This window comes from Aythya marila, assembly GCF_965140915.1.
Source record: "Aythya marila genome assembly, chromosome: 2".
NCBI lineage: Eukaryota > Metazoa > Chordata > Aves > Anseriformes > Anatidae > Aythya > Aythya marila.
Genome location: NC_139043.1, coordinates 142,413,796 through 142,540,008, shown reverse-complemented (window position 1 = coordinate 142,540,008; position 126,213 = coordinate 142,413,796). Strand labels below are relative to the sequence as shown.

The following is a 126,213-nucleotide window of genomic DNA, read 5'->3' as shown; positions in this document are numbered from 1 at the left end:
GTCTATAAAGTGATTCATCTCCATGCCAGTCCCTTCTGAATGCCAGAACATATCCAGCTTTAATTCTTTTAGCTCTGCTGTTTTCTTGCTTCTAGAATTGCCTCTTTGGATATGCCAGTGTTTTCTGCTCCTCATAGATCCAGACACTTGGATCCAAGTGTGTAGAAGCAGTGGGTATCCTATGGAGTCACTTAAGTTACCTGCAGAGCTCGTACAGAGCCCAGTGTAATGAATTCTGTTTGACACATGCTGTCTTTGGAAATTGAAGAACCAGCCTGGATCCAATAACTTAATCTGGGCTCCACACAGAAGTGACTGTGCTGCTCTGGAGTTTGAGCTACCTGTGGAAACAGCTCAGCTGTTTTTGTTTGTGCTGCAAGACTTTGAGGCTGGCCTGTGCTGAGCTAGGTTGTGTGTGTGTGCACGTGTGTGCAGCTCATCTGCACTGGACAGTGAGGAGTTGGTTTTTCATTTCTTTCGTTAAAGCTCTCTGTAAGGAAAGAAGTATGGGAACACATTGTAAACAGATCAGAGAATCATAGAATGGCTCAGGTTGGAAGGGACCTTAAAGACCATCTAGTTCCAAACCCCTGCCATAGGCAGGGATGCCACCCACTAGATCAGGTTGCTCAGGGACATTCAGACCAGTGAAAGATAACTTTTCTGGGTCTTAAATCTTATATAGATGGATCTAGGACACTTATCACCAGTGTTGCTTTCTGTTACACTGCTGTGATCAGCACTCATGACAAATTGATTTTACACAAATAGATACTCCTGATGACACCTATGCAAGCTCTGCTTTGTACGTACAGAATCTGTTACTAGTTTTGAACATGGCCTGTAGGTAGTACTGAGAAATGTTTATTAGAAAGCAGGCTTTGCAGTAATATACTGATCAGCTACTGAGTAAGGTCTAAGGAATGATGATAGACAACTTGCTCTCTGTATCTTTCATATGCCTACAAGAAGTGTATTTCCCTAGCTTTGACAGATGATGAGGTGCAGAAGGGCTATCTGTTGCACAGCATTTATTTTGTTATCCTATGATTGCTGCTCTTCACACAGATATTGGAGCATTTTTTTAAAAATTGCATTTTATTATAGTTACTCTTCAAATAAATGTCTGTGACTTTGAAAGATTTCGCCATAAGCATTTGGTTAGTTTTTACTAGCTAAGAAGCTGCCTCCCTAGCAATATAGTAACACAGCTACTTCTCAGAAGCCAATCTTGTGAGAGATTTAGACTTGATTGATACCTTTCCTTTAAGATGTTCCTTGCTGCTTTAACACTGAGGCTGGAATGTCTCCAGCTTGTTTGGCTGTAGTGTTATAGTACACCAGCAAGGGGAAGAAACTGCTGTGAATCTGTTACTGCTCAATCATCATCAGTAGCAGGTTTGTTCTGTCTTCAAATCTGAAGTATTTACATCACTGATTACTATCCATGCACTGCTTTCCAAATTGTTCCTCCTTGGTGGGTGAAAGGGAAAGCAGTTAGTAAATCTGAGGAAAGCATTCCTGGAAGGGGATTCAGCTGTGAAATTAATTCTCTCCCTGCGTGTCTGACCACCTTGAAGACATACTGCTCCAATTGGGAAAGCTCTGCTATCTATCACTCTAGCTGGGGTGGAAGGAAGGAAGCCAGGCAGGGAATGTTATCTGTAGGGTTAAATAGCCCTTTCTTTCTGGGAAGGATATGTATAGAGGACTTCATAATTGGCAGGACATCTTATGAGGCAAGTTTTAACCTAGTTAAAAGTATTGGCTGAAAGTATAATTAGAAATCACATACAGGTTGCTAATTAAGTTGGTTTGAAATCCTATTGAGTGGCCACCATCCCATGCAATTCTGCTTTAGGCACTGTTTGGAGGGTCACATGGAGCCTGAAGTATGTTGAGCTGTGCCCATCTTTTTAAGTGCTCACTAGATTGTCTTTTCAGCTTTGGTCTTTTGAGCTAACATACTCCTACACCTGCAAATAAAGTCAAATTTCAGAAGGTTATTTTCCACTCCCTGTTGTCATCCCATTGCCACAGATGTGTCTGTGTGGCAGTACATGAGATGACTTGGGGGGGGGGGGGGGGGGAGAGGGAGCAGGGGTTCTGGTAAGTCTTTATTTGGGAACTTCTCAAGTGTTCGCTCCTGGTGGTGCATAATTCCTCAGGTTCATCTGATGATCTTGCCTGTGCTTTTTAACAATTCTTTTATTCAACATAGGAAAAAAATGGGTAGATTATACGTTGTGAACTTCTGCGATGTATGTTAGAAAACTGAAGGACCAGGAAATTGATTGTCCCATCTCAAGGGGAAAAAGACGTTTCTCTCCATTTCTTGCTAAACTCTGAAAGTCTAATGAAGCCACCAGAAAGACAAGAACAGGAACTAGAAAAAAGGAAAGTTTTCCCCTGCTATTCTCTCAGGAGCTGTTTTTACTTTTGTTTTAGTTCAAAACATTTTATGCATAGAGTCCAAAAAAGTCCAAAAACGCAACTAGGAGAAAATATTTGTATTAGCCAAATGCTAAAGTTAATGTGTTATAAGTAAAGTGCCAGAAACTTTCTGGGAGAACACACCCTCCAATTTCATTTGGCCCTAGCTATTTCCCAGCAGCCAGGAAGGATGCAAGAAGTAGTTTGGCTGTCATGAGCTAGGTCTCTACATGTTCTTCCCCCCCGCCCCATCCCCCCTTTTCTTGCTTGCCCAACTTTTGTTTTCAATAAAAATATTGAACATCATAATGTATCCTGAAACTTAGGCTGAATAATTGAGGACTATGTGGTTGACCTTTAATCATGGATGTTTATAAATGTTGTTTGACATTGATCAAGAATGCATGCAATGAGAAACACTGAATTTGCTCCTGACACTTAACATTCATCTTGAGCAGATGGGGTTTTGAAGCCAGTAGCGTTCTTTATGTAATGGACTCCTCTCTAAATTAAACTACTCTGCTTCCTTCTTGGAATGCTTTCCCTTTCCCTGTCTTGCAATGCATAGGTACTGCTGGCAATTATTTGTACTAGTTATCTAAGTTTGGGGATGGTGGGAAATGATTCAGGGTAAAACCCACCAAATTTATTTATTTTTTCCAGCTGGATCAATTCCTACATCCTGTTCACTGGGCAGCCTTACAAAAACTTGTGCCAGCATAACACAAGAAGCACCAGGCAGGAGAATAGAGAAGGGAAGGGATGAGGACTGCTTTTTTAGATGAGTGTGCCAACTTTACATGTGTGTTATATTAGTTTAAGAAAATTATTCATAATAATGCTGTTTGAATTCAGGAGTCCTAGCACTGGCCAAAAGTGGTGTATTGGCATGTTTTTCATCAACTTGCGGACAACTATTAATATTCTGCATTTTCGAGGCAGAAGTTGAATGTTCTCCTTCAAATCAGATATTTCTGTGACAGAGTTCAAATCCAACCTGCGCCAGAGAATATGTCTGCACTAGGTTCCTATTCATTTCATAAAAGTTAATATATCCAGTCCTCATTAATTCAGAGTAAGCCAGAATTAGAGTCAACGTGCGCTTTACAGGCAGTATGGATTACACATCACAGTGGATTGCTGACTCTGAAACGAAGGGATAGGGATAGCATAAACCGTTCCCTTGCTGAGCATTTTTACAGAAAAGTTCAGCTAAATCTGTTATTGTACAAATTAAACTGCTTCTCATGTTCCTTGACTAGAGGACTAATCTCCAAAACAAAAGAAATGCTGATGTTTAAGGAATGAAAAACCACAGTCAATGTTGTGAGGGGAAAAAAAAAAAATAGAGGAAGCTTAGCATTTGGATACAAAAGCCAAATTCAATGCTTAGCATAGGAATGTTTCTTTGATTGGTCAAATAACCGATGAGAGATCCGGAAAATAAAATAAATATCCGCCTTTGAGTTCTGTAATCATGTGAATGCAAACTTGTGGATAGTCTTGATGAAGCTGAGGGAGGCAGCAACGAGCCAGAAAAGGAACAAGAAGATTTGTTATGGTGGCAGCTACTTAGCAACACAAGCTGCAGGTTTTCTCGATCATTTCTCAAGACTGAAATAAGTGCGGAAGACACCGGGTGCTTCCAGTGCTAAGTTTCATCTTCACATCTGTCAGAAGTGGTTCCAGTTGGTTAATTGTGGCAGTCAGCTCCCTGCGGTGTGAATTGGGGCTGGGATCTCTGTCGCCTTCACCCCCAAGTCTGGAATTACACAGTGGCTATGTACAGAGCTGAAGAGGGAGCCCTGTTATTTAAAAAGGTTTAAAATCAGACCCAAAACCAGCAGCATACCTGCTGTACGTGAGAGGAATGTCTCGGGAATGCTTAACCCATTCCTAGCTACTCTGTACTGGAGCGACTGCCATCCCCCTGTCTCATTTGTGTTGTCTCTTTGGCAGCAGAGATAGGATCATCAGAGCTCTGCAGATGTTAGACAGTTCTTAATGATTACCGATGAGCTTCCTTTGATGAGACGCAGCTGAGCAAGCAGCTCAACCTCTGGTGCATGACTGCGGAGGAAGTTTTGGTGCGGCTCATCCCGGGAGCCAGCAGGCCCCATCCTGGCTGCCAAGAGCTGTTCCCTCGCGGGGAGATGCAGATTGCTCCCAACATGCAGAGCCCGGGGGAAGGAGGCTGAGCCTACCTCAGATGGGAGCTTTAGATCTGGCTAGATAGGTACACGCGTATCCCTACCCAAAGTTGTTTTGCTGTTATGGCAGGCTTTGTTCTTATGACTCAGTCAGCACGGGTTCTGTCATGGAAAGGCCCTTCTGGGTTGGTGTGAGAAGCAGCTCACAGAAACAGAATTGCAGGGGTTGGAAGAGACCTCCAGAGATCATCAGTCCAACCCCCCTGCCAAAGCAGGTTCCCTAGCAGGCTGCCCAGGTAGGCGTCCAGATGGGCCTTGAATATCTCCAGAGGAGACCCCACAAGCTCCCTGGGCAGCCTGTCCCAGTGCTCCGTCACGCTCACCATGAAGAAGTTCTTTCGCATGCTGGTGTGGAGCTTCCTGGGCTCCATTTTATGGCCATTGCCCCTTGTCCTGTCCCCACAAGCCCCTGAAAAGAAGTTGGCCAAATCCCTTTGTCTCCCACACTTCAGGTATTTTTAAACATACAGAACATTAACTCGACCAGGAAATATAGCAGGTACCACATCCAGCATACATATAAATGAGCTGTAGGACTCTGAAGCCCTGGGGCTAGTCTGAAATTGAGAGGACTGCAGGTTTTCGTCACAAATTCAGCAGGAGGAATGCCAGGGCCTGCAGTGTGGCTGCTTCTGCAGCCACAACACCTACCTGAACATTATTCCCGGGGGCTGGGACAGGATGTGACAAAGTTCCCCCTCTGTTCAAAAGACTCACAGGTGCAAACATTAATGTGTGTTGTCTCGGTGGTCTTTCCTCAAAGCCTCCCTCTGTTTCTGCAATCCCTGGGGCCCAGTTTTTCAGCTGTAACAGCAAGTTTCCTGCTTAATTTTTGGTCCAAGACTTTTTCTCCCAAAGGACCAGGTTTCTGGAACCAAGGCTCCATGTGCTCACTCCCAAGAAAATCATTCTGCACTGGAAAGCAACGCACACATTTACCTCACAAGAAAATAAGGCTTCATCAGTGGAAAACCCCAATCAAAACATGTTTACTGTACTAGAAGGAAAAAGGAGACAACTTTTTAGATCCTGGTGATTACATGCTCCTACCTACTAAGCACGGTGCTTCCATTTTTGTAGTAATGTCTGGTTTTAGTTAACAACTAAACAACATTTTTTATTTTTAACCTAACACTTTTTCCTTATGGCAAGAAGAGTTTGGTTACAATGTGCTTGGACACATGGCAGTGCAGCGTGTGTGATTGCCATCTGGGAAGGAAATGGGCACATGGTATCGATGTCTGTGTTTGGCTGAAGGAGACAGCACTGTTAGAGAGGTACATCACAGCTGTTAGATTCCTGTAGTGTCATGACCACCTCACACACAATTTCTGAGTACACAGGGAAAAAGTTTGGTCTGACTCTTCTTCTGTCAAAATGGAAGATGGATGCTCTTATGCTACAGCCTCAAATTCCTCAAATTTGGTACTTACCTGTGAGCTGCTAAGAGCTCCCTTACAGCCTTGGTTTGCCGGCTCTGTAAGAACTGACATTCTTCTTGGTAAGCACTATGCAAGGACATGTGGAAATACTCCTCTGTGAACTGCACTTGGCAATTCACCCGGAACACAAAATGCCCACTGGTATTCCTCTCCTGTAAAAGAATTTCCCAGCCTGCCCTACTGGAAAGCCAGGTTATGGCTAACCAGGGGAAGCTCACATGAAGAACACCACGAAGGTGTTCTGCCCTTTCACTCCTATGTCTCATCAGCTCAAGCACGTCACAGCTGCAGAGGGAAGGCAATACCCTGTTCCCCTTCACCTGCCAGAGCTGGAAGTGAGGAATGAGGTGCAAGATGCCAGTCAATTTCATCTGCACATCACGCAGATGTCCTCCATCTACTACAGTGAACAGGTACCAAATCAGTACCAGGTTTTAGATGCAAAGAGGTAGCTTAAAATGTTACAGTAAATTTGATACTCATATTTAAAACAAAACAAAACAAAAAAAAAAAAGGGTTTTAAGGTCATTGGACCAGCTTGTCACAAAAAAAAATGACTACTGTTTGAAAGCTTCAGTTTCCAATTAATGCTGTCCAAAATCATTCTGTTCTAAATAGGGTAGAGAAATCCAGTTTAACCAAAAAGTACAGGTAGCAATGAGGCGTTACGGTTATGAAGTTTGCTTGCATAACTAATTGGCTCATAATTTGACAAGTCATCAGTACAATACATAGTCGGCATGTTGAAAATGTCCTCCTACAAGGAGCTTCTAGGTCTCAGTTAAATGTAGCAGAAGTAGCTAGTATTTAAACCAACCCCTTGCAAACTACAATTTCTATGTTTTTTTCCCCCAATCAGCTAAATTAGATCTTTTTTTTTTTTTCAGGCTTATGGTTTCGAAGCACTATATAGTCTGGCAGGTATGAGTGCTTGATGAAAGCCAAGTAATGGTGGGCAAAAGGCCAAGAAATGAAGATTTAAAGGAGTTAATTTCCTGCTGACTGGAGGTTGTGTATGAGGTCACATATTTATCTTCCATCACAACTCTGTATTTCCTCCTGGAAGGAGAAGGGAACTTGTCTTCATGGCATTTCTGTGCTGCTGTTTTAATTTCAGGGGACCCCGGTGTAAAAGAAGAACCAAGAATCTAAGTGATCCGTGGAAGGATCTTAACTTCTTGAAACATTTAAGGTAGTATGAGATGGAGACTATCTATAAAAAACTGTGATCAGCTACCTGCTTTCAGCCCAAATATCAGCTCCCATTACCTCTGAGGCACCTAACCTATTCCTTCTGTGCCTGGGTTGGTCTCACAGATCAGAAACCTTCCTCAGAAATCATCTTTCTCAGAAATCACATTCCTAAATATTCTTTTCATGAGTTTGCAACTGTAGTCATTTGGCGCTCAGTTATTTTTCTCCAGCACTGGCAATTTGTTGTTTCTCTCAAATGTTCATCTGGCTCTGTTTTGTTTAATCGTGGTGTCTCCCAAAGGTCTGCGCTAATGAGTTTCTGCATTCATACCATATGCTTTCTTTGCCATGGAGAAGTTTAGCTGTATGGAAAACAGATTTTGAGACTCTTTCTATTCCCTTCGTCCTCTCCCCTCAAATCTGAGCGGTCTTCTATGCAGAAAAGGCTTTGTGGGCCCATTCATCCTGCTAGTTAGGACCAGACCACATCTTAAAAGTGCTCCCACATAACTTAGATATGTGGCGGAACTTTGAAAGAAATTGCCCACTTCCTTCTTGACTTGGATTTAGGTTAACCAGCTTTTCTTGGAGCCTTCATTTGAAATCTCAAAAGCCAAGGTCATCTGCATACTCAAAATGTGTTTGAGCAGCCACTGGTGATGAAAGTAACCAGCTTGTTCCTGAAGAAGCTGTGGTTCTCAGGGTGGCATTTACAGCCAGGTGGGCCAGAAAAGGACAGCTCCTGAGCAAGGGGAGGTGTCGGGGGTTTCAGGAGGTGGCTGAAGGTCAGTGCTGGGGCACAGCCTCCCAGGAAAGGCCAAAAAGTTGCCCCAGAGATAATCATAGCTGGCAAAGGGAGTCACCCAGACTCCTCAACTGCTAAAACAACCCATAAAAGCTAAATATCCTAGACAGAGAATTTAAAATCTCGTTTAAAATTCTCCAGTTAGGAAACCGCCCAGCAGGGAATGTTCTTTACAAGAAAATCCTTGGAGGACTGTTTTTCCCACCCTTTCTGGCAGTCGCTCTCTCTCCACTACCATAAATTCCCGTCCCAGGGCACTTCTGGCACAGATCTGCTATCAACAGCAATGCTCAGCTTAGCAAAGCATCACAAATTCAGTTCCAATAGCACAGAAGAGTTCCCTCCTGCATTTTCCCCATATAAATCACTTTATTTCCAGTTTTCTCCTGTAGATGCAGTGGAGGCAGCATATAAATGACATCCCACTTTTCCAGAATCTGCTCAGATTGTCCATCAAGTTGAAAGTGTACATGAGTGCTACATCTAGGTGCTTGCAGGGCCTGTTGCCTGCTACAAGGACTGCCCAGTGGCTGGAGCTCCAGGACATATGGGAGAAGCTGGTGGGTACCAAGGTCCTAAGAGAAGCGTTAGGAAGGAAGATGGCTCACTGCAAGGCAGCTGTTGTGGGACACCTCCTGCACAGGGAGCTGTTCGTGCTGTCGATGCATCAGATGTGGGATGCACCTGAAGGGTGGCGACAAAGACAGTGTTGCTGACACACAACAGGGTTTGACAGAATTGTACAGAGGAGTTCATATTGGTAGGTATTGGCAGCAAGTGGCAAAAAAGGGTTGTTCAGGAGAATTTTGGGGAGGAACAACAGGTTACCTATAGCCAAGGAGCTTCATAGGCTTTCCCTCTCCCACTTCCACTCCTTTTCCTTTTCCTTTTCCTTTTCCTTTTCCTTTTCCTTTTCCTTTTCCTTTTCCTTTTCCTTTTCCTTTTCCTTTTCCTTTTCCTTTTCCTTTTCCTTTTCCTTTTTATCCTTTTCCTTTTTTTTTTTTTTTTTTCTTTTAATTTCTTTTGGTTTTATTTTCTTTCCTTTTTTCTTTTTTTTTCTTTTTTTTTTTTTTTTTCTTCTCTTCTCCTTTTTGTTTCCTTTATGGCATCAGGCTAACAATCTATCCTTATTTCCTTCAGATATAAATTATTTTCTTTTCTTCTCCTGGAGGCTGTCATCTCCCGACCTGTTTGTTACTGGAGGCTGAAGCAGGCCTGACATGCCTTGTCACTCTCCCAGGGCGGCCAGCCTGCCTAGCAGTGGTGCCAGTTACAGTCCACCACAGGGTTCTGCTGCATACCTACCTTTGCATCCTTTGTGATACTGAGATTGGTATCTCAGACTACTCTTGGTGGCAAGAGTCCCATCTAAGCACGTTTTGCCCTCTGCCTTACAAGCCTACTGCCAAGTCAGAACATTAACACCCGTGGCTGACATTTTGGTCTGAGACATTAACTAACTTTCAGGCAGTGGTATCAAGTCCTAAATGACTATTGAGGTGTTGCCAGAAGAGCAGAAGACAAGACTGTGATTATGTATCCAAGACGCCAGCTCCACTCTGTCTGCTGACGTTACTGCTGCTACATTATTTTCCAGCAGTTGAGTGTTTGCCCAGATGTCTGTCATATGCATTTTTTTTTCAGTTACTACGGATTTTCTAATTGTTTAGTTTTATTTTCTTTTGTCTGGCATTACAGATGCTTCCCAGGGTTCAGGATGCTTTAATGTAAATATTGAGCTTACCTGTAGGATGTCTCCTGATAAACGTGACTGTCAGTTATACAAGCTCAGATTTCTCACCAGCTGGCCAGACTTCTTCAAGCAGCCCAAAGAATGTTGCATTAGTGTATGGGAAGAGGCTTAATCTACTTTTATATCCATTTTCAATAAAACACAATTTTCTCCAAAAGATCTGCCTAAAACCTTTGTCTCCCAGCTTGAAATATATTTCTGAAAGTAATAAAATTTTCCATTACACCAGCAAAGTAGATATTAAATTTTATTTCTGTGAGTATCAGAACTTCCTATCCCTCGAGGGATATCTTCTGTGTATCACTGCAAACCTGATAAATGAAGTACAATGAATCCAATTGATGTCCCACCTTCACAGCGGGGTTATTGTAAAGTGGGGGAAAATGTTCCTACAGTACAATGTTCCTAGAGAAAAAAAAAAAAAGAAAAAAAGAAAAAAAAAAAAAAAAAGGTCTAATTGCATTCTTAGGAAATTCAGAAAGTTCTTGTGAAAATTAGGACAAGGTATTTCATTCCTCTCCATGCCTGTAACTGTAAGAGGAGCTTGCCATACACTTCACTCACGTAGAGGAAACACCCCTGTGATGGATGACACAACTCTGTAAAAAATAACAGCCTGGTGATAAATTCATCGTGCAGCTCTTACCTTTTGTCTTCCTAATACCCCATCTCCACGGGAGTTTCTCGTTTCACATCTCCTAGCTTCCTCGGCTGTTGCTCTGTCTTCCTCTATTTCTTTTTATTTTTTATATTTTATTTTCCCTTATGAAACTCAGACCATGGAACAGATGGAGAAGTGTGGTATCTGGTCACATGAAACAGAAATGGGTTGGAATGCCAGCCTTGCTGAAGGGAAAGGAAAATTCCCTTTGGATCTCAGTGAAGCCGGTGCTTCACCCTGGGCTTTGAGACCATGGAGCTGGGCTCCCCAGGGGACACCCTGGAGAAATGCTGGAGGCCGTGTCCCCTGGGGGCTGTCCCCTGGGGGCTGCATGTCACTGCTGTCTCTCACTCACCTCTGGTGCTGGAAGGAGCAGAAATGGTGGTGTGGCTGCCCACTCACTTGGAGTTTCACGTGCTCCTTATTCCTCCCAGTGCCAGAGAAGGCTTAGTAATTTAACCCTGATATCCATCCAAGACAGCATCCAATGTTCCTCCTGAAAGGATATTTATAGACACGGTAGTTCACAACAAGACCAGAAAGGGACACTGTGAGAAAATAAAAAGCTGTTTTGTCAGGATTAAGGGAACTGATCGATGCTTCTTATGCTGAGGAAACACAGTTAGCATCCAGACATTATCACTACACAGCCACGTGCCAATTTGGTCAGCTAACTCACATGCTGCCCTTTTGTTTTAACTGGGAAGGGCTGGGGGAGTCCAAACCAGGGCCTTCTAATCTGACCCATGAGCCATGAGCCATGTCATGACTGCTCCTGGAAGCAGGAGCACGCAGAGGTTCCTCCTTCCCCTAGGAGAAACCTAACAAGCAACACAAATGATTGGAGCAACTACAACAGCAGTCCAGAGAAGGAAGAGAGGTTTTTATTTTTGACAGATTGAACAAGATAGGTGGGAGACATGGGCAAAGGGCTTTCTGAAAGGAAGGTGTGGGGAGCTGGGGATCGGCCTCTTCTCACAGGTTATAGGACTAGAGGGAATGGCCTCAAGTTGTGCCAGGGGAGGTTCAGGGTGGAAATGAGGAGACATTTCTGCTCAGAATGAGCAGTCAGGTATTGGGACAGGTTGCCCAGGGAGGTGGTGGATACCACCGTCCATGGGAGTGTTCAAGGAAAGGTTGGACGTGGTGCTTGGGGACATGGGTTAGTGGTGACATTGGTGGTAGGGGGATGGTTGGAGCAGATGATCTTGGAGGGCTTCTCCAACCTTAATGATTCAGTGATCCTATGGTTGAGGGAAGAGACTAGCTGCCTGGTGAGCATCACAGCTCAGTACTGACCACCAGTGTATTGTTTTCTTAAGGGTTCTCTACTAGGTTGCTGTTCTCTTCTAGCTGCATGCTAGCTGTTTCCATGCCCAGTTACAAGGTTCTCAAGATATTTGATGTGGTGAAGGAGGGCAATGAGGGCCCCTACCAGAAGCCTGTCCTCGAATCCTACACTCCAGATATCTTCTGGTCAGCCCTGGCTGTGCTTGGAAGCAGGGTATGGGACCAAATGGGCTTGGGTTGGGTATCCTGCTCTTAAATACCCTGCTTCTTTCTTGAAACACATCCTGCTCCCATTCTCCTGCCCAAGCTCCAGCCCACACCTCAGACCCTGCCTCCCAGCACCAAGCCGTTGCTGGCTCAGCACTCATGTCTGATGGAAATGTTTCATTATTCCTGAAATGATTTGATGAACTTGGAAGTGGGGTGCTTAGCACAGAAAGATGCATGACAGATAGCATAGATCAAGCCAAGGAGTTTGGGGATACCTCACACCTACTGAGAGGGAGCCAGGAAAAACCTACCCCTTTCCCTCTGAAATGTCCACAGGTAACAGGACCAGGCAGCCTGAATCGTGATAGTAGTTGGGAACGTTTTAAAATCCATTTGCAGGTCACATCTCACAGGCAGGCAGCCTGTCATCAGCTCTGGTCTTGCCACTTCATTTCCACTTGCTCTCATTCATGTGGAAAGATCCCGGAGCGCCTTGGGCTGTGATCTGCTCGGTTCTATTTTTGGCCGTCTCCTTGCTGAAAGAAGGCGATTTCTCACACGTGGTTGTTTTCCAATTATCACTTGTTGAGACATACCCCCTGGCCGTATTACAAAGAGAATCAGGTGGTGAGTACATATTTACAAGCCTTTATTCGGAGGTACAGGGATGCCTTATTGATCCGAGCTTTGAATCGAAGCCATGGGGACTCTCTGGAATCACATTTTTTTTGTGGCTGAGTTGATCCAACCTCCTCCTCTCTTATGGGAGACACGGGAGATTAGGGATCACCCAGTTTACTGGGTCTGTGACCAGAGGAAGGAAGGTCCATTGTATAAGACTTAAAATAAGCGTCTCCTACAAGACGCTGCAAAGATCCCATTGTATTTGACTTTAAACAGGCTTTTTTCCAGTTGCCACTCACGCTCTGCACACTGAGCTGTGGCCCAGCTGCTTCCTTCATTTCAAAAGCTTAATCTTTTGGGTGTATAATATTAGTTTGTAAAGCACTTTATCAGGAAAGCGCAGATTTACAAAGGGATGAGTGGGTGAGCTAGCAGAGCTGTGGCCTTTCTGTTTGCTCTATCCCACTCACAAGATGCATGGGATTACCTCTGAGCTCTTTTAGCAGAGCAAGTTTGAAAACTGGGGAAAAGCGTGACGATAAATGAAATACTCCCGTTAGCAGAGAGCAGATGGACTTGTTCTGCATCAAAAATTAGCTCAAATATTGACAGCATAACACGCCGAACACAGGAAAACAAAAGCCTGCCGCTCCAGCTTCTGGCAAACCATGCCACGGGGGGAGCAGAGCCACCTCCCTTCCTACCACCCCTTGTCCCAGCACAGTCCCAGTGTGGATCCCACCAGTTCCCAGCACGTCCCAGCACCACCAGCAGGGCCTTGTGTGAGCAGAGCAGCCCTGCTGGCGGTGGAGGATCCCTTCCCTGTGGCTGTGCAGGACCAGCATGGGCTCAGCCTCTGTTTGCTGAGCTCCCAGCAGTGGCAAAATTCCCAGCGTGAGCCGCTGAAAGGAGCGGATCTGTTTTGCTGACGCCGTAGACGTTTCATGGCTCATAACCTTTGCCTTTTCTTGGCAGCCACCCTGTCCTTTGCACCAGTGTGGTCAGCAGCTGTCTTTTCTCCTTGAAACTTGAGCAAATTCGACATTTTTTTTCTGCAGTTCCTATTACTTTGGTGAGCAATTTATCCCAGGCTGTGGGATCTCTACTATTTCTACCAGCTGTTTTCCTCTCCCAGCTGTTTACACCCATCTGAGGGAATGATTCCATTAGAGCAGCTTCAGGCTCCTTGCAGTCAATGACCCAGTTTCTTTTACAAGTTGTTGAGTTGCAGCCCATTTTCTTGCTTGTAGTTTTGGAGACTCAAAGTGAGCTGCACCAACATTCTGGTAATTTCTGGTGCTTTCTTACCCATCTTTTCATCTAGAGACAGCCTACTTTTTCTAGGCAACCAAGACACTTGTTATCCCCCTTATTTGTGTGCATTGTTTAAATAAGAAAATGAAATTTGTGAACAATCTCATTGGGCTTTTAATATACAGATTCACATATTCAGACTATGGTGACTTGTTTTGTCTCTGGTTCATCCAAGCAAGACCACCAGATGTAAATATAATACCAGAAGGGCAAGGGAAATGGAAGCAGAACAACATCTTTCTGGCAGTGTCAGGAGGCACACAGCAAGTGCAGGAGCTCTCTGTTTAAGAGGTGGGGACAAAAAGAACAGAGGTCCTGGACTGTGCAGCTTTGTTTTGCACCTGTGTGTTCGGTACTGGAGATTTCTGTGAACAACAGCTAACAGAAAGCCTGCTGGGGAAGATAGAAAAGGGATGCTCATGCTGCAAAAAGCATGGGCAACTTGTTGAAAAGTTCAGTAATAGCACCAGTTTGCCAGAATGGAAAATGCTCTAAAAATGTCTGAGTACTCTCCACACCAGAGGCTTGCAGCTGAAATTTCGGTACACTAAATGGACTATTTCCTTATCAAAAATGACAGAAGGCAAAGCAGACTCTAAGGTACTGGAGAAGTGTGAACTATGACCACTATTTTAAGCCACCCTACTGAATAGTCTGATACCTGGAAATCCATCTACCCATAAGAACAGTTATTTTGTCCATGCCGAAATCATATTTCTGAGCATTTTCAATCTGTAAGTAGTTAAGTTAGAAATAATTACATGATTCAACAGTGTGTTTCTGGAAAAAATAAGCAGTATGAGAAAAGATTTTTTTTTTTTTTTTTTTTTTTTTTTTTTTTTTCCCTGTTCAGCTTTGTTTTCCATGCTCCCTTCTGTGCTGCTTTCACTCTCCAAGTATTATGTGAGGGATTCACACTAATCTGAGGGAGGAACCAAGAGGCCTGCAAATACCTTATTTTAAATTACATGTGCACTTGGGTTTCTGACCCATGGTGCAGTCTGACAGAATAAACTGGTGCGGTGGATTTCACTTAAATGGATTTTATTGAAAACAATGAGCAAGGGAGTACGCTGTGAAGGCAGCAAGGGTTAACCTGCTACAATTTTGCTAAGTTAATTAAAAATGGAACAACACAGTGATTGCATCAGGCTTCCAATTAGGGCTAAATCAATAAACCAATGGATTGAAACCATGGCATTGCTACATTAATGCATCAGGTAATCAGGCTGGCAATGCAGGGAATCGCGTGGTAATAGCCCTGTTTCAAGCTCTCTTGAGAGAAGAGACAAAACTCAAGGAAAAGCCAGCTTCCTTTCCATCTAGGGCTGCAGGCTGCAGTCTAACCAGTGCATGAAATCATTTAGCCGGTGAAGAATCATTTTGGTTTGAGGCCCATGCCAAGGAGACGTGGTAATCCCATCCTGTTTCATTTTAAGGAAATGCAATTTAGGAGGTTCTCAGCGGTTCCTCTTCATGCTTGGCTGCTGCTAGCAGTTACGGGTTAACTGCTCTCTCTGAGCAGCACAACGGATAGAAACTTCTCGGAAAAGAATCAAGACTCCTTCCATGAGCTGGAGAAGAAGGGATACGAAGAGGAGCCTGCCACCCCCGGACCAACATCTCTTTCCACTCCCCGGGCACTTGTTCCCATCAGCAGAAGGCCAGGCGGTGCTCGTCCAACCCCCCCTGCCCTGCGGGGAGGCTGCCCCAGCACAGAGGTAAACAGATCCTGCACTAATTGCTCCACTTGGGTAGCTCTGCAATGGAAAAGTTACTTGAGATTAAAGACGCTTTGCTTTTTGAGTACATCCACAAGTCAACATAAATTACTCGGAATTTGTTATTCCAGAATGAGACGTCCACCAGAGTGCTCCTGGCAGACAGAGAGCCCCTCATGTGGATGTCATGGCGCATCCTGCCCCCAGACCTTTTGGACCAAGTGCCACTGCTCCCTGCCCGCTAATCAGCCAACTGAGCAAAAAGAATTTGGGAGAGATTGGAATAATTATTCTGTGTTGTTGCTTGTTTTGCTTAAAGTCCCTTTAACTTTCAGCTGTCTTGTTTCTCAGAAGAGAGACCGCAGCCTCCTCGGTGTGGCTGTGGCTTTCTCGCTGCACTGCCTTTATCCAGGCAATTTTAGGGGAGCATACCCTGCAAAACTAAATGCTCTGCCATTTTCCAAACATTCCTTTCAAGACAAAGTAGTACAGGGAAAAGTGAGCTTTTATCTGTGGAAATTCAGTTCAGACTTCACCAGTGAAGTTTTGAGAACCAGATTTTTAAGGATGCTTTGACGCTTGAAGATATCGGCAGATGAATTGCAAGACATTTACTACCAATTTATGGGTGATTTGTGAATTCTTTGAGTTTCTAACTCTCACTGAGATCAGTGCCTTTAGAAATCAGGTTTAATGCCTAGTGAGTGGGTGCTATGACTAAGTGAAAAATTGTTCTTTGATTTCCCAATGCTTAAAGAATATTTCTGGTACTACACAGCTAGCTGCAGGGTGGCCAGGTGGGTGTCTTTTTCTATGTTTATCCATTCTGATGTACTGTTTCAGTCTAGAGGGTGATCATCAGACAAACGTGGTCCTTAGGAATTCATTAGGACACTACAATGAGCACAGGATGATTTTTTTTTTTTTCTCACACAGAAAAGACATTTCTGCCTTTGTTTCCACGTGCGTAATGCAAGGGAGGGAATTGGGGCCCTCCTTTGCTGTGGTCCATCATCCCTGGCACGTGGCGTTACAGGGGAGAGAGGGGCAGATTTATCCTGGTCGAGGTGGCCCCACACCTGATGCAGCACCACAGGTAATCAGCACAATCCTTGTCTCACTGCAGGGAAGCTCCATGTGGTCACCAGACCATGCAGGACAGTCGGAACGGCCAAGTGATTTATTCCTGCTGAAATATTTTTTACTGTGTAATGACTGGGAGCTAAGACTGCAGAGCACAAATACAGCCTATCTGGCAGGGCAGTCGGGGTTGTGCCACCACCGGGTAAGTCCTAAGGGCTGAGCAGGCAGTGATCTCCCTGCCATGGGCTTCTACAGGACAAGTGAAAAATACGCAGGCAGACTGGTGTGCTTTACAGGATTCAACATATTTTTAATGAATTAAAAAAAAATCCATGGTAAATTCATTAAGACTTTTCCGTGGGGCCTCTAACCAACATCCCACAGCCGGGATTTAAAGGTCCTGAGACAAGACGTAGAAATTTTCCCCTTGGATGAGGCCCAGAGAACGTACTGGTAAGATAAATGCACACTTCTCTCCACATCTCCTTTCCCTCTCTGTAAAACATTTAGGCTCAGATCTTCCCTGGAGATAAATTGGCATAGTTTCACTCGTTGCAGTAGAGCTGCAATGATTTACAGAGGGCGTATGCGTTTTAAATCATGTCAGTTATGGCAGAGACAGAGGGAATATTGAAAACCATGCTCCCTTCTGGACCATCCCTTTCCCTCCGGCTCCTGGTCCCCACCTGAACGTCCTCCCCATCCTCACGTGAACACCAGGCTCCTCTTACATTTTCCCATCCATCCACCAACCCATCAGTCCTGGCTTGGGGACACGAAGTCCCCCAGGGAGCAGAGCTGCAAGCCCATGTTTGGGAAGCAGCTCAGTGCTTCAGTCCAAGGCTCCCTGTGAGGCTTTGGGGTTTGCATGCAGCAGGCCTCTGAAGTAATTAATACAGAGGGCTGTATGCTGGTTCTGCAGAGCCCATTAATCACTTTTGCGGAGACAGAGGGACGATTTGCACAGAGTTCTTGGAGATTATCACCCTGGCTCCGGGATTTGTCATGCTGCATTACAAATGGCATTTTAGTGAGCTCCTCAGGTCCCGGGGGGCCGTAACCTGTCTGAGGCAAAGTCAAATGCTGTTGAGCAGCAGAGGTTTCTCAAGAAGGAGCTTATCTGTTCCAGATTGTTTGATTGTATAAATAGAACCTAGATATGAGATATAAATGCAATTAATTCCTCAACGGTTACATTTGATAATGGCACTGAAATTAATCTTCAGTGGCAAAAATAACACTGGGCGTTTCATGGAGTTTAAGTAAAAGCCTGCAGAGATAGCCACTCTCCCACCAAAAACACTGAAGTATTTTCCCTTTTTAAATCATCTGTTTTTATTGTATTATTAGCCTTTTAACCTATTGATAGCTCTTAATTTAAGATGTTTTAACAGGGATTAATTCATGAGTGATTGTCCTGTACAAGCAGCAGGCTGAGCCAGGATTCCCAGCTTTCAGATCCACTCTCCCAGTCCTAATTTGGCAGAATGATGAACCACATTTGGGTTTTACAGGGTCATTTACCACGCCTGAGTCCTGCAACGTCAGTTAGGTGCCCAGCACCCTTGGGGAGCTCCTCCAAGGTAACATAGCAGGTCATCTCCCAGAGTGACTGGGAAACTCCCGGGTGGTTCTAAGAAATCTAAGATTCTGAGATTTCTAAGAAAGAAATGCTGATCACAAACCTGTTCCTGCAAAAGTTTACCAGCATGACAGCCAGATAAGGGTAGTCATAAAGCCAAGGGCATTACTGAACAGTGAATGTTTTCAGGCTCCACATTTTTCAGCTGATTGCTTTGCTCCCAGCTCCCCCACAGAAATTCCACTGTCTCAAGCTTTAACTTAGATTAAACTTAGCAACTAAACTTACTTAAACTTAAGAACTGTTATGGTTATCAAATAATTTTTAAGTTAGAGCTTATTTTCAGGGCCCAGTCTACCTGGACATGTAAATGCACCCTGTACCCTCCCCAGATTTTCATCTCCACCTGGTAAGTGCCAGCTCTGCCTGGCTCACAGCCTGTTACACCTCGTACGTCCATGCAGAAGACATCTGCACCTAAATGCCATAGGTTTCTCCCTGGTTTCCAGGCAGGAGAGAACCTGGTAGGGGAAGGAGGAGGGAGAGGAGAAGAGGGGAAAAGAGTTGCAAAGGCCAGGGGGATCCAGCTTTGATACAGTGAGGATGGTGCAGGGGTCCAGCCAAAGAGGAGCCGCATTCGTGTCTCTCAAAAATACCAAACAAGTGGTTGTCACCACTGTGGAATTGAGTAGGATATCAAGAGAAATGTGATCAGGGACTGGGACACATAGTCTTGGCCCAAGCACAGCAAAAATGCTGAGACATCCTTCCTGGAGGGAAACGTGGTGGTGTGTGTGTAACAGGAAAAAAAAAAAAAAGACACTAAAAAAAAAAAAAAAAAAAAAAAAGGTGAAAGTAGGGCACTAGTCTTCTTCAGCACAGAGGTACCAGGTGTGTTTGTGGTGGAGGCAGGTTTGTGTACAGCAGAAGGGTGGCTGAGAAAGCCTTAATCAAGTTGTGAATGTAGTTAAAAAAAAAAAAAAAGAAGAAAAAAAAAAAAAAAAAAGCAGACATGAAAGAAAAGTTTTGTTATTAAAAAGTTTGGAGATTATGTACTTTGAGCAATCCTACCACCTGCAGCTTGAGTCAGCTAGCTACTTCAGAGACTTTGGAAGGCACAAGTGAACAGATGGTATGTTTTTGACACCATCAGGTAGTGGGCAGTGAATATTAGTAAACTGGCAAGTATCCACTAAAAATTATTCCAAAGCAGATAATTAAATAAGTTATAAATAACAAAAAGAAATCTCAACAGTTGAAAAGGAAGGAATGAGGGGAGGAAAAAGGATTTTTTTCAGATGAATTATACAGCCTCATTTCTTACCTTTTTTTCTAGCCCATTACACACAGAGACCAATTAAAAATCTAATAAATTAAACATCCCTCAGATATTCTACATAACTGAAACTAATTACCTACCATTTTGATATGGTCAAGCATATGTAATAGCAATGTTCTAGCTCACATTAGCACTAAGAGCATAAATACAGACAAGAAATCAAGTTCTCCAAGTACCACAAAGAGGTGATTTGTATGAATGTCGCATCCCCATCTGAGTTTTACTGTCTACAGTGCAGAAGCTCGGCTGGCCTGCCTGGGCTCTTGTAGTATCCTGGTCACCGATTTTGGATTTCTTGTGCAAATTTCTCTCTGTCTCAAGCTTGACACTGATGGTATTGCTCTTGTTTAGGACAGCTACAGATCTGACTCCTTTTCTGCATGATGCAAAAGGAAACACAGTTCTGTAAGCATTCTACTGGTGATGCAGAAACCTTATGCCATTAATTAATTAATGGTTAATTGATAAAAAGTATCTCAAGTAAACAAGAAGCTCTAATTCTGAAAACTCATTTTGGATACTGAGAGGTGAGGTCTATAAGTGAGATAGGAATACAGTCACTAGGTTTGGGAGAATAATTTCATTCAAATTATCATTTGAATAATAATTTTAGGATACGGGGGTATAAGTGGTAAGTGTACAGCTGAGTTTTATTAAAGATTTATGGACTGTTGGATTAAGATTGGTCTCCTACAGTAGTGTTAGTTGACTTGTGTATTCTAGTTTTCACAACTTCTGCAGAGCCTGGGAGCTGAGGGAAACATTTACACCATCACTGCACAGGTGAGGAGCCAAGGCACGTCCCCAGGCAATGCACATCCAAGGGCACGCAGCTCAGGCACCCAGGTGGCTCGTAGCAAGTGAAGAAATAAATGCAGAGCTCCTGTCCTGAGCCTCTTCTCACAAGACTTTTCTTGTCTGTGCTCTCACTCAGAGAAAATGCTGTCACTCGGAGAATATCCAGCAGACATGCTGGTCTTTGGGTGGGCCTGAAAAAGATGACACTTGTTGTCCTGTTAGGTGCTGCTGCTTGGTGGCAAGAAGAGGAAGATGCTCTGCCTTCAACCTGGAAAAGAGATGGAAGGGGAAAAATCACAGAGCTCTGTGCAGTCATGAGTAGCATGGGAAGGATGACTAAGGAATGCCTGTGTAATGTTTCCTCTATTACAGAGGCTAACTAGTAAGTAGCACACTCAGAGCAGACAAAAGAAGGTATTTTTAACAAAATATTCTCAAGTTGTGCAACTTCTTGCCACAGAAAATAATAGAGGCTAAACCCTGACATGGTCTCGCAAGGAAAGACTGGACAAATTAGTGAAACTGAAAGCTTTTGTGTGCTGTTAAAAACAACATTTTTTTCTGGGTCAGGAACTCCCTAACAGATTGTCAGAAATTTGGAAAGTAATCTGGGGAAATACCAAGAAACATTTTATCTGTTTCCATCCCATTCCTGGGGAACGGCTTTTGGCCACTATTGGAGGCGTGATGCTGGGCTCAACAGATTTTTGGACTGTCCCCGAGCAGGCATGCTCATATTCCTAGGAGCTGCCGGAGAGGTCAGAGGTGGAAAGAGGGAGCCAGCAAATCTAGAAAACTGCTCTCTTCTTTATTTTTTCTGCAAAACCTGCCTGTCAAACAGGTGCCAATTCACACAGTGAAATATATCCACGACATGCCAAAAGAGAAACCAACCCAAAGAGTCAGACCAGCAGCATCTCTGGTCCCCACGGGGCAAACATGGCCAAAAGATCATTCTGCATCAACGAGAAGTCAGGACTGCAATGAAAATCTTCAAAGTCCCCTGTGGGGTTCCTGGAAGATTAGACTTTAAAAATACAAACCATGCTCTGGGTCATGATTTCTGCAGCCAGAGAAGCCTGCATCTCGCTGCAAGTACTCTCGGGAGCAGTTAACTCCATAGATTCACCCCATCAGTGGTGGCACAGAGAAGGTTGCTCCTGGACGTCGTCTCTGCCTGCCGGGCGGCGAGCCACACGCAGCGTCAGGCTAGCTCTACAGAAGAAGGATTTGGCTGCAAACCTGCCAGTGCTGCAAAGTGTAACACTGAAAAAACATAAAGCCGAGGTGCTTCTGGCACAGGGAGAGGCTTGTTCTGCTGGAAATCTAAGGCCACAAATGTGGGATCTGCAGCAGGGCTGGTCAGTCCAGCTCCCTGTTTTAAGGATGCAGGAACCGAGTCAGAAAAGGCAATGACTTTTTCCTAAGGGAATCAGAAAGATTCTTTTTTATTATTATTTATTTATGGTTTATCATTTTGTTCCCTACTCTCAACTACAGCTAAGCCATTTCTGGTTCACTTTTCCCTCCTGACCAATCCTCTCCTCAGCTTAACGCCCGGAAAGCTTCATATATACATTTTCCTCTCTTCCTCGGTTTCTTTGAAACCCCAGTGCCTAATTCGCCGTCTCTTCTCCTCCTCCCACATCCTGGCTCTGGGTTGTTTGTGCCTGGGCCCTCGTTAGCTGCTTGCTTGTTCCCCCGCTCATGCACACAGCTGCCGACGGAGCAAGCAGGCAGCGCAGTCCCCTGAGAGAGCCCAGCCTCTCTCCTCCTTAACAAGCTGAAGCAACTTTTTGAGAAATGTCAGCCTCTCCGGGCAGGCGGCTGAGTTCTCCAAGATAAATTTGGGACTCGGAGCGCACAGACACAGTAATTACCCGAAATGCATCCGTTAGTCCCCCCTCAGCCATCAGGTGCTGTCTCTCTGCTGCCGCTCTGGGTGCGAAAACCTTGCTTTCTGTCATCCTCCCCCCCAACTCCGCTGCAATCTTTCTCCCCGAAATTGTAAATGATAACACCTGCGGGGCTCTGATTTGTTCGTTCCCCGTATCTCTGGCTGCTCCCTGGGTGAGATATTACCGCCCACACGGAGGGATGAAATATGCTGCAGCGTGCCGGGGAACTTCTGCATGAGCAGGGAGCGCAGGGGATGGCGGAGCTCTGACATCCCTCACCTCGCCTCTGGCACAACGCGCTCGGGAAACTACGGGAGTGCACTAAAGATGATCAAGAAGTCATTCGCGCTGTATCAGCGTAGCCGAAAACAGATGAGCAGGGCTGCTCTGGACACCCTACTTTCCTTTCAGCACCGGCGCGTGTTTATTCCTCGAGTCATGCTGCATTCATATTTACTTTAATGGTTCATAAACAGCCCAGGTTCCAGAAGCTTCTAATTAACTCATCTATTTAGTGCTGTTAACAGATGCTCAGGGAGTGATTTATTGTACAATACCGGATCGCACCAATGTATAAATCCAGCCAATTGAATTGGCAGGCAGGCTGGGTAAATATCTTCGGCTGCTGGTGGATGACGCTCTGTCCTAAATGCACTATTAATGCTCTGCAGGCTGGGGCTGGAGCATTATTTTCTCCTTCTATTGCTGTGCACACGGAGCTGTACTCTGCAACGCTGGTTATTTCTCTCTTTTAGAAGAAAAGATTTAGTGAGGTGCTGCAGAGGATGGGGGGCAGGTATTTATCTTGTCTGAGAAAAGAAGAAATCAATAGCCCTGAAGAAGTTTTCTCTCAAGCTCCTTTTCATTTACCTCTAGCTTTCTGTAGGCTCGAAAACAAAAGCAGTCTGTCCGACATGCTGCCGCAAAACAACTCTAATCTTTATCAGAAAAGTCACACCGGGGACCCTGTCTGTAGGGGAGATATGGCCAGGCCTGAGACCATTTAAATAACAAGGGGAATGGGACTGGCCACTGTGGCTTTGGGCAGAGCATGGAGCTGAGGTGCTTACACCAACTAGATGTGAGCAGCCCAACAGATCCTTCCTTCCACAGGAGTGTTGTAGGCTGCACCTAGGGACAGCCCCAGTGATGGGCATGGCTAAATGAGCAGGGGACCCTGGCACCGTTTCCAGCCTGGCCCAGCCCAGCCCCACCAGTTTGGGCTGCGAACGCCCAGTACAGGCTGGTCCCTGCCAGCAGGGCTGCCTTACAGACTGCTTGGAGCACTCCTGGTTTAATAACATAAATACATCCCTTCGGTTTTGGCCTGGTACACTTGTTTTACTTGGAAACTAATTTTTTTTCTTTTTAAATTTCAAACTGGTAACAACACACGGTCTGATTGCCTCTGCTTGCTGCCTGGGCAGGAGCTCTCCTCCAGAACTGGAAGGCGCATTATTTATCATGCTGGTTGGGAGCTGCTGTTATGCTGCAGACGAATTTTTACAGCTTTTCTCCTAAGAGCTCACTCCCTTTTCATCCTATTTCTTCCCAATGGCATCATGACTCAGTCTGTGTTAACAAAATACCAAGGAAACAGAGAGAAATATTTGTTTAAACTTCTTAAGGTAGGAGTCATTCGAGGACTGTTACAATATTCTTTTTGCAGTAATTATGTTAATCTTTTTTTTTTTTTTTTTGTCTGCCTCATCTTCACAAAGGTGTATTTAAGTTTTGTGGTCCAACTGCACTGAAAGGGACTGTTGTAAATAATAAGTGTTTATTTTCTGCCTCTTTTTTTTTTTTTTTTTAAATAAAATTTATAGCAAAGCCATTGTTTTCAATATACTTTTTACTCAGAAGGAGATTTTAAAGATGAGCCACCTCTGATGTCTGCTCCAAACTTTACTTATAGCAGCGCTTTCTGGAGCTGGGCTTGGGAGTGGGGAAGAAATACAAACAACACTCAAGGGGGAACAGGAAGCAAACTACATTAGCGTGGCACTGTGCCCAAATAAATGAGGAAGGGAATAGGGCAGCTTGCAAAAGGTGATACGCATTAAATAAACATGCTGCACTAAGGAATTTCTAGGAATTATTAGATTTCTCTTCAGCACTCACTATTAGCAATCAGTGGAAGAACAATGCCATGATGAGTGTGACTGTTTTAATTAAAGCTTTCATCTCAAGCACATTAACCTTCCTTGCTGTTTTGATCTCTGGCAGCCAGTTCCCAAGGTGCACGTACTCTTTCATACAGAAAAATAAAAGATGCAATGCATCCCTAGTGGGAGCACGCCATGCTGTAAGCAGAGCACACCGATAAACCTCTCTTGCATGGCCTTGAGGGAAATCTGCAGACTCTAGGGACTGATCTTGCAGTTTCCACTAACACCAGCCAAATCCAACCACCCGGGCTGGTTTCTTAAACTCCATGAAGTAACTGCCCTTCTATTCTGAAAAGCCAATAGAAGGCATTGTCTGTTATGGCTGTGTACAGACCCTATATATTTAAGAATCTGTGCAGATAATGCACAGGTGAGAATTTTTTTTACAAACATATGACACACATGTTGAGGGATTGTTTACAAACATGCCTTAAACTCACATAGGGGAAGGAACTTTTCATTTTAAGAATTATGTATCTGTTAAGTAGAAATGCATGGAGAAAAGTTTAACAACTGATAAGGGATGGCTGGCAACACATAACACTGCACCCATGGCACAATACGCATTATATGGCTGATCCCTGTACTCAGTTATCAGTCATCTCAGTTACTCACTTCTGCCTAATGTTACCAGACATGCAAGGTACAGGGAACAGCTGCTCAGGTAAGTCGGATACTCAAAACATTCCTGGCAGTTCCCTCCCCCAGCGCAGTTCTATTCTGGTTGTAACCTTATAGAACAGTGAAACAAGAGCAACAGCACACGAGTCCCATCAGGGCCAGCTGCTTTGTCTCAGGGCTCCTCCACAGCCATGCTGTGCTGTGATGGCTCTAGTTATGAGTCAGTGCTTTATTTCAGCATTTTAAATTTGCATTCTTCCCATTTAAAAAGGAAAAAAAAAAACTAGATGCTATTAAAATAATGTCAGGTATACCAACGCAATCACATGCACTCCAGGATCCCCTTAATAAAGATGATAAACAGACATACCAGTTCACATGGAGCTTACAAAGTAATTCACGCCTGAAGTGACTTGTTGAGGTCACCTAGTCATTTTGCAGAAGTGTTACCTTTTGTAAAAGCAGATCTGCATTCAAATAATACTGATAAATAAGGAAAGGTTGGACTTCGTGCTTAGGGACATGGTTTAGTGGGTGACAGTGGTGGTAGGGTGATGGTTGGACCAGACAGATGATCTTGAAGGTCTTTCCAACCCTTATGATTCTCTGAAAATACTATGCTCTTTTAAGTCACTTCCACATTCTGTAACAGAACAACTGTCAAAACTAGTTTTAGTAAGAACAGCAAACTAGATTTAGAAAGAAGTCTAGTATCTTACAAAAAAAACACGTATGAAGTCAAAGAAATATTTCTAAAAACTGTTAATGATCATGTGAATGCTCCAGCAGGAATCACGAAGCTGGAGAGAACAATGAAACTCAAGGGTTCCTAAATATTTTGTTGCACATGCAATTTCTAAACAACAGAATAAATTATTAGGACAATAACCTCAAAATGTTTAAAATGCAATAACAAGCAGTACCATCTCATAAAAATAAGTTTTAATATTAACAACTTAATTGCAATTATGCAGTTTAATCTCGCTTTTTGCAAAGTTCAAACAATGCTCTAGTCCTGCACTGTTGCACAAACATGGATCTATTCCTCCTCGTTCTTCTGCACTGATTGCACAGCTTTTGTTTTAACTCTATTTCGCTTTCTTCTTCTTTTCTTCTTTTCAGCTGAAGCCTCCTTGCTCTCCTGTGTTTTCTTCTTCTTTTTCAGACAGCTGAGAGGATTGGGACCTCCTGCCCTTTTACGTTTTCTTCTCTTTTCACCTTCTTGCTTTGCTAGTCCTTCTTTTTCTTTAAGTTGCACAATGCTTTGCTTTTGGTGCTCTGGAACAAGCTGACTTGTCTGCAACGTTTGAACAAATGCCAGAGACTTAGGAGAGGGTTTGTCTAGCACCATAGTGTTCTGAATAATAAAGAGGAGAGGAACGCCAGCCTTCTTTTTCACTTTGTTTGCTAAATCCTGGTCCTGTAAAATTAAATACTTTTGTCAATATTTTGGGATTAAACAATATTTGCAATTCAAATACACCTACTTTTAATACAAAACTATAAAGATAAATTACATTACAAAAAAGATAAGAAACCTAATCTAGTAGATATAACTGGCAGAGTCTTTCAGAGCAATTTAAATTTAAATGTTTTGCCTTCTGATTAGCTGTACTTCTGATGGAAAATTTATTGTTTCCTTTTTTCTTGCACGTGTAAGCATATATGGATTTTTTGAGAAAAAGTCCCAGTTCACTGGTATTTATTCCATGATTTCACAAAGAACTGACTTGGTTCATTCTATACGAAGCCATTTAAAACTCTCTGTATCATACCTAGGGATAATAATTTTACTGTTAACCATTTAATATCTTGCATATATGTTACGCCTACATTCTCAATACCAGATCTAAGAAAAAACCACCTTGCCTTTCTTACTTGTACACAACTTCTACCTTTATTCTTTAGTTTAAAAAAAAAATCCTTAAAATTGCAGTTATACGGTGTTTTAGCACAATATCATTTCACTTTTCAGACTACTGAGCACAGCAGTTTAGGGCTGCACATATACACACAAGCAATAGGCAAACTGACATTCAACTGTTTTTTTTACATGTCAGTAGGCAGTCAGTGCATTTTCTCCACTTTCTGCTAAACTAAGTAATATGCTTCTTGGGTAAAGCAAACAAATTGTTCAGGTAATATCAAGTAATACAGAATATTCTCTATTTCATAACTAGCAATTACATTTAAGAGTGAAGAAGGTTTTACAAGATTAATTTCCACAAGCTATTTAAAAATCTCGTAATCAAGGTTTCCGTAGATTTCATTATCCTTAGGTATCAAAGGATAACTTCAATTGAAATGGTATTACATTTCCCATGAGCATTTACCTGGGTAGCAATAAAGAAGTGATGAGGGTTGCCTTCTTCAACCATGGAAAGTAAACAGGCCGAGCCACTCACAGGATCCTTCTGGTGAGAACAGTTTTGAACTTCACATCTTTGGGCAATTAATTTTGCTCCGTACAGCGGTTTCCCCAATGATTCCAATTCTTTCAGAACACATCTAAAAAATAAAAGTAACAATGATTTCTAAACAAGGAAATAACTTTTTTTTTTTTTTTTTTACACAACAGTAAAAGGTTGACATTATTAATTGTTGCATGTGAGTTAATATGGAATGAGCAATGCCCACCTTGTAAGGCTCTGTGATCTGTAAATGGCACCCAGTAATCTGAAAGGATTAACCACCCCAAATGCTTCATTGACACTTCCTTGGTTCCAAACAAAGGAACACAGATAACAACACTAAGTTACATTAAATGGATTTTAAGATATTTTGTATCAAAGACAATGCTAAATCCTAATGTTTATGCACCTGAACCACTACTTAACAAATAAAATTATCTGAATCAGCACAAATTGATTAAACATTACATGCAAGTTAAACTCTGCATTGGTATCCGTCACCTCGCTTCAAACTTGCGTCAGAATCCAACTGATTCACGCAAAAGAAGCTAAAAGATTCTCCACATAATTAAAAATCTGGAAGCTTATGGCTTCACAGCATTCCAATAAGACAATAAAATGCAAAGCTGGAGTCCTCCTCTTGACTCTGCTTAGAGCTAACATGGGTACAGGACAGCACAGCAGTCTATAAGGATGCTATCTTGGATCCTAACTGCATGAAATTCAGAAATGAGCAGGGGATGAAACCTAATCTACCTAACTTACTTTGACTACTGAGTCTTACTATTACATTCCTACCTCTTTCCACATTTATGTATGGCCCTGAAATACAGCTTTAAGAATGTAAGATATTTCTAAGATAACTGTTTACTTTACAGTTATTTTTATATAACTGTTTATTTTACAGTTATCTTAGAAATAACTCCAAGATATTAAATAGCAGCATTCTTCTCTCCTGAGAAGAAATGTTAAGCTTTTGGGGAAAGTATGGAGGTTTCAGATTGTTCTTTTTGTAAAGACAGCCGCAATGAGCAAGATCACTTCCTTAGGGAAGCCCAGGTCATGCAATAGGTGCACTTCCTCACCTACTACAGTGTGCTTACAGTAGAAGAAAATGACTCTGTTCTGCTGTCCTAAGTAAAAACAGGTCAAAAATACCCATGTATATTGCTTAAAAAAGGATGAAGTGACATTTAAACAATTGGAATAACATTTCGATCAGTGATTTGCAAACCTTTAAAAACTAGAGGTATGAATTGGTACTTTCAACTGTTTAGAAATATGGGGCAGTTCTACGCGTGCTATAGGATGGCAGAGTGGTTAATGTTTTTTTCAGGGGTATACATCTTTCTGATATTTTCAGTATGTGCCTCTGTGATGGGCAGCAGGCTATTCCATCCATAGGTGATAGCGATTTTATAGCATGCATTACGCAAAGTCAAATAAGAACAATGGCAATTTCAATGCAAGTTTTTATTTTACACGCTCTGCTTCCACATCTTTGTCTAGCACATCCTTGAGAGCAGCCACTCTGTGGAACGGGTTGCCCAAGGAAGTGGTTGAGTTCCTGGGGGTGTTTAAGGCAAGGTTGGACGTGATGCTTAGGGACATGGTTTAGTGGGTGACATTGGTGGTAGGGGGGTAGTTGGACCAGATGATCTTGGAGGTCTTTTCCACGTCTATTGCTTGTATGATACTGGCAGGCTGAATTTCCAGCCCAGCACTACTTCCAACCCTCATACAAGACTGAGCTTGCCTCTGCTGACCTCATTTTGACAAAACCACGCTGGGCACTGGGAGAAACTGAGCCACGTGCCAGCGACACACCAGGTTACCCCCGCCCTACCATCCCTTCCGCAGTATTTGTCATCTGGGGGAGAAGGAAAAAAAAAAAAAAAAAAAAAAAAAAAGCAGCTGCTTCTGAAAGAAGCTCCCTTCCCTCCACGCCCTGAGTACACCCCTCCGCCCCCAGCCCCACCGCCCTCCCAAAATGGCGCCGGTGCCTGAGGAGGAGCCGTGCCCGCTCGGGCACCTCCCACCCCGCGCATGCGCCGCGCTGCCCGGCCGTACCGACCGTGTGGTGCAGAGCTGCGTGGGGCCGCCCAGGTAGCCGGGCAGCTGCTCGCGGATCTGGATCTTGTTCTGGAGCGCGGCGTGGCAGAAGGTGCCGTCCAGCAGCACCTGGAAGGGCTCTCGGAACTGGAAGTTGTTCTTGTAGAAGCCCATGTTCTTCTTGGCGTGCTTCTGCCGCCGCAGCTTCATGGCGCCGCCGGCGGAAGCCGCGCTGAGCCCGCCCCGCTTCCCCCGCCCTGCCCGGTGCCGCCCGCCTCCGTGTCCGGCGTTATCGGGTCTCCTTCTCCTTTATCACAGTCACGGAACGGCCGAGGTTGGCAGGGACCTCTGGAGATCACCTAGTCCAGCCCCCCTGCCGAGCAGGGTCACCTAGAGCACTTTGTGCAGGATGGCATCCAGGCGGGGTTTGGGTATCTCCAGAGAAGGAGACCCCACAACCTCTGTGGGCAGCCTGTCCCAGTGCTATGTCACCCTCACAGTAAAACGTGCCCCCTCATATTCAGCCAGAACCTCCTGTGCTTCAGTTTGTGCCCATTGCCTCTGATCCTGTCACTGGGCACAACTGAAAAGAGAGCAGCTCCATCCTCTCAACACGCTCCCCTCAGATATTTACAGCGATGAGGTCTCCCCCCACTCTTCTCTTTTCCAGGATAAACAGGCCCAGCTCTCTCAGCCTCGTTTTTTCAATCCCATGTGTTTCTCCACCTCCAGTAATCTGCTGTGCCGGGTGTGTAGCTGAGGAGAACCAGCTGGGTGTGCTGCCCATGGTGCGGGACAGCTGTATGAGGACAGCGAGTCGCTTCAGGCACACAGATTACCTGTAAACTAGTTCATTATTCTGTGTTTTGGGACGCTGTTCTAGCACCTACTATTTGTTAAGAGCAGAAATACGCATTTTTTATTTTTTTTTTCCTAAATCAGTATAATCATTAAACTATAATTAGAGTCCCAGAGAATTCAATGTCAGTGTAGTTCAGGCATGCATTGGCATACTTTTAGGCAGGATTATTCAATTCCTCCTTGTAACGTTTGGCTGTAGTAGATATCTTTATGTATATCAAGTTCTATGTGCACAAAATTAAAGTTGAAAAGCATGTATTCTGCATTTTAATACTTTTTTTCTTTCTTTTTTTTTTTTTCATGACGCATAAACAATGCCATTTCACTGTGGCATGGGGAAACAGCTGTCATTCAGAAAGCTGGATGGCACAAACCTCTCCCTGTTCATCTGAAAACCTGAGCACACCAGATATTTGGCAGTTAACAAACAGAACTTAATGCCAGTATTTTAGGCATGCAAAGAGGATGTGATATCTTAACACCATCGAAATGATAATTAGAGACATCTGGCTCTGTGCAGGTCCAACAGGAGACATCTTAATGCCAGGGACAACTGTATTACAAGCAAGGTACTGCAGGTACCTGCCAATTTGCTCATTGTAAACAGTCAGTCTGCTCTAAGGTCATTTAGGCAAATACCCACCTGTCATACTGTATTGTTGTTGTTTCTGTGTTAACAAATAGGTATTGGGAACGTCTGCTTCCAAAAAAAGTTACTTACTGTTAAAAGAAGTTGAAAAGCAATGCAATTAGTTACTGTTCTAGAAATTAAAATGTTTAAATGGGGACAAAAAGTGCTTGCAAGATGAAAAGTGCAAATAACAGGTGATTGAAAGTATTTTCCATGGGATATGAGTGTGCTTTTGGCAGTACTTTGCTGTTAAGTCCTTTCCAGCAGTATTCAGGGAGCAGCTCCATGTGTTCATGAGTGTCATGGGCATACGTGGGTACTCGCCCTGTTGTGTGAGCTAAGTGATATGCTGAATTTGTTGTGCTTTATTACATTTCATTCGTGTTGCTGACCTATTCTCATACTGGCATGGTATCCCAGTTCGTCTAATTTCTTAGTTTCATTGTATAAAAAAAAATCAGACAAAACCACTCAGCAAGACTCCAAAGCAAAACCTTAGTAGATGAACTCTATTTTTCTTGAAGTAATCTCCTCCTCCCCCTTCTTTTTCTTTCACAAAATTAACTGCCAAAGACAGGCAGTTATTCCTCATTAAGAACACTTTGCCAGCACATCACACACTAGAGGTGTCGGCTAGAATACAGAACTGCAATGATAACAGCTGCTAATACACAATGAGATAAAAAGGAAAAGCAAGTAAATGAGAGCTTGAACTAGTCATAATTCTGCACTAAATGCAAAGGGAGATATAATCCGGAGTTGGCTGTTAAATACCATTGCAGTGAGATATTTCCCACAGCTCAGTTGGTAAATAGTATCATCACAGACAAGTTGTAATGCAATTGGTATGGTAAAAGATGTTCAGAAGGATGGCAGGCAAACCAACAGCACAGATTTCTCCTTCATTGTGTGGAAGATAGCATTAATTGCATGATAGACTACTTGCAATACCATTCAGTGAATTGTATCTCACTTCAGTGCAATTATTCTAAAATTTCCTTTGTGATACATTTTAAATGTTAAAAGTAGTGTCTGTAAGAACACTGTAGCAGTTGAGTACTATATTTTTTCTTCAACATTTTGATAGTATTCTATGTAATATAAAACTATATATATAATAAAACTATAGATGTAATAAAACTCAGCATTTTCCTTTTACATTCACTTATTTTATTATTCCTGTGAGTCTTCCATAGAGTGGATGTTTTAACAAGAAACTGAAGGTTCTTATAGGAACTGCTGAATCCTGTGGTCACCAGGACCTGGGGATTGTTCCTTCCTGGTTGCTGTAGTGGAGCCATGTACATTTTGTAGGAGACAACCAGGTGCTGGACAAGTATTTACACTTGCATACACATAGAGGGGACACTGACACAGCCAGACATATATGCAACACTACCTGAAATTGTAGATAAGGTAGCAAAGTCTTGTTCTCCCTGCCTGGCTGCTCAGGACTGGAATTCCCAATTCACATCGCATTGCAGATCCCTCACACAGTGGCACAGTCCCCCAGCCCATCCGATATCCTTGCCTAGGAGAGTGAGTTTATACAGAAGAAATAGTTAAGAGAGAATTTTAATAAGAAGACTCTTCCTGCCCCCATTTTTCCACACTTGCTCCTGGATCCACCCTGATTCTTCCTTTCCTGCCTTTGGCCATTTCTGTGAACACCCCCCTGTAAATTTTACATAACTTCACAAGCCCCTGCTGACACCTCATAAAAAAGTTTTGCACAGTTCCATATGCCCCCTCAAATATTTTGTAATTATTGAGATAATAATGTTTTCCCCTCTTTATCAATGACACAGGCTGATGCTCTTCACTGTGGCTTTTTGGGGTGTTCCTTTACTGGCCCATCAGTTTATCACTTAAGAGTGCTGTTCTTCACTCTTGTCTTTGTTACCACCTGCCCAGTTGGTAATTTCTGTGTATCTCTGTGTGTGTAACATACCACTTAAATTGTTATTTGTTATTTCTTTTGTACTGAATTGTCCTTAACCACATTATTTAGTGAACCAAATGCCCTCATTCATATTCCACATACTCTTACAGAGGCCATCTGCAGCACAACAAAACTTGTCATAAAGCTTAGTGGAAGATACCTCTTTGAAATTACTTGTTATTATACTTGTAGTTGTATAGTCAAGAAGTTTCATCAAAAATCTGGCTGCACTACTATAAGATTAAGAGCTTTATTTATTTATTTACTTACTTACATATTTATTTTAAAGTGAGCATTTTGTTGAAGAACTGGCATTAACAGGAGACTGCCTTCCAGGAGTATCTTTGTGGAAAAGAAGGTGAAGAGAGTGGAAAATGCTGAAGCACTTCATAGCCTTTGTAAGCTTTGTTAACTCGCAGGAACTGTTTTTGAAAGACAGAAAACAGAATTTGAAGTGTGGAACTTCTTTGTCTGAAACACGGGGCCCTGACTGCTGCTGGAATACTTGAAAGTCGAGAATACAATTCTGATCTAACAAAACAGCTCCTATGACTTTTGCAATAATACTAATACCTTATGGGTAAGTATTTATGAGAATAAGTACTTACAAATATACAAATTTTATGAAAATAAGCTGTCACACTAGAGAAGGAGACATACATGTATATATACCAAAAGTGTGAGCAGAGCTTCATGCTGAACTTCCCAAACCTGAGCAATGATAAGCCGTGCTTCAGAGGAAATGGCTTCTCCGCTTGCACGCAGAATGACTTGCACCAGAAGAGCATTAGCTCCTTGCAGAGCTGACCGTCTCTTGGCATAAACGAGTTCAGCTCTTGTTTTGAGATACGAGGTAAGGCAAGAGTAGAATTAAGTAACAGAAAATTGCTGTTACATGTGGATTACTTGAAGCTATGGCTGTTCTTTAGCTGTTCTTTATCAAAAAAGCTTTGATGTAGGCCTAATAACAAAGATTTGCCTTAATAGCTGGCACTTGGCAAATGCTTGTAGCTTGGCAGGAAAAAAGATCTCAGCTCCTGATTCTCCCAAACTTGTCCTGTGTCAGACCTTTTTAATCTGAATGTGTTGCTTTTGGGCACATGTTGTGCTCTGTAGTTATCTGCAATAAGTCCTAGCACCAGACATACTTAAAAATGAAAAATGAACTGATTTACGAAAATGAAAGGGGTAGGGTTTTCCTTTACAACATTTGGAATCAAAACTATCATAAATAAACACACGACAGTAAAGCATGGTTGGAATATGTCTGAAAATACTTTCCTAGGGGTATTTTAGATTTTTTTTTTTTTTCCTGAGGTATAAATAGGCCACAGAAGAAGATTCAGCAGCATTTAATACACTAAATTATTATTTGTCAGAATGTTTATTATTCATTGCTGGCTGCTCCTTTCATCACCTTGGGGCTGGTTTTGAGCTTTTGAATTTTACCCTTCATCATGTACATTCATCTTTTACAGTACCTATTTTTCTATTATCTCTTGGGAGTGCAGCATCTGGATTTATAATAAACACGGCTGTGACAATCCCTGCTTTTTCTTTATGGATTGGTATGAACTCAGCAGATGAGAATTTTCCATGTGATAAAGCCTTCAGAACCCTTCTGGTCCTACTGTTACTGTACTCCTTAACTGGAAATTACTTCTGGCTTAAATACCCTAACTACCCATCACGGTACATCCCACATCAATGATCTTGTAAACTGTTTATCATAAAAAGGACACATTTAATGTGTAGGTTAGGATATTTAGTTTCACTACATACTGGTGGCTTCCATGGGTAAGAAAAAGAATCCAGCAGACATCTACGTGGGCTTTTAAGTGGCTGCTTAGTAGCAAATATGTGGAGAATGCTCTGGAGAACAAAGATTTCACAGGAAACTTTAGCTTTCCTACTGGGGCAGAAAGAAATTAGAGGGCTAAAAATAATCAGTGGAATTCCTGACAGTTTTTCAAATGTTATCCCAACCTTTTTATCTCTCTCTCCCTCTTTTTGACCTTGAGCTAAATTTCTATGGGTGCTAAACAAAATGGGTTACATCAGCTAACTAAATCTTTTATCTTTCAGAATAGATACACTAACACACATCACTTAGGTTATGCAGCATTTTTGGTAGACGGAGCTTGTTAAGATGTGCATGTACATACAAACAAAAATCTTCATGCTGCTGCAAGTACACACAGGGGCATCCACAGGGGCAGCCTTGCCTCCTGCACCGTTCATCAAGACTTGCACTCCTTAGTTGCCATTCTGTTCCACGCATGACATTGCAGCACCACTCCCTCTGCACTTGCAGAGCTTGTAGACAAACTTGAACTAAAGTGTGATATCAAAGTGCCATAGTCTATAAAAATAAAAGGTCTGTGGAGTACACAGGACTGGTATTTAACACTGTGTGGTAGCTGATGTGAAAAGTAGATGGAGGGGAAGAATGTCTTTATGCTGCTTTATGCTTTGTCTCCTGTTATGCCTATGGAAGTACTCATTATTTCTTTTTCAGAAGAGCATCCCTCTCCCTCTTTCATTTTTTGTGATAGAAAATAAATATATCTGGTCCACTTTAGTTCTTTTGGATGACTTCACTGTTGTACTTTGGAGACTGGACGAAGTTGGAAGACATAAAACATTTTATATTTTTTATATGGTCACTTCCATCTGTTTCCTGATTTCTTGTTCTTATTGAAGTTTGTTATCTTCTGCATGTGATAGCATGCGTGTCATCAACAATCAGAAGGCACATTAGTTGATTACAAAGATAAGGCTAAACAAATTGACATCAGAAGTGAAATTACATGGTTAATTTCTTTAATTTCTTACTTGAGATGAGAAATTAATTTTATGGCCAAAATTCTGATTTGTCTGAGAGAATCCCATTCTGCTGCATGAGATATTGAACATATCTTTTCACCCTTTCATTGATTTCAGGTAGAAATAGAAACAGAAAAATGGACTCTTTAAATGTGGAGAGAAATGATACATATTCCCTGTACTTACACAATCTTCTAACTTGAACCTTCTATTACAGTAAGAGTTTGGATCTGCTTAGAAACTTCCAATAAGTTTGTGCAAATAACTATTTTCTTTGATTTGCAGGCCCAAATTAGCAGTTAAAATGTCAAAAAGTCTTTTTCATCGGCTAGATTAGGTAATTTTATTGTTAGTTTCTGTGTCATTTTTTGTTTCTGTTAGTTGCATGCTAAAGGTTTTGAGGCGCTATAGTGATGATCCATTAGTAATAACACAAAGTAGCTATGAACAACTTGAATGTGAAAAGAGTGGGTAAGGATAGAAGGTAACTGAAAACAGTTATTGGAAAACAGTTATTGAAAAAAAAAAAAAGGCAGAGAAAAAGTTGAGCAGTAAAAAAAAGTGTTCCAAGAGAAGAGCTCATATTTTTAAAACATTTCCTTCTTGGGCAGAAATATCTTATTATGCTACTGCCCAGAATAGCTGCTCCATTATTATTTTTTTAATGTAATGCTTTTATATTTATTCAAACAAATGCTAAAAGGTTATCTGTTTAAGAGCATGGCTGAAACCACGTATGACCTCTGAAACCTCCATTCTTCTTGAAAAGAAATTGAATTTTCAGAGCTCACATTCTGGCCCTGGAGTTTCTTTATTGCATTTGATGTTTGTCTCCAGGGGTTTCCATGTGGCTGTAGCTCCCACCTTCACCATTGTTCTATCACTGCTGAACCTTATTACTTTCCATTTCTTATTTAAAAAAAAAAAAAAAAAAAAAAAAAAAAAAAAAAAAATCCAATAAAACCAATTTCTTCACTTTGATTCTCTCGAAGAAAATTAGGAAAAAAGTAAGGAATGGATTTCAGTATTGGCACCAATAATGTCTAAAATCACAGTCAGCCCCGTGACAAGTCCTAGTATTTAGAAGTGGGGCAAAATGCCTATACAACTATATAATGTGACGTTAAATTTTCTCATTGAGCTCCTCTGTGGGCATCAGTAAGCACTGGATGAATACCTGACCCTTCCAAAGTTTATTATTTATCAGTGAGACAGGCAGTTGTAGATGCTGTAGACAGAAGTATGCAAAGGGCCTGACTTCGGTGAAGGGATTTATATCTGAACAAAGAGGGTGGAGAGCGCTACCTTATTTATCAGCGAGAGCCTTTGTCACCCTGGAGCTGGTGTGCCAGGGAATATTTCCTTAGAATGGAAATGCTGAGATCAGCAGAACACAAATGGCTGAAAACCCTGAATTACAGAGGGTTTACACATAGCTCTGCTTCCAGGAGCTGTGAGTTTCTGAAATTGCCTTCATGTGGTGCTCCATGCTTCTGAGCACAGCTGCGGTTGATGGATGGGCATTATGGGGGAGCAAGAGGGTGGGTGGGTATCCTATGGGATAAGGGAGTGGTGAGTAACAGAGAGGATAGTATCAAAAGGCAGGCTGTGAATACAAAAGGGATTTCTAAAGGAGAGAAGAGACTGTGCCATTTAGCACGGGCAGAGTTATGTGGAATGAGCTCTGCTGTTGTACGCAGCCATTAAGGACAGCCGTACGGTTCGCTCCCAGATACAAACCTGGCTCCACAAAGGGAAGATGTTAGATGCTGACTTCTCTTTCAAGTGATGTACGCCTGACCTAAGGCAGCGTCAGTGTTACATGTAATGGCACATTGAAGAGGGGCAGCTCTGCTGGGACGTGCCAGGTGCGCTTAAAAGAAGAGGCCTGAATACCTCATCTCCTCCAGATAACTGAACTGGAGACTTCTGTGAGGGTACAAGATATTACAAGGCAATTTTAACTTGGTGTTAGGAAAATCTCTTGCCACTGAGCAGTGGAGATTACTTTAATGCACGTGGTTTCTGTTTGTAGATAATTAATGTTGTTTTAGGCAATTGGAGCTATTAATGCCGCTTTGTATTTGGGGTGCTGTTGTGTCTCAATGCAAGTACAGACTGCTATCTGCGTATCCCAAGTGATTCTTTTGTATTCCTGTACACTTTGTGATAATGAAATTAAGGCATTCATTATGCTCAGAAATATTTGGAATTGCTGAGGGTAGGGAGAAAAAGAAAACAAAACACAACACAGAATTCAGACACAACTCATTAACCAACTGGTAACAAGTCATTGCAGGTTAGCTGATCTCTGGTAACTATTCATGTGGATGGTCTTAGCCTGCAGCATGTACAAAAGTAATTCAGGTTGCTTTAGCCCTTAAGGTAAAGCCAGTCTGCCGATTTGGAAGGGATTACATCTTTGAAGCCTTAATCAGATAATTTCCATTTAGCAGCGCTCCTCCTGCTCGTTGCACTGATACGGTGCGGTGAGGCTGTGCAGGGAGATGACACATCTGACTTCTATCAAGGTTCTTACTTAGGCAGGAGTGAGGAATAAAGGGGCTTTGTTTGGTTCCATCTGCCTTCTGACTTGGACTATCATTTAAAAATGACTAATGGAGTTCAGGCACCACTTGAGTTTTCTCAACTATTTTGTGATGGAAGTCTTATGTTTGTGGTTTTCCTGAGCAGCTTGGGTGATGCTACTCTTTTTTTTTTTTTTTTTTTTTTTTTTTTTTTCCGAGTTTGACATCCTTTTTATGTTCTCTTTTTCAAAAAATCGGTATTTCCAGTGGTGAAATTTTCTATGACCTCTTGCCTACAGTGATGTGATTAGTTCTATATAGTAGGAAGTTGATATTTTTGTTTCGTTTTTCATGTTAATCATAATTAACCAAATTGACTGGCCTGTTCTGGCAGTGCACTAAATAATGTGCAAGTCCATAGAATATGGCTTTTTTATGTGCCCACAGCAATGGCTTTGAACATGCTGATGTTCTGTGCTGTAGATACTATTTTTTTTTTTTTTTAATTACGTGGACTTTCTGTTTAAAAACTGATAGGCATGAATAATGAATCACATTTATGTTATCCGAGGGGTTTTCATTTCCTTTTCAGATCCCTAGGAATTTGCCAGTGGTAAAGCTCTGTGTGTTTACCGATATACCGATAAAAAGCATTTGCGTGTTTTTTCTTTGTAGATACCTTTCACCAACATCTTTGAAGTAGCCCACAGATCTCCACGAGTCCAAAGGCTGTAGTTGAGAACCACTACATTACCATAATATTGCTTCTTAATCTTAGTTTTCTTCAATTAAAGCTATTTGATTATATTTGTAAATTAAATCTGGGTATGCATGTGTATATAACAGCACCGTGAAGCATTAATATTGAATCAAGTGACTTTGTTCTCTAGAAAAACTTCAAAAGGCAGTGCCAGTGGGTGTGCAACTCATGGAAAGCTGCTAAGGGTAGGACTCCAATTTGCAACACCTTCATGATGGTTGAGCTCATTGGCCACACAACACCGCTGTGAAACTCCAGGTTGGTATTGCATCAGCCTTTGTGCAAAGCATTTTTTTGTTTCAAAACAGCACCCTAATCCCGCTGCACATGCACACTTCAGTCTCTGTGGGGCATGTTTGACCTCCTTGATGCTGCAAATTCTGAACTTCACTCTCAAACTCCACTTGATGGATATTCCCCAATGGGAAATCTGAAGTGGGCTTCATCTCACCTATCTTCAGACATCTGTGGTGAGGTGTTCATGGCTAAGCCAGGCATCTGCGTCTGTTGTTATAGTCAATACAGATCTTATCAGTGATATCAGTGGCATTTAGGTTTTGATTTCCCTGCTGGGTATGTTTATTATACGAGATTCTTTGCCTGAATCTCTCCTAGCCCTCATGCGGGCAGCTGGTAGGGAGCCTTCTCAGTGATGCTAAGTCCACTTTATTGGAACAGACAAGTGCCGGGCCTGTCTGCTGGAAAACACAGATAATTTCAGTATTGGCGTTGGTATGTTCCCCCTCCCCAGCTAGAAGCTGGCGTCAATCACACTACTGAAAAGGTTCACGGTGGATTTTTATGAGGTTACATACTCAGCAGAGCATCTGGAGAGCGCTGGGGTGCTTGGTACACCTACCTTTCACAGACGATTTAATTTTTCAACTGAAAAGTTGAAAAGTGGGGTTTGGAGTACTTAAAATGAAGGTGGAAAAAAAAGCAAATAACAAGAGTTGATGGTTCACATATCCCTTAAACCCTCTCTTGAGACTGAGGTGAGAGGCTGATATTTTGGGGCTTTGTACGTAACGTCGTGTTTTTGCATCCTGCCTCAGAACATGGGGTGTTATTCACGCTCGAGACAGCTATTCATGTAGCTCCATTTATGTATGTATGTATTTATTTATTTATTTTTTTCAAGCTCAAATCCAACGCTCCCAACCCCCTCTCCTCCTGGAGGTGCTCCCCCCACCACCTCCACACCCTGCGCATGCGCGCCCCGTTCCCCCTCCTCCCTCCTCCGAGGTGTTTCCGCCCGGAGCCTTTTCGCCGCGCACCGCCGCGCCTTAAAGCCCCGCTTCCGGGGTTTCGCTTCTCTCTTTCCGGCGGGGTGTCGGTGGGGATGGCTGCACGCAAGGAGGGCTCCGGCGCGGCCGGCGGCGGCTTCGGCGCCTCCAAGGGCAAAGGCAAGGCCGCCGCCGCCGGGGACGCGGCCGTGAAGCAAGTGCAGATCGACGGGCTGGTGAGTGCCCGCCCCGGCGGCCCTGGGGAGCAGCGGCGGCCTCGCGGCCCGGGCTCGTTCCCGCAGCGCCTCCCCGGCTGTCAGCCTCTGCCTCTGTCCCTAACCCTGCTCTGCTCCAGGGCCCTCGCTTTGTGCTTCCTCCGTGCGTGTCCAGCGCTGCGGGGAGGTGTGGGAGGTGTTGGCAGGCGTACTGGGTTTGCCTTCATCCCTTGTGCCTTTAACCTTCTTTGTCTGGCTGGCCACAGCTTACCGCGTTTTATGAGTAAGAGATAAAAAGCCAGAGTGAAGCTGTTCTAGCGGGGCTGTTTCTGAACTGACCACGCAGACCTTGAGCAGAAGTGTCTACTGAAGTTGGTTCTCAGTCTTGCTGCTGGTACTCGCTGTGTCAGTTCCTATCTGCAGTTGGCAGTACTCAGAAATATCACAGAGTGGGGAAAATAAATAATTTATTGAGTGTTTAAGAGCATAAACGTTGTTTACTTTTTCATTATCTTTGCCAGGAGTCACTGGAGCACTGTGAAGGGTTGATATAATAGTAATGGGAGCAGCTCACCATTTTGGGACAAGTGTTCAAAAACCTGTTTGGCATCAATTAGGGGTAGACTCCCTTGTTATTCCAAAGTTACAGTTCAGTAAATGTTTGGGAAGATGAGTAATAATTTATTTCTCTATGCAGGTTCTTATGGTTGGGAAGAGAACATTTGAAGTAATGGCTGAGAGTATTTCTACAGTACAGTGTCTAGGTATTTACAGCTTCAGTGTACATGACTTATCCAAAGGGGTAATGAATACTGACCAGTCATTATTTGTAGTCCCAAAACCAACAACTGACAGTGGGTTGCTGCTGTTGCAAACAGGCTAGAAACAGATGGACTCCAGTGTATGTGTGTGTCTGTAGCTTTTTGTTAACAAGTTCGAGGGAACACTGGAAAAAAAAAGTGAGCAGAACACAGGCTGGCACCTCTAATTCAATTTCTCTGAGTGTAGGAACTTTTAAAATCAATTTTCGGTTTAATAATAACTATTAGATGTGATTTCTTTTGTCTCTCTCTTAACTAAACAGAACAGATATTTCAAAACTGTTCTCTCTCAGATGTGTAATTTACCTTGTGAACTACAGCATATTCACATCAGGTGTGAGTGGCCCTGGTGGTATCCTTCTGACTATCCAGCACATGTTCAGCAATGCTTTTTGCTTTCTTTTTTTAATCTTGTCTTCATTTGTTACTCAGATACACTGTGCTAGTGTCTCTTGTCTAGAGGTGAAGGTGGCTTACTGAAAGCACTGGAAAGCTTTCACCCTTCCACCTGCAGATGATCTCAATGGATCTTACACAGAGCTCTCTCAGGATGCTAGCAGTGAGATTCACAACCTGCTGTGGTGCCGGGGGTGAAGAGAAGCATAAATCTACTCGCCTTGTAACTAAAGTGGCTCCCAAGTCCTAAGCTTGTTCTACTCAAAATCTGCTAAAAACTTTTCTAGCCTCCTGCTGATTTGAACGTCTCATCTGTTCTCTCACAAACTAATGGGCCTTAATTAGCCTTGACCAGAGTAATGACATGCCAGAACTGGGGATGAAGTGGTGGGAGTCAGGCAGTCAGTGATCTATTTCCCTCTGCTGGCGCCACATGTCCTGCTGGTGACATCAGTAATGCTGTCAGATGGAGCTGCTCTGAAAACAAAGGCACAGACACGTAGGTTGGTTTGGATTTGCTTATACAAAATAGAAGATGCATCAGTCTTCTGTGTGTGTGAGAATACAGAAGTACTTCCAGAAAGAAGGATTTCAGCGGAACAGTAAAAGAAAATAATACTGGTACTGGAGAAGTTCTAAATGTCAGCTTCTAAATGTTCTAAATGTCTGGCTTCCTCTTAACTACAAAATACTCTACTTGTGCCTAATTTAACTTCTTTCTCATTTTAATCTGATGATTTCCTTATTTTATTATGCAGTGGTGCCATTTGGATTTAGTTCATGTGCATTTTTGTTTCAGGTAGTGCAAGAGTAAATTAAAAACCACAGTCATGGTGGAAGTAAAAGTGAACAAAGAAATCCTGACTGTTAAGATTGGCTAAGTCCATGTAACTTTAAAAAAATGTTAGCACTCTATTAGTGTGCTCCACAAAATAATAGTACAAAAGCTTAGGAAGATTCAGGAAAGTGTCACATTATAGACACTTGGTAACTTGAATGAAGCACCTGAGTGCTTTTTCTTATGAAGTCGTTCTGAAATGAAATGTGGATGTAATTTTCCAGCCTTCACAATTTGACAGGAAGAAGAAGAGCACAAGTCTGTACCCTTTTCTGCTACTACAGCTGCGAACTCAAGAGTCAAGTGATGCTTACATATGACTAGCTGCTCGGCTGCAAGATGATGAGATTTAAAATATCTTACTCTGTTTTATTAGCTTGAGCAGATCTGGTTTAGTTTTTCTTTGTGACAGAGTTAAGGTCACCTTATAATCACCTTTTGCCACTTGAGAATGGGATGTTAAACAACTCAGACCCGGAAAGACTAAAAGTTGCCTGGATTTCTGATTGTCTCTGGAACTTGTGCACAGTCACCTGCCTGGTGGTGGCTCAGGGCAGCTGGTTCTGGATGTCCAGCTGCATTCACAGCTGCTTGTAACTGCCTTTAATGGCAGGGGCATTGCTTAGAGATGGAAAGAGATGTGGTTGTGACCAGACACCAAGGATGTCTTGCCCCTTGTAGGTAATTAAATGTTGTCTCTGCTCACTGGTTCATGGGAAGCAGGGATTATAGCATGCTTTTCCTAAGCTTCAGCCATGGAGGAGGAAGAGAAGCACAGACCTGGGGGGTGCACGTGGGAGAGGGAAGAATGCATAGAAGGAAAGGACAAAGGCTTTCTGCCCAGTTAATTGTTTTCAACAGGTTGTCTGATCCCTTTTTTCCTTGCTGAATGGAGAAGTAGCAGCAGTGTGTAGCCTTGTATGTTTCCTGGAAGCCTCTGGATTTTTGTGTAGATAGTGGTGTCCAGATACATGAGCACCATATTGGAGCTTGAATGCTTGAGTGTTTCTGACAGAATTTATGGGTGTAGTGTAGAGAAGGTTGTGCCTGACCTTGGAACTTGTATTTCTCCCATGCTTCTAAGCTTGCCAGCTTTTCAGTTCCATGGGTGAGTGGCTCTTAGTAGCAAACACCTCAGGTGTCACTTGTGATTTGACCCCAGAGGTGTAGTCATTATTTTACCCTATCTGAAATTATGGCATTGCTTTACATTTATTTCATAATTTGCTTTTTTTTTTTCCCCCCCCTCCAAGAGATGCTGTTGGTCTCCTGTTTATCGCAGTCATTCAGATTCTTTGGGGGTGCTGGTCTGAATTTTTAGAGTTCAGCTGCTGTTATTAATCTGATCTGTTTCACTGATCTGATACTTTGCTTCCATGAGGTTCAGTAAACTTCAAGCTGTAAGCTGATGAATTTTGGAATATTGGTAGTACTGATTCCTTTATTGAAAGAGGTTTTGGGACTAGCTGAGTAGAGCTGGCAGTTTTATGGTTACTTACCTGTGCAATTAAGTGACCTATATAAGAGATGTGTGGACGTGGTGTAGTGGTGGACTTGTAGTGTTAGGTGATGGTTGGACTTGATGATCCTGAAGCTCATTTCCAACCTAAATGTTCTGATTTTTTTCCAAATCTTCACGTTTGTTTCCTTAATGCTAACAAACACCATCTTTCCTCTTTTTCCTTTAAGTCCTGTAGTCATATGGGATCTGACTTTTTATTATCTCCATGCCACAATTCTGTTAGTGTTCAGTGTTAGGATCATACTACGAGATGCAGGAGCCTGTGTGGTGCAGGGTTTCAGATGTAAGTACACTTACATCTACATCAGATGTAAGTACACTACATCTTACAACTTGTAGGAAGTGGGATGTTGCTGGCTTCTTCAGAACGCTGTTACTGTCTTCTCTTCAGGTGAGAATTTAAAATTAGAGAGGTTGACAAGGAAATTATTGTTGTACCCACTGGGTTAATGATCAAGGTACTTTAGTTTTTCTTGACATTTAAATAAGAGCTACCATAAAAATATTGTGAAGAACTGTGTTTGCTGGATTTGTTATCTCTTTAAGTCTTTCTCAGAATGGATGTTTTGCTCTTGCAGTTTTTATTTGGGGTCTTTTGCGCATACACCAGAATATAGCCCTTAACTGTGCAAGTGCCAGCTGTTTGCTTTGCAGGGTCTTTGCATTGTGTATCTCACACAGCAAAGTGAGTAAATGAGGCAAAGAGGACAAACTCAGATACTAAAACAACTGCACCGTGACAGTGAGAGTAACTGGAGCAAGTTTGTTTGTCCTTAAGAAGCCCTGTGTTCCACTTGGGCGCATCACTGCAATGGGAGTCTGCAGCCAAACCTTGTTTCAAGTTTGTAGTAACTCTTCATTTAATTTTTGCAGTATTCCTTTTTTTTAAAATAAAGTAATCATATGCATGCCAATATTATTTAGGCTCAGCATAACATTGTGTTCCTGCCTGCAGCAGGCTGTTGGGTGACCCTGTGTTTCTTCGTTTGTGTGCTGTTTTTCCATTGCTTCATAGCCTCATCTTGTGAACTTGCACTCTCAGGTAAGCTTATACAAAGTGAAACTTTCAGGCATGCCATGAAAAAGTTTACAGATCATCCAGTTTTTAAATTTTTCATGAAGTGTGCTGTAGCTTTAATAAGAGCTTCTGAATTTCCACCAAGGTTTGGAGACTTTCTAGAATGCTTTTTGTAGTGAAACTTCTAATCCTATTCAACTAGGATTGCACCAAGGGCCTCCTCTGTGCATTTCTGCACATCTCACAATTTCAGTGGTAGTGTAGGCAAGGTGTAAAGCTGTAAAAATGGGGACAAGCTGCTGTGTCTCTTGGAGACGTGAGATCAGGTAGGGTGAATAACATTTTTGCTAGGTAAGCATGAAAGCTGATGTCATGTAGAAATCAAACTAATATTAAGCAACATAGTTACTGTATCTGGTGGGCTGTGGGCCATGTCAGACCATTAGTATGAGGATAATGGGCACATGGAAGCTTTCTTCTGCAAAAATAACAATTGTGGGTTGGGTAACGGGGATCTTTTAGTAAGGCAAGTGTCCTGGCTGTCAGACCAGCTAAGTGCTTTTTATTTATCATGTTTATCTCCTGAGTAGTCACACAGAAATACATTGTTATTGGGAAGCTGTTTAATTTTTTGCATATCCTGCATTATGTGAGGATATTCCAGGAATAAACATACAATGAGTAACTGCAGAGATGTTTTTTGCAGAAAAACAGCTTCTCAACCAAGTAAATCCTTAAACACCAATATATGACTTTTTAAATCTAATTCTAACCTCTGTTGAATATATATATGCATTCAAAAACTATATTCAGAGATACTTTTGGAGAACATTGACTGGACAATAAGGCTTCCTCATTTATTGCTCCTGCGTAGCGATGTAATTACAACCATAACAACATGATAATGCATTAAAATGCTAGCTGCTCTTATTGCTTCATTAAAAGAAATGATATTTCCTGTTTTATTAAACCATTGTGTAGGAGTCATTTTCACATTTATGGCCATTATGCATAAATTTTATGTGTTGTAGGAAGTAGTAAAACTTATATAGACTTCTCAAAACTACTGTAGGTTGCTGTTCCTTTATCTTTGTAGTTGTTAATGTGGAAAACCTTAATACTAGTAACAAATTGCTAGTCTGGAGTTAGTGAGTATTGCCCAAGCTTTCAGCAGAAGCCTTTGTGGATAGCAGCATGCCTAAATCTTTAGGCCATCAAACTCGGAGGTGAAGTATAGAGGCACTATTAATACTCCAGATGGTGTTCCAGTGTCAGGTAATATTCTATCTATTTAATTCTCTGAATATGTATTGAGGCACATTTTTTAAAATTTGCAATAAACTCAAGCTAAATCTTAAGATATCCTTGTCTAGTTAAATAAAATATAAACACACGTTGGCCTAAATGTAACTTCTAGCCATTGTCCAGACATACTTGTAGGCTTTATATTTGCACTAGTGTGGCTATAGTGTAGATATGAGATTTGACTGACTTACTCCAAGGTTGTTACTTTAAGCTTCATTACATTATCCCTGGGTTGGTGATGTAGTGTGCTTAATGGTTTGTGTTCTTGTTTGTGGTATGAAGAGCTTTGTTGTTTTTATGTTCTAATCTACATAAAAGCTTGTGAGCCTGCCTTAAAGAAAATTGAGCTGTTTTTTCCATAGTTACTTTACTTGCAGTCATGGTATTTAAGTTGCTTGTACCTTGTTTTCTTATTACCAGCTATTTTTGCCCTGAAAGTACATGTATATGATAAACAGGATCACGTTCCCAGCTGTTGATAAGGAAGGCCTAGGTAGCTTCAGGGGTAAGGGGCTCTTGAAGATGATTTGTCTGATCACAGTAAGTGAAAACACAAGATCACATTTCCTGGTAATTAGTTCTCAAGACTCATCTTTGAATACTTTTTTAAGGAGAGCTTTTGAGATGCTCAGAAGGAAAGCAATACACTTCCATAGCATTTAAGTACGTTTCATTTAAAATTTATAATGAAAGAAGCCTGTATTGAATTGCCTTAATTTTTGACATTTTCTTAAGTTTTGAAGACTGTGCTTTTCCAGTTTTCCTTCTGGTTTCTTCCTCTCTCCTTATCCAATCTGAAGACTTTGCAAAAAATGCCCAGGCTGTGTGCTCTGCTTGCTGCTCTCTGTACAGCTCTGCATGCAGAAAGGGATTTTAGGACCGTGTGTCCTTCAGGCTGCATTTTGTTTTCTGTGTCCTTCCAAAGAAGTCTGAATGGTATCTTAAAGTGTCGTCTCTTTAAAATGTAGGTCAGATTAAGTAGAGACTGAGAGTGTGTGAACTGAAGTCTAGCTGGATGTCTTCCTGGAAACTCGAATGGTGGAGAACATGCAGACATTTGGTATTGGTTGGGTGATTTTACATATCTCCATATTATGTACACACATTGTATTAATATTCAGGTATGATGAGTTGCATGAATATAACCCAGAGGGGAGCATGCTGATGAAGCAGTGCTTCCATTCAGAAGGGAGAGTACTGATGTGTACTACCAAGTTGTAAAAGAAAGAACCTCACTGGAATATACCTTCAATTTTTTCAGGCTTAGTGGAAGTGCCAGTGAAATTTGGGGGCTTTTTTCCTCACCCCTTCCTTCTCCAAGTAGCTAAGTTTGTTGGTAACACTTTGGTAGGATTAATAGCACTCTATGGAAAATGTTCTGCAGCGTTTGACTTGTTGGGTTTGGGTGGTGAGGTTTTGGTAGTGAGGAGCAGGGTGGCCTCTGAGCAGAGCCCAGCGGCTGCCCCATGTCAGAGCAGAGCCAGCTCCAGCTGCTCCAAAGGGACCTGCTGCTGGCCAGAGCTGAGCCAGGGAATGACACTGGTTGGGCCTCTGGGAGAGCAGATTGAAGAAAATGGGGGGTAAAAAACTGCTGTGCCACACCAGCTGAGAGAGAGGAGTGGGAAAACATGAGAGAAGCGGCCCTGCAGGTGAGTGCAGCAGGAGGTGCTCCAGGCAGGCAGCAGCAGTTCCCCCGTGGCCTGGGGAGAGGCCCCTGGTGGAGCAGGCTGTCCCCCTGCAGCCCATGGGTCCTACATGGAGCAGATCTCCACGCTGCAGCCCCCCCATGGGTGGAGGAGCCCCCACAGGAGCAGGCCCCGGACAGGAGCTGCAGCCCGTGGAGAGGAGCCCACGCAGGAGCAGGGGACCTGGGGGGAGCTGCCAGCACCCATGGGGGACCCGTGCTGGAGCAGTTTGCTCCTGGGGGATGGACCTTGTGGGACGGAGCCGTGTGGGAGCAGTGCTTGAAGAGCTGCTGCCTGTGGGCAGCCCCTGCAGGCTCAGTTCGGGAAGGATGGCATCCCGTGGGAGGGAGCCCATGGGGAGCAGGGGCAGAGAGGGACCGTGAGGAAGCGGCAGAGGCGAAGTGTCAGGGACTGACTGCAGCCCCCATGCCCCTGCACCACTGAGGGGGAGGTAGAAGATGATGGATGGGGGGCAAGGGGGAAGGTGTTCTTAGACTGCTTTTAGCTTTCCCTGCTCCAGTCTGTTATTAATTGGCAATAAATCAGATTAATCTCCCTTATGCTGAGTCTGTTTCGGCCATGAAGGTAATTGGTGAGTGATCTCCTGTCCCAGCCCATGAGTTTTTTGTTGTATTTTCCTCCCCATCCTTCCGAGGAGGGGGAGTGAGAGCGGCTGCATGGTGCTTGGCTGCCTACCAGTGTGAAACCACAACAGCCAGCTTTGTCTGTTACCACAGCAACAGCCGTATAAATCCAAGTGGTAGGGAGTTGAATGAAGTGTGCCAAGAATATGATCTGTGTTCTTTATTCCCCTTTTTATGTTGGCACATTCCTATTTAAAACAAACAAAATCTTCTTGTTGTTGTTGTTTTGCTAACCTAGTGTTCCTCCAGTCCTTGGTCTGTGAGTGGTTTCTTCTAGTGTGGAAGAGACTTGCTATTTATTCCAAGCTGTTGCTCTTGCCATCAATTACACTCCTAAATATAGACATTATCCCCTTTGAGATTTCTTAATTTAAAATGGCTGAAGCACCTACATTGAGGTGGTTTGAGGATTAAAATTTCAGCATCTCTTCTCAGTGGGTAGCAGGTATACTTGCTAACAAAGCACAAACTTTAAATGATTTGTAAGAATGCATTGGAGCACTCAGCATCTACTAAATGTCACGGTAAGTATACTCCAGTGAGGCATTTAAAGCTAAAACATCTGGTATCACTTCGTACTGTGAAACTGGTGTGCTGACAAAAGGAGTTAATCTAAACGTGGAGGTGGTTTAAATGTGTTGAACAGTGTTAGGCTTCAGACTTGAAGGGGAAAATATAATTTCAAAACAGCCTTTTCTTTCCTGTGTGCAAGGAGAAATAATATGTTGCCCTCTGTGCTACTGTCATTTACAGTCAAACTCCTTGTTATTTGCTGTTCTTGCTATGTGCACATCGGTCTCTCGCCTTGTACTTGTGTATGCATAGCTCTTAAAAACAGTGTATTGTGCTCTGTTGGTTCCCACTGGGCTGTTTTAATATTAAGGAGAATATTGCCACCAAATATCAAATAATTCACTACGTTTTAATGATGAAAGTGTCACATCAGAAACAAAAGAGCTAGTAAACATTACCTTTGTGTCTTATTGCAGGTGTTAGTTTTGACTGAGCTGCCTAAGACTGGAGAGGAGAAAGTAGCCGGGTTAGCTGCTGAGGCAGTACATTGCCCTCTTGCACACTGAAATATTTTTAAACATGTTCCTTTGGTTTTTGTTTTATTGTAATAAAATTAGATCTTTGCAGTTGTCATGCAGCGTGATATAGTTCAGGGAAGTGTAAGATCCAGCAGGACATTGGCAAGAGATAGAGATTCTGAAAGGCCTTTTGTGGTACATATAAAACAAACGTCTTTTATGCCTTATCTAATAGTTTTTAGTTAATAGTTCCACCCTTTAAACAAATCTTACCGACTTCATGAAAGGTTTTGGAAGAGGAGAAAGTCATTTTCTTTTTTTGGTCTTTGAAAAAAGATAATGTATTTTCAATTTATTGCTGCTGGCTTCTTTCCTATTAATCTTTCTTTGCCAGATATTTTTTTTAGATCTGATTCCTGTGCATATTATTTTCCCTTGTTTACATGCATGCTCAAAATGTATTCTCAGTGATGGCAGTCTGAGCATGCTGCATTTTTAAATCTTCGGGAAGTGTTAAGATTATAGATGTCACGTCTGCTTTAACACCAGTGCTTAGCAGTTCAATTGTTACTGCATGTTACATGGTATCATCTTAATGGAAAGTAAACATATTTATGTGCAATTGGAAAATTTCATGCTTGTGTAGTTGTCTTGTTAGTGTTTTGTAGGATTATTCAATAATCCAAAATCAAGAATGCGAAGCAAAGACAATATAAGTTATTTAACCTTGATAATGTCTTGTGTAACATGCACGCACAAGGTTATTTAGGAATAAGTGTAGGAATACTCTCGAATTACTTGTGTGTGTATGCTTGTTTCAGATAAGCATTTTATTCATTTTTATGGCTTAATCTAATTTTAAAGTTAATAAAGACTTGTTGTTCACTGGAGTTTGAAGATGCACCTGAATTTTGTTGTGTATATGCAATAACAGGCTAATTTTCTATTATGAATATTTGGTCCTTTACTGGAAAAGGAGGGTTGGGATGTTGCTTTGAGCAGATAAAGCTTGGCAGTTTCTGCTGTTTTTCTTAAACATTATATCCTGCCTTGCTGTCTGCCTGCTGCACATCCTTCCTGTTCCACAGAGCCCTGTAGCTGTACAGTATGTAGTAGACATATTTTTTTTTGTGTTAAGAAAGTGTCTGTTTCGTGTTCAGTATCTTTGTTGGAGGTATAAGTTGCTTTTTGTCTGTATTCTCTATATACGCAGATCTGAGGACAATAAGCAAGCTCCTTTGTTAACATAGGGCTGAGTTCTCAGCACTTAGCACTCCATTTTTTTTGTTACATTATTGATACTGAAAATCAGCAGTGTTAAAGCTTTTAAATTTATTTTAAGATGGCACACAGTATTTACTTCAGCTATCAAATCAGTGTTTGAGGATAATACAGAAGGCTGTACTACCTTATCCATTGGTTCTCCCAGTGAGAAAATGAGAATGTTAATATTAGCAGGAAGATTAAACACCAATATTAGCTATTATTAGAAATGAGCTCTTTCAGAAGTGGTTTTCACACCTCCTTTTTCAGATGGAGGTACAAAAGCAAGTCTCTCTGAATTATGGGGAAGCTGAAGGTTACCAACAATAGCTCATTATTGGTGGCTTTTTTTTCCTCCTGCAATTTTATGTTTTAAGTCCCCAGGAAAGCTGAGACCCTGTCCAGTCTGTTCTCAGAATTGCACTACTGTTACTAGGACAATCTTTTTCGATCTCAGTCCTTTAGTGCATAATCAAGAGTTTGTCCAAAAGGGTAAGTGCTTGAATGTGGAAAACACGTCATGCAAAAGGTTATAAATGATTAAAATGTCGTACAAGTCACATCTAGCAGGGATTTTACTGCCTACTTAAAAGCATCTGTTGAATGCACGTGGAGGTCATCTTTTTTAAGACATGCTGTCAAACAGTACGTGTATTCCTGTAGTGTTGAGCAGGTTATGATGGACTTTGCAAAGGATCAGTTGGTGGTGAAAACCAGCCCTCCCCCTGCCAAGTTATACCCTATTTCACTAGTTTTTGAAGGCCAAATAGATAAGGGTGACTTTCTTGCAGTTTCTCTTCAGCTTCAAAATGATAGTAGTTTTGCACAATTTGATTGAAAATATTGATTAGTAAAATTGGCTGCTGCTGCTTGTGGCTGTCATCTTGAAATCATTTAATGGGAAACTGCTGGAAGTTGATGCTTAGGAGTAAACCTGCTTGCAAATGCACTGCTAGTTCAATAAACACTCCAATAATTCAACAATGGCAGTTTACTACTACACAATATATACATGTTGTGTAAGGCTCTGGTGTACGAAGCCTTGAAACTGTGCCTGCCTTCACTATTTCTGTGTGCGCTCTACAGGAGCGTGTTCATCAGCTCTCACCCTAAAAATGAGGGTTGTGTATTGAATTCATTAAAAATAATGAGTCTAAACTATGGTGGCAGTTTAGAAAAATTGCCTGAAATGCTAAATTTTCAGCTTTCAAAAGATTAGAGTGCTGTGAATCTTGTGACTTAGAAGTAATACGCTAAGTAGTGCTGGTGAAATGCTCCGTCCCGCTTGTAACTAGTAGGATTTGGGCCGTTTATCTTATTACAGCCCTCTCGCTGCCTCCTAACAGCGTGGTAATAACATCTAATGCCCTGCTGCTCGCATGATTGAAATCCTGGGGCTGTGTTAGAGAAATGTTTCTACAAGAAAGTTATTCTGCAGTGCCCGTGGCCCCGGTGGTTTCCATGGAAATAAGGATGGATCCACGTACTGTGAAATTTGTTAGGAAACTTTGCATTGCAGAGAAACGCCTTACACGAGCGTGTGAGCAGGGCGATGGAGAGCTTAAATACACGGATGTAATGGTGCATTTTTACTGATGTTGAGGCAATAATTAAAGTATACTAATGGCTTGTAGATAACCATTGGGATGGTTGTTAACCCGCACCATTGTGCAGTCAAAAAAGATAAATGAAAATGTGGTGGGACACAGAAATCAGGAAGAGACTGGTCTGTTAATTAAAAGATGCCTTGATTTACATTTGGTGTGTTTCTGCCTTTAATACTATTTTCTCTGCTGTCTAATGACAGTCTCATTTGGTGCGTTGCAGTTTGCCTTTAACTTCCTTCCCTTGCAGGAACAAGCAGCTCACTTGAACCTAAGTGAATGACTTAAACAGGTCTTTCGTGGTGCCTACAAGACATTAGCTGATTAACTCAAGTTCCTGAGAGAGCTGAAGAAAACCACAGCCTGTGACAAACAGACAAGCCTCTACCCAGTGATCTCCCCTTCTCGTGTTGCATTTGCACAGCAGCAGACTTTGTGTCTGTACTATTTCAGTTCTGCAAGCCAAATTCCACCTACCTGTTTGTCAGCAGCAATTTTTTTTCATTTTACGTTTTAGATATTTACCAGATTTACTTCTAGTTGCTAACTAATGTTTTGTTTCATGTTACATGCCTGGTTTTGAATAGAATCAGTTACTTTTATAATTTGGAGCAGCTTTTTTTGTAGGCTTTATAATCTTAAATTCCTTCAGTTTCTGAAGTGTCTGAGTAACTGGATGAGAAGCTAGCATGTGTGAGCAGCAGGTGGGTGTGCCTCCAGTAAATGGGTGTCAATTCACCTGGCAGTGCCTGCAGTGAGCCTGACTTGCTCTGTGTGAATGGCCACTGCCTTCAGGAGGCTGTACCTGCTGTAGAGGAAGACCTGGTTTTGTTGGGGTGGCTTTCCCCTCTTGCTTGCAGGGATATTCTGGAGCTCCTGTACTGCAGCAGTTTGGAATTAGTTCCTGCTAAAAGGAGAAATAAAACAACTGGAAGATGGGATGCTTATTAAGTGTTTTACTTGGGGCATTGCCTGGGGGTAGTTGAACCTTTTGGTCTTCAATGAACGTGTGTGCTGGTTTTACCCAGCTGGGCAGCTGAACTCCACCACAACTGCTGTCCCACTGCCCTTCCTTGGACAAAGAGGAGGAGAAGAAAGGATGCTGGAAAGAAAAAAAGAAGTCTCATGGGTTGAGATAAGAATTATTTAAAGGGAGAAGGGAGAGGGAGAAAACAAGCGAAGGCCACATGGAAGCACACAATATTTCTCTACTTCCCATCGAGCGATGTTCAGCCATGTACTGAAGTGCCTCAATACCTGTAGCAGTTTGGGAGGACAGGCATCTTCCTAACGAGAGCACCCACCTTGTATTGCTGAGTGTGACACCCCATGGTATGGAATATCCCCCGGCTGGTTTAGGCCGGCTGCCCTGTTGATGTCCCCTCCACACCTCTTGCCCAGCCCCTGCTGGCTTTGGGGGGGTTGGAGGGAGTCCTGATGTGGTGCCAGCAGCGCTCAGCAGCAGGCACAACCCTGGGGTGATCCCACTGCTGCTTGAGCTACATGCACAGAGCACAGCGCTGCATGGGCTGCTGCAGGCAAAGTTAACATCCCAGCCTGCTTTTTCTAGACTGAGCTACAGGGTAAATAGGATGCAATTTCCCAACTATGCCTCAAGAAGTTCACGTAACCAGTTAATGCAGAGGAAGCAGTGATAATGGCCTTGAACTGCCACTGCCTTTGAGTCGTGCTTTGATTCAGCTGCTTACTGAGCAAGTGGCGAGGTGTATTCTTCTCACTTAATGTTGTGTATGGATGTATTCACCTCTTTTGTTCTGTTGAGGGAGAAATAAAATAAAAACAAACAAGCGAAAACAAACCCTGCAGCAAACAAACCCACAGGAAAGCGGTGTTAGAGGCTTTAAACACCATACGAGGCAGGAGATGATACAGAAAGTCATCTAGATTCCTCAGGTGCCCTATAATTCCACGGTGGCATGGCTCATAAACTAAGCAGAAGTGACTCGAAATAACTGATGTCAAATCAATAATCCATTAGGGTTTTGGTAGTTTTCTTCAGCCCAATGTATGGATTATTCTGAAGCTGCGCTCCTTTTTGAAGACCGCTGATGCCCGTCTGTAGTTAAATCTTCTGAGATCTTGAGGTTTATAAACCAAGCAGGTGATGTGGTACCAACTGATGTAATAATGCGTCCAGGGAATAAAGTTTTAGATACTCTTTGTATGTTTCTCAGTACCCAGAAGTATTCAAATAGTACAAGAACATTGAAGATATTTTTTCAAAACCTACAGTTCAATATCCAGTATTTTTCCATTCAGTTTCCCATCAGATGATTTGGCACTGAGGACCTCTGTGAGGCAAAACCCAGGGAGTTCTGTGATTCATAATTTTAGTATGAAAACCCATGCGGTATCCCCTGCTGGAGGGCCACCTCTGATCAATTTGCATTGTTCGTAGCGGCTGAGTTCCAGCTCAGCTCCAGGGAACTTCCAGTCTCCCATCAAAAGGGAGATTTTGATACTTGCACCTGACTGCGATGGTTTGAAATGGCAAGCGTGGCTTTGCTCTGCCTCCTGTGGAATTCCTGGTTTTAAGCACCAAATTTCTGTCAAGCTCAGAAATGAGGCTTTAACGTCTGGTATTTATTAGCTGCTGAGTGACAGAAAATGCAAGCTTATGATTCCAGGAATTGCATTTTCAAAGGCTTTGTAAATGTTGGTATTAAGGCTTTAGTCAGTCAAGATAAGGGTAAAATGTGAGCTTTTTGAGGCCTTCGAACCAAAGGACAACTATTATGCTTCACTGTACAGAGCAGCGAGGGTTGGTCTCATTATATTTGAACTTCTTGCTGAACAGAAATTCAGAAATAATTTTGTTTTAAAGCTACCTTGGTTTTCAGGTCTACTAAGTCTTGTCCTTTTGGCCTTAGATTTATAGTACAGTCTATTCAGATAATTTTTATTTTTTTTTTACTTCTGAGTTAAAATTGCGGTCTAACTGTTGTAGGAGCTTTTTATTCCAACATTAAGATGGTGGGGTGGGTGGTTTCCAACCTTCTGTGTTGGAAATGCTGAAAAAATCTTCACCATAGAATAAGATTAAAAAAAAAAAAATCAAATGGTCTAGAATATTCACATAAGTGAATTCAAGGTTTGATTATCAATACAAATAAACATATTTTTCAATGTTATTATGTGGAAAATTTAGTTCCACCTCACCTTCAGTTCACCTGATGGCAGTACTTTGTAGAAGCAGTCTCGTGAGGATTCATGTACACCAACTAAAAGGTCAGGACATCAACCTGTTGAGTCGTGCTTTTGACGTGGTTTGTCCACACCTTCTAGGAGAAGTTTGTGTGGACTGCACAGATTCAGAGTTTTTGGTATATGCAGGTGAAGATCTGTCACCTTACCCATCCAGGAGGGTAGTATGTGTATTCGAAAAACACACACACACACACACACACGTCTCTCTTTTTACTCTTAGCCATTGCAGTGGTATCCTTAATTTCTTCATAGTTTTTCTCCTGCTAGGAAAAGTTGTGAGACTTTGGTACTGTCTTATCAAGCAGTGCTACAGCCAGGAGACAATCAGCTCGAGGCAAGTTTCAGCTTGGTCACCTTCCAGAACTTGTATTGTGTAAGTGTAGGATAAGCACTCGCATAGCCTGGGGAAAAGCCTCATGGAGCTCTTCAGAAACGATAATGCTGCCTGTGTTTCAGTGTATCTTCCTGTACCCCCTGAACCCTCCAGGTTTTTGTTAAAGACAATGCTGTTCCATGCTTACCTGACGACTTTCAGAACTGCTTAATTAAACTTCATTTCTGAGTAGCTAATTGGTTTCAGCACAACACAGACTGTGGATTTGATTTTGGTGTGGTGTGTACAGAAAAAGCAGGCAGGGCCATGAAGCTAGGGGTATGTACAAATTGGTATGTCTCCATTTGGACATTATTTAACACATCAACTAACTCTTCCAGAGGTGTTATAAATTCATTTAACAGGTGTTAGGTAGGTGTCTAAATTTTAGCTTTGCAGCATCACAAACATCTTTGAGTTTAGGACAGTTGAAACTCAGCTGCGTGTGTTGTTAGTTTTGTTAGTTCAGACCTATCCATTTACAAAAATATGTCCATGTTTTTGCTCTGTAACTTTTTCCAGACTAGGAGTTTAAGTCAGATTGCCATTCCTGTTTTGTGCTGTTTAAACGTAAAGGTTTGTGGCTTGAGGTTTAAGAATTACCATGGGGAAGGCTGCAGGACCGTGACAGAATGCATTCAAAGTCACTCAGACACTATTAGCAGTAAAACCTTGCAAGACCTTTTTTTATTATTATTATTATTTTTTTTTTTACCAGGCTAAATACTGATTGCAGTTTCCCTAGTGTTAAATATTGAGGGGATGGACATGTTGTGGGACCATCTGTACTTGATGACCATCTCTGTTACGGTTGATTTGAAAACAGCTAAGTAATAAATGGTTATTCACACCCTCTTGCCATCCCTTTCCCAGACACTGGCAACTGGTGCTAGCGGTTGTGCTGATAAAGCTTTCTTGGGTGGGAAACACTGTTAAGCACTCAAAAAGGTTTAAATACTTGATTTAAGAATGTAAATCAGCGTGGTTCATCATGTGTGCAGAAGCTCTGTTTGATTTCATAGTCATTTAGGTTGGGAAAGACCTCCAAGATCACCAAGTCCAGCTGTTAACCTGGCACTGCCAAGTCTACCACTAAGCCATGTCCCTCAGCACCACATCCATGCATCTTTTGAAGACCTTCAGGGATGGTGACTCGACGACTTCCCTGGGCAGCCTGTTCCTGTTCCTCACAACCCTTTCCGTGAAGAGATTTTTCCTAATATCCAACCTAAACCTTCCCCTGGTGCAACTCGAGGCCATTTCCTATAGTCCTGTCTCTTGTTGTGTATTTCTAAGGCAAAGCACAGCAAAGGTATTGGAAATCTGAAAGTTTCCACATTGAATTCATGTATGGACCTTCAGCACTTTGATTTGGTGTTTTCCCTTTTTGGAGAAATACAAAGATGGGTATGTTAGAAGATTTTTCACCACAATTGAAGGTTCCCAGGATCCCCACTGGGGTTTAAGATGTTTTGGTTGACGGTTCGTGGTATAGTACTTTCTGTATGAAGATACAAGCTTCTGAAATTAACAGCTGCGCTATCAGATTATATCCACGGTTAAAATTTGGCATCATACAGCTAAAATATACGTCTAAGCGTTTTAATAGTTTCAGAGTGGTTTTTTTTTTTGTGTTGTATGACTTCATTTTTAATGGTTGAGCAGTGCTTTGAAGATTAGAAGCGCTGCTGAATTGCAAGCATGTTTTTTTGGTTAATTACGGATTAATGACTGTTAAAATCTGTCAAGTTGGCTGCTCCAAGTGATTGAGTTGCTTTGGTATTTTTGAAGACTAACTTCATAAGGCAGGGAGGACTTTTGAGTATTATTTAGTAGTTATTTGTATAACCTCCTCTAAAGAGCTGTTGTATGCCTAAATATTTCTTACACACTAACTGTATTTGCGAAGTTGCACACGTGATTGTTACATGACTTGTATGTTCAGAGGTATCAGCTGATTTTTTTTTAAGTATATATTTTCATAGTAAGTCAAATTAAATTGACAAGTTTTTTACTCAAGTATGTAGCCGTTCCTGGCTGGCCCTGCACGTGCTGTCGCTGCGATGCAATGACAGGGATGTGGCTTGGTTGCTCTTCGTTTCATGTGGCTGTGGCAAAGCAGTGGTGGGTCTAAGGGTATTTAAAACAGATTGTACAAAGAGGCAGCACATCTTATTGGATGAATATGTAGATGGGAATTAAAGTATTTGGAAAGTGAATCAGCATTGGATGAGAGATTGGTGATACTGGTGTTCATTTAGGTTTCTTTGGGATATTTTTATTTGGAAGAACTGATTTGTAGTTCAGTGTGTTGTATTAGTGTGATTCTTTTCAGACCAATCAAACCGTTCTGTTCCTGTTCTGATGCTTTATAAGCATAGCATCTTTCTGGGAAACACCTAGGTATGAGTTAGCATTCTTTGAGGTTTACTCAGTTTGAAGCATTTGTTTATGCAGTTAGATCGTGGCATTGCTGCTTGTACCGCGATCAGCTCTGGATTAGCAAACTCTGCATTTGGAGGGCTGCTCTTAGGACTGAAACATTTTGGTGCCTGTTTCCACATCGGTCATATGGTAGTGTTTTAATGGCAGGTTTTTCAATCCAAGTTTAAGAGCATGCTCTACTAAAGGCTTGTGTGTTATGTGCTAACTGAAACTCTCCAGAACAAAGAACAGAATGAAAACAAGGATGATGTGTCATCGGGTGCATTTCTCAGACTTCACGATCATTTATCGTTTCATAAATGATTTCAGTAGCTAATGTATTTTCCAGGGCAGTCATAAACCGTAACTTCTGCAGCTTGTTAACGGGTGTGAAATCCAGAGAAGTGAGCTCATGAGCTACTTTTCTGCTACCTTTCTTAGAGACTCCTTTAGAAAACAACCCTATAAGTGAGCCTAATTTGGGGTCTGTATCTGCCTGGATGAGCCTAAATTGGGGTCTGTATCTCTGCTGCGGTCTTCAGGTTGAAGATGGAAAACTGCTGACTTAGGTAACAGCTTTATCGCGTATGGGAGGACTTGGTTAGCATTTGAATGCCTGGTTTTATCTTCCTGAAAAATCATTGATACTCTGTGACAGCCCATGCGCTTTTAATTTGCTGCCGCTTTCTGTGAGCAATTATTATCAGAAATGCTGTGATAAAATTGACATCATATAATGCTTCTGGAGCAGAATCAGTGAGAAAACAGGAATTATAGTAATGGGGCCAGTCAATGTGCATAGAGAACTCGAGAATGAATGAAGAGGGTATCAGTGGAAAACATGAGGCTTATAGGGTTATAAACATACTGAAAATAGCTATTTAGCAAATTGAGAGCATGCTATGTTGTAATTAATTAATAGGCTAGTTATGGATTATATTCTTCTATGGATTCCTTGGCTGTGGAAGATGGAGCTTGTGGCAAATATATGGTAAACCTTAGCTAATCTATGCTAAACACAAGTTGAATATTTTTTTATGTCTTCTCAGTGATAGAAGACATTTGGTAAGTTGAGATGATTTAGCTCTTGTTTGTTGCTCTTTTTTTCAGAATTAATTTCCATTTCACTTCCAATTTTGCCCCAAGAAAGAAATCTATTTGTAAAGGTTTTTTTCTAATCACTTTTGATCTCCCATTTAACCTATACCATGGCTCTGGTTCATTAAGGGTGTTTTTAAAATTGTGACGTAATTATGCTAGCTAACTTGGGAAGAAGCTAGAGAAAAATATACAGGGACAAATACATGTTTCTGATAAGTAAATATGAGCTCTCCCCCATCAGTAAATACCACTGTTTGCACCAAATCTGTTCTCAAATTGATTGAGCTGAAATCCATTATACCAGGGCATTTACCAGTGTACGTTAGAGCAGTAGCGTAACAACAATGTGGTCATCAGACACTTTCTGGTGCATTTTGCTTGGATGGATTAGGATATGGTGAAATAAAATCCACTTGTGCTGGGCCAAATACAATTTTTTTTTTTCAAGTATGCGTTTTTTGGTTAGTGTATCTTATCTTGTTCTAGTTCTTGTTAAACAAAATTTTACTTGTGTAAAGCATTTCTAGCAAATGACTCTTTTGGAGTGATGATTGTCCGTACTGTTCCAGTTCCCAGCATCATCTCCTGGGAATCATTCATCATAGAGTTCAAATTTAGGGAAGGAAGTGAGAAATGCATTATTAAAAATATAAGTAATTTGTGCTCCTATTTTCTTTTATCATTCATTATTAAATATCCTATAAAATGCACAGTTTACCAAATACAAATTACTTGAGCATCTGAAGTAAAATTGCAAGAAGATATAATTTGAAAACATGCATTTTCTGCCTTGTAAAAATTTCCTACCAGTTTCTGCATAACTATTTTCAAGGTGTTTTGATGGTGTTTCTTGTGCAACGTTTCCCTCAGGAGGGAGCTTATTGCCCCTGCAAGCAGCTTTTAACGGATACAGCAAGAAAGTAAAGTTCAGCCCCCCAAAAAATCAATATTTCATTTTAGAAGGTGTTTCAGAAAATTGGTTTAGAACTGCATTTTGACTGTTCATTTAATGGTCTTTTAAATTCCCCTGTAATTTTAGAATGGCTGTTCTTTAACCTGTATTGAAGTTGCTGCTATTTTAGCCAGTAGCTTACTTGGTGTGCAGCTCCAATTTACGCAACACTTAAGACTTTCTATTTGGAATTTAAAAATTGTTGGAGGAAAAAAATGGTTACCTATTATGATTTTCCTTGTCTTTGTGTTTTTAGGTTGTGTTAAAGATCATTAAACATTACCAAGAAGAAGGACAGGGGAACGAAGTGGTCCAGGGAGTGCTGCTGGGTCTTGTGGTGGATGACAGACTTGAAATCACCAATTGCTTCCCTTTTCCTCAGCATACAGAAGATGATGCAGACTTTGATGAAGGTAATGGTTACAGTTCTGCAAAACTTGAGGTAAAAAAAATCACGTGTGCAAAATAAGGATTGTTTTTTCTCAGCAACTAGAAGCTTGTATATGATCAGTGTTTTTGTCTGACTTGAGGTATAAATTTCAAATCCCATCCTACGTGTCCAGCTGCAGTATAAAGAAATTGATAGTGCTACCGTATTATATATACACACACAAATTTTAGGGTAAGACTGTCACACAGGAAATTACATTAGTTTCTAGCACAGAATTTGTACAGACTTCACATATTTCTATGGAAATACCTGTGTGCTTGTGTGTGTATGCACACAAACATGCACCTATGAATGTAGAATTCCTGCCTGTGGATTTATTTGTATGTATTAAGTACTCACTGAAAGCCTGGAGGGCAGGGTTTGGTAAGCTTAAGAAGCACTGTTTAAAATGTGTGATTTTTTTTGCTTTTCCAAGTGACCCAGAAGTAGCATCAGTTGTTTATATCTGGCTCAGCGTTTCCCTGCTGGCCCAGCAATATTTCCTTATTGTCAAAGTCAGTCAGTATAGTCGACTTGACAGAGAATGATATAAAATTTATAAAGTAAATTTCAGAGGCTTCCAATTCTAATCTTTGTGTGTGCTTATCTAATGATACTACGTAGAAATGCTTCTTTGTTAGAGCTTAGACAGTTTGACTTCAAGAGTAACTAAAGAGGCAATATAATCAAAAGTAGTTGTGGTTGGAAGCTTGATTCTATCTAATTTTGGTAATTCAGTTTGAGCAAGATTACTTAATTTTTAAGTATAAACTGCTTTTTCTTGCTTGTAATAAGATTAGGTATTATTAAATTAATATCTTATTTCAAAAGAATCTTAGACTCTACCTTTTAAAACAGATTGTTTTAAAACTTACAGCTTGGTAGGGTTTGTTAGTTGTTTATTGCTTTTGTTGTGAGATTGTACAATTCACAACTTCAAGAATAACAAAACAAGGGAATATTAATTGTTCTAGAGTAATATGGTGTGAGAATCAGAATTACATTTTATGAAAGCCTAAAAGATTGTTTCTCTCTTCTCTAAGCCTTTGAAGAGCTATAGTAAGCTAAATTTTTAATTGCAGACTGCTTCAGTTTTTCTTCCTGAAGAAAAAAAAAGGCAGAATTGTTTCTGTGTAGCTGATAGATGAGCAAGGAGTGAAATAATTAGTTTCTGAGATGGATTAATCTCACCACAAGATGATTGCCATACAGAAACTGTATGCCTGTGATCTTGCATGCAAGGTTCAGCTATTCCTGCTTGGAAAAAAAAAAAGTGACTCATTACCAGTCTTTCTCTTCTTGACAAGTAGGACTTGATGATCTTGGAGGTCTTTTCCAACCTAAGTGATTCTATGATCATGTAAGTAAGCAATGATCCTGGAATAAAGTGAAGTGCAAAAGCCAGTGCTTGTGGAGCTTCCCTCACCAGGATGCCTTAGTTTGGCAGACTTCTGTTCCCGTTTTACAGGCACAGGGAAGAAAAGCAGACTGGAGCCAGCATAGGAAATGCAGCTATCACAGTAATGCTGATACATGGGTCTGATATCAGTAGGGAATTTGCAGCCACAAATGGGGCTTGCCTGTGTTGAGCCCTGTTAGGGTACAGAGAAGTTCTTTGCCTTCTTGGTAAAATACTTAAACAGACCTAACCATTCACACATCACTCTTGTTCAGTCTGCATTCCCTTTACTTATGGCCTCTTCAGCACTTTGGCCCATGTAGTAGAGGCTGGGGAAGATGAAAACCAAAAGAAAATGGCTCTTGAGGTAACCAGTTGAGCATTTGGTTCCTTTTTAGCCTCAATATAGAGTTGTCTTCTGTCTTGCCAATGTGGAAAAACAGCGATGTTTTGTAAATATGCCTTGTTTGTTTTCCCTGAAGCTATGTTTTCTTATTCAAGCATTCTGCCAGATCAAAAGAGTTTTTTTAGGTGCAAATTTCCTAGCAGGAAAATCTCTTATCTGCCAGAACCTTGAAATTCAGGATGTTCAAACCCAAGCCAAACAAGCAACTCCCTCCCCTCAAGACTTGTAAGTTAAATCAGTGCCACGACAGGCTTTGTGTCTGCACAAATTTAGGGCCAGAGATACCAAGGGAAAGAAGAAAAACTCTTGCACTTACGTGCCCCGTCACCCAGGAAGGTGCTCAACTTCTTATTCTCTTTAGTCTGAATATTGTCCTTCCTTCTTGTGTAGTGTATCTTTTGAATTTTCTCTTTTCCTTTATCTAAGATATTGGAATAGAAACAATCCTGTTGAGTCTATGTTTCTGGGCCTGAGAAACACATTTCTTGGCAGTCTTCAGCCGTACTTGATCTTTTATTAATCCGGGGACTGTAGCATAGGTTGAAGGGACATTTTACCCCAGCTGACCTCCTGCAGGAAGAGCATTGAGGGTGCAGGTATATGTTGGCAAACTCCTAATCTGCTACGGTGAGAACTGAGTTAATGCACTAAAGTTTTTCTTCTGTATCATTCTGCAGGAGCTGTAGGAATGTGTCACCTGAAAAATACTCGTTTACCTTTTGGTCTTGAGGTGATCATTGTTAGGAGTATGAACCTTGCACACGAGAGGGTGATACTTGAGCAAACAAATTGTTGAGTATTTGGCAAGAGACATTAAAGCTAATGATTTGTTTTTTAAACTGAGGAAACCTAATATGAAGCACATTTATGAGGGTGCTAAGAAAATGCCCTTAACTTAAACTTGAAATAGGTACTTAAATATATAATATTTAAGAATCAGTTGGAAGAAGATAGCTGTTACTAACAACAGTTAGTAATCTACATGTATTTCTTCAAATATGCTTTTCAAAAATGGTGCCATTTTGTCTTTTATGGCTAATACCTGAGCTGTTACTAAGTTTTGGCTATTAGCCTCAACAAAATTCCTTTAAAAATGAAATTTTGGATTAAAAAACAAAAACAAACAAAACCAACAAAACAACCACTTTTTCTTTTTGTGTAAGATTTTGCAGAGCAGCTTGGACTGATTCTGGAAACTGCAGAAAGCAGGAGAGGTTTTTTTTTTTCTTTTTTTTTTTTTTTTTTTTAGGATTCATTTCTTATTATAAATTTGGAAGGGTGTCTAACACTTATGAATCCACAGGTATTTCTCATTGTAGGAAGTTTCTCTTGTAGTGTCATCTTCCTGAGATTGTTTTTTATGAAGTATAATATTTTTTGCTAGATTTTTCTGTCAGGGAAGTCTTAAACACATACAATGGCCTGCTGTAGCATAGTATTTTCTGGGGAGAATTTCAGCCCAACAACCTGTGTTAGAAAGCTGTACGTGAAGTTCAGTTGATGTGTGAGCTAATGGAGGAAAATTGCAGAACTGTTCTATGTTGTTGAGTCTTCAGCAAAATATGCTTCAGCACAAAGTTTTTCATATTTTGGGGCTGTAGTCTAGACTCTTGTTCCGCCATTTACTTTCAAATAGCTTTTTCCTGATTCCTAATGTGCTTAAATGCTCACAGGTATTGAAATGATTCCTCAAAGCAGAGATCCCTTAAGCTTGAAAAGATGCTATGTTTGTGTGATTTCCCCCTCCCTGATTAAACTGTTTAGAGAACATCAGATTTCTGCTCTAATTTTTGGTGAAAGCACTTCAGTGAAATGATGCAGTACCCAAGCATGTCTTTGTGATTCTTTAGTTTCCTGAGAACTCCTTTCACTTTAGGGCACTTGAAAGCTTTTGTCTGAGTGAAGTTTGCTGTTCTTTCAGTTAAGGTTTACAGAAAAGGTGTAATGCATGAGAGATTTATTTCTTAGGAAGAAAATACATACTATTCTGGACTACAAATTGTGTCTTTATGGGGCATGTTACGTTCAGTCAATGTTATTAACTCTTGCTTTTCATGCAAGGAGTATAAATTTTCTTCAAACAGGAAGAAAAGCTACTCAATGAATAGCATTGGACAGGAAAATGATGTAGTATACACCTTGTAATTCACTCTAAATTTTGAGACATTATTTTGATAAGGTAGTTTGAAACAGATTTTTTTTTCAACCTGATACATTTTAGTACCTTAATTTATCTTAGCTTTTAAAGTGCTATAGTAATTGTGCCAATAGCAACTTTGAGACAATTGTATAATTATAAATGAAAAGTTCTCGAAGGTTGTAAATTTTTCTCATTTTATAACTGTACAATATTTTCATCAGAATCCTATTGAAATGCCATAGATGGAAAGGTGATGCCTTCTCCACTCACATGATTACATCCTTACCTGAGAAGGCTAATTTTGTTTGTCAGTTTTCAGAGTAGAAGTATGTAAAGATTCTAGTACTTGTATTTATCTAGTCTGTGCTGTAGGTTGTATTTACTTGCATCATCACTCTGTAACAACTAAAGATAATACAGTGAGTGTTTTGTGAAAATGTTGCACTATTTCCTTTTTATCGCTTTTATTTAGCCTCGAGTGAATGCAGTTACATATAGAGAAATGTGTGTCCCCCATACTGAGTTTTTTTCAGAGTTTTTAATCAGACAATGGTATCAGCAGTTCATAGTACTGAGCCTTATCTCCAGTGTTGCCAACACAGTGACCTGCAATAACATGATCCTTGTGAAAGTAGAGGACTTTACATAGCTAAAAGAAACATGGCTTTAAAAGAGGTAATTTAAGATAAAAAGATGGACTGAATGGGTGCTTCTGAACTGTTGCCTACTGTAGTGAGGCTGACCTAAGTGTTCTCTGTATTAAGTTCCTTCCTGTCTTGTTGGAGGACTTGATGCTGCATTTCTTGAAGTTAAGCCTGTGGTTTGACACCGTAGGGACTTCAAGATGAAAGCTGTGAGAGTCCTTACACTTCCCAGAGTACTGTCACAGCGTGCAGATGTGGTGGTGCTCAGTGGACTGGCCCAGGTTTTTAAAAACTGTCTTAACAAAAAAGCTACCATCTTCTGAGGCTGTATTTTTTACTCAGTTAATAGTGTAGCTCCACAAACAGCCTTGTGTGTACAATTGGAGAGGTGGTATGAACCCCTAAGCTGCTTGAAGCCTCTGTATTGTCAAGCCAGAATCTTCCCAAACAGTACATATATAACTATAGGGACCTGATGGATGATGTGAAGGAGGATTTCTTTTGTTACTAATGCTGTAAAAATCCTAATGTCATTAGATCATAGCCAAGACACAAGACTTTTTGTCTCGTGTCTGTCCTTGTTGGCAGGACCAAATGTGAACGCACCGTGGCTGTTCTGAATAGGCAGGTATAATTTAGATAAAATTTCTGCATGTAGGTATAACAGTTGGCCAAAATAAAAAGGATCATTCATATTTTTCCCCTTCTTATAAGAAAAGAGAACGATTATAAAAAACAAATCCATGACTAAATATATGAAATTTAAATGTTATTTTACTAAGGTCAGGACAGATGAACCCAAAGCTCCTGAATGAAAATCACAACCTTTGTTCTGGCTCTATTTGTTTGTTTACCTCGATTCTTCAACCATGTTTTTCTGTAAGTACCAATAGTATTTTGTGAAGAAAGCTACACCACAGAAATACTGAATTTTCAGTTGAAGTGCTGGCAAAAGCACATCAGGTTTGCGCATGCATTTATGAACGTTCAGTTTGTGCTCTATGTAAAAAGAATATTGAACCGCAAGTTAGAATTTTTTTTTCTTTATTATTTGGATGTACAGAGCCATGAAGCGGTTTGTGGGCTTGGTGTGGGGCTCGGTGAGGAGCTGAGGCGATTTTGGCCGCTGGGCGGGCGAGGGGCCGGTGAGGTTGCGCGCTGCTGGCCTGAGGGGAGCCGCCGCCAGGGGGCGCTGCGAGCCCGCCTCGTGTCGGGGCCGCGGCCGGGCGGCCGCCCCTGCCCGTCCCTGCACTTCTCCTCCCTTCCCCTCCTTTCTCTCCCTTTCCTTTCCCCTCCTTTTTCTTTTTTTCCCTTCCCCTCCTTTCCCTTTCCCGTGCGGAGGTGCCCGCTGAGGAGAGCGGGGGGCCCCGGGGGGCTTCCCTGCTGCTGGGGCTGCGTCCCCTGAGACGGGGCCGTTCTGGGGCTTGCTCCCCGAAACGCTGTGTTTGTCGCCCTTCTGGGGCTGAAAATTGATTTTTAGTGCTTCAGCAGCACATAAATCCTTCTGTTCAACATCTAACGTTGTATCAAAACACAGAAATCATTTCGCTCTTTAAAGCGACAGATGTTAAAATTATATTTTCAGTCCGCTCCCATTAAGACTTCCCTGCAAAAGGAGGCAGTGCAATTTTGCCTGTAAGCACAGACGTGCCGTGCTATCCTTTATCTGATCTTACACAAACTGCGTGACACTTTTCCTTGAGTGAGTTTAAACACGCAAACCTTACGGCTGCCGACGTCCTGACAGCTTCAGTCGGTTTGATTTCTGCAAGCCACATACGCGGTGGATATTATTACTGCCCCTAAAAAAAAACCTTTAGCTGCTTGTAGTTACGCTGAAATTTACTGAAAAGTAAGCTTTCGAATGCTCATTTGGTAGTCTGAAAAAGGAGGTTAGAGAAGCATCTCTTTTAAGTGGGTTATTTGTTAGGAGCTTGCTGCAGGCAGCTGTCTTTTAGCAGCACTAAAATGAGCTGGAAGATTTGTATCCACCTAAATTTTGCGTTCAAGTATTTCTCGAGGTGCAAGTTTTGAACTTAAAGTCAAAAGATTTTTCTTCGTGCTTTGTGTGCTCTAAACTGTGTTCTTTATTTATAATCACGATATACAGTTGTTTGGTTTGCTAGATGGATATTTCATATAGCTTCAACACTTGCAGAAATGCAGCAATTTTGATGTAGTCAGCAATATGAAAGCCTAATTTCTCTTTCTTATTCTCTTCAATGTAGGTAAAATACTGCAAATGACAGATTCTGAATTTGATTTTTCTTGCTAATGCAATAGGCTAAACTCTAACTAAAGAAATCAAATTGTACAGAAGAGGATAAGCAAATAAAAATATTAAAAATCTACATATATTTTTTTTAATTTCAGGTATTGGTTTAGTTTATGAATTTCATGTTAGTCATTTGAAAATATTCAGCCTTATGCTCTGTGTTTGTTAGGGGAGAAAAAATGTACAGGTTATTTTCCCTGACTACTCAGAAGGTATTTTCAACTCATTTTTGATGAGTACAGAGTCTGAAGGTTATTTTGATTTCTACAAATTCATTTAATGTATTATTTGTTCAGTTTTGGGTATATGCAAACTTAATATGAAAGCATCATATATTCTTCCATGCTTCAGATCACCCAGATACAAATGACCTCATGTTTATATTTTATCATTAATTTGTTGAAATATTGTGGTAAAGAATATCTGCTGTGTTAGTTCCTACTGTAAGCAGAGTCCCGGCTAATTCTTGTAGCTGCTTTACTACAGATCCATTTATGAAACAATATTACTCTGAACATATGGCAAGGGTGAAACTTGCTTTTTTTTCTTACCAAACATTTTAATTTTGCTGTACCATGAAAAAAGTCTGGATATAGCCATTTGTTTTTTAGGAGATTTTTTTCAGGCAGTTGCTAGAACATATAGAAATCCTGGTAGACAGGCTTGTAGTCATCTATCAGAGGTAGGCGCCTTCCTGGGTGCCGAAAAGTTAAGAAAGCAGTAGTTTTAGGCTGTGTGTTTGGTGGAAACAGAGCTTCATCTAGAAGGAAACCCAGACCCTGTGAAGACAGCGGTGTCCATTGTTGTAAAACTTTCTGCTTCATCTTTGATTATGAATCTTTGGTCTTAGACAAGGTGCTTCAGGAGTGGAAATTTCCATTCATTTAGACTGCCTGGATTGCTCTATCTCTACTTTGTGCATGGTTTGTTTTGGTCTTCAGCAGGTCCTTTCTTAAGAGACTGATTTTTCATGGTCCATGTGTTGCCATGCGCCTTTGGCTAGTTATTTTGACTCTCAGCTCATTTGTTCTTTTGGTAACACTTCTCCCAGTGCGTCTGGACCAAAAGGAAGAGAATGATCTTTTAACACCTTCTTGCCTCTTTCCATTCCCCCCTCCCCTTTCCTTTTCTGCTAATGCAAGTATTTAGCCATTTCCTTCCCCAAAGAATGCTGTAATAAACTTGCGGGAGCTGAAGAAAAGCACAGCAAACGGCACAAACCCCATGTGCCAGGATCTTATTCCAAGAGTCAAAATAAAGGGAATGCAGGTAGTTCTTTTGAGCAACCATTCAAAGCAAAAAATCTTGGGTAAAAAAAAAAAAAAAAAAAAAAAAGAAAATGGGTTGAAATAATTATTAGTAGTAAATATAAAACAAAAGATATTTTTTTTAGGTATCTTCCTTATCAGATGTATTCTGTTTTGTGGCCAAGCACAAGTGCTGATGTTCTGAAGTTACTACCTAAAATAGATGCTTTTTCCTGAAAACAAGAGCGTTGTTGGGGACATAATTTGCATAATTCAAAAAAAAATGGAAAAACGCATTGAACAGTGGATTTCTTGCAGAAATTGCATGTAACTTTTGCATGAAACTTTTTTTTTTTTGAGCTGACAGTTGTGTCTTGCAACAGCTTAAACTGGCAGCGGTCCCTGCAGGCAGGTAGGAGTGCACGCAGCGATGCTTCCCTCTCCTGCTCTCAGGCTGGTGTGTGATGGTGGGTGGCTGTGCTTTGAACCCCACCGGTGCTGAGTGGTTGCTGAACGGTGAGGCTAGGAACAGCACTCGGGGTGAACAGAAACAACGTGAATCCCTGCAGTTTTGGGGGCTGTCAGAATGGTAGCTTTTTATATGAACTTCATTATTCTATAACATTTTTTTCCCTGAGGAATACACTTTTTATCTTGCATTGCAACAGAGTCACCGTAATCTTTTTTTAAAGATCAGCAAGGATGTTTTAGTGAGCAGGAAATGGCATCAGTTCTTGTTTCTCGCTTAATAATGTTTTATGGATTTTCCACGACTGCATAATCTAGAAAAATTAAGTAGTGTTATTCTTTTCTGGAAAAAAATCATAAGTTGTCAAAGTATAAACTCCATTAAATCCACATTATGCCATTTCTGTGTATAGTGTTTGTATTTCTTAATAGACTAAGATGTGTTACTGGCCCAAGGTTCAGTACCAAATCTTGAATTGAATCCTTGAGCAATAGACTTGGTTGAAATCTGTCTTCCTAACGGGAAACCTGCTGACGTGCTGGATTTGAAGGGATAAGAAATCGATTCAAAGATTACTGAACTTAAATGATTTTCTGGAGAAATATCAGCCTTTGATAGAAAGGAGAAAAATCCTCAGAGCATAGATCTATATTTTATCATTATTTGTGATTAATTCTATTAAACCCAGTGGTGCAATCAAAAATATGTGGAGGAAATGGGAAGAGCTCAAACAGAGCAAATCTTACTTTGTGCTGTAGTCTGATGAGTCAATGTGCAGAATCTTTATAATGACAAAATTAGGGAAGTAAAAATTTATTTAAAAACTGTACTAAGAATGACCTGGGGGTGCGTAGCTGCAGATGTAATAGTTAATGGTAAATGTATATAACTTCTCATCAGCTGTGCGTACAAAATTACCCTTATTGGAGATAAGGTTGTTCCTGCCCATCAAACCTAAAGACATTTGCTTTGTTTTGGTTTGTGGTGTGTTGGTTGAGAAGTTTCTATAGTACGCAGCTTGTCTTTTGTTTCGCTGTTTGCTGAATACGCAGTTTGATTTCTTTTATTGGATTACATGCCTGAGTTCAGCATAAATTCATGCAGTAGAAAAATCCACATTAAAATAGATTGTTTACTCTTCAGTAAAATGCTCGTGCATTTTTGTAGGTCTAGTATGATATCCTCAGTGCAGATATTTATAGCTGACATGCAGCATTGTGGAGCTTTATTCAATAATAGAAATGGAAACATTTCTTAAAACTTTTTTTAGGGGAAAAAAAGGCATGTTCTTTGTGCGATATATTTAGGTCATAAGGGACATCTGCTAAGGATAATTTTTTTAACACTTGCTAACAATCCTAATATAATATGGCCTATTCATCAGTCATATTGTTCCTGACTTGGCTGGTGTGGATTTTAGTGATTCCCGATGTGCATTCAGACTCTCTTAATTGCTAGTTTCTCGCTGTTCTATCTTATTGTTTCGGAGGACAATGCATAAACGGGCGCAGAATAATCAAAATGGTTTCCCTGGCCATATTAGGCACCTAACAGAGAGATACTTACTGTGTGTGTGTGTTTGCAAGTGGAAGTCTTACTGAAACAAAAAAGTAAATCTTAATGTGGAAATAAAGATTTGAACGTGCTCTTCATTCAGTGTGTGTGTTTATAAGTAAATAACTCCGGATACATCTTGGAGCTTTTATAGCTTGCATTTATGCAGGAGAGAAATTAGAGGGGTAAGGTAGGGAGACAGAACAGACACTGAACTTCGGGAATTTAGGGTTCTTGATAACCTGTTACATTGTGCCAATTCGGTGCCTTTGATTTAGAAGGGAAAGCTGATTCGGAGATCTTTGTGCTGTAACTGAGATCTAATCTTACATTTGCATGAAGCCAGAATTGCATTCGGCTGCAAGGCATTTGACTCCTCAAGAGGTGCGGGTAATATTCCTCCAGCTTGCACGCACAAGACAAATAGCGAAATGGGCAACGCGAGGCTGAGTTGTTGAGGGGGAGAGATTATGGCAGACTTCTGTGTTTTAGGTTTTAACATCAGTGAAAGAGGAAAAAGGACCAGCTGAAAGACTGGCAAAATTCCTGAGAAGTACTTGCAATTTGACTTCCCCATGTAAATGGAAATACATCTTCCCACCATCTTTTTTTTTTCTTTGTGCAAAAATCTTGATTTTTAGTGGTTCATATTGCTCTGTACTGTGGACTCACTTACTAATAAATTATTACCCTAAAGCATCAGGTATTCTTTCTAATTATTGAGTGTTTTATCTTAATCCAGTTTCTGTAACTCTCAACTGTTTTTGATAGTGAAGGAACAAAAGTAGAAATCAGGGCTTTTATAGCAAGCTGGGGGAAGCTTTCTTTATAGCTTGCTTCAGGTGTTGAATCTCTTTTTAAGTCTTATCCCTCTGATTTTGGGAGGAAACAAAAGGACTTCATTTGCTAGATTTGTCACACATCTTTAATCAGTTGGCTTAGCCAAGCACAACAGGTCATCTTTTAAAATCCCACATAGCTGCAAAACATGAAAGTACTTTTTTTAATAGTTCCTTAGGTGATTTTTAGTTCTGCTTTAACAAGACATGTTTAATAAAATGGGTTTGGGCTATTAAAGTAGTAACAGTGATTGGAAATAAATCAGCTTGTGACTGTTCAGCCACTTGCTGAGTATACTTGAAAGACCATGGTGTAGGCAAATGTTGATTTTATTCTGAGTTGAAATCCGTAGCTACGTAGCTTAATTAAATAATTTTACCAGACTTGATAGTTATTCTCTGTATGAAATAGTTTAAAATTTGATTCATCTATGCACTGCTGATTAAAAACAGTTTGGTTAAAGCTTCGTGTAAACTGCTTTAGTTAAAGTGTGCTTTCTGCTTAAGCCGTGCGTTTCACAGAGCTGCTGATTTTCTGCGGCTGCAGTCGGGGAGAAAGGAGCGAGGGAAGACGGCTTGAAAAGGAAATTGAAGACGCTGTTGTAAGAATGCAGTTTGGACACTGGGTGCCACTCCTGGTACACACAGAGGCTGGAAAGCCTTCCTCGTGCAGTGAAACGAGCGCTCTTAAAAATGGAGGTCTCTTTTGCTCATAAAATTCTGAAGGTCTCCGTCCTCTGAGCCAAGAGGTTCATCTGGTTGGAAAAACATATTCTTCAGTCCTACGAGGAGTAACTAAAGCTTACAAGGGCAAGGCTTTTTTTATTTCTTCTGTCATCATGCTGGGGATGATTTTCTGGACTTGATGTCTTGCTATCTAGTTACATAGCTTCCATCATGTGCAAGAAAGACAAGATTACAGCACCAAGTGTTCAGGAATAGGGGAACTAGACCAAATACAACAATTCTCCTCAGAAATAGGAAGAGGAATTTGGAAGTAAAGTATGAATGAAACACCTCTCTAAAATTTTATCATCTTAGTGTTATTTTTTTCATAGGCTTATTGCTGTTAAAAGAGTACAGTGTTAAAAACAATCATGAGGTGGTATGCTGCTGGTGGAAAACTGCATTGAAGGAGACCGTGTAGGATGGGTTAGGGGTTGATCAGCTTACAGAAACTAGAGTTGGGCATATAAAGATCCTTTTCAATAAGCACCAAGTGCTAAAGGTAAGAGGAGTGAGGAGAAGCGTGCACATGTAAAGTGGAAGAAGGTTACAGCTCCTGTCCTGAAAGCCGTGGAGCTCAAACTGGGAAGTGCAGCGTGATTAATGCCTGACTGTGCTTGTGCCTGGAGGCATCTGCTGGCTCCGGGTGTCCTGAATGTTGTGCAAACACATACGTGCTCAAACCATTCAGAAATGACACGGGAGTGGAGGTGGCCAGGTCTCCTGGTGGAATACTGGCCTGTCGGTAACTGGCTAGTTCGGAAACAGAAATTTCAGTAGTACTGACAGGTAAATCGGGGGGTTTAGAAGGCTAAATGGCACAGCATTAAAAAAAAAAAAAAAAAAAAAAAAAAGTTAGACTTCTAAACCCATTTTCCACACAAAAATTTTACTCGCTGTCTTGTTTGAAAAGGATTTGAAATAGTGGGTCAGAAATTAAAATGTGCGTGGAAGGGGGGGAGAAAGGCAAGACACTACTTGAAATAATGAATTGCAGGGTGAGGGATGAGGGAGTTCTTTGTGAAATTTTACTTTGATACAATTATGCAGAATTAAAAGCAAAAAGTCCCTCCATCCTCAAATGTAGAAATTCGAGCTTTTGGTTTCGCTTTTCAAAATGACATTTGCAAATGGGCTCGTGTTACTCAGTGCTCCAGTCTGTGCTGTTTGAACCTTCCAAGCCACTTACAATGATGTTCCAAGTGAGAAATTAATCGATGTATTTGGATGCATAAAGCACAAAGCTAAAAATTTCAGATTGTCCTATTTCTTTTGTGTGCTTGCTGTCAGAGGTTATATTCTTCCTGTTAAAATCTTAAAAGTTTAAAATGAAACTTGTAAGTGAAGTCTCCAAGTTGCCATTATTTTTGGGGGACTTCCCAGGACAAGCATAGTGGCCCGTTAAAGCTATGGCAAACGTGAGTCATTTGGTACGTCTTTTGCAATTAGCTTAGCTTTATGTAGATAGTGAATAACACGAAGCCACATTGGCTTCTGTAATTTTGCCAACTGTGGCAAAAAGTATGACTTTAAAATAAGTTTGTTTTTGAGACCTCCTTATCAAAATACACCAGATACATAAGCAGAGCCAGAAATGAAGGAATTGGCAGCAAACCTTCTGTTGTCACCTGGAAGTTTAATAAAAGGGCCTATTGAAATTAGGAATACGGTGGGTGATAAGCTGGAGCCACCTGGGTTTTATGGGCTACTTGATGCTTTGATTACAACTTCATTTGGAGTTGGCCATTTATATTGTCAGTGTTCTTGTTGCTGCTGTGTTTTCTATTTTAATCTCACACAATAGGAAGGATTAGAAAAAGCAAGGCACTTCTCAGACCAGGAATGGGTGTGGAAAGATGCTCGTTCAACATGCCCACCTCAGAACAAAGCCACTTGTAGGACAAAACGTGGGATTGGAAGGAGGAGCAGCAGATAGCTTTCAGCTGGGCTTCCCCTGCATCGGGCCATGGAGAGCATCCTAATAAGCTCTGAGAGCTCAAGGGATTTGTGAGCACACAGGATTTCCGTGCTGCCATTTGGGTGGAGGGTTTGGTGGGGCCGGCCGTAGCAGTGTGTTTGTGTTGGCACTCTGTGCTTGGTCCCTTAGGGGCTGGGGTGAACAGGAGTAGCTGCAGAGCTTCGGCTCGAGTGGTTGTGCAGCTCCTCAACACGCTGAGGGTCCTGGTCCAGCTTCAGGTTCTATTTCTGCACTCTGTGTGATGTTGGTTTTTTTGGCTCCTTGTGCTTTTTCTTTGCTTTCCCTTCACTTACCTAAAGTCTAATGTGAAGGAAAGGATGCTTAAATCCATTTGGTAACAAATTCATAAAAACGATCTGTTTTCCCAACTTGAATATGGGAAATACCTGTCTTTATCCTTTCTCTTAATGTTTTTTGATGCACTTTTAGGGAGACGAAATAAAACCTTCACTATACCCTAAACACCTAGGTGGCTGTAACTTTCTGAGGCTTTGCTGACTGGCAGAGGTCTGAGAACCACCTTGTTTGATAGCATCTGTGCATTTGGTAATGGATACCTAAGAATATTATTCAGACTCAAACTCAGCAAGAAAAGTAGCATTGTTGATCAGGTACTCAGCACTGTTACTGAAAAAAAAAAAGCTAAGGATGAGAGCTGATGTTTCATGCTAAGGATAACGATAATTCTCAACTGGGATGTGGTTCGGTTCTCTTGGGTCTTTGGGATCTTTGCAGCAGACAGCGAAAGGACACTTGGTTGGCTCTAGTAAGGAAAAGGTTTCTACAAAAGGAAAAAAAAAATAAGCTTTTGCATGTTCAAGATGGCAACAAAAAAAGAGTGGGTGTAATTTTTGTCAATGGAGGGGTAGGGGAGTTGCAAGGAGGAATGATGTAAGGACGGTACAACAGTAGGCTGAAGGAGGTGGGTAGGGCTGAGTTAGCCAAACCCTCACCAGAAACGACAGTTAGCTGTACCAAAATGGGATGAAACGGGTATCAAACGACTTGCAGCTCTGTCCCTATGATCTTGCTATTCTATTCTATTTATCCTGAGTTTGAAAGATCTTAAATTACTTTTAAACTTTTCAAATCTATGCCTTTTAACATCTGTAATGTGATCAACTTGTGTGGTAATCTTTTCCATACCCTCCCACCCCCGTGTGCTCCTCTTCCTTTGTACAGCAAGCGATGGGAATGTAGCTTGATTTCACTGAAAATATTTGGTGTCCTGAAATGGAAAACTCTGCGTAGTGTGAAAGTTTCTCAAGCTATATTTCAAGTATCTCTGAATAATACAAAGAAATAATGCTTCACTTTTTATTTGGCGTTTCACTCAGTTGTATATGTTGCAGGGTTTTCCCTTTTGACACAGAGGAATGCAGTTGATGTGAACATGGTAAATAGAGTATAATGTCCTAATGACTTTGAGATACAGTACATGAGAAAATAATGGGTCATTTGGGGAGGATTATTTTAGCGTGCTTGGGGGAAATACGGTAAAATCTCCCCCCTTACTAAAAAAAAATAAAAAATCCTGTATTGTTTTTCTGTTGCCTGTTTGCACAGAAGTTAAAGCTGTATGTAGTTTTCCTTTATCGCGTTTAGTAATTTGAACGTAAAACTCAAGTTCATTAAATACATGCAACTGTTTCACTAATCCATGTTTTTTCTTTCAGAGCAAGTTTAGTTTTGAGGCTAATTTTTTAAATTCGTTTGAATGTCATTTCTTGCATTCAAAGCAATGCTGCAGTCCCAGCGTTTTCAGCTTATACACATGCAGTGTGTACATGCAGCCAGCTTGTTTATTTCCTGTCTCCTTCCTTCAGAAATTCACGTGGTTATTGTAGTCTGATTTGCTTGCAAGGCTTAAGTAAATCTCTTTCCACACATGTCCATGGAAGGTGCTGGGCTGGCTCTGGTGGCCCTAGATCCTCTTGCTTGTGCTTAGTGAGTGCTGCAGGTGGCGCGGGTGGCAGATCCCAGGTAAGATCCCTGGGGAGGTTCGTGACCGACTGCGGGACCCGCACTGACTCGTGCAATGCCTCTGCTTCTCTGAGTGCTTGAACATGACACAATGCTTAACGCTATGTACATAAATAAATTGAGCAAATAAAAATCATCCTCTGTTTGCTTTCATCTTTGTGTCAAAGCCAAGTATGAATACACACCCCCATCCCCTTTTACTGTCTTATGTCAGCTACACAAGAGGCACAGACTTGTGCTGTATTTGAAGCCTTTCTGCCATGTGTGTGTTTAGCTATGGAAACCAGTTGATTAACAGATTTATTTCTTGTAAGCCTGGGTAGGTTATTTGCTGGGTATTAGTTACTTTTACCAGCACACTTTTGTGTAAGCTGTTAATAGGAAACATGCTGCCAAATTTTGGTCTTTTGACTCAGGTAGACTTTTTCTTATAGGCTATTTCTTGATTTGCTTTCCTAGTAAAGTCTTGCAGATCTTTGGCTCAGATAAAAGCCCTTCCCCGCTTCTTGAAAATGACAGGAAACTGTTAAGGGAATGAAGTATCTTGCACTCTCGTGAAAGGTAGCGATCATACCACAATAAAACACGATCATCTTTCCTGGTATTGTCAAGAAGCACTAAAATGTTTAAAGAATTGTAGGCACAGCTAAATAACTGAAGCTTTCATTAAATTTACTTACTAATGTTAATTGTATTTTGTCTGTAAATCAATTCAAAGCCTTCCAAATTAACAAACGATCACTTTTGTTAGGTAGGAATAGAGTTAATGTATTGTGACACGAGCAACATAACAGATCAGGTGTTTTTAAATACTTCAGCAGTCCTTTAATTAACAATGTATTAAATACTCAGAAATGCAGTCAGTATTTTTCTTGCAGAATACTTTTCTTCTGCAGTAAGGGCTTCTGTAAATGTATATGCGTGTTCCTTTTTGTTTCTGCATGGCAGAAAGGTGTATAGTGCACTGAACATCTATAAAACGCTGTTGCTGTTGGCTCCATGGAAAGGGAAAAACATTCAAAAGAGATTTGGAAGAAGAGAATGGAAATGGACTTCTGCTTCAGGCTTGGGGAATGGCAAAGCGCTTCTGAGCTGTTGGAAGAGAAAAAAAAAAAAAAAGAAGGCTTTGTTTATACAACTAAATCAGAAGTCAGAGCTCTAGCGCATGCAGAACTGAAGTGTATTTAGCTGGTGTCGTGGAACTTTGATCATCACCATGGTTTGTTTTGCACTTCCTTGGTAGTGCCCCATCGGGCTGTCTTTGAGTCGGCTTCCTTGTCATCGTGTCATCCACACGTGCAGGCTCTGAAACTGTGGCTCTTCCATCCTATCTGGAACCTTACAAAATGCTGCATTTTCTTTAACTTCCTGAAGTGAGTTGCTTTTTCTTCTGTCTTTTCTGTAGAACACCACTTCGTGCTAAATTCATTTTTACTGGCACCTCCTTCCCAAAGTCTCTCCCATCTCCCAGCCGAATGATAGCACGAGGGTAATAGCTGATTAACGGCTATCTTCTGTTCTCTCCTTGATCTTTCTCTTTCCTTCCCACTGCTTCTCCTCTTAACGCAGAGCAGATTTGCCCTCGCTTGCACTGCTGCTCTTTTTTTCCCTGCACTTCCTCCTTTGAAACCGTTTTCTCTGTCTGATACCCTGACCTGTTGGCCAGGCTGATAAAAGCTCCCTTTGCTGCACTGTCCCTTTGGCTGGATCCATATCACTGGTGAATCTCGACTGTGAATTTTCCAGTGCTTATTTCTTGCCTGCTCCTACCTTCAGATCGTTTCATTAATTTAGAAGGAAATCATCTTCAAATATATTATTTAAAAAACATTACGATGAATGAAGTGCAAGTGTTAAAACTGGTTCTAGACCCAAGGTGCAGCCTGAAAGGTATGCAATTAAAAGCCAAACTTACAAAGATGGCCAGTGATCCTTGTGCTCCCCCTACGCTACAGCTTTTATACGAGCTTGATGGTATCTGGCAGCATCTCCCTTACATGCAGCTGACAGAAGTTTCATGGCTCTCCTCGCCTTGCAGCTGAAACCCTGCTGTCTGTGTGCAGCGCGCAGGCTGCGTGTTGGGGCATTCAACCCGAAGCTGCAGATCTCCTGAACCAAATGCCCTCTTTTATGCAGCGAAGGGTAGGTAGCCGAACCACAAAAGTGCACTGTGTCTAAGATGTCTGCTGCGGGGCACCTCGCCAGCCGGTGTAGTAGAGAGTTTAAATGGTTGTAAAGCTGCCAACACGAGGTATAAGGTGGGATAAGAGAATGATTTGTACCTAGAGTGTGAGATTAATACCCTGCACTTGCATAGCACCTTTCATTTGAGGATCTTGGCACACTTTATGATCAGTTAATTGCCTCATAACCTCTCTGTGAGGTAAACTATCACTAGTTTACAGTCAAAGAAAACTGATACATAGAAGAATTTAAGTAACTTCTTTGGGATGCCTGGGTAGTTGGGGGAGAAACATGTGAAGTTTTTCTCTCGCTAATCTGGAATGCCAAACATCACGGTGTTTAATTTCCCTAAACAAAAGGCAATAACTTACCCTTGCTTTCTTATTCCTCCAGCTCTTCGGCTGTGTGGGCTCCTTTTCTGTGCTTTTTCCCCCCTCTGTGCTCCTTTGAACTGTGGTCTTCCAGGTGGCAACTGAAGGGAGCTGCTGGAAGGGGAAACCAAGCGCGCTTTTAGCCGTGAGTTACAAGCACTGCAGCTCACTAAAAAAGTCTTTTTGAGACCCTGAAGAGCAGAGTTTTGCCGTGAAACGACTTTGAATCTTTTTGCTTTCTTCCCCTTCTCAGCATACAGGTGGCTCAGAGCCTCCCTGTTTGTTTCCCCTTGTTCTCGCCACTTTGAGAGGCGATCAAACAGAAAGCAGCGGTGCCTGAGTTACCCTGCTCCTTCGCCAGGCTGCAGGCGAGGGTCTGGCAGCTGACGGTGAGGCAGGGCTTTGTCTCTGCTAGACCTTACAGGCATCAAGTCATGGCAGTGCTATTCAGCATAGGAACGCACCTCTCCATGCTCCAAAGAAAACAATTTTTGCAGTTAGTTTATTCCTAATTGGCCTTTTCCACCTGAGGAATAAAGCAATCGGAGCTATCTTTTTAATTGTTTTAGCCACGCTTGTATAAAGTTCCTCGTCTATACTGGTTATAAAGACAAGACTGAGGAGAAGCTACTATGTGCCAGGAAATAATATATGGGGTATTTAAGTTGAGGAGTTGTTGGAATATGAAAATTAAATTTGTCCTGTAGGGAAACTGTGCTACAGGCTGCATCCTTTGTAATACGTACAGAGCTCTATCTTTAGAAACGTGACTGAGTACAGTAATGCTTAAGATAGACGAGTGCCTAAAAATGTTTGGAGCGGTGACAGTTTTTATTTTGGTTCGAAGTGCACGTGGATAAAAACTGGCCACTTGCCCCGCTCCCCCCGTGGAACGTGATTTCCTTATTCCATGTACCAGTTCTTGTTAGTAGTGATTTTCTTCTATTTTTAAGACGCGGAGTGAGAGGTGGTGAAAGGAAGCTGGTATGAGCCATGCGCTCAATAAGCAAAACACATAGTTTTGAAAAACACATATTTTTGACCTCGGCATTGGGGAAGAAAAATAAATAAGCAGGACTTTTCCTTAAGATACTGTGGACTTGACAAGCCTGATAATTGGTTTTAATCATTCATTTCAGATGCTGTTGCCTCACAAGAGAACGTTTCTTTTTTGACTACTTAATAAATAGTAAAGCAGCTCATGTTGCAAGGCAGAATCAGAAGGTCACGTATTCAAGATAGACAAAGGGTTTTTTTTTTTTGTGATTTATATGTATTTTTATACCAAACCTACTGTTTAATCGTTCTGCTTTTCTCATCTGCATCTTGTTTAAGTAAAGTTTTATGGTAACTCCTCCTTGAAATAAGAGCAACTGGAGCTGAACATAATTTAACTAGGTTTTTAGAGATCTTTTCAAAAAGAAAAAATGAGATTTACAGAGCTTGTCTCTATTACTAGAGACAATTTTAGGAGCTTTTTAGGTGGTACAAAGGTGACTTGTGATTGGGAAGGTAATATGTTGTTTTCAGGGAGCAAACTCAAAAGCTTTAGAGTTCAAAAATGATCTGAGTAGTTTTGTGCTAGATGCATCTGCTGACAACATTTTTGGAAATGAGGCATTGATACCTGTGATGTACTGCAAACGTGTAATATTAACCTGCTCACTCTAGCTTATCCTACCTCCAAGTCAGCTAATTAGGGTCATATGAGGTGTGTTACACATTTTAGAGGTTTGTACGGGTACGTGTTCAAATTTGCATGAGTGATAACTGAGCAGAATTAATCCCTTGTCTTGTAATTATACCTGCAGACCTTTTGATCATAGCTGTTTTCTCCTAGTGCTTAATAGTGGTATTTCTGCATTCAGGATGTAATTAAAGAGCAGGCATTATTGGGGCACCTGTTGGTGTGAAGTTATGGTCTTCATCTGAAGAATAACACCTTTGTTTGTTTGTTTTCCTCTGTGTAGTACAAAATATATGGCATTGTGGGACTTTTATTCATTTTCATGCTCCTTCTGCTTGGGGTTTCTCTCCCCCATTTGTGCATTTTTCACTGCTGCAGTGGTACTGATGCATCACCCATTTTCAGTGCTCAGTTAATTTGTCACACAGAAGATAACTGACTCTACTGGCCATAAAATTTGTTTTATTGCCAATACATTTAAACACTTCTGATTAACTTTTATTGGGGTCATTTTATTAAATTTGATGCCTGTGAGTATCATGCTGAGTTAAAGATTGCTACTTCAGATGCCACAAATTTTATTAAATTGTTATCTGAGAGCATGGTGGTTCTTTGTTCCTGGCCTGGACATCAAGTTTATTCGGAATCTGGCAAAAGAATATGTTGTTTCCTACTTTTAAATTGGTGTCATGCTAAGTCGTAGGGCCTCCCAAATGCTTTACACAATTATTTTTAAAAGATACAGGGAAAAAATAAATATGAAGAGCTCACTTAAAAGCTTGGAGGGCTCATTTGAAGAACAGCTTTATCCGCTTTGCCCCTTTTACAAAGGGTTTAGAAAATAATAATGCCCATTAAAACTCAGCTTTTTGTAGGTAGTTTTACAGTTTTTGCAGAGAACAATCCATCTGACCTAGTTGAAATGCACGTTTGCTGTTTCTCTTCGCAGTGGGCTGGAAATGAAGTTTTAGGTAGTTAATGATTCAGCCCTGGAGGAGCATGTGCGTGTGGGGGGTGGCTTTTTTCAAACCCCGAACAGGCTACTTCTAGTGCAAGTTAATTAGATTTTACCCCTAAGAAGAGTAAAATACTAGTAGGCTCACAGTGGCTCGGTATCGATTTGAAGATTATACGCTATTAATTTAGACTTTAAAAATACATCAATACATTTTCATTCTTTAAGAAGCACCTCTGCTAGAAATAGATGTTCATATTTTTATCGATAACAATTCATTTTGATGCCATGTAATGGGAGTTATATCACTAAGACTTTATGTAGGAATTAATTGGTACCATAGCAGTCAGTGGGTATTATGAAGCCCGTCCTGCTGAGGAATGGATGTGGTCCAAGCTGTTGGAACAGGCCAGCTAGGATATTAATTTTAAATAGCAAATGGGCTAGTAGGCAGTGTTTACCTACAGTTTATAGAAGGAAAAGAATGTCTTCAGAAGGCTCTTAAAGAAAATCTTAAATGGATTATCCCAGGTAGCCAACAGGAAATAGAAAGACAAAAGAGGACTGGCAGAACATACCAAGGAGCAGCACTTGAGGAAAGGCAGGTGATGGTTTACTACTCTTATGTTTACTCAGGGAGAGTTGCCCAGGAAAGTAAACAGGCAAAGCTTAAGCAGCAGGGACAATGGAAAGAAACAGAGGGATTTAATTGGCAGAGAGAGATCACAGCAATGAGAACAGGAGAATTTATATGTGGAGAAATAATGTGTTTACCGTGGTGCGAGCTGTAATTCGGGGTTACTGGGAGGGAAATGATTACGGGAAGTGGAATTTATCAGGCGAAGTAGTAGCCTTTTGGAGCATGGTCTTTCTGAGCATAGTCTCCTTCTTTGGAAAGATAAAGGCTAAAAATAGGTAAGTTGATTTCCTAGATTGTAAAAAACTGAGGGATTTAATTCGGCGCATAAAAACAGCATTTGAGAAATTTGATGAACTGCATGGGAAGTGATTATTTTACCTCCGCGAGGGACCCTGTGGGCCCTCCAGTTTTTGACGCTGAGGTAAATGTGTAATTCTTTAAAATAACTCCTGCTGCTAACCTAAGTAAAGAGAGAACTTTCATATAGAAACCTAATACACGTGTTCCTTTAGTCATGCCAGCAGCGCAGCCGTGATGTTTCGTAGAGGCCTGTCTGCGGCTCCCAGTAACACAATTGCCGACCATCTGAGAGCAATGAACGCGTTTCACCATAAACCTGTAATAATCTGCTCTTCGGGAGAGAAGAGGGTAGTAATCCTTTGCCTTGTGTCACCTAATCTGATTTTTAATTCTTCAGTTACATAAACACTACAAAATCAAAACGTGGGCATCTGCTCCGGAACATTTGGTGACTTCTTTTTTTAATAACTTATTTCTATTTTTGGCGTGCATCTCCTGTTAAAGATTTTTTCAGGTTTTCATAGACTAATCTCCCTTCACGTTAAACCATGTCTTTCCTTTCGTGTATTACTTTTATAAAAGGGAAGGTAATAGCTTTGAAATGCCTCATTTCTTGAGCATTAAGTAGTTTTTCCTATGAAGAAGTATGTTTTCCCCCCTCTGTTCTTTCAGAGGAACATGCTTTGTATGATTTTTTTTTTAATTATTAAAAACACTTTATCATTGTGTGATCCATCATAGGAGACAGTGTCCTTGCACCTTACGTGTGTTTATCAGGAAATACAAAGGGTTTTGTACTCCATATAGATGGCAGTGAAGGTGACTTGTGGTAGTGAAGGAAAGATGTTTGCTTCTACTCAAGAAAACCAGATTATTTTCTTGAGCAAGAGAGCTGTTTACACAAAATATTGTCACTTCAGGATACATACGAATTTAATGACTAGATGAATCTGTCTGAGGTGCCATCAGATGGTGGTATGTGTTTTTGGCACACCGTACTTACTAGTAGTCTGATGCTTCGGGCCAGATTTTTAGTTTAAACAGATAATTTATCTGAAGACTGGGCATGTAAATACTGCTGCCCTTCCCCCAACTCACACTTGATTTTTAAAAATTGTGTCTGAGATGTTTAACTATTGTAAAACCCACTGGAGAACACCCAAGCACAGGAGAGGGACAGCATTTGAATTTTGGTCTGCCTGCTGTTTTTGGTAGGAATATCTGGTTTGATGTGAAAGTTTACAAGTAAGAAGAAACTAAATTGCTGGAAATTACTATACCTGGATGGCCTTCAGGGAAGTCGAAAAAGAAAGAAAAACAGCTGACCAGCTAATAGATTGTATAATTTGTTATTGGAAAAAAATGAGACTTAATAGCTGTTAGAAGACAGTAGGCAATCTTACAAGCAGCTAAAGGATAATGGTTTGTAAGTCAATCCAAAATAAATAAAGCTGGTGGTTCTTACTGTGTGACACTGAAGGGGGGACAAAGTGAAATCTTACGTTTTTTAACGTGTTGTTTTTCTAGGTGCAATTAATTAATGACTCCTAAGTTGGTTTATTTTTTAATGTAATTTGTGTAATTACAACTAATGGGAGGGAAAAAAAGATTTTCAGTTATTTTATATAAAATTTCACAAAAGATGAGTTAAGTCTGGTAATAGCACTGGTCCTTGCAGTGGGCAGATTTAAGTAGTTTTTTTGGGGAGCAAGAAGGGGGAGGAGAGGAGTGGGCTTTGGGTGTGCTTCTCTGTAGAATAAGAACAAGACCTTTACAGTTTTGCAAACTTTACCAGCCTCAGATAACTGAGGGACAGGACACTGACAAATTGATTTGACCCTCATCTCATCACACTAAACATTTATGCTGTGAACTGAAGGATTCCTACATAACATAGGCTGCTTTGTGAGCTTTTTAAATTTACATTAAAATGATGTGTAGGTGTTTCTAGTACCTTTAGTTTTTGGGTATGTGGTAACTACTATTGCTGCCATGGAAGTGTTGAGGAATTGCAGCCAAAGGGAGAAGTTTGCAAAACAGTAGAAAGGATGGGGTAGTAGCTTGTGAAGGTTCTTTAGCAATATCTTAGAGGCCACATTTCATCTGTGGAGACAGATCTTCCTAGGCTTGCTCCTCACATAAGAGAGGGAGAAGCTGAGTAGTTCACTGGGTGGCAGGGAAGGTCTCAGCTCTAACGTGGTCCCACACTGAGAATGTGAGCATCTGATCTGACCCTAATAAAGGCATAACGCTGAATGCAATTGAGCAACAAATAGTAAAAATAAATATTTAATGCGGTGCATAACTAACCAGTTCAATGTTCGCAGCATTGCTGGAGGAATGATTGTTTTTCATTTCAAACTTGTAAGGCAGCACGACGTTGCACCTTCACAAAAATGTGCAAGCAACGAGAAGGTGAGGTGAGATATCCCTGTATTTCGCTAGAGACAGGAATTATTTCTCAAAGTATAACAAACTTTCAGTGTAACACTTCTGTTAAAATAATGTACTAGCTTTTAAGCAAGTTCTTCCTATGTTTTAGCTGACACAGTTTGATCATTTTGCAAAAGACCCAGCGAGATCCTCCTTTAAGCACATTTTAAACTGCAACTGCACTTACTGTTCTGGTGAAACGTAGGGGACTGTATCTGATTAGGCTTTTCATTACACACCGAAACATGCTTTATGGATCAATCAAGGCAGATGTATTCCAAGGCGAGGGGTTTTCGTGCAAAGTAGAGCTTGCTTGGATTGCAAAGAAAAGCAGTAGGGCAGGTCAGATTGAGGAGGAAGGCCAACTGGGAAGAAAAAGAAAATATACTTGCTATTTTTTTTTTTCTTACCAGCTATGCTATTTTGAGGGACGATTGAGAGGCTTTGAGAAAAGGAGAAAAAAGTAATTCAGCCTGTTGGTATAAGGCCTGAGCTGGTGAAGTAGTGTTTGTTCAGTAGGAAGATGCTTGAAGATGTCACTTCTCTAGGAAGGCACAGAGCGCTGACTGGTGCTCTGGGAAGTCTCATGCTGTTACGATCATATCTGAAGCCATCAAACTCAATTTGGGTACTTGATCCTGCATTTGCTGCAGAATTATATATATATGCTTCGATCCTTTTAATTGTTTTGCTATTTTACCAGTCTCCCAAGGATAGAAATCTGTAATAAGAAAAATGAGAAATGCAATTCAGCTGCAGTTTAAGCAGTCATCTTCGTGATTCATCATGTCTATATAGGCTTCTGCAGGAGGGGAGGATGTTTTCTTTGATTCCTGTCCTGACTTACTTCATGCAGTTCTTGATTGGTCATAGGGTGAAATACAATGTGCACCATTATTTTCTCTGCCCAATTTGATCCTACTTGACCTGCTGACAGCACCACAAAACTGTATGGGGGTGAGTGGTTGGATGCACTGGGGCATCAGGAGAAGAGGCAGAATGGCTTAAAGCAAGGTACGTCAATGTTTTGGAGCCCTGAAATTCTCCTTGTCTGCTTAAATTTTCAGAGGAACTATTTCCTATTAATTTATCTAAAAACACCCAAATCAGAAATGCTACTTCCAAGCTGTAGACCTGGAGAACTAACAAAGTCTTCCAGTGCATGGGTTTCTATTTCAAACAGTATTGGAGCTGTCCTTTATCATTAGAGCGCTTTCTGTATTAATACACACTACCCCCAGAATACCTGCTCTAGTTGACAAAGCAATTGCTTACTCTTTGCACAGAAGAGTTTTTTATTTTTTCAGAAAAGATTTATTCCTTCAGAATTCTGACGCTCCTTTTTAATAATTCGCTGCATAAATCCTGCATCTGTATGTAGGGCACTGAATACAGAATTGTCCTCCTTTACATTTTAAACTGTAGTGAATTATAGTTTTAAGTTAACGTCACAGGGCTTTTGTTTTGAGTTTTACAATCCTTTTTTCAATTTCTTGTGTGCAAAACAAATTAAGGCCGTGCGTATATATTATCTGATTAATTCTGTAAGTTTCAGATTACTTTAAATAATTACGCTATTTTTTTTTCTTGCGACTTCCCCAAATTGGTTATAGTTCTTGTTAAGCTTCATATTACCAGTCGAGCAGATCACTTTATTGCGCTGCCATTTCTGAAGCAAATGAGCGTTGTTACAGGGAGGCTTTTGTAGGTAATGTTTAATTTCGATGTGTTCTTGCAGCAGTCTCTGGGCTGTTAGATTTTGTAATTCAAGCGTCTGTCATTCAGAGCTCGCTCCCTGGCAAAGTAAATCTTAGGTAACAGAGGCGTTTATATTGCGGCCTGGAAGCAGTAGTGTATTGATTAAGTTGGATGGTTTGGAGAACGTTAAATTAACCATAGCATGTAATTTACCCCTTCTTTGTTATTTTAGTAGGACAAGGGGTTTTGTCTGATGTATACAAAAAAAATAATAAAATAAAAACGGGCTGTTTCTGGTTCCAGTACTTGTTATTCTGGAAGGAGTGATTTGTTGTCTGCAGGTGAACTTCCACAGGACGTGCAATCTCATCTCCCAGCCGAGGGTGGGAACCCTGCCGTTCCTCTGCACACTTGGCTGCCTGCTCCTGCCTCCTCCCTTGCGTAGGATCGGGCGATTGCGTGACCGCAGACTGACTCAGATGAGTTTGTTGATCCGCTGGAGAAGGAATCCAACAAGTTGATGCAGCTCATGTAGCTGGAGGAAGAGGCGGAATGAGTAGGGACCACCCATTTTAGCAGTAATTGGTGGTAAATAGGATTGAGCGTAACATGCAACAATATCAGTTTTGTTCCTGGCTTATTTATTTGTTGTCTGTTAACACGGTGGGGAGTTTATCGTAAAGGGATTGAGAGATCTAAATGCTACTGGGGTGACTTGTTTTTCTTTTAGCTAAATATCTAGATAATGCATTAACCACTGTTGTTCAGAACTAAGCTTGAGCAAAATATCATATCACAGGCAGAAACACATCTGTCAGACCATGCAGAAGACCTGAGCAGTTGTTATGTTTGTCATTAAGGAGAGAACTAAATTTGAACTCGCTGACAGGTTTGCCAAGTATGGATCTTATATGATACTTACCATGAGATTCCTCCAAACTGCTCTACATGGACAAGGCGCTGTAAGCAGATAATGATTTATAGACCCTAGCGTACCAATTTCATACGGGTGCCTTTGTCAGAATAACATTTTTCTCATTTGTACTGTTTTTTTAACAGCTGATCTTAGTTACAAAAGGCTTTTGCATCACTCTTGTCTTTAAAGTGTTTCAAAGATGCATTGCAAGGTAGACTATTTGCAACAGTTATTTGGAACAGAAGTTGAATCTTGCTTTTCTTTTTTTTTAAAGCCAAATAAACTCAAGCTGCCCTCCTCCTGCCCCCCGGCTTGCTTTGTCAGAGGTGGTCCCTTTCTTTATCCGTTCTTCTTCTGGAACCTTTCAGCACGTTTCTGCAGGGTGTCAAGGAGCAGGACACGAGCCTAATATCAACACCTAATAATTTGGTATGCTTGGTATCACAGCTCTATTTCTACATGATAGATTCTTGGTATCGTGCATGATTTATGTCATGACACTACTGGCTTATCCACATATCTTCCATGGCCAGTTCTTAATCTCTGTTTTCCCTAGTTGATCACGTTACATTCATCTGTTCCTTGTTTTTGTCTCCTGTCTTGCATTAAGTACATGTAAAATTTCTCGATTAGTATAATGCAGGCTGTTATGCAAAGGTAAGTAGGAGAGGAGGGCCTTGTACGGAGAGAGGTCACTGCAGCAATTTGTGTTAACGTGTGGTCTGTTCAGTGGAAAAGTTTTGGTGTTCCTGTGATGGCATTAAACATTTTAATCATGTTCATTTCTACTGTGAAACTTTTATCCAGGAAAAATAAGTTTGGGTCTGGATATCGTTTCTTCATCGTCTAAGTTGGACTAACAAAATGCCCACTAGAGTATTTATTCTTCTGATTTTTGTCCCAGGCTTGATGTTAGAATTGTTTAGTGACCAAGCTCTGTTTCCACTGTCAGTAATGTTCCTACCATTTATAACACTGTGTAAAATCCAGTCTCTCTTTCATCAGTACTAATGGAAGTGAATGATAGTATGAGGTGATGGAAACATTTTATTTCCTAAACACTTCTCAGTTTGCCGTTGATTTCGGTTACTCCGGAGGACTGATCTTTCACAGCTGTTGCAAAATGTAAGTGGGTTTTTTCCCTGCTGTGCAGATATCTGCCTTTTTCTAAACTCTCCGTGGCACAAAAGGGTCTTTTTAAAATGTCACAAATACAAAGCAATTTATGTTGGCATTAAATGTAAACATTTTGCTGTGGTTGTTTATGGAAGAAATTGAAAGTTTAGGAGGGAATGGGTAAAAAAAGATAAATATTGAGCAACCTTCTTATAGAAACAAGAATGCGAGTTACACATAGTTTATTTCGTAGGAAATATCTTACATTCAGTTTTATCAGTTACTGTTTGAAAATCCTTGGGGCTTTGGTTTTGTATAATTACAGTAGTGCCTTTTATTGTGTACTCCTGCTTTTTGAAAGTAACTTTGTCAAATGCAGTGGCGTATGGAAGAACTATCTGTTGAATACTTGCTTGTGGTCTAAGACTAGTGAAAAGTAGGGAAAATGACATTTGCACCTAGATAATATTACATATATAAATAAATAAATATAAATATGCTTAGATAGCTGCCTAGGAGTAAAAACTGTCTAAAACTGCCTGTGATATCAAGTGTTGGGGTAGGTTTTAAGTGAGAACTTTACTTGTAGGAATTATTTTCCGCTGAGGGTTAGCTCTGGACATTAATGCATACATATGGAAGCACAATGTTGATTCAGATGGAAGAGGAAATATCAATTTAGATTGAGGAATGTGTTCCTTATAATCCTCCCTGTTCTCAGTTATTCTTATAGAGCTTTGCATAGAGCTTGTAGCTATGGTGCGGGAATACTAACTTCAGTAGCAGATGTGAGCCTGAAGCTTATTACATGTTTCACCAGATGTTTCATTTATCTTTAGGGCAACCTTCTGGTTTGTTTTTTATATCAAACACTGTGAGAAATCAAAATTCAGAATGTATTTTAAACATGTTATGGGCATTGGAGATAAAGGAACCCTTTTATAACCTAAAGAAGCATTATGATGTCTCATATTTAATATATTTTTCTTTTAAGCTGCATTTCAGTAAGATACTTTATAAGTTCGTGTATTGATCCAATTTTCTTTACACCAAGCTTGCTTGTAAAGAAAATGTAGTCTTAAACTGGGTGTGTTTTGTGAATGCTCATTGTCTACTTCTGTATTTCTATATTAATAGCTTGTTCTAATATTTTAAATTTGTTAAAATTTGTTTAGTTAGAAATCTTCAGGTTGAAGAAAGCTCAGTGTTTTCAGTAATAACTTTGAATTTCAAGAAGAGGCACTATAGAGAAGGGCGATTCAGTTGGTGGTCATGGAAGGAAACTTGTCTTTGGGACATTTCTGTATCTTTGCACGATGGCCACTGCCTCAGTGCAGAACAGGAGGTCAGAAATTCAGCTTCTGTGTTCCTGCGCCTGCTCACGTCCTTAAACCACGTGCCATTCTTGCCCTGAGTTACGAGGTTGTCCTGGAGCTGCTGTCTGTTTGGTGTCTCTTAATGAAACACTTGAGCCGCAAGGCAGGAGTAGTAAGAGTAGAACAAAAGCAAATTTTGGAAAGTCTTACCGGTGCAAATTGTAGGGGACAGCAAGCCTGTAAGTCAGGCACATTTAGGAGCTTTGCTCATCAGGCACTTTCTCTGCCTTCTGTCTTTGCTTTCATCGCTGTTTTAGATCCCCGTAAAAGAAATATCCCACTTAAAAGCTTAATGAAAAAGCACAGTGAATTATTAGTCAACTCCAACTAAAAAGTAAGGAGGAACCAAGTAAATATTCTAACCTGACTCTGTGAATATTAGACAAGTTCTGGAGAAAAATAATAAAATGTTGTCAGTTTGCTAAATTCAAACATATCAAGTGTAATTCTTCTCTAGAAATGCAGCACTGGAAAACAGCAGATCTTTTTTTGCTCTTGTCCTTGAAATGAGAAGTACAAGACAGTCATTTTTTTATAACATTTTGGATCAAGAGTTTGTGAACTTCTTTGTAACGTGGAGCAGATCTTAACGAAGGCTGCTCCATGCCTGCAATCCGTTGTTCATCAGTTCCTCATTTGTGACCGTGCAAATGTCTCTCTCCTATGGGACTTAATTACAAAACCTGTCTATAACCACTGCAATTGCTCACCTAGAAAAGTAACATTGGGAGACTAATTAATGTATTTATAGCTGTCTTTTAAGCAACAGTTGGCAATGAGAGGCAGTGTGGTGCGAACAGCAGTTCCTCCCAACACAGAATTTGGAAGTCTGCTGGAAAAGCTCAATGGCGTATCTTTAAATCTGGGGTGGTTCCTCTGTTCCTCCTCACGCTTCCAAAGTAACCCCTAGGGACATGAGCTGGGAGGACAGCTTTTAATTGCTGTGTGAACGTGTGGGACTGAGGAGTGTGAAAGTGAACAGACTTGGCTTGGCTCCTGCTTTAAAGGATGGCGGTGGAACAGGTAAATGTTCGGTTTGAAAATCTCACTGACGGCTTGTCCATCGAGGAAACGAAACCATTTACTGTTGCTGAGAGACTCATGAAGCCTGAATTTGTGAAGTTGCTGTGGATTCAGCTCTCCCACACCTGAATACCTGATGTTTTTCTGTCAGTTGGCTGAGTGTTTCTAACCTGGAGGGTCCTGGTGGCATATTCACATGGGGCCTTCTCATCCACCTGCCAAAGGGGTGGGACATGGTTTCCCCAACCCCTCTACCCTACGTGTGAAAGCGCAAGAAGGATTATTTGTCAAAAGAGTGAGTGTCTTAGACTCTTAAACCAAACAGTAACTGGAAAACATGATTTACCAGGCAGGAAAAAAAATAATCCCTCTTCCTCATGCCAGCGACCGGCGTGATGTAGTCGGTGTTTTATGGCGAAGGGCTCAGTGTCTGTGCGTGCACCAGTGCTCTCTACCAAGCAGAGCCATGGCTCGCTGTCTTCCTACAGAAAGAAGGACTTTTTTTGGCAGTCCCCTTGGGTATATTCTTATGATAAAATACGGAGGAAGTGTTAGAAACACAAATTGCAGTTTTTGAGTAGGTGTTTGGAGACTGAGAGCGATATAAACATCGCCTTCCTCTGAGGCAGAGAGAACTTCTGATGAAGTTTGCATATTTCCTGCTAGCACCGGTTATTATGATTGTGATACATAAAAATAAACTAAATTGGGAATTTTAAAATAATTATTTTCAATTAAACAGAAGTTGAGCTTATTTTTACTGAGTTATCACCTTTCCAGACCCTTCAGTTAGCACTGTTCACCTCATAAAACTTCTTTATTCTGAGCTGCATTCTGATATGTGTATATATCTGTGACATGTGTAAACGTTCATTTTTTCAGTTAATTACTTCAGAAAATAGCTTTCTTTGTAATATTTTGCAGAGAAAGGGTATTCAGCAGTTTATCTAGATTTTAGACTGACTATAATATTTTTCAAGGGAATTTACTGACTTTGCTATTGATGGCTGCAACAGTCTTCCTCAAGTTTCTTGATTTAAATGTAATTTTAGCCATTGGTGCTCATGGTCACTGTATTGAGATGCTTTTTAATTTGTTATAGCATATTTCTTTCTGCGCTTTTTCCCTGTCTGTTGAACAAAATGAATTCTCTAGGCCTCTCTTTTCAAGTTCACTTGACATTGCAGTTCAGTGTTATTCAGTCCTTGGCTTTGTTTCCTTTCTGTCCTTTGACAGTTCTGTATTTTCGTGTTTGCCTACCATATTGAACTGCAGTTGCAAATCTAAACACGGTTTGTGAAAAAAATATTTTGGGACTGTCTTAGCCATGTTAATTTTTTGAAACCATTTCTGTTGCATTTTTGACATTCATTGAGAGTGAATAAAATAAATATAGTATGTGGCTGTTAACCAAAGATTTTGTACCTATTGTAACGAGTGTCTTGTTTGCATTTGAAAAAGTATTTAGGCTGAATCCTTTGAGAATTATATAGTGCTCTGCATAATTGCTTTTAACGTTTTCAATAACTAACAAAAAGATGAATGCAGAATGAAAATAACTGCTTTTGAAACAGAAAAAGTCTCCTTTGATGAAATTTCACACTATGGTTGTTTGTTTCTAAAAGCCTGTATTTTACTCAAACACAACTTGGATCACCATAATTTTTCTCTAGTGCGTAGCAGAACTTTTGTGAACTTGGTCCCTTTTAAAAACAGCAAACAATGATATTTTGTGACTTGGATTAGTGTTTGGTGTTTTTCATGTTTCCTTCTCCCTCTTAACAAGGTTCTAACTTACTAAGCCATCTTTCCAGTCACAGATGCACTCAACTGCTGGGGTTGGAAGGGATGTCCAGAGGTCTTTGGTCCTATTGCCCTGCTCAAAAGCAGGGTCAGCTAGGGCAGACTACTTGGGGTTTTGTCTGCTCAGGTTTTGGTTACCTCTGAGAATGGAGACTCCACATCTTCTTGGAGCAGCCTGTTCCACAATTCACTCATCCTAACAATAGGAAAAGTGGCTTTTAAGTTGAATTTGCTGTGCCCTTGACCGTTGATCCTATTGGTGGGCACCTCTGAGAGGATTCTTTTTTCCTTCTTTATCTCCTCGCCCCCTTCCTGCTTAAGTACTTAGACTGATAAGATTCCACTGGGACTTCTCCAGGCTGAACAATCCTAGCTCTCTCAGCCTTTCCTCCAGTCCATTAATCATCTTCATGCCCTTTTGTTGGATTCTCTCTAGTTTGTCCATATACTCCTCGTACTGAGGGGCACAGCACTCCAGGGGTGTCCTCACCAGGCTGAGCAGAGGGCAAGGATCACCCCTCTTGCCCTTCTTGTGATGCCTGATGCAGCCTAGGAGGCTGTTGGCCCTCATTGCTGCAGGGGCATGCTGCTGGCCCAGGTCCCGCAGGGACTTTTCTGCAGAGCTGCTGCCTAGCTGGTCAACCTCAAAACATGTTGGTGCCTGGGATTATTCCTCCCCACGTGCATGTCTGGTGCTGCTGGTTACAGCCCCTCTGCCTTTTACTTTAAGTCTGTTTGGACTGTATTAATCTTGATGAACTTCTTAAAAACCCAGCTATTATAGTTATGAAGGCATTTTGGCAGCCTGTGAAAGTAGAGGAACCACCAGGTGATGCAGTGATTCATTTTTTCCTCTAACTGGGGTGTTGCACTCTTTGGCTGCTGTCAGAATAAATGGTGAATGCTGTCTCAAGAGCTTAAAGTCTTCAGAGGAGAAGCACAAGTGGAAGGTATTGATTTGTCTAGTGCCTGTCAGAGGGTCCATCAGCTGAACAAGTAATGGAACAGCTGCCTCTTGCCTCCAGCTCCAAAGCTTCACCATGCTTTCTCTTACTCATTAGAGAACTGATTGTTGTGGATCCATCCTTGTACTTCCCAACTTGTTTCCCGTGTACAAAACCTACTTGAAGTTTATAACTTCCTCCTTGGCACAGAGTACGTCTTCTGCCTGTTTAAACAGGGTGTGAGTTTAGTTCTTGGCTACTTTAAAAGAACAAGCCACACTTAGATATAAAAGTTGCAAGTGTTATGTTGCTGAAATATTAGCTTTGGCTTGCAGAATTGTGCTGTATGATGTTACAGACCCTAGAAAGGGGAGAAATTCACCCTAGCTTTGTCTTACAGCTCAGTCTAAAAGCCAAGAGCTTTATTTTCTAAATTTAATATTCTTCAGTGTTTGAAGGTCTGAGTTTTGTTTAAATTATTTGGTAATCTTTGCATTTGATTATAGTGTGTGATCTCAAGTTGTCAGATGCCAAAGGCTGCTTGTGAGAAGACATGACTGTCTCTCACCTCAAATATCCAGCCACTCCTGTTTTTATTGTTCCTCTTGCTGTGCTATGGAAAAGGCTTCTTGAAGCTTGTCTGCGTTGTCTGTAACATCATGAATTCATTGTTTGAGGACACACTGAAGAATTTGCACTAATAATAGGGCATTACTGGCGGTAGGCTGGGCTTTAGGACCAAGGAATGCCAATGTTAGTGCTGCTCAGTATGTACCTTGCTGTGTTAAAGCTTCTCAATACAGTGATGCCATGCAGTGACGTGGAGTTTTCTTGTAGTATTGGGTTGCCTTGGTTTAAATGTCCTAGCTGTCAGTTTGTGATATGGGCAATGCTATGAAATCATATTTTTTTTTTGGTTTTGTTCGTGTTTGCTTTTGAGTAGAGGTAAATGTAATGCTGCAAATGATCACTTGCAATGAGGTCTCTGTCTTGTTCGTTACTGGGCAGTGCCCTTTTCATTACTCATTGTTGAACTTAAATGCAGTAGTAATAGATATATTCTTACAGTTTGTTTCAAGGCAGAAGGTATTTGCTGAATTACTTGCTTTCCAACACCATTTTTCCACACTTACAAAAATATGACCTTGTGGGTTAACATTTGCTATAGTATTCATCTTGATTCTTGTTTTAATGCTTGTCAAAATTTAGTATTTTGGTATATTTGCTCTCTCCTTCCTTCCTTCATCCCCTCTCTCTCATGTGCATGCATGTGTACGTGCACACACAAGTGAAAACAAGGAAGCAGTAAGTGATAAGCAATCTGATTTCCTTGGGAAGAAAATTTGACCTGTAACAGTTAACAACTTGGGTTGTCCAAGATGAGATTGGAAGTCTGGTACAGAAATAGTTCAGGGATTTGGAGAATGTTAATGCATCGACACAGTTGGGCTGGATCTGTCGTGGCCAGTTGAAATGTCATTTAGTTATACCAGGTTTTACTTTCTCCACATCTGTGTGGAAAGCCTCTGAAGACTCAACAATGCTTATTTAAGTACTTCAGCGATTTTTGCATGTTAAAACGAGGACTGGCTCTTCCTTTTCCCTCCCCCTCCCAAGTGTGGCATGCTAAAATGGGAGAGAGCATTCTCACAGAAAGGCAGCAGGGGCTGGAAAAAATTGGTTTCCACGGTTCTTGCATTGGAATGGTGTAGTTCTCCAGTGCCGACAAGCCTTTCAAAACTTTACCTGCTGGCTTTCCTTGGCATCCGTGTTGTAAGGAGAAATCTGTACTGTTATGCCTGAAAGCTTACACTTAACATTTTAAGTACCTTAATGATGATGCACTAATTAAATGTTGCACACACCGCGTAATCAATAGATGTTGTTGCAGCAGTGATATAAGGAAACAGTACGGTGATGTAGCAGTGATGTTCTCCATGAACGCCTCTGTGTTCGAATTGGCGTAAGGTCAAGGCTTCACCTAATGAAACAGAAAACATTTCTTGAATTGATCAGCTCCAAGATTCTGTGACATGTTTCTCTTTATCCCATCAGTGCTAAGCAATGATGTTGGAAGTGTCTTAAAAAGTAAATGTGGATGCCATCATTCTGTATGACAGTCCTCTGGTAAGAATATCCTATTTTCACATTATTGTAGGCTCCTGCTTCCTGCTAGCATCTGTCGTCACTAAACAGCATTTTACATCTCCAGTTCACTGCTGATGCATTTGCCCATCATGTCAACATTTGCGTAATATTATTTGGCTTTGGGAATTGGAGGAGGCTAGTTTCCACAGGCAGGAAGGGATTGCCTCTTTCAGAGCTTGATTTCAACTGCTGTTCCTTGGTGCAGCCAGCAGCTTCCAAAACGATTGTGCCATGGCTTCTGGCAGGCAGGACTTGATTAAAAAATGAAAAAGCACAGGTTTGCATGAGATGTGAAAATGTCTTGTTGTCCAAGACTTCCAGGCAAATACCTTCACAATTTTGGGAGCACTGTCCACTACCTACGTGCCCTGCAAAATTGTGTTTTTTTAGTCTCCCTACGTGTTAATTGCAGTCTTTGAGTGTTCAGCCCACCTACAAACAATTCCCTTAGTACTGCTTCACAAACTAAAATCTATCTGAAGAGAGAACTGCGAAGAGCTCTTGGTAACCAACATGCTACAATAAAATACCAGTGTAATGTATATTCCCTATGAACATTTTACTGTATTATATATATATATATAAAAGGAAATTTCTTATTCTCAGTTCTGGCTCTCATTAGGCATCAGCTAAGTACGGATCCGCAACCTCCACATGTGCAACACAAGCCTTTCATTTCATCTATAGAAATAGTAGCTGGAGGGTTGGTTAGTTACCCTTTCAGAAACCTACATATTAAGATATTTTTGTTAGCATTTTGATAGTAAAAATCAGCATTTCTTTCCCCTTTAAATCAAAGTTTTGTCCAGTGATAATAAGTAATGTAGGTGAATGTGTCCGTCTCCTGTGTAGTTATTGGGTCTGTAGTCTGAGAACTGAACCAGCCCCACTCAGACCTTTCTGTGTACAAAGTAAAGGTGAATAAAGGTTCTTATTGTAGCAGGGATGGCAAGCAGGAAGAGTTGATTTTTTTATCTGAAAGTCAGTGCTTGACAAAGTGAGGGGCTGACCTGACGTCTCATAGTGGAGAGGTGGTTTGGCATCTTTTTTGGAATCAGGCTGACTCGTACCTTGTGCGGATGGCAGTTGTGTGTGGCTTGAGGGCTTGGCTGGTAGAGATGATGAGTGTTCATAGTGTATAGCTGAGATCCAAACTAAGGAACCCTTGTCTGGTGCTTTCGTGGCTCTTATTCACCATTCTCTAAGACATCAGAATGGGGTGTCGTGGTCGTTCTCTGCAAGGTGGACAGATGAATGGCTACATGCTGTATGGGAAGCATTACAAGGGTGTCAGGTATTGTAAGAGGTATGTTGGAATGTCCTTGTGACTGTTCACTGAGGTAGGAACTCTGTGAGTTAGGAACTATTGATTTAAAAGAAACACTATTATCAGCAAGTAACAGCACGTGGACCATATAAAACCAGGAGGCTTTATAAAGGTAGTGTGAATCTGGGGGGGAATTTATGTGGAGTCCCTGGGCCCCTCCTTTTTTCATGATGGCAGCAGTACCTGGTAACTATTTCTGGTCTTCTGGCACGTGGTGGGATCCTGCTCTGTGTGAATAGGCCCCCAGTGGAAGATGCTGTAAGCCTGAGGCTGAAGACATGCTTGTCTCTTTTTTTTCCTCCCCAATGCACTTAACACATTTGAAAGCTAGATACTTGTGTAATTTTGATTCAAAAGGCGTGCTTAAGGGGGGTATCAACCACATTCTTCCTAAGCTTTGCCAAAAATTAGAACTTTTCTTGACTGATTCTCCCTGCCAAATGTTTCAACAGTGTTATCCCTGCATTATGGGCTGATGGAGGTCACAGAAAACAAATAGCTTGTGTAATTTCCAACTGAAGAAATAGTCTGTAGCAATGTTTTTCTTTTTAATAAATCCTGTTTTACGGTAAGAACAACCCATGAAAATTGTTGTGTGAGTGGGGTGTCTGCCCAGTGCCTGGACCACATTTTGTGAGCTTGAAACGTGAGAACAGTGCAAGAGATTCTTCAAAACTAGATGTGTGGATGCTTAATACCCAGCCAGAAGAAAACCCCTTGCTTCACCGTATCGGGTAAGATGAGAAGGGTGATCTGGCTGTTGAAGATGCCCTGATTTCCCATATCCCCCAACTTTTTGCAATGCGAACATGTAATGGTACAAGTTTCACAAACTACCAAGTTTTACAAAAACAGGATCTTTCTGTTTTTCAAGGGGGAGTGGGGGGATTTAGAAGCCTGAAAACCTCTCATGTGAAGTCACCGTCAATTTTCTTCACTTACTGAGAAGGTATTAACAAAATGAGACAGTCCTTCTTGTGATGTATACTGCATGACACCACAGATTTTTAAAATGCAGTGGATTGCTGAGTAGTTGCCATTACACTGTCTGTCTTGATTTTGCTTTGGACTGTTGGACATGAAAATCTGTGTTAAATTAAAAAAAAAAAAAAAAAGTGAAAGTCATGTAATTCATTAATCTTGAAACATTTCATTTTTTCCCCAGATAATTTAGTAAGATCTTAGAACAGTTTTGTGATAGACAATTTCATAAAAATCCATTGGATTATATCTGCTAATCTTTTTGGTACTTGGAAAAGGAGTTAGATTCTCACAACACTTTCTTGTTTTATTGTGTAATTGCTTTCTAACTTGTAGCACCAAGGTAGGTATGTTGACAATATTTTGTAAAGAGTGAGCTCCTTTGACTGTTAACATAGCCTTGTGTGAGTAAACAAGCAAAAATCAATGGCCAGTAGAGAAACTAAAGAAGTTTCTTTGGGAATTTGGACTCTTAACTATGCTGTTTTTAAAATTTATTTTGTAAAGGAGGTGTTCAATCAAATCAGTTACTGTACCAACAGTTGAGCTTGGGTTTTGACCATACTGGCTCCCTTTCATGCCTTTAATCTTTGCATTTTAGCACCTAGAATCATACTCACTAGACTGAAATTGTATAAGTAAAGGCTTCAAGGTGCTGAAATTTATGTGAATGCTTTCCTAATAGAAAACATTTGATGCTTTCCCTAGGAATTTGATTTTTATTAGGAAATCAGATTGCATCTTCTTGCTCTTTTACAAGGAAAGCAACAATTAGGTTGGCCAGATGGCAGTTTTTAGTAGTATAATTTACTGCTATCATGACAATGTAGTGCTGATTGAAACTTTTTTTATTGATGGAGATTTCAATATTGTACTAGATGCATCTCCAGCCAACAGCCAAAAATAGTAGTGTAGTAAGCCAAATGGAAATTTTAGATACCAGATATGTTTACCTGCCTTATAGGAGGAGGTTTAGGATTAAGTGATGAGTGTTTGTATGGTATGTGAAGATGTAGCTCTCTATATAAATGTCAAGAAAACTATTCCAGATATATAGTGAAAAGACGTTCACAATGTGTTCCATTTGTCTTATGACAATTCCTTCTTAAAGATCATTGTTAACAAACTAGTAAAATTTGTATTGCTTGACTTCAACTTTAACTTCAAAATGTTAGTTTAGAATGGATTTCTGCATTAAAAAAGATGTTTTTTAGAGGACCGAAGTGTCTTAGTATTTCTGGAAGTGTTAGTATTATGCTTTTATCCTTTGTAATGCTGTTGCATACTTCAAAAGACAGTTTTGGAAGTCATCTTGATGGTCTTGCCCAACTCTTCCAGGCTCTTCTTGAGGTTTGGGTGTTTGTTTAGAAACAGCACAAGTGTCTTTTACCTTGAGTTGCGTAGGGAGTTTTGTGGCCAGTAAGATTTATTTAGCTTTTCCAAAGGCTTATCTGAGCATTCACTTATGTTTTAATAAAATTTCACAATAGCTTGATTGGTTTGATTGCCTCCTTATTTGGTGGTTATGTGCTTAGAGTGGAGCCCCAAGCTTGCTGTCAGTGAGCACTGGGCGAGTGCCAGCACATGTGCAGGAAGTGGTGTGCTTCCACTTGCTGCTTTACGTTGTCCTGTCACGCACATCCCCACGTTCCCCATTCCCTTGTTTTACTCCTTTCCTCTGAAAACTCGTCCGTATCCTTCTTTATTCCCACAACTGGCAGCTGTCCCTTCCTGCTTTGCTTCCTCTGGTAGGAAGCGCGGCCTTGCACTGGGCCGCGTCTCGGAGCAGCCTCTGTCGAGCACCAAGTTAGTGGTTGGGGATCACCACCTCTCCTGGTGTGGTCCCAAACTCCAGGACAGCCACCCTTGCATGTGCAGGTACTGCCAAGCCTCCCATCATCATGTTCCTGTTCTTGTTCCTGTTCACCTACAGATTAAGGTACCTCCTCTAGCTATCTATCATACGCTTTTTCTGCACAGCTCTCACTTGACATCACTCTGTGCTGTGGTCAAACTAAGGTTGAATTGTGATCGGCTTTAAAAATGAATGAGCTTGCTGAGCCTGCACAATTAATAGTTAATTGAGTTTTCCCTCTTTTGTTCCTCTCCCCTTCTTTCTTGTAAAATGAAGGTCTTCAGGCTTAAAAAGTGTTGAGAAACTAGCAAATGATCATGTACTCAGAAGACAGCTGGGATTGCTCTTCATACAGCAGCAGCATCAATGTCATAAATGGAGGTGATTGCTCCAGATTTGTTTCCATTTATCCCATAGTCTCTATTAAAAGAAACCAAAACATTCATGCTTTTCCATGGGCATGCATTTTTTTCACCAGAATTCCTAACTTATTAAAATGTAACAATTCCTTAAGAAAAAATTTAATTCACTTTGGACAAATTTATTCTGCCCTCCTTTCTTTAATCCCTGAAAGTAGCAAATGAAGTGGAGTTGAATTAAGTCTTTTGACTCACTTTTGTTTTTGTGGTCTTGTGATTGACTATGACTCTTGGACTTTTGCCTACTTTCAGGTGATTTTTTTCCCATCCAGCTATTCACAGGCCCTGGTCTGCTTAGCTTCCAAGTCTAGAGGAGATCAGGTGCTTTCAGCCTGCTATAGCAAAAATGCATAAAATAGAGTACTGTTTTGTAACCGACTTGATATTTCAGAGGAGGAAATGAATATTATTGAGGAAGGCAATATTTACTTTTAATTTTTTTTCTCCCTGAATAGGTGAATTGTTGAGTTACTAAGCTTGTGCATTTGTCTTGAGAGAAGGTGGGGGTTGGATATAGATAAAAATCTGCAAATACATGTACATGCATACATGTGTGTTGTAGTCCTAAGCTTAAGAAATACGTTTCAGTGGTATCTGCAGGCTTTTTCAGGTAAAATACTGCCATCGCTGGAATTAACTGTTTTCTTGGTTTCTTATTTCTCTTTGCCAACCCCTCCTATTTCTTTATTTTTTCACCAGAATAAGTTGGCTGTTGTGACACATTCGTATTTTCACAATCCGAGTTGTTATCGATGGAGGCAGTCCGTGTGATTCTTCGTTTTTTGGACAATTAATTGAGAGTGTATGTGTGGAGGGAAATGAATTAATCTGTTGTCTCCATAATTCTCTGCGCTTAATTAAATTAAATAAATCAATTTTCCTTCTTTTCAAATGCATACGCTAGTTCCTTGAACTAGCATCTGCTAACTTGTTTTAGTCATTGAAGATACTGTCTGAAGCATACATGTGGTTTGGCAGAGCTTAATATGCATAGAAAAACCAGAATTTTTTGTGCTGCTAAAAAGTACCGTGGAGTGTATAGCACTTGTTTAGAATGCTCGCTACCACATGGTAGCACTTCAAAAGAGACAAATTATTGCCTGAAAAATACTAGCCATGTTAGAAGCGGTGCTACAAAAGGGATGTTTTGGCTGGTTTTCAATGTAGCTTGACCAGAATAACTAAAATTGGCCATGCCCATGTCATTGGTTGAATCCAGAGACGTGTTGGTGCAGAAGGCAGTTCCTCTGTCTTTGGAGAGACTTCAGTGTATCTGTCTTTTGACTTCTCGAGGTTCTGCGAGGAAATAATATTCATTCTCAGGTAGTCCAGGCAGTCTTTGAGAAGGCCCTTGGGGGTGAAAGGTGTAGGAAAGGTCTCAAAATCGTTCCTGAAATCACTTGACGTGCCCCCGTGAAGACCCATGGAACTTCTGCTGCTTGAATTTGTAGTTGAAGCACCAATTTGCTGAATATGAGTCAAGACAGACGCCGAAGTGTGAAATCCAGCCCAGAAGCTGTGCTAACAGTCGAGGTTTTTAGTTTCTTTGGTAAAACCAGGGGTGTTTAGTGGGCGCTGCAGAGAGCAGGACAAGCAGCGGCATCAAACCAGTCCACAGCACATGGCACTGGTACGAAGTTCTCTTCTGGTTGCCACTCTTCAAACCAGACTTCCTAAGATGTAACAACTTGAAATACGTTTTGGAAGTTGAGGTCCTGTGCATCTAAAGTGCCATCAAATGTATTGATCAGGATTGCACATCTGGTATTTGCCAGCAGTCAGAAGATGGGCAGCTGGGAATGCATCTCACTGATAGTAATAATATCTCAGTTGATTTTTCCTCTTCGGAATTTAGGCTCGAATAGTAAAATTATTGACCAAAGATGTTTTAAGATATTTAAGGAATATGGCTGAATTGTCCCCAGTGTTAAATGGGTCACCACATCAGTGCTCAGTTCTTGGCTGTGTCTCTGTTTATATAATAAATTTGTGTATGTTATTTTCTTATTGTTAATGTAGGGGATATACCTCTTCTATGTTAAATCCTAGGTAGTTCCTAATGTTGCCAGTATTTTTTGGAAAAGGAGAAAATGTTGATGCTATTTTAATATTTTCTTTAATCCTGTACAACAGGTTTGTTAAAACTTAGTATAAATCAGGGAAAAAATACCCACCAAACTACTTCAATAGTCTCTTCTGTTTCTGTATTCAGTTAAGGGATTTTGTTAGTACAAATTCACACAAGTAGCAGTCTGATTCAAGCAAAGCACCCATTCTGTACGGTTTTGTGCTCTCTTTTCCAGCTGTAGATAAATTAGAATTATGCTTACTAGGTGCCTTGATTTTTTTTTCTTCCCTTCTGCCTACCTGTTAAATTTGTTTGCAAACATACAAAAAATACAATTTTAGAGGAAGAATACTTTTTTTTTTTGCTATAAATAAAATAATAATAAAAAGAGCTCTGTTGAAAAAATCCACCCTTGCAGGTGCTCAGGAGATGGAGGCAGGGTCCTGCGTTATGGTATTCCTGTTCTCAATGTGGGAAGCAATGAGAAGTGCAAACGTGACTGATAGCTTGCCTCATCATAATGAAGCTTCTGAACAGATAATTTCCTTCAAACACAGGTTTCACTGTTTAAATGAAAACAGTCTTCTAGTCTGATTGACCCTTCCCCTGTCCTTTTCCTTGCTCATGTAAGTTCTGGGCGTTCTCAGTCTTGGTGGCGCTTTTTGGTGGCTCCTCTGCAGCATAGCTCAGGAAGGAGGAGGGCACCCACATTTCCAAATCCTGTGAGTTGAACCAGAGGACTCCCTGGTGAAATGCATGACTTTCTCCAGTCCTAGCAGAGTGGGGACTGGATAGGAAAAAAGCTCTTGCCTAATCTGTGCTTAAGTTGTAGGTAGAAAGATGATGTTCTGTAGATTGGGCAAAAAAATTTAAAGAAAAGGCGGTAATGATAACAACAAAAGCAACTTGGGAGCTGTTACCCATTTGTGCAAGTTGGCAGCTTGTTGGAGCTATCTAGCAGCTAATACGTGTTACAAAATATATATGTTTGGTTAAAAGAGTTTTTCCATTTCTCTCTGGTGGGGACTGCATCATGTTTTAATTTCTGCAGTTGTTTTCCCAAGGCAGAGATGTTAGCTATTGATGCTTTATTGGTTCTTTGAGATTTTTTTCCGCTATTGCCTTCATTATAATCTAACTGCTAACAGTCTTCGGAGGAGGAATTGCTGACGTGAATCTGGATGCTTTTCAGCAAGTCCTTTTTCTTCTATGTGATATCTCTCAAACTTATGTTCAGTCACACGCTGCTGGTTATACTGCATTTAGTAAAGAAGCTTTCCTGGAAGTTAATTACAGGTTACCTCTCCTTTAAGAGTGTGATTATGCCTTATTCAGGTTTTAAAGTTTTGCATGTTTTCTTAGGGTGTTCCTGGTCTTCAGCATCTCCTCAAGATCTCTTAAGGGAGAAATTATCTGAATGGGTTGACCGTATGATTTCACAGGAATCTGTATGTAAAATACCTTTTTTCCATCACCATGTGGCTACCTGTACGTAGTGTCCTCAATTATAGGAGAGTCTCCACTGCCAGGAGCAGTATAACTCAGCTATCTAAAAATCCACATTAAATTGAATCCACACTAAATTTAATTCTCAAACTTTTTCTCTCCCCCAACTGCTTTTGAAAATCCATATCTATTTTTTTTTTTCCTTTTCATGATTTCATCTAGCTGGAAAGCATTTAACCATAATTTCATGTCCTAGCAAGTAATTTCAAAAGCAAGTCTTACTCGCTTTCTACACAGATGAAACTTTAAGAAACATTGTTTTTTTTTTAACCAAAGAAGCCTATTCCATCTGAATTTTCCACTTTTAATAAATGTATCATATGCTTTTTCTGTTCAAAATTGTGGTCCCTGCAGTAATCTTATAGTTCTGGGCAAAGTTTGTGTTTAATAAGTTCTAATTTTAAAAGGTAGACTTAACACCCCCACCCCTGATGTGCACACAAGAGAAAACAACAAAACTTTTAAATTTAAGGAAGGAGCTTCTCTGACAAGCTGAATCTTGGCTTTGCTTTTGTGAGAAAAGTGGGAAATGTCTTGAGATACTACTTAATGCAGCACAGGCTGCTGAGTAAGGAGGATTTTTGGAAGTGGCTAGTATTTCTGTAAGTTGTGTGATGAAAGGAGGATTAAAATTTATTTTATTTCAGTCTGGCAAGGGGGAAGGTTTTCATACTGACTTCAGAATAGCTGTTTTGATCAATTCAAGCCATTTACCTGTCTGTCCAGAGGTGTGTAGTGGCATCCTTACATCTGCCTTGGTTTACTGACACCAAGAGGTGCAGGCCTTTTCCCTGCATGCAGCACGTGGGGTTTCAGACTGTAGCATGGATGGTTTTGCATGTTAGTTTGGGATGCTAGATTATCATTGGTGTCCTGGGTGAAACACAAATTGTAAGTCATGTATGTTGAGATTATGAAACAGAATGCAAGCACCAACATATGCTGATGGAAAAAGTCTGGAAGTGATCATGTAGATGTATGTAGATTTCTTTAAAAATACAATTAACAAGATATGGCGATGTAAAAGAGCTAGCAGGCTGCAGAATTTAGTTTGTGTTTTCTGTGATAGGTTGGAAAATGTTTGGCCATTCTTGAAAAATCTCTTTATATCTTTAAAGAATATAATTGTTTTTTTTCTCCTGGATATGATACGAAGTGGGGTCTGAACACTTAGCACGTTCTGTCCTCTAATTAAGTTGTTGCTCTCTTTTATAATGAATATCATATTTTCATCTGTGCAAGGAGAAGCCATGGGAAAAAAACAACAAAAATAAATGCACAGGGTCGAGTTGGTTTTATATTTGTGAATTTGCAGCTGCAGACAAAACTTCAGGATTCTGTAGTGTTGTATCTGATTTCCTAGGAGTTGGCTGTGAGCATGGGCACACAGAAATCTGCTCCCTTATCAGCGGGCACAGTGTCTAAAAGGTCTGATAAGTGATAAGGTGTGTGGATCTGCTTGTTAGGATCATGTTAAGCATTGCTTCATAGAATGCTCTTCCATCAAGGCAATCTGTTTTCATGAGGCATGTGATAAAAACAAAATTTTATTCATTGGTAAAATAAAATATTACAGCTATTGGTGTAACAATCAACGAAATTTCTCTGTTGTTTAAGATGTGTGTTTTATATACTCTGTGTGTATAAAAAGAAACAGTGTCAAAAAGTTGAGAATAAATGGAATCAAAACTCTCTGACAACTATAGCTGGTGCCCCAAACTACAATACTGAAAATGCAGTTTTCAATTATGGTGAAGACTCAAATGATTTCTCTCCTATCTCTTATATACATTAAATAATTTTCCTTTTCATTCTAAAAATCATCTAATCCCTGACAGCATTATAACTTAACTCATGATTTTTTTTTTTTCTTACAAAATGGTAGATTGCTACTGCTTAATGAAACCCAGTATCTGAATTTCTTTTATGAATTAGCAAGGTAATAGACAGTGTAAATGACACGTAACAGTTTGTTGATCATGTTAACAATTAAGTACAGCTGAAAAAAGAACAAGTCTGCTTACTTAGGCTAGTCTTACTCTCTGAGGAAGCTCTGGACTCTCCTGCAGATAGTCCAGTAGTGAATAAACAAACCTCTATGCAGTTGCAACAATGAAAAAAAAAAAATACGTTTCAGTCATTTAATATTAAACTCTCTCTAGAAATAGTACGGGTTGTGTAAGTTTACTTTTCAAACGTACTTTGTATTTAATCTAGTTCAATACCAGATGGAAATGATGCGAAGCCTTCGCCACGTAAACATTGATCATCTTCACGTTGGCTGGTACCAGTCCACATACTATGGCTCTTTTGTCACCCGTGCCCTCCTGGACTCCCAGTTCAGTTACCAGCACGCAATTGAGGAGTCTGTAGTTCTCATTTACGGTTAGTATGAGGTTTCCTTTATTATTCTTTTCCCCTCTTAATATTATTACTACTATTTTTGTATTCTGTCTTTTGCCTGTAAGAGTAGCCTGGCAGGCCTTTTCAAGTAAATACCAACCCTGTGTCTACGGCAGCCTCAGCAGCAGCTAAGTCTAGACAGGGTTTCCTTCTTTCTGTTTATTTTTCTTGCTATCAGAGCCCTGATGTGTACGTTTTGGAATGCTGGAGTAGCTGCTTCATTTTTATTCCTTCATCTCCCCTCCCTCGTCGGAGGGGCTGGTGGAACTCGACCAGATGTCTAACAAACCCCGATTGCTAGCGTGTCTGGCTCTGTACGTGACTGACCAATCATGACACGAATTGCCAAGTTTTTTTATACCTCTGACAGAAGCATACAAAACCTGGACTGTTTCTTAGCACAAAGATTTTTTTCTTTTCTGCCTATTTAATGGTGTTTCCTCAAGCTCTCCAGACCAGATGTTCTGTGCTGTATCAGAACCGTAGGCAATTTAACAGCTTTATAGCCTTCCCCCTCCCCAAACACTCACAGTTTGCCATATCTGGCAGACTTGCATATAGTTTCCAGCTGAGAAGTAAATGTAACGTCCTGAGTATCTGTCAGAAAAAATACTAATGAATACGATCAATCTTATGAGCTGCCCCAAAATTGTTTCAGTATGTTAACAATTGGATTACAGTAAAGAACAAGTTGTTAAAGTATACTTATATTGGCTGGAAACATTGCATCATCAGACCTTGATGAATTTTCCACTTGTTTCAGTCTATTTTGGTTTTCATTTTATCACCGATTGCTAAAAGTTTTACTGTGTTAAGTTTCAGACAACATGAATGTTAACACAGCTTTTATTCTAATGTTGGCATGCTTCAGCCGTTATCATGCAGCAAGTGTTAAGCTTCTTTGTCCTAGGAATGTAACAGTTTGTTTAGAAAATTTCCCCTTAAGTTCCGTATAGTGTGTCAAGGCAAAATTAATTGTTCTATGGACCGGTTACATTGTTGTGCGTGAAGCACCAGGGCAACTTGATCTGAATTGGATTATTGCAACTCTAAAATAATTTTTTTTTATGTAAAATGCTGCTTAACGAATATTTTGATTTACTGCATAATAACTAGAGGGAAAAATATTTAAATGAGAGTAGCTCTTACATGAGTTATGTGGATAGTTCACATGAAGGAAAAAGAAAACGTGAATTATACCATTAATGGGGAAATAATGTTATAAGTAGAATGGGTCTATATCCCTCTGTGTTCGTCAAGTTATGTTTATTAATTAGACTCATTGTATATAGTTCAGCTGTATTTTACATTTCAGTACAATACTTTTGCTATAGTTTCCATTGTGTGTTGTCTGAATTTTAAAATAAGAATTAGATTTTTTGCCTCCTGTTTGTCATTCATATACTGAAATAAAAAGCAGTCTGGGGTTTATAACAATCTTCCCCCATTTTTGTTTACAGATCCTATTAAGACTGCCCAAGGGTCTTTGTCACTGAAGGCATATAGGCTGACTCCCAAGCTGATGGAAGTTTGCAAGGAAAAAGACTTCTCTCCAGAAGCGTAAGTAATTGAAAAGAATGTTTTCTCATAGCTTTACCTGGATTATTTGGTAGGCAGGAAGGTACGTGGGGTGATGAAATACCGTATTTTAAAAATCTCATGTAATAGCGTGTGCTGGGGAAACTGGATGGATTATGTGTAGTGATACAGTGTGCCAAGAAGGAACGAAAGTCTGTCTTTGGGCATTTAAAGGCAGAAGTGGGGGAACTTGGACTGATTTTGGAGATGGCCAGCGGGCCAGCTGTAAGGAACATGGTGAAGGTAGCTGTGTATGGGAACAGAGTCAAAAAATATTGGGGAAGGGGGAAGAAGGGGAAATAGCTGGTCTGTCTTTGAGCTCTTTTTTTCCAGAAGGAAAATTGAACAGATATTCCGGAATAGCTGGTCTTCTATATTTTGGTCTTCTATATTTATTCCAAATTAACTCCCCCATGTGGACACAATCTTCTGGAGTAAAAGTAGGATAATTACTCTGTTTCAAAAGAGTAGTTGCTTGTAGTAGAGTAGCACTGATTTGCCTTCTTTTTCCCCAAACAGCTTGGTGTTCAACAGCAAAAGCACAAGCACTTGTTAAACTTTATTCATTGAGGAGAAACTAAATCATTTCATTCTTCTATGTCTAAAGATAAAATTTGCATAATGAACAAACAAATCTGGTAAAAAAAAAAAAAAAAAGGCAAATGTTTTTGTTTCAAAATTCCCTCTGCACACACGGAAGTTAAGGATATATTTGCTTAGAAACTTATATATCATGCCTTTATTTCTGGATTTTATGGAAGGTTGTCAGTATCTACTTCATAGTAAAAGAATCAAAGTATTTTATATATATATTTTAAAAAATACTCTACAAAGTTATGTTTTAATATCCATCATAGAATTTAATTGTTCCAAAACACTATTCTGTCAATCTGATTTTGATCAGTGAAATTCTTAATTATTTAGGTATTGGGGAAAATGTTTTACATGTACATCGTAGCAGTTACAACTTTAAAGCTATTTCAGTGTCATGTGGTAACTAACTGTTCACTTCTATTTAAGAAACCCTGATGGTAGGGAAATCAAAAAAGCATTTTGGAAGGGGCAGAGTTAATCCTGTCAGTGCAGTCTTGCTGGAGGCTTTTTCATGTAAGTAATGTATTAGTGAGCAAAGCAGCTGCTTGACTTCTGAGAATTTTTGCTAGAGCAGCTTTTCCTAGTCTTTGTAAACGTGAGGTTTTGCCATGCAAATCATCTCTTACCAAAAGACTCGACTCTTGCTTGATTATGGAACTCTGAAAATCGTGAGTTTTAACAAAATTGCCTATTTAATGTAGCTGGAGCAACAGTTTAACAAAACAAACAAGGCAGTTACTGGTTATTTTAATAAATATTTTTAACTTGTTTCACAGCTTGAAAAAAGCAAATATTGCTTATGAAAACATGTTTGAAGAAGTGCCCATTGTAATTAAGAATTCATACCTGATCAATGTGATGTTGTGGGAACTGGAAAAGAAATCCGCAGTAGCCGATAGACATGAATTGCTCAGTCTGGCTAGCAGGTAAGTACTTGTTACAATAATGGATGTATTTTTATTCGCTTTCCCAAACCACAGTTTAACACCTTGGGTGAAATCCCAGTCTCATTATAGTCCGTGGAAGCTTTGCCTTGACTTTAATGGGGTTAAGACTTTACCCTTCGTATGTTTTTGCTGAAGGAAAAGCTGCATGGTAAAACAATAGCATTAAATTCAAGGACTAAAATCAGTCTGCAATCTGTATTTACCTGTACTACTTGAACAGTGTATTTCTTCCAGTAGTGTATATTTCTTCACTTCAAGAAAATACCAGCATTCAGAAAATTAAGGCAAATTAATCTGTTAAATATTCTTTAATTTATTAAGTATTTCTTAGGTAATCCTGTATATGATTTTAATAAAAAATAAATCACATTTGTCCTACTTCAGTTTGCAGGCTGCACTTTAAAAAAAAAAAAAAAAAAACATCTGTCTGAAAAACTGGCAAACATGCTCAGTTTGATTTTTATGACGACCAGCATTCATGGTGTCAGAAATTAAGAGTTTTTAGAGTGGTCTTCTCATAACTGTATCTAAGAATAATTCTGTTCTTGTAACACTTTGTTCCAAAAGTCTATTTGTGATAACAAGGTAGGCGTGGCCTCCAGCAGTATGATCAGAAATTTGGTGGTGCTTAAATCGTACACGATGCAGTATAGTTAATTTGGTTATTATTGGGCTGATAAAAATAACCCGATGCACAAAATGATGCAGTATCTTGTTGCATAGAAACTGGATTTATTCACCAGTATGTTTTCGGAGTGTAATACTTTTTACCTCAAGGTATTATCTGCGAAGGTTCTGATCTCCTCTCCTTACTCTGCCAACCAGATTAGCTGAACACGAGCAACCTCACCACGTAAGGCTGTTGTTAATGGTTCGGTATCGCTAGCAGCCCATGTACTGCAGTCTTCTGCTCTGTTTCCTTTTCCAGAGCTTACATGCGCATCTTGAGGTGTCTGATACTGAGAGAACTTGGGCAAGAGAACAGATCTAACCCTGCCTGGGAATTTACTACTGTCACAAAGGATATTTAATTAATAATTTTGTTCAGTACAGTTGCTGCATCTTTGCACCTTGGAATTAATTGATTGGTAAAGTATTTTTGCTGAGGTATCCAAACTGCCCAACTTCCAGACTTTATCAGGCTCTTTGCTTTGTCAAAGATCACAGAACTTTTGCCATCTGAGGAGAGGGTGAGTGCTAGATGTGGGAGATGAGTGGGCTCTATCTACCACTTTACAGGCAAAAGGAGGACCACGCTGAGTATGCACCAGGTGTCCAGGTGACAAGATAGTTTTGGACTTGATTGCTTCTGGGGGTTTGTTCCTGTTGGGAACAGGAAAGGAAAAGGAAAAGGGTTGGGATTCCCAGTGACCTGGGTCCTAACACAGGCTGCTACTAGTCACATAACACAATCCTGGAAATGGAAACGAGTTTGAACAGATCACAAACCACAGGTAGTTTTTCAGCAGCTTGTCACCTTTTGTAGAACTGTGCTGTACTGCTACCCAGACTCAAGTCAGAAGGTAGTAACCATACAGATTACTTTTCTTTCTGGAATGACAGTGTTGGAATTGTAGCAGGTACAAGGCAGGCTTTTGTGTTGGTCTACACATCAGAGATGAGAGAGAAAAACGTGAGCCGAAGAGAAAGAGGGAACTCTCCATCATTTGTGCTTAGGAATCTTTCTCAACAAGGAAAAAAGGGGAGCCTTTTCTTACTGAATCGAAGTTTCTTTTCAATAGGTGTTTTCTTAGGACCAGTTCTTGCTGTTCTTGACAAGGACACCCGTGGAAATGGATTATTGATAAATCTGGTTGAAAGTGCCTTTTGTGCTTCTCTGAACTTACACAGTTACTATCCCATATCCTGACAGTAATTTCTTCAGCTTGCCGAAGTCTAGAACTTCCTAATAACGGGGAGTTCAACCAATTCATCAGTTTTCAGAATTACATCTCTTGAACGGACTCTCCTGGCAGCATTCCTTTCTTGCTCACCTGGTCTGTTGAAGGAGCTTAAGGTGCTTAGTTTGATTTGAAGCAGGCTAAAGCTTTGGAAATTACACCAGTGGGTTTGTTTGGAGGCTATTGTATGTGCATTTTTTTTTTAATTCCTTGTAGCTGCTTTTAGTTACCACGCAGGTTACCTTCAGTGATATCTTACGTTGGTATGACTCAACTGGCAAATGAGAAACATTTAAATGCTCATTTACTCTTGTTAGGGTGACTTATACTGCTTGCCTAAATATTTAACTCGTTTTTACTTGATAGAGAAATCTTGGTAATTGAATTCAAAGAATATATTGCCTGAAGTAGGGGAGTTCAAACCGCTGCACTTCTGGAGTTCTTATTTTCATTTTGTATTTCCTTGTTTTTGTCTTTGGATAGTTGTGGCTGAAACATCTCAGATACCAACTTTTTTTTTTTAATGTCGGTATGGGTCTTCTCCACTGAACTTCACTGCCACTGTAGACTTAGTTGGCAATAACTTTAAGGCTACTTTATTTTAGGGTTTGGGGTGGGATTTTTGGTCCTTTGGGAGCATCCCTTAACCTTTTATAATCTTCTGAAGCAATGGTTTTGGCAATGAAATTATTTACCCATGGTTATTCTCCTCTGGAGTGTTTGTTTCATCACGATTCTCACATGTTCAGCCACCCACCTTGTCTGAGTTTGAAGCTGTACCTATTTGAGGTACTTTGACTGCACCTTAATATCTTTTTCCTTTTGAAGTACATTTGTGATAATTGTATAGTAGTAGTTCAGTAGTTTACTTTTTGAGCATAAATCTGTGTTTCTCTTCTGAAATGTGAATTGACTGGAATATTCTAGGGAGAGAAGTTAGAGGCAGAATAGCATACAGCCAGCAAGTAATAGCAAGTAAAGGCCTTTTGCTCAAACTGTTATCCTCCTGCTACCCTTAAGGACCAAAATGTCTTGAAGACCTTGGAGTACTGCCAGTCTTTTGATAGAGACTCAAGAATTAAAATCCTGTCAGATAATGTTCCAGATCTTCAGAGAAATAATTACAACCAACTTTCCCATTCTCATCCATCTCTTCCCTATTCTATTGATGATCTAGTTTAAATTAAAAAAAGCTTTTTTGTGGTCTAGCTTCATAATAGGGTTGTTCTATAATATCTCAATTTGTCTCAAGCAATTTTTCTAATAGTGTGCGTCAGTAGAAGCAAACATGTGCTGAACATTTACTGCAGTAACATCTCCTTGGCAGATAGATTTCTCAAACATCAGATGTAGTATTTTTGCAAAAGTGACATAAGGAGGGTTACTTTGGCTTTCAGAAGCGATATTAACCTTTATACATTGTACTGCTTATTCAGAAATTGCAGTGTGCTTAACGGATTATTAAGATAATTATGAAAATCTCTAATTTGCAGATGGGGGAAGCTGCCACAGAGAGGGTAAATGTGTTGCCCAAAGGCACACATCAAAGTCAGAGTAGAAAAGGGAATGGAGCTTGAGACTCCTGACTTACATATCTCATTCAAACAAAATCCTCTTAAAAAGAGCGCAGGTTGCATTCAGGCTGAAACACTGAGATGTAAACAAGTTCTTCTGCTAAGCAGTGGGGTGGGAATGTTCCTTAGAAATATTTAATCAAAAAGATGTGCTTTGCCCAGCAGTACCTCTCTAATCCACACAAAGCAGCTCTTCCCAGGAGGAGAAACGCTGTGCAGGGTGGCACCTTTCCCGAAAAGCAGCGACTGAGAGGAGCCTCAGCATGACTGATGGAAAGTGGAAAATGAGAGTAGCAGATACAGCGTGTTCTTGGTGCTCCCTGTTCTCATCATCTTTAGCCAGGGTGCCAGCAGAACAAACGGACCCGCTCACCTACTTTATTTTAGGGTGACTGTGGGTGGTTTTGCAGGGTCATCTTTTTTTGGATATCTCCAGATTCAGTGTTTCCATAGTCCAAAATTAGGTCCATGGATCAGCATGGTTATTGATTCCTGGGGCTGTGTGCCTCTGCTCCCTCCTGGGCCAGTGCAGGTAGGTGGGCTTCTCCAGAAAGGCAAACTATGAGACCCACAGGCCCTGTGTGTAGAGAAAGCTGAAATGATGAGCAGGACATGGGAAGCTGAAAACAATGGGAATTGCTGCCTATTTTTTAAGCTTTGGTGTTTGACTTGAGGGCTGCGTTTTGGATGTTTCAGGCCTTCAGCAAGTACATCTGAAGTCCTTTCTCGATTAAAGATGCTGAGGGAAATGTGGGCTTCATGTGTAGCTCCACGCTATGAATCCTACAGAAGCGGAGCCAGTTGAGGTTCCAGCCCCCAGCTGTTTGCATCATTCCTCCCCACTACCCCCATTTCATCTCTACAACCCTCCCACCCTCAAAGATTTTTATTCCCTCATCTGTTTTGGAGTATGGCTGCACAAATAGCTTTGTGGAATAGTCTGGTGGAAAAAGTCAGGCTCCCACTCTTCTTCCCTTCCAGCCTTTCCCTCAGTCTCTCTCACTCTCTCTCTCTCTCTCTTTTTTTTTTTTTTTTTTTTTTTTTTTTGAAACCCCAACAGAGGGTGTTTTTGCATTTACAGTAGACTATTTCACTGAAACAGTTTAAAGTGTGCCCACGCAAACAGCTGAATCCATACAGCTGAGAGTGCTGTAATCCTTGGGCAAAGGGAGAGGGAGAGGCAGGAAGATGCTGATGCTGGAACCTCTTAAACTGGCTGTGCTGGCAAGAGCAAACCGCACCTTTGCTCTCTTTAAAATGCATCCATAAAGGGAGGCTCTGGTGGTACGAGCATTCCTGCACGCAGAGGGGAGCTTACAGTCAGGTCTTTTAGCCAGATCTGTATCCTAACAGGATGCACTCATGCAGTGAGTGATACACGAGTGCAGTTAATACGTAGGTGATGTTTTCTTCCTCATGGAAGCTGGACCATGACACTGCCAAATGCAGTGCTCATCAGCCAGAATAACAAGAACTGTGACTTACGTAGGGATTAGGGTAGTACAGTCACAGGTTTTTGCTTCTCACCCTCAGAATTATTTGATCTTTGATAATCCTTCAATAAGAAATTGGAAGTAATCTGTGTGTCAAGGCCCTTTTTGTTGAAGGGTAATACCCTATTGAGTATTAGGCTGTTACAGAAGTGCACAGCACCAACCATTACTTTGCAGGCCGTGTTTTCTAGCCTGTTTTCCCTACAAGAACAAGACTTCCCTTTGACAATTTGTATGTGTGTGCCCCTTTTCCTCATTTTTGATGATGCCATCCAAACCACACAGATAAGTATCAAATGGTAATTTCTGGAAGTTTGATAGGTGACCAAGTTTGATAGGTGATCCCACCTGAAACACATCTAGCATGGACATTGGTTTCTCAGCACCAGCTGGTTTTGCTTTGCAGGTGTGTTATTGGTCACTTCTTGCTAATCTAAATTTAATCTTGATGGCATTGACTCACGAAATCAGCTAACTGAATTGCATCTATTGAAAATGCAGTTTCTGTGTGACCAGGAACAACTTGTCACATGTACGTGCAGAACTGTTGTCTACCTTTCACTATCACAGAGCCTTGTAGGAAAGTTAAGTCTTTATGGTTATGTGAGCAACAGTTATGTGCACTTTTTTTTTTATTGCATTAAAGTGTAGGAGATGTTTAGGTACTGAGCAGTGTTTTTTTTTTTTGTTTTTTTTTTTTTTAAGATTTTTCTATAGGAGTGCAGAAGGTAAGGAGATGCCTAAAAGAGCTTTTGGGCTCTGTGTGTATGGTGAGTTTTATGGGCTGGAGCAACACAACTTAACCTTCTAAATCTCACCAGAATAAACTTCTGCTAAATAAAACTTACCTAAACATTGCACCTAGAGATTTTTACAAATTACTTTCTATTTGCTTTTATATATTCTTTAAGAGATGGAATGAAAAAGGGTATCGTATCAAGCATATGAGAACTGAGGAAAAAGCTTGTCCTGTATTTGGAGCATACTTATCACTTCATGTCTCAGTTCACATCTGTTTAAGTTATCTGTTTTTAGCTTTTTGTTTCCCTGGCAATGAGAGCAAACACTATATTACTGCAATGTCTAACAATAACTCCCTGTTTCAGTATTCTGCTGTGCTAAGCTGGTCCCAGAGAGATTCACATAAAATCATTCTTTGTAACCAGCTATATTTCATACGGACACTATCTGTAAAATAATTACGTATTCCTGATGTCCACATACCCTACAAGGCCATTTGTGTGTACCTACATAGGCATTTCTGATAATATCCAGTTCTTACGCTAACTCGCTATAACATAAACTCTATAAAAACCTGAAAATATGCACACCCATGGCCATGGCAATATTCCACGGTTCTAAATATCATAATACTTGAAATGTTGAACTGAAAGGAAAAAGTACTCTAAGTTTAAAAATAATTATTATAGTGGCGCCTTTCTGCTGCGTGTAGCTGAAGTCCTTGTCGCCATCTGCCCTTGTAGTCAACTGGAGGTTTAAAACTCTGGCTTGTAAATAAATTGTACTTGGAAACTACTGATAAAGCCTTTTGTTGGGTGAGCAGGCTGCTCGGTAAGTGAAATAGCTGTTCCAGTACTTGTAGATGAAGTGTCCTCAGCTATATTCTCAGCAGGTATCCTCTCATGCTTCAGTACATTACGAGTGTCTACAGCTGTCAGTTTTGTGGACTTGGTGAGTAATTTGCACTTGAAAAGGGATGTGCGTAGTATCACATGTGTGGTTCCCTTTTACATAATGTCCCTATTTCCTACTGGCTCTTCCAGTTAATTTCCCCAGTCCATAGGCTGGTGGGAATGCATTGTAAAAGGCTGTAGGAATTTCAGATAATGAGGAAAAGCAACAACTGAATGATAGGATTCTGACAAAAGTGCACCAAACAGCTTTTATTTGAAAGAAACTCCATGAATACTAGCGGATTGCAGTTGAGGAGGAGAAGAATGGAGTTTAGCTGTTTGAGCCCTTGGTCTTCAGCCAAGGAGGACTGGGTAAGGCTTAGACTGGAGCTAACGAGCTAGGTTCTGGTCAGAGGGATCAATACAGTGCAGTGAGTATCCTTCTTTTTACCGCACTACCCTGTAAACACAATTTAGGGTGAATACTGTCTCCATGGGCACCAACCTTAGAAGTTCCAAAACTTAGACTTGGAAGCTATACCTTTAAGTTCCTGCAAAATACCAAATCGATTGCTAAAAATGGTTACAATAAAAGTTGTTTAACAGACTGCATTTGTCTGGCCAAGGCTGTAGATCGCATAACTGGAACTGGACGCGCCCAGCCTAGCTGCTTCCATGTTGCCTATGGTATGGAATGTGGAGTTGGCTGGGCTGGACGCAACGCTCCCTCTCAACAGCGAAAATCAAGTGGTGTCTGCTGAACTTACAGGCGTAGTTTGATAGTTTAGTGAATGAGATAGAGCTCAGAAGAATATTTAACTATCCCTGCTGCGGGTCAGAAATATTGGGAAAAGAAAAACAAAACCTAACAATAACTTGAAATAAAAGATCTCCTGGAACGTCGTTCATTGTTGCATGTCACCACAAAAGTGTCAGATGTTTTCTTTTAAACATTTAACCTGGATCTGTAATATCAGTGAATTCAAGCAAGGCTTTTCATAACTATGAGGTTCCTTGCAAAGACCAAAACATTTAAATGTTATAATTGCAATGTGGCAAAGACACTAGAGGAGGAGACACCAGGTAAGATATCATATATGCGCATGTGTATATATATGAATAAATATAACAAGGAACAAAAATAAATAAATAAAAATTGCAAACTTTGCCATTAGTGCAGAAAAGCTTGTCAAGTGACTTGAATGTTCAATTTCAATACTTTGTGTTTTTTAATAAATTCAGTTTTTCAGGAATGATTTTTGTATTTTAGTAATCACCTTGGGAAGAGTTTGCAGCTGCTGATGGACAGAGTGGATGAGATGAGCCAGGACATTGTTAAATACAATACCTACCTGAGGAATGTAAGCAAGCAGCAGCAGCAAAAGCACCAGGTTGGTAATACGGAAAACCTGAATGAAAGGACTTTTTCCATGAAAGATCGTTTCGATGGGTATTATCCAAGACAGATGGGTTTGGGTCTGGATCTACGCAAGATAAAATTCTTAAAGAAACATGTCCATTAAATGCAGTTATAAAATGTTAGAGCCAGTGGGGAATCATGAAATGGATTCAGTTCTGTTGACACGTGGTGTGGATTGGCTTGTCTTTGCTATTTTACTTGTTTGTTAGTGATGTATGATAAACAAAATCGTTGATAAATGTGCTGTGGACATGAGGATTAGTGGATTAGTAAGTGTACTTCCTGTTCTTTCATCTCAAGTGAAGTGTTCTAAAGCAAACTCTGTGTTTTAATACCATCACGTACAGTCATGCATTTGGGAGTAAAGAAACAGCCCAGACGGAAAAGACAGCGGACTGTCCTCTTATCAGCAATGACATTTCAGTTGTGTTTGTATCAGTAGACGGTGATACTGATCAGGTGATGTTGGCTTTTAATTCCTAATGCCAAAAGAGCTGTTTAAAACCCAAAAGAATCTGATTAGGGAATACTGAGTGTGGAGATCTGTTCTAGGTGGCCCTGCTTGAACAGCAGGGTTGGACCAGATAACCTCCTGAGGTCTCTTCCAGCTTTCAACCATACTGTGATTTTGAGACTTTAATTGCTGTTGCTGCATTTGATAAAGCAATACTGTGTCTAATTATAGAAGAAGGCTGGTAAATTGGCAAAAAGCTCTATGGGAATGATTTAAAAGCCTTGAAAGCAGATCTTAATGAATGCAATTTGCTTCATGTGATAAGTGAAGTTACGAAGTGACCTGCTTACTCAAGAAGTACCTATGTGAAAAATAAATTTGAACTCTTTAGTCTAACAGACAGAGATATGACAAGATTCAATATTGGCCAACTGAAACTGGGACAGGCCAGTTTGCAGATAAAATATTGCAGGTATTGCTGTAGAAAGTATTAGAGTACCTATGGTTCATGTGAAATGCTTCATCACTGACTACTTTAAAATCAAAATTGGCTTTTTTCACTTAGATATAACTTGAATAGGGAGTATTTTAAGGAGGCAGTGCTTGATCAGTGGTCTGTCCTGGCATCGTGATTCCTGAGGACATAGAAGCTTCCTGTATGTTATCTTCAGAAGATTTATTTTCCTTTGCTGCCTAATTTGAGTAGAAAGATGGCATACACTTCAAAGGCTTTGTGAATAACAAGAGGTTCTATTTATTTGGAAAAGCAGACCCAAGTAGGTTCCATGGTGTCCCAGTTTGTTGCTTTACTAACTATAACTGCTTTAGTAGTGGCTCATTGCAGCATAGTTAGTGGTCTTAACTTCATTTTTAAAACGGAGCAATTGTGATTAAGAACAAGCCATTTCAATAGAGAATAATAGGCAGACTGCTGAGAAGTGAATGGGGTAATGCAAAGAAAGAAGAGGCTGCATGAAATTCACATACAAATATGGGCATTTAAGATTTTATTTTTAACAATGTCCAAAAACATGTATTTGTCACTACTACTGGAAAAAAAATTACTTCATTTCAGTATGCCACCAAGTATGAACTGTTCTCAAAACTCTTGTGCACAGATACATTTAAGTGAGAGAAAACACCCTGTACAATTTGGTTTGTTTATTTTAAGGATTTTTTTTTTCTGTGTTGAGTATGAGGACTCTGGTGGACAAAGCTTACAACTTTAATTCCTGGCTCTGACATTCAGTACAAAATCTCACATACGTGTTTTTGAATGTATGTTCTTCTGCAAGAATAAATGTTTATCTAATAGCTTAAAAAATGATCAGCTGCCATAAAATCTGTTTGAATAATCTACATGGAAAAGGGAAGTGCTGAAAACAAATCTCAGTATTTTTTAATAGCAGGTTAATTTCTAAAAACTGCTCCTTTAGTATATCCTGTGGTAACCTACAAAGAAATGACATGGAAATGGCAGAACATCTAAATAACTCAAATGGAAAAATGAGCCATTTTACTTTGTTACAGCCATGAATTTGTTCTTAGTTTAGAGTTGATATTTTTTGGCTTTAAATACCTTGTTTAATCAAGTTCTCTTCCCCTTTCACATCAATATTGTTTTGACCTTTAACTTGCATAAAACTGGGAATTTCTATCTTTATATAACTATTTGAGGTAATGGCTTCTTATATCTTCATATTCTAACCTAGTTTTTTTTTTTTTTTTTTTTGCTTGGGGAGGTTTTATCTACTATGCTGAAATCTTTCCGTTAGATACAGTATTTACATCTACAAAAAGCATTTAAAAAAAAGCAATCCATACCACTTCAGCACTGCATAATTTTCTAGCACCTCACTTCTTAAAGGTGCTGACTTGAGGGTGGTATTTAAAGGGAGGCATTTAAAAAATACAAAACAAATCAAAAACATGTTACAAATGAGTTGAAATAAACTGAATTGCATTTGGGGTTACCTTTTAGAGCTTGGGCTACTTTTTCACTTTGTCATTTTGTTTCTGAAATAAGGGGGTATTTGCAGTTCACTTGACTCTTTACCCTGTATGGATAAATGCAGTTTTGAAAACACACTTGCTAGTTGGGCAAAAAGCATCTGAAAATAAATACTTATCAGTGCTTTGGAAGTCCTGTTGCATTCTGTTTCTGTTGCTTTATTTTCAGTACCAGCAGAGACGTCAGCAAGAAAACATGCAGCGTCAAAGTCGAGGGGAAGCCCCTCTTCCTGAAGAGGACATCAATAAACTTTTTAAACCACCACAGCCCCCTGCAAGAATGGAATCGCTCCTTATTGCAGGTAATGTCCCAGCAGGCTCTTTGAATCATCTTTTTGTATATGAATGTTATCTTGGGGGAAAATGCAGTTGTTACCCTAGAAGTCATCTTAATTGTTCATTACCTTTGACATTATGGTGTGGTAATTTGGCATTGATTGCATTCCAAATGCTATTTCATTTGGTCAAAGGCAGTGGTTTCAATAAACTGATCGATAGTCCTGGTGCCCGAAATATTCACAAAAAGAAAGGTAGCTAAGAATAATAACTTTATTGCTAGTAGGAAGTCCTTGCCGCTGTTAGAAAGTGAGCTTCCACACAGAACAATTTTAAACCATCTAGGGAAGTAACTGAGGCATGTTACAGGTACCGATAAGAACATAAGTGTTTTTATAAAAGTGGACCACTGTGTTTAAGCAGAATGGCTGTGTAAAGCTCTAAACTTGATGTATGGAGCCTTACTCCTTTTATTTCTTACTCAGACATTGTAGCTAGGTCCTGCTTGGCCATATGTGCTTCACAGGTTGCTGGGAAAGGGCAGGAGCAACAGCAGGAGCCTTTTCCTGGCTCTGTTCTGAGAAGGTGAAGTGGGATTTGAAAGCAGAGCTAGAGAAATGTCCTACGGAGCGTGGCTTTCTGTGCAAATGGGTGTAGTGAATGCTGCAGTCAAGCTGCTCTCTGCATTCAGCCCAGCTCCTCCCTCAACTCCAGAAGCTATGGGGCTGTACAGATGGGAGGCAGGAATAAGCTGTTTGGGCTGGAACTATTGAGTCAGAGCAGTTCTCTGCCTCGTTTTCTGCAGCCCTAAGTTACCGCGGACATCCCTAGGTGTTGAACTGGCTGTTGCAAAAGCTGAGAATTTGTATTTTTAATTTCCCATAGAATTGAGCTAATTTCTTTAATCTTTATGGACAGAGTTCTAGGGAAACAATCCCCCATCTCTACAGACCTCGAGGTGAAGGAAGATGTAAACGGGAACAAAGCAGCAGTATTTTTGGTTGTCTTACCCCCATATTCCTTCAGTTTTCTGGTGTGTTGCATTGTGTAGCCACGGTTTGTTCCAAAACTTGTTGTTTGCCCCTTACCATCTACAAAAGCAAAAGTAGCTGGGATTTCACAATGGCAACAGAGAGCAGAAAACTTAGATGTCCTGCTAAGTAATTTAAGTTTGGAAAATGTCATGAGAATTCAATTTTCTTTCTTTAAACTACAGGAGGCATTTTAGATCAGATAGTTATCACCATTGGTTTGCACTGAGAGAAAATTAAATAGAAGTCCTGGTAGTTCAGAGTATTGAAAGAGTAAGTAATTTGACATTAAAAAAATAATAATTAGATTAGTATTGATATTTTTTTCACACTGCTAATAAGTGCTGCTTTTAAAAGAAGTAATGTTCTTGATTTATGATTCTATCCAGAGTCTTTCAGAAAACTATTGTCTTGATAGTTTTTAACAGTGAATGAATCCTAGCAGCAGTAATGTATTTACACACTTGGCTTTGGCATAGCTTAGAATATACAAAACAGGTTTGTGTGCACACGTGTCTTACACGTGTGTTATGGTAGTGTTGATATGCTTCAGATGAATCATCTCCTAGAAGAGAAGGAATTAAAAACTATTATACTTCAAGGAAAAAAAAAGTTTTCAGCCAAAGCTTCATTTATTCTTTTACTGTAGTCAGGGGAAGAATTGAAGGATTCACTTCAATTCAGATGAAGTAAAGTTTGTGGATAAAGAATGAAACTTAGCTCTTTTGTCTCTGAGGCATTAAAAAAACTTTTTAAAAAGAGCATTAGATTGAGAGTTTATTGGCCTTCTAAAGAGTCTTAATTTTGATTAAACTGGCTTCATGTTTTGCTATTCCTAGCTAACAAGGGAAATAACTTGTAGCAGTTCTTGTATAAAAATGTTTTGATGGGTGCATTTGATTTGTACAGCACTGACAAGTCTCCATACCCTGATGATTTTTGAAATAGCTAATAAAGGGAAATATTAGGTGGAAAAAAAAAAGGCTAGCAAAATGCCAAACAGGAGTACTACAGCTTTCAATCTGCTAGTGGAAAATATTTGTTATAGTATTTTAATAGGGCAGCAGATGCATAGGAACAAAACTGAAAATCAGCTTTATAGTACTTATAGAGCAACTAAGTTGAACAGTTGGTTAATGTGATTAAGCTTCTAATACAGCCACAAAAAATGTTTGTACATTTTACTGTCATATGTCTTTTCAGAAATTGTAAATAACAAAATTGTAGGAAAATTGGGGGGGAGAAGGGTACAAGTTTACCTAGTTTGCTAATTTAGTTTATTACTTTTCCCAAACTTATTTGGGAATTTTGAAAATGTGAATTCTTAAGTGTAGAGTAGTTGATCTTTTTTTGGTTGTTTAGCTTTGTAAATCCTATATGGTTTACTGATTTTTTTTTTTTTTGGGGGGGGTGGGGGGGGGGGGGCATTTTAAAAATCATGTTCTAGGATGTCTTTCCTGAATTTCACAACTGAAAAAGTTTTTTTCTTCTTTCATCTTGACAGGTCAAATTAATACCTACTGTCAGAATATTAAGGAGTTCAATGCACAGAACTTGGGCAAGCTTTTCATGGCTCAGGCTCTCCAAGATTACAACAACTGAAGACACTTTGCTATGAGCCTCAACAGAAAAAGTTATTTACAGTTTTATACTGTTAATAATCCTTTTGAAAATTTGGTATATTGGGAAAAAAAGTCTTGTAAAACAGTCATGTTGGTTTGTGCAGAACTCTCCTGTAAGAAAAATAAAAGGCAAATTTTAATGATATTTTAGTATTTCCTTATTTGTTGGCCATATTGGGCTGGAATGTTCTGTGGTCACTCAGGTTTGCTAAGTGCTTGGCGGTTATTTGTGTTTAGTCATAGCAAATAATACAGGTTTAACTTGGAATCTTACATAAAAATAAGTTATTACAAATGTTCAGTATAGCTGACTTCACAGAAGAAATTTACATTTTCCCAGTTTTGAGTGAGAACTTACAGCCATAATAAGCCAGTCACTTGGAACGGTTGCTTGTTTTTATTTTAATCTGTTTGGACAGTCTGGCACATTGGATCTTCCATGTTGCAAGTATTTCATAGGCTTCACGGTTGCAGCATATGAAATTAGTATTCCCTGGAGATTGATCCCCACCATATCACACTAGGCTGTGTTCCCACTTCCACTGTCACCACCAACTGGACTGTAGTCCAGTGATATGCTAGTGATGTCTTCGTGATCAAATTTGTAGAACTAGCTAACCTGGAGTAGCTAGTGTAGGTATTGTGTCCATTTACACCGCTCTGCATTAACTTGATCCTTTGCACGTGTATTTATTCCTGAACTCAAGCTACTTTACTTTTTAAGAACATTGATTAAAGGGTTTAATATGTGGCAAATTGCTCATGTTACTGTCGTTTTTTAAAAAAAAAAAAAAGTTCTTACATGTCACAATGTGATGAGTTCTGAGAGCCTAAAATGGCTGAAGGATTTTTTTTTTTTTTTGTTAATGAATAACGTCCTCTAAATACAAACCCAGTATGGAAAATTTCAGCCTCCAAGGTGAATGTTTTGGAAAGTCAGAAATGTGTGAAAACTGGGGGTTAGAGTAGGACCTTGTTTTTGTCAGTCTTAACTATAGTGATTGTGGTATTTATGTAAATATGTATGCAAATTTTTTTCAGCCCTCAAATATCTGGCAAATTTCCAGTCTCATTTTTTTTTTTTGACTTGGAAACTTTGGTCACCCTTGTGTTGACTTTCACACAGTAAACTTATCTGAAAACAAAGATTTATTAAGTGTCCTGCTGCAGTGCCAAGTGATTGTTTTGTTTCCTATACAAATAATATTCAAACAGTGTTAATTTTCTAGTTTTATGAAGGACCAAAAAAAATACTAGGGAAGAGAAGTAGGAACAATTAGAATAAGATGGGACATTTGAGATAGAAGTAAACTATCTTCTAGATAACTGGGAATAAAAAAGGACTGGCTTTGTAGTGACTGTCTATAGAAGGAAGCAGCACTAACATACATACTAGGTCCACACAAAAAGGTGTTAGCAAAATAAATACTTGGAATAGGTTAAAAACAAAGTATGTGTTTGAGTCAGGTCTTTAATTGTGGATGTAAATGTGAGTGCAGTAATTTGCTGTGTTGGGGGTTAACAAGATGAGTGAGTTTAATACAGCTTAACTGAGTGTGCTTGATGTCAGTTATAGCTTACAAAGAAATATGGAAGACCTAAGTAGAGATCTGTGGCTTCTCAAGGTAGGGATTTGAGTCAGGTAGGGAAATGAGATACAAAGGCAGGTAAAGCAAAAGTAGATTTCTGGAGGTGATTTGACTTCCAAATCATACTTGGGTCATTTGTCATGGTGAAAAAAATAATAGGGAAAGTCTACCTGAGCCAGGGAGGTGGAGTCAATTGAAGCTGTCAGTCTACAAATGTTGTGGGTGTTAAGAATTAAAGGGGGCTGTGTCAGGTTTCCCCACAATCTCTGGATTCCTGGAACTTGGCTCTTACACACTCTCTACCTAATGTGAGCTTGGCAGCTCATTCTCTGTAAGACATGTCCTTCCCATTTCTAATTATCACAGCACAATTTTTCCACATCCTTGGCTGTGGAAGGCTTTTCTTTATACTAATAAATATGCAGTGACATTAAAATCTTTATAATTCACCTTTAAAGAAGTTAAAACTTCTTTTTCTTGAGCAGTCATACAGAGTTTAGGCTTTAAAAAAAACAAAAACACAAACCCACCTGCTTTCTTTTCAGAGTACCTGCTCTGCTCTCTTTGCCTATACTTCTCCACATTAATAATGAAAAGACAGTGAATTCTAATATCTGTAGTGAGCTGCAGTACAAAATCTTTTTGCTGTTGCATAAAGTAGCTCACATGTGCATCGAAACCTATGAACATAGAGTCACATAGAGAGGAGCTGCATAGGAGAACTGCTCTGTGTTGCACATGGTAGTTCCACAGAGACAGTAACAGAGTTGTTTACTGTCAGCACTGACTTTTTTTCCATCAGTGAACCTGTCATTTTTTTGGCCAGCAAGGCCTCTGCATGGAGGTCCTATCTCCGTCACCCATCTTCAGGTACTGCATATGCACGTGGAGAACAAAATGTGCCATCTTTATTCTGGTTGGCTGATATTTGGGTTCTTCTCCCAATTTACTGTGACATTCACTGCCTCTGTCCCACTGCTGCTGTTAAAATGCACTAATTGTGCATAACTGAGCCTGTGGGGAGTGCCTTCGCCCAAAGTGGCA

General features: G+C 40.5%; 2 protein-coding genes across 2 annotated transcripts; one reads left to right on the top strand and one right to left on the bottom strand.

Annotated features, from left to right (window-relative positions):
* Nucleotides 1–25,891: 25,891 nt before the first annotated feature.
* UTP23 (UTP23 small subunit processome component) lies at nt 25,892–29,819 on the bottom strand (the record flags this gene model as incomplete). The annotated part of the gene is made up of 3 exons (XM_082752659.1): nt 25,892–26,566; nt 27,480–27,654; nt 29,632–29,819. The coding sequence occupies 3 exons, from the start codon at nt 29,817–29,819 to the stop codon at nt 26,186–26,188; spliced, it is 744 nt and encodes a 247-aa protein (XP_082608785.1). The 3' UTR covers nt 25,892–26,185.
* A 10,658-nt stretch (nt 29,820–40,477) lies between these two features.
* On the top strand, nt 40,478–123,725 carry EIF3H (eukaryotic translation initiation factor 3 subunit H). Its single transcript, XM_082752716.1, has 8 exons — nt 40,478–40,619; nt 61,060–61,216; nt 106,861–107,028; nt 108,507–108,606; nt 109,995–110,144; nt 118,038–118,158; nt 120,821–120,953; nt 123,463–123,725. The coding sequence occupies exons 1-8, from the start codon at nt 40,500–40,502 to the stop codon at nt 123,558–123,560; spliced, it is 1,047 nt and encodes a 348-aa protein (XP_082608842.1). The 5' UTR covers nt 40,478–40,499; the 3' UTR covers nt 123,561–123,725.
* The last annotated feature ends 2,488 nt before the right edge of the window (nt 123,726–126,213 follow it).

Coding starts and splice junctions, on each gene's coding strand:
- EIF3H (XM_082752716.1), top strand. CDS start 40,500: ATGGCTGCACGCAAGGAGGGCTCCGGCGCGGCCGGCGGCGGCTTCGGC. Junction 108,607..109,994: donor AAAGACTTCTCTCCAGAAGC/GTAAGTAATTGA, acceptor CTTGTTTCACAG/CTTGAAAAAAGCAAATATTG. Junction 120,954..123,462: donor GGAATCGCTCCTTATTGCAG/GTAATGTCCCAG, acceptor TCATCTTGACAG/GTCAAATTAATACCTACTGT.